The following is a 119,380-nucleotide window of genomic DNA, read 5'->3' as shown; positions in this document are numbered from 1 at the left end:
GCAACGTGGTAATGAGAATTTTTTTATTGAAAGGGCTCTATCAAGGAACAAAATCCACAGTATTATTTTTTTTACAAATAATAAATTTAAAAAATTGACACGATATTATAGGCAAGTACCAAAGATTTATAAAATGCAAATTAATTATTTAATTAACTATTAATTTAGTTATGTAGAGTAGAAGCATTTTTTTAGAAACTGAGAAGTTATATTATTTATGTTTATTTTGGGAGAACAGTGTTATATAAATTTGCCATTTTATGTGTGACGAACCAAATTCAAGTTTGTTTTACCTATATTTAAATTAATTCTATAATGTTCATTACAATATCTTGAGTTGTATAAAGAGCAAACTTTAATTTTATACTATTCTAGCTATGAATCGTAGATAACAGTTGTTAGTCTCATAAGTATACATAGATCACTTACAAACGGCATATCCCAGCGCCCATTTACAGCGCCCTTGAGGTGTTTTTGCACAAAAACGGCGCTATACAAGTCATCCAAGTATTATTATTATTATTATTATCCATTGTAATTATTTGATACCGTAAAAATATGACGGAGAAAGTTTAGGTTTTGAATATCTATATAAATTAAAATGTAAATGTTCGTTTGTTAAAATTTTTAAATCTTTGTAAGTTCTTCGCCGATTGCTTTGAAATTTCGACATAACGTTGCATTCGAATACGCGTGAGTTTTTATACACCTTTATTATATACATGTCACCTGTGACCGATAAAAACATGGAAAACAGCACAATCTGTTGGACAAACATGGTTTTTTAAAAACAGCGCCATCTGTTGGACTTAAAAGCAACACGAGCTATGGTTTCTCTATCTGCACAGACAGACTGAGCCACAGCAATGCATGGTGGGGTTCAGGTAGTATTATTATAAATTAAAACCATACATGAATTTGACGACGTGGGTGAACAAAAGTGAAATAATACGGAGAAATAAAATAGAAAAAAGAATTTCGTAATATGTACTGACGTTATGGGAAAGAATCAAAGAAGTTTTTATGCGATATTCCTTTAAATTTCTTAATTTCGTTTTCCATATCACGTTAATCCCTACTTCTTTCCTTACTGCATGGACGGCCAACCCACCTCTTTTTAAGTACAGTACTCTTTCAGTAATCCACCACTCGATTATGCGACATTACTTTAATCTGCCGTTATTTTTACTAGTTGAAAGCACAAAATCAAGCTCTGTATTCACCAGTATTCGCATATCAAATTCAATGCTCTGCCGCATGGACTCGAGCGCCACGATTTGTACACCGATGCGCAATGGGTTGGGTTATCTTACTCTCGCACACTCAGTTACCATACTGCCGTCTAGCTTGCCATTTTACATGTCACCAGGGTTCGTTACTGAAATTTTACAAAAGATCGATTGCGGCGTTTTTACAAAATGCCTGTTATTATTTTTAGCATGTTTTAATGTACACTATAATCCACAGCTTTCGCTATTTGAACACTAGATTAGGTATTGGCTTATTGAGAGGGTACTGGACTTGTCTAATATTCTTGTTCCATATTATAAAAATGATCAATTTTTACAACTGGCAAACCGTTTGTAAGTGTAGTTTATCTATGAGAACCGCCGTCTATGAATCGTAGATATCTGTTAACCTTATAAAGTTTTATGTTATACGGTAACATTGTGTCCCATTAAAAAACTCCTTTACTGTGAACATAGTCAATCCTTAACTAGTAATACTTAATATCGTGGTTATTTACAATGGCCTCTTTTGAAGAGTTTTTGGTATAAATTTGTATGAAAAAATCTAAAAACATGAATTCTAACTATTTTAGATCTACTACTGCTAGATCTTACATACAATACATGAAAAAATTAAAATAGAAATACAAAAACAAGTTGTCCATTACTTTTTTGTTTTTGAAAATTTTTTTTAGCAATAATGTTTGTAACTCTAAATTTTTGATAAAAGAAATTTGCACAAAAAAGTTAAAGATTTGATGGTGGGTGTGTTTTTTTTAAAATAATTCTAACATGGTAATTAACTTACATATTTTTTTCTGAAAAATGATAAAAGTTAACCACAAACAAATATTGTCAACCATTGTATCCAATCAACAGGTTTTTTCTGTTTTTCACAAAATTATAAAATAAAAAGTGTCAAGATTAGTCATCACTAAAATCTGAACACAAATAACATTATTACTTTTGGCTTTCATTTTATACATTTTGGTGCCAAAAGATTTTTCTGTGTTTCGATAACTGTAATATTAGTACATAAGTCATACATACTTTAAATCACGATCACCGGACTTACAATCATTCGGATATTCAGGCTGGATTTTTAAATAAGTGGTAATAATAAGTGGTCACTTTTATATAGCGCCGTTTACTGATCCCATCAACTCAAGTGTACTTTACATTGGTTATTGTAGAACTCATTAAAAAAAAGTATGTTTATAAATTAGTCTATTCTTATAGTTTTGAAAACTAGTTTCTGACGTCAAACTAAATGGCAGGTCATTCCTAGGATGTGGACCTAGCATGTCGAATGCTCTGTCCCAGAACTTCGCATCATTCATACGAGAAGGTTCAACGGTTTTAGGTACGTACTCTTGCGTTAGGGTTTACCAATGGTTGACATAAGTTTGACTTGTTCACGCTAAAGTTAATATTATGATCAGCCTTTTAGTCACGAAAAAACTTAGACGTACCAAGATTTGTAGTTATATATATTTTGAGATACAATTGTGCTAGCTTAATTGATAAAAAATTTAATGCACTTAGAATAATAAATTGTCTCGCCATGTCGATATTTTCCTACGTTTATATATGACACAACGATGACAATAGAATTACTAAATTAATCTCACTGATATCCACTTAACTCCTCCTTTCGAACGCTTATTTAAATATTCTGATAAAATTAAAACAGTATATTTTTTCCTAGTGACAAAAAGGAACTCCAGTGAAAAATATTATGACTTCATATAGATTCAGAAGTATATTATAAGATTCAGATAGTATTCAGAATCAATAAACTCTGATTCTGAATGTATGAATTTTAGAATATTGCGTAATTATACTTAGAATTAATAAATCATTACACAAAACGATTAAAACTTGGAGAGATTTAAACGCCCTCTGATTGATCGTCGAGTTCTGACAGAACTTAGAATGCGGACAATTTTGCGCTATGTCGTGCTGCGTGGACACGGGGACTCGCACACGGGTCACCACCGAACTTAACATGAACTTAACCGTTATCCAACAAAACTGAGGTACGTTTGACATCATGCCAAATTTCGATTGTTTTGGTGGGCTGAAAAATTCAAACTTTAAAAATTATTTTAACTATGAAAATGAGATTTATAACAAAAAATATCAGTATTATTTGTTAGAGGGTTAATATACTTAAACAAAATTTAAAAAAAAATTAATGGAGTTCCTTATTCTAATAAAATTGCAAGAAGGCTCTGGATATTTATTGTTAAATACTTTAAATAAGATTAAAATCAATTGTATTTTGAATACACTTAAACATAATTACAAACAATAATCACATTTTTTCACAAGGAAATGTTTGGTTATCTTTTTTTTTCCCTTTATAAGTAGTATTAACAACAGCTAATAGGAATGTTTTAACATTTTTTTTAAAATATGTAGAATAAATATTATTTTAGTAGCTGATACGTACATATGAGTATAAAGGGAACGAAATATATGTTATACATTCGTAACATACGGCATAAAAATAAATTTTAAACAGTATGTAAGTGGAAGTACCCTTCAGAAATAAACAAATTTAAAGCCGTGCAAATTGGACAAAATAATACAGATACAAAGCCGGAAAAATTCTGAAATTGAATCGATCTGACAGCAAATAAGGTTTTTGACAAATTCACCATTGGAATATGCGTATTTTGAATTTATAAAATCAGATTTTAGTCACATCCAAGTTTCTGTGACAGTTTAAAAATTTCCAATAAATTGGCATTTTTCAAGATGGGAATGTGTACAAAAATTTTTTTTAAATATGAGTTTACAACAAATATGACAGTGTTATTTTATATTCAAAACAATATGAGCGTTTTTAGTTTAGAGTTTGTAACATAAACTCATTTATAAAAATGTTGTTGAAATTTGCACAGATGTAACTGTGCACTCACTATTTTTACAATAAATGGTTGCATCAGGCCATCATAAATAGTTTTCAATTAAAATGTATTTAAACCGATACAACTGCCTTTATTTCTAAATGCCTCAATTATTATTGTGAATTTTAAAATAAAACAGACAAATAAATCAGAATGTAAATTAATGTTTTAACAATTTTTTTGTTGTATTTTAATAATCTGGTTATGTTTTTTATATTATTATCGATGTCATAAGTTTTAATTTTGAAACTTGAGCCTGCGGGAATTTTCAACTACTTAAAGCTCTTTTTCGAGGGAGATTGCTTCCCTTTAAGAATTATGCTGACGAAAAGATCTACGTTAAAAATACATATTATGCTTACTCGTACTTCCAACCGTTTCCAATTTATAAATTCGATATAGGAAATTTTATATTTTAAAAGTTTTATAAACACTTACAAATATCATTTCAAATAGGCTTAGGATATTCGGACAAACTTTTAAATCACATCAATTTTTTTAACATAACGAAGAGATTGATCATGGTGCAAACTGTTGATCTACACAAAATTTTAATTTTTGTGCCATAAATTCAGTAGACATTGTGCAATTCAATTCAAACCGGTGTAAAGTTGAACAATTCTCCCGTCATTTTCGTACCGTCACACTTAAATATTTCCATAATCAATCATAATGGAATATGTACACTGTAAAAGTAAATTTAACACCCGCAGAACTGATGATATTTTGTTCAGATTACTAATTAATTAAATTGTTTTAAATTGTCCAAACTTGCACCTTTTCTGCTACTACACACCAACTAGCATGATCGTAATACGAAGATATAATATGAAGGTTTTCCACGTATTTCTCAATCAGTTGGTCCAGTTCCCCCTCCTTGAAGACGTGATAGTATCTGTGGAATGTGATTGCTCCTCCTCCGTTATCTGAGGGCAAACTGTCTTGAGAAGTGTCGCTCAGAGAAGCTTGTAGACTCGGTCGATCTTGAACATTCAGAGTGTCTTCTGCTCGTTGTCTCAAAAGGGGACTTCTTACTGGTGCAGTTTCTTCGGATGATGATCTTCCATCTGCGAGTTTCCTTTCTTTAGACCACTCGCTGCAAGACGCTAGTGACGCAGTACTTGCCCGGCCTAATGAAGCTGTGCTACCTCCACAGTCAGTTTTTCCGGCGCTGTTTGTATCTCTCCTGCTCCAGTCACTCCCCGATCCCGAAATATCGCCAGCATCGCTAGATTCAATGGAATATCCTGGTTTTAGAACTGCCATACCCACTGAGGAGCGAGGAGTTATGGATTCTGGACTTATCTCCATCTTATCTACTTCACTCGAATCTGTGGATTGTCCCACCTTTAAAGATGACCGTTTATCTGTTCGGTACGAATCTATGCTCATCTCAGACTCTATGGAGTAGCCTGACTCGATTGACTGACTGCCCGCTTTGGTTTCCGCATAAGTGTTAGTGTCTATGGTAATTTCAGGGTTGCCATTGGATTCTACCACTACCGCCGATACGGTGATTTCTACGTCACTAGTGTTCACTATAAGGGTCGAAGATTCACTGCAATTATTTGGCACATCACTATTAGTTTTTGCATTGTTATTTAATATATTGTCTATGCTTCCTTTGTCAACAATCTGAATCTTATTTATATTCGATAATTTATTTATCTTACTTAAATTAGCATTATTTACATTATTGTCAACTATTTCACTCGATGTGATTTTAGAGTTTTTAGGTTTGCATGTGCACTTGGGGAAAGCGACATGATTGGATTTCTTTCCTTCTAATCCTGTGGGACACTTCTTTTCCTCCTTCGATGGTGACATACATTTAGTGGTGACTTCTATAGGATCTTTAATTTGAGGGTTTTCTAATTTCAACAATTCGTCAGAGAGGTCATCGAGCACATTTTGACACAATTTGTTTTTGCTTTTCCTTTCTTTCTTGCTTGGACCACTTTCGCAAACATCGAAATCTTCATTCATTCGTTTAGAATATTGATCTATCTCTTGAAGAAGTTTCTCGCTCAATTTCTCAGCAAACTCTGTTAGGTTTTGCTTGCACTCTTGCTTCGGATCTTCTTCATTGGCCATAACAATATCTGACTTGCAGGTGACGAGCTTTTCATTGGCGTTGATGCGTGTGAAACTGTCAGACTTAATTATCTTGTCGCCTTCGAGACTAGTCAAAGACATGGAGTCATATGGAAACTTTGTTGGACTCCGACCGCATTTAGAAAAGCAATCCTCGAAAGACATTCCCTCGTGTTTGATTGGAGATAGTTTGTTGAGGCTCCAAGTGGAGTTGCTGGTGCTTCCTTGCTTCGGGGACCGTTCTTTAGATCTTCGTCCGGGCGATAGGCGTTCTAAGCTCGAAGTGCTTCCGCTCGAACTTGTATGAGAATGAGATCTGGATCTTTCTTCTAGCAGTCTGAGGTCTCCCGGAGAAAGTTTGTTGAGGCTCCAATTGCTGCTGGTGGAGCTCTCTGAACTGGCTTGGACGATGTTCATGGCTTCGGCCGAATCCAAGGAGTCAAGTAGTTTCCTGCGAGCGCGGGGACTGGACTGTATGACAGCCTCGCAGGTCTCATCCAGAGATTGCGCCACTTCTGCTGCTGCTTCCAGTAGACTCTGATTGGAAGTGGAGGATTTAGGTGTTGAGGGTTCTGTATCTGGCTCACAGATCACCTGTGGGATGATTGCTGGAGGATCTGTAAAAGACAAAAAAAGGATGTCGAAATACACAATTTTTTAGACAACAGGAGTATGTAATATACGCAAAAACAAACTTTCTGAATACAACCTAAGGATTCATAATGATTGCAAATAAGTAATCATTATGATGTTTCGAATCAATGCTTAAGTGACAGCCTAACCATCACCAAAAAAATAAAATCTGATATATGTTATTTATAATATTATGTTCAAATTACCTTTGCCATCTTTAGCTGGTTTTGGGTCTTCAGGTATCACATTGATGACACTGTCCATGGAATCAGGAGAAGAAACACCACTAGAATCACTGTCCATATCATCCGTCTCAGGGTTGAACAACTCCAGGGATAGAAGGCGCGGCAGGGGCTTGGCAGTCAGCTCTGTCTTGCCTTCTTGAGTAGAACATCTCCTGACTATTGGGAATATAGTTCTGCTATTGGTTGAGGCAAATCCGGGTCTCTGTCTCAAAAGATCTCTGATTTGCTTCAATCTCTCTCTCCTCTTTCTATCCAGCATTCGCGAGTTCAAGCTCTCACTAGATGGTGACCTGTCTTCGGATTCTCTTCTACCTTTGAACGATGGTATTTCGGGCAATTCTGCAACTGTTTGTAAGGTTATTTTCGGATAAGGTTTTGTGTCTTGTAAAACTCTAGGTCTGGGGTTATTTGTTTCAGCAGTAAGTTTATTGATTTCTTCCAGATCTTTGCTGATTTCTGCCAAAAGTTCCTTGGATTTTGAGGCTATTTCAGCTTCTGAATCTGTGCAGAAGACCGTGTCTTCAGGTGAAATGTCGTAAGGAATATTCTCTTGTAACTTATCCGTTACATTTTTATTAAAGCTAGAATCGAAGTCTCGTTCATCGTCATTACTAGTTGAATTGCACTTAGGTGGTGAATTGGGTTGGCTTCTAGATTGTGGGATATTGGGCTGATCGTTGATTGTCTTTTGACATTTGAGACTAATTTGTGTTGCTAATACTTTAGTAACTGGGACTGGTGCTTGTGTGGATTTCGGTGAACTTGGAGGGCGTATGATGGGGAACATTGTGAGAGGTAATTGTTTTAAACGTGGGGAAGGAAGATTTCCTGGCGCATTCTTGACTCTGGGAGAAGTAGGCACAGAGGATACCTTCATTCTGGGAGAACTGGGTCCTGGGGACAGTGGTGTAGGTGATAGAGGATCTTGCAAACCATTGGGATCAGATTTTGGCACATAAATAACGGATGCAAAGCTGTCTTCAGAATCTACGCTTGTATCACTTTGTAGACTGCTATCTTTTGAAGAATCTGAACCGTCTTCCTTCGAGTGACGTCTTTCTCCATTAGAATTATTGTCACCAAAATTTGAACCGATGGATTTCGAATCAGCCGGTGGTGTATTTGGTAAAACCAAATCACCGTTTGGCGAACCACTCATCCCTGAATTAGTAGAAGGCATTTCGTGGCTTTTCCATCCCTGAAGGATTCTAACAAAACTATTAACTGTAGCTTTTTCTATGTGGGTGGTGGAAGCCTTGAATTTATGTGATAAGCCATTTCTCAATGATTGAAACCTTTTGGCGGTGGTAGCCGATGTTGAGAAAAAGGAGTCCCGAAGAGAGTCGAGGGTCTTATGTCTTCTGTAGAGCACCTCCTCATTTAAAGATGCCTGCTTCGTGATATTCTTTCTGACCTTTTCTTTTTCTCTCAGTCTTTCAGTAGACATGAGTTCTTCATTGAGAGAACTTTGCTTAAGGACTCCCCCTCTTCTAGAAAGGCCGTGTGCCGATATTTTGAAATCCGGTAGTTGTTTGACAAGGTCTTTCATGTCTGTTGGTTTATCTAGATCTTCATCAGCGTCGTCTTCGTTTACTGATTTTTTTTGTTTGACCAACTTAGGCTTAATTCTCGGTTGTACTTCTTTCTTTTCTTCCTTCAATACTTCGACTGCTTGAGCTTCTGCTTCCTCTGCCTCATCAGCAGCCCCTCCGAGACTGGGAACACTGGACCTAGATCTGACCATAGACCTTTGTTGCGCAGCTAAAATATCGGTTAGGCTTTTTGATTTGTTGTTAGCACTTAATTCGTTGTATGTGCTAGTTTCGGAGCAAGCGAATGTTTGCCTTCTAACGGGGAATTCTTCATCCTCTAGTCGTCTAAGTTCTATGGGGAGGTCTTGTATTTCTGTATCATAGTCTTCACAGCCATCAGGATCACACCTTGCATCAGGGATGTCTTTAGAATAATTACTCCAGGAGTCGAGGAACCAGGGTTTGACAGATCTCTTGCTCCCTGCTAACTTCTGTATGGCTCTTCGGACGAAGCTGTAACAGGTCTCGTTGGGAGAAGAGAGACTGGATGTGCTGGGAGAGGAACTGGCGGGACAGTTTGGATCTATCGGTCTTCCTTTATTTCTGTTCCGGTTTTTCTTTTTGGTTTGATTTCCCCTGAAAATACAGAAATAATTAGAAATGATCTAAATACTTGTATAATCACCAAACATACTAATTTCGGTTGTGGGTCTGCCTGTGAGTCAACGTAACTCTGCTTCAACCCACTCAGATTTGTATTGAATTTAAGTGTCATTTTCAAAATTGGAACTGATGTGGCAAGAATTCAGACAAGTGATAGTACTTCTACAGTATAATAATTTTTCCAGAAAACTATTTGAAATGTGTATTTCTTTTGTTTAAATTTCTTACGGTTAATCTTGACAAATAAAGTCAGATTTTGTGAATTTTCAACGGTCTGCACTTTTTCCATTTTTAAGAAAGCATTATTTAACTAGATTTACTAATATAATATCTTGATATTTTTCACAGGTCTGCGTTATTATATACATAATATCTGTGGCTCAAATCTAAAAGCACAAAAGGCCAAAAGGAAAAAAGATGTTAAATTCTTTTTTTAATGTAATTATTTAAGGCATTATACGTATGAAAGTGACATTTTGTTTGTCTTTTAGTTGTGTTATGTTATTGCATTTTTAAGAACTTTAGTAGTGTTAAGTAGCATTGAAAACAGTACTGTTTGATTGCTGTAGTCCGCGTCATGGCTTCTCTTGCAGTTGGATTAGTGTAGGTCAGGTTAGGTTACATTACCTGCCAGAGTCAGTGTCGGAAGCGTGTGTGTAGGCGTTGTAAGGGGGGTGTGTGAGGTCATCCTCCGAGGTAGCCGTGGTGGAGGTCAGCTCCAGGGAGGGAGTGCTGAGGGCTTCGGGCCGGTGCCAGGGTACCAACACATCCTGCAAATTCAAAATAATAATTAATACATACACTATATTATCTTTGCTGTTACTTCACCACGAAGGTCACCAGGATGATCACAGTACTGGGGCCTACTCTGTTTCTTTCGAAACTTTCCTGCTGCCGGTTTAGCCACGACGCAAACCCGTATTAACCCTATATATTGTAATTACTTTATGCAATCCATTTAAGGAATACCAAAAAATTTTAACCCTGTATTTAGTGTATTTACAGAGATATTTTAATAATTAGAGACGATGTTCACTCAGTTGACAGCACTGGCAAGGAAAGGTTAAAACACGAACTTTCTGGTTTGTTAACCCGAAAGATACAGAGTATGCCCCTAGATGGACTTATAATCTCAAGACACGGAGTGTTAAAGTCCTAGGTCCTGGATCCACATTAAAATACTCGAGGCCCACATCCAGCAAAGTAGACTAGTGTTGCTGCTGAGAAGTGGTTAACCAAGTACCGACAGTAAGGTTCTTATCGTAGATTAGTGTTGCTGCTGAGAAGTGGTTAACCAAGTACCAGCAGTAAGGTTCTTAAAGTAGACTAGTGTTGCTGCTGAGAAGTGGTTAACCAAGTACCAGCAGTAAGGTTCTTAAAGTAGACTAGTGTTGCTGCTGAGAAGTGGTTAACCAAGTACCAGCAGAAAGGTTCTTATCGTAGACTAGTGTTGCTGCTGAGAAGTGGTTAACCAAGTACCAGCAGTAAGGTTCTTAAAGTAGACTAGTGTTGCTGCTGAGAAGTGGTTAACCAAGTACCAGCAGTAAGGTTCTTAAAGTAGACTAGTGTTGCTGCTGAGAAGTGGTTAACCAAGTACCAGCAGTAAGGTTCTTATCGTAGACTAGTGTTGCTGCTGAGAAGTGGTTAACCAAGTACCAGCAGTAAGGTTCTTAAAGTAGACTAGTGTTGCTGCTGAGAAGTGGTTAACCAAGTATCAGCAGTAAGGTTCTTATCGTAGACTAGTGTTGCTGCTGAGAAGTGGTTAACCAAGTACCAGCAGTAAGGTTCTTATCGTAGACTAGTGTTGCTGCTGAGAAGTGGTTAACCAAGTACTAGCAGTAAGGTTCTTATCGTAGACTAGTGTTGCTGCTGAAAAGTGGTTAACCAAGTACCAGCAGTAAGGTTCTTAAATGTTTTATTTTTATATTAATATTATTATTTTATTTATAAAAAAACTTTTATTTGTAAACAAGTTCTGCTGTGTAATTATTATTACTATTAAACTTATTTATTTATTTATTAATCTTAAGTTAGCTCACTTCGAAACATATATATATATATATCATATTTTCAATATTATTTTTATGCACACATAAAAATTTACATTATTTGGCACACATAAAAATTTACATTATTTGGCAAACATAATGTATATTTAAATTTAAGTGTATTCAATCACAAACATCAATATTTGAGGTAAACATACTCTCTTAATTCCTTTTTAAAATTAATCATATTTTCAATTTGAAAGGCATGTATGGGTACCGCCGCTCCGGTAACAATTTATTGGATAACACACCTAACAGGTCATCCCGAGTGGTTCGCTACGTTTGGTGACTTAGCAGGGGTGCCCGGGTTCATGGAGTGAGGTTTTTCCGGGTCTGATTAAATGGCGTCTGCCCAATAACTGTGGCTGGCCGGATTACACACACTGACATACTGACCCGTACTTTTTTCCTTCCCAGAACTTCCTCCCCATCTTTTTTCTAAAAATACCCTTCGCACAGCATCCCCAAAGAAGACATCTGGAGAAGATGTAAACAAAAAAAAATGTCTGTAATTTCATTTGGGATTTCGTTTTAAAGTTGGACGGCCTGATATATTTATAAGAGATTTCCGGGAGCTTGATTTCTTCCTTGTTCGCAATCTAATTTCTTTGCATTTCTCGTCCCGTGTATCTCGTGATTGTAATTTATTTTTCTTTTCTGTTCCTCATATTGTAGACATCAACCCTATGTTAATTATATGCATAAAAATAAATACATTCCAGTATATACTTTCTTCACCGTCATAAAATTTAGCTTCTTTAATGTGTCTCTTATCCGTGTGTAAACGTTGCGTTCGAGTATTATTCGCAGCAGTATTTGCATTTTTATCATTTTCTCTTCATTTTAGAGAAAAATAATACTTGAACAGTAATTAAAGTGTGGTGATATAAGTGATGTAATTATATATGTATATAACAGATGAGATGGGTCAAATCCCAGCATTGGGAGGAATCGGAGAGGGCACCCGGAAGACAACCCAAAGTACTCATAAACGAACCAGACGCTAGACCAGGGGTGGGGAACCTTTTCGCCGTTACGGGCCATTTGAGTGTTTGGTGGCGAGGGAAGGGGGTGTCGGATTCCTAGATATTTTATTTATACCTTATTTTACCAAGTACTGATCTTATTTTATTTTTATATCACACCTGACAAGAGTTCTTCGAATAGAAAAATGGAAAATGCATGACCAAATTTCAGGTTCACAAATGAGTCTACCACTAGAATTTTCTAACTGCGCTCAGAACGCGAGAATGGTTTCCCTCCAGTTGCCTCTACAGGTAAGTCCGCAAATGGATTTTTAAGTTTCGTTCAAAACACAAGACTGGTTTGAACATCGGAGTAATTCTGCATAAGAGTCCACGATCTTAAATAATCGTTAACATGTGGAAAAAGCAAATGATTTTCCACGGAATTTTCCAGCATATGATGTGAAACCATAATTTAAGCTCCACTCGGAACATGCCAACGGTTTTCATCGAAATGAGTCAGCAGATGAATCCCCAACTGGAATTTTAACACATCATTCGGAAGATAAAACTGCTTTTCACTTAATATTGAATCTTTATGCGAGTCCCCTGCTTTGATTTAATCTACACTTCGAACACAATAATGTTTTCTCTCAAAATGCGTCAACAGATGAATCCACAAGTGGAGTTTTGTCGTTATATTCTGAACACTAAACTGGTTTCAACTTACCAATTAATCCTTGTGCGAGTTCCCAACTTTAATTAAAACTACACCCAGAACACGAAAATAGTTTTCTCCGATTTTTTCAATTAGAGTTTTATAACTACACTTGGAACACGATAATGGTTTCATTCGAAATTGTCGATGGATCCACAACTGTAATTTTATCTTTACATTTTCTCCGATTTCCAACGGTCTCTAAACGGTTCCCTCCAATTTTTGCAGCACATAGTCTGCAACTAGAATTTTATGACTGAACTTCAAACATGAGAATAATTTCCTTCGAAATGTGTCTGCAGATGAATTCACAACTGTATTTTTTATCTGTGAGTGAGTCCCCACTTTAATTAGCATTATACTAATAATTTATTACTACGCCTTTAATAGGGAATTCTCTTCACACCAAAAAATCACTTATTATTAATTATTCACACGTAGAAACACTTCAGACACAAGAATACATAGTTTTTATAATTTTCAAAAATCATTTATTAAAGTTATAATGACTTTAAAAACAGGCGCGAACGAAATATTTCAATGCAGCTAAAAACGCCCGGTGATTGATCAAGCGTTCAAGGGCGAACGATGACGTCACTGTTGACCGGCCCGAGTAGATCCTGCAAACCGATGGCGGCAGCGGCGGCAAAGGTGTGACGTAGCGGTCAAAATGGCGCATGACCGTTTTCAGAGCCGAAATAGCACGCAATTTTTAAAACAACTACAAAAAATTGAAAATGCATTTAAAAAAAAAGAAAAAAAAGAGGCACATAATAAAATAATTATCTTTATTGAAATAAATTATTTACAAAATGCACGAGAATTCCCTACTGCTTATTATTAAAATAATAAGAAATTTAAAAAAATGTTGGATCGCTTATATATAAACTGCTTTCTAGTAACGAAGGTGCATACATAAGTACCTGTCAGCTATGTTATACTTTTCTCTGGGTTTTGTAATAATGTCTTAAAAATGTATCTAAAACACCGTGAAAAAAAACCGTTCTCGCTTTCTGTTAATAAGTAATATTTTTTATACTCTTTTTGAAAGTGCTCGCGGGCTGCACCAAAAAAGTGGGCCTCAGGTTCCCCATCAATATATTTTATTTATAACTCCATTATTGCTCCACATTTTAATTACTGCTCAACTATCCTTTTCCTGTGTAACGACCGAGAGCAAAATAAATTTCAAATTCTCCAAAATAGGGCAATGAGAACAATACTCAGACGAAATAGGTATTCAAAAGTAAATAAAATGTTAAACGAACTAAATTGGCTAACGGTGAAACAGATGTTGACCTTGAACACGATGATATTTTTACACAAAATTGTAAACAACCTGCTACCCAAATATTTTTCGAATAAAATTGTATACAACAAGGACATACACAAACATAAAACTAGGACGTACAATCAAATTAGGCTACCAAAGAAGGACAAAGCGAATACCCAGAATACTATATTATATAAAGGGATGAAATATTATAACGCGCTGCCGGAAAACCTTAAGTCTGCCCCAATTGAAAAGTTCAAGATGTTGTGTAGGAGCCACATCAAGCAAGAAAAAAAAACATAGTATATTTGAATGTAATAATTAATTAGTCATTTGTAAACTTAAATGTACAAATTACTAAAATAAAAACAATAAATAAAATAAAAAATAACACTGCCCTAGATGAACCGGGCAGCTACTCTATATGGACAGTGTGCTCACTGAGGGAACTGGTAGGACTACTAACGGGACACTGCCATCTCAGGAGATACATGTAGCTGTTGAGCAGTGACATGTGATTTTTAGGTATATATTAAGGTAATAATAATAGTAATTTGCGGTTCTCATACCTGAGATTCAAACTTCCTGTTCCTCTGCTCCATGGCCCAGACGGAAATAACGAGCTTGCCGCCGATGCGCAACACGCGCGCCAGCTCGCGGATGGCGCGCACGCGGCGCTCTGCCGTGGCAAAGTGGTGCACCACGGCGATGGACAAGCATGCATCGAAGGTCTCATCGCGGAACGGAAGCGCCAAGTTGTCGCATAGCACCACCTTGAATTTGTACAGAATATTTTTATTTTTATATCGTTACCTACTTGAAACTATTTGCGGGTGATTCTGCTATGTTCAATGTCAACAAGGAGTTGTGTAAGTTTCTTAAATAACGTCCAAAGTTCTAGGAAGGGTAGAAGGTGCATAAAAGGTTTCTTATCAATACCAGATATTCAAAACAGACTTCTGATTTTTTCCAGGTGCAAATAAAACTTACCAATTTGTATTCCCCTGGGAGGTCTTACTAGGTTAATTAAATGCATCGGAATAAATGTGAGTATATATTTCGCATTTTTTATATGGCGTAAAATCACCATGAATATCAATATATTTTAATTTCAAACATTTCAAAATGTTTCACAAAATTGAATAATTTATCAAATTTCAGAATTAAATTTAAAGTTCCATTTCAGTTCTGTTATTATTTCATCATGGACTGGTTGTTTTACAGCACTTGGATAGTAACAAAACATGAATAGGACTTTCACAGAACTTGAGTATTAACTTTGAAATTTGATGAATTAATTTAAGTCTGTAAAAAAACCCATCCTTTGTGATCAAAGCAGGCTCAACTAAAGTTAGTGAATTTACCTATAACCAGTAAATGATTAATCAAAAACTGAAAATAGGTCAGAGGTGCAACAGCTATATATTACCTAATTTTTTGTTGCTTTTGCAATGCTTTGGTTAAATACATGTTTTTGTAAAAAGGAAGTGTGCTTTCAACTAAATTATTATTTTGTGGTATGGTCTCACCTGGTTATCCTTCTCTCGGGCCAGCTCCAGCAGTCGGTTGCAGCGGTCCGCTCCCACCGTCACCACTGATGGGTTTACATTCAGGTACTTGCCATTGCCGCAGCCTAAAACATAAAACAACACAACATTACGTCAATTATTACATAAGCAATATGTAAAAAAAATAATGTACAAAAACTTATATTATGAATAAAGAAAAAAAAATCATAAACCTTACTTAGGATTCAGATGATTTTGTTTGGCTTATATTTTTTTTGATAGTTATGTTGATTTTTTAAAGCTCCATGGCTCATGATGGAAATAAAATTACTATCTTAGGGGCCGTTCAAGTATTATGTAAACACTATGGGGGGGCAGGGGGGTCTTTGCTTTGCTTATTTTTGATGACATGGGAGGGTGGGGGGGTAGAGATAGTGATTACGTCAGCACTGCTCAGCTGTAGTTATTTTTTTTTTACACATTGGCAATTCACACATTGTCTATGTTTGAAAACCGAATACATATTCGGGGATTCCCACAAATAATTAATACGTTTAGGTACTCGCTTAAAAAACAGAATACATTAACAGAAAAATGCATATAGGTACCAATTTTTACGTAAGCATGGGAGGGGGGGGGGGGGGTAAGAGCTTTGCTTACTTTTGATGACAAGGGGGAAGAGGGGGTAAATAATTGTAATAAATCTGCTTACGTAATACTTGAACGGCCCCTTATATACTTACGTATTGCATAATGTTATTCTATTTTCCTTATAATTAGTGTAACTCGCTCACCAAGCACAAGAACCAGTTTCTTTTATGGTGTGATTGCGATTATACATATATTTTGTACCGATATGTAATTTATATAACACCAATGTACTCTTTTATATCTATATTAAATAAATAAAAAAAATCTGAAAATGCTTGCGATTAGGAATACCCAGATTAGGAAGACCCGTTAGGAATGAGGCAGAAAAATCCATGGAAATTTCATGACAGGATAGATCTTACAGCAGAGCGATATCTTTTTTTTTTTCGAAATACATTTTTTTTTGGGTAACCGTTTAGCAATAAATATTATGTTATTATCCTCATTTCTCTCAAGCAAGTTCTCGACCATTCTTGACCGCAGCCTGCCGTAGCGGTCCGTGGTTTTGTGTTGTGACCCTTCAGTACTTTCATCACTTTTGTTCAGTTTGCAATGTTTTCTGTGTATTTCAAATGCGCTATGTAATCTAATTTTTTAATTTTCCGTAAACAAAAAATACTGTTTCAGAAACTAGATAAAATTATCTTTCCGGTGTATGCATTTAAAATAAACATAACTATTTTTAAATAATACATTTTTAATATCAAACGTGAAAAATGTTGTCACAAACAGTAACCACATTTTTACTCCAACCATAGATAAATTGAGAGAACTCAATATTTCGAAAACGCGTTCGTTTTATTTGGGGAATTTGTAAGATAAATGTAACTTCATTTTTATGTCATTCATATATTAAAAAAATAATAAATGATTTTTGCAGTTAAACCGATTATTACGAGAGCGGCGCGAAATATGAATTATTCATTTTGGCTATTTTTAGGATTTTATTAGTGGCATCCAGTATAAATATTTAAGGCAAACTGGAAAGAATTATTATTTCTCTTTCTAACTTCCAAATAATTACCTATTTTCGCATCATAGAAAAAAAAAACTCTTATAAAATATGAACGCCCGGTCATATATGACTCAAACGCTGGAGGGGTTACATATCTAATGGAGACAACTTTTGTATTTAAGTCGGGGGTTTAAGTCACACATGTACAAAATAGGTGTTAGTTTGAGTCATTTTTAATAATTTCTGCATATTTCCTAACCTTCAAACTTAACTTTGAGGTGAGAAAAAATCGAACTTTAACGCATCTTGTACTACCTCCCACTACATAAATAGTTATGTCTCCTAGTAATTAAGTTGAAACCAAGTGCCATTTGTAATTTTTTGTGCAGCGGAATTTGACGAGTTTATCTATTTATATTAGTCTATCCGCCCCTGAGGTGATATCTCACAAAAGCAGCGCTATACAAATTGTCCAATAAATAAATAATAATATTAACGCCTTTTTAGGGGCTTTTACATATGAATAGTAAACAATATATATATTAATACAGAACATATTCATTATATGTTACTAAACTGCCCCAGTAACAATCTTTTGTATTTGATAAATTAAAGATAAATAAATTATAGTGATAAATTAAAGATAACTCATTAGAATTATCTCCCTCCGTAAGTATTACGGACTTACACTTACATTTTTTATAAGTTTACCTATGAACTTATGCCAATTAAATGCACAATATGGAAAAAGGCTGCACGAAGCCCATTTTTTATGTTCAGATGTTTTTCAAATTTTGCTCAAATTCTCAACCGACGTGATCGATTGTCCAGTCGAACAAAAAGTACTTTCAATTCATACTTTATCTTCTACATTAGAAATAATTATAAAATCCGTTTTTACTACGTGCCTTCAAATTCTCAGCGTCAATACAACAATTCCCACGCGTATTGAACATTATCCGCAATGGAGTGACGTAATTTACAATCACCCTTTCAACGGACCTCTCGCTTTATTTCCCGAACGGACGACGGAAACACCCGAATCAAATCAGCGAATCCGAGCCAAAAAGCAACCAGTATATTAAGGACGAACTTCAAATTCTTTAGGAATGCTTGCTACCTTTTTTAGGTTAGGATCATTGTTTAGTAGAGGATAAGTTCCCGAATCAAATCGGCGAACCCGAGCAAAACAGCGACGAGCATTAGTATGGATTTATTCTAGATTCTTTGAGGAAGGTTTGTAACTTTTTTGTAGGTTATCTTCGTTTTTTGTTAGGGGTTAGTTGGTTCTACGATTTTCCCGCTTAGTAGGCATGACGTCACGGGGCACGGCCGCCATTCACGTTTTGGAAGAGGAACATGAATCGACCGGTGAACTGACTTCCGCCTGGGAACGGCGAACGAATGCCCGGGAAATGCTCCGGCATGCTCTCTATTTCGGGACGGTACCTACCTAATAACTCACCCTACCCAATACGGCGGAATTAGTAAACAAAATACGCAAAAAATGAATATACTTACGCTATATTGTTATTTATTAAAACAAATGCAGCGTCAGAGATTTTTTTTAGGAACTCTTAATTCCAAATGTATTCTTTGGTGAACTAATTAAGTATGTAAGATGCCATAGAATAAAGAAGAACTACTCTATTTATAATTTACATAGGTGGGTAGGTACTTTATCATTCAACTTTAAAATATTTAGATACCAATAAATAAGCACCTGAATGACAGACGACCTCCGTGACCAGCTAAGATCTTTGGATATGAACCTAACCTAACCCAACCTTACTCTTTCTAATATCTCGCTAGTTCCGAGACGTTGAGATTTGTACACATTAAAAAGATGAAGCTATTAATTTCACACACATAGAGAAAACTTATTGAAAAAAAAGATTGCAAATTTATTAAAAATCTCTTCAAATTATTCATAATCCGGTTTAAAACGGGATTGCAGGTCATTAACGAATTAATGGTTTCCCGATAAACTTTTAGTAAAATATCAATGTTTTGTCACGATGTTGGAACACAAAGAGCCTAACATTTTCGCATTTCAAGACGAACGCAGGTGCATGAACACGTGTTCCGATATTATGACGAATTTATTAAAAGTTTATCAGGAAGCGGCCTGCAGTCCCTTTTTTAACTGAATTACCAATAATTTGAAGGGATTATTAATAAATCACCTATACTCTTTTTACTACGTGCAGATCCACGAAAACCAAAAATAGCAAGAACTGGACTGGTTTTATTATTTATTTTAATAAAATATATCAAATCAGTTTTTTAGTAAAGAAAACGAATTCCATGTTGTTTTGTTGCCAGCTCGTCGATAAATAGCCGTGAATGAACCATACTTTTCGATATTACGTAAGTTTATTGGTAGAGCGTTGTCGGGATGAGCTGCCGATAAATCAATACCCTGCAGACGAGCTTTACTTTCCAACGTGGATATCATACCTTACCTTACAAGAGATGAGAAATTCGTGGGCAAAGAAGCTATATAAGGTATATAGTACAATGAATTACCTATAACAATGGTCAGTTCTGAGTAGGTAACTACAAACCGACTATGCACGAAACGCCGCTTGAGGTTGCTTTGTTCCTTTCGCATAATCCGCGGCTCGGCTCGCGTAATTTTGTCCTGTAGATAATAATAGTGAAAACCTGATTTAAAACCATAGCGTAGATGTAAGTAAACCGTGCTTAGATACATGAAAAAAAAACCAGGGAACCATGCTAAAGAAATTGGGACACCTTTTACACAGTTACACGGAGAAAACTTACTGATATGAAATATTGTTAAGTTTATTTATTTATTTATTTATTTATTAACGGACATCGTCCAAATTACAAAATAATAACACGAATAAAGTAAAATGAAAAATACAGGAGTAGACAAAGGTACATGAAAGCAAAGACATATGGTAGATATAATATTAGAAAATAAAGTGACAAGTCGAATCAAGTCAAGAATACGCCGTGGGTCAGGACCACAGGACACTTAATATTCCGTCACTTGTTTAGCCACTGGCAAAAATCATTTAGACTTATCCCAAAAAAGTTAAGGTTTTGACTTGAGTTGACCAGTCTACACATTCTGGACAATGGTGAATAATATCCATAATTTGTCGAATGATGGTTGAGGAAGAGCAGTTCATTATTTCTGAGTCTTTGCGAGGGGATATTGAAGGGAATGAGTTGCAGTAGCGTAGGTGAATCAATAATACCATTTATAATTTTGAAGGAGCAAATGAGGTCATTTCTTTCCCGACGGACTTCCAAAGGAGAGAGGTTTAGAGTTCGTTCAATTTCATCATATGAGTATTTGCCTTTTTCTAAACCTAGCCTCCTAGCAATCCCTCTTAAGAACCGATGTTGAACAGATTCAATGCGTCGAATGTGGACAGCATAAAAAGGAGACCAAATAACACAAGCATATTCAAGATGGGGGCGAACCAAGGAGCAGTAAAGAGTTCTAAGGGTATTTACGTTTTTGAAGTCCGAAGTGATTCTAGTGATGAAACCAAGTAGTTTGAGCGATTTATTAACGATTGCAGTTATGTGATCCCGAAAAGAAAGCTTGCTATCAAGAGAGACACCAAGGTCTTTAATAGATGTAACAGTTGTTAAGCAAATATTATTAAGTTTGTATTCGAAGAAAATCGGTTTTTTTGATCTATAGAAGGACATAATTTTGCATTTATTGACATTTAGTTTCAAGCAATTAATTTTACACAAATCATTGAAAGAGTCGATATTCGATTGGAAAAGAAGGCAGTCATCGTGATTTTTTATTATCTTTAGAATCTTATTGTCGTCTGCAAAAAGCCAAAAGCGTGTATGAGAAAAAATACTAATAATGTCGTTTATAAACAAGTTAAAAAGAAGCGGTGCTAGATGTGCTCCTTGAGGTACGCCGGACGTTACTTCAATAATAGTAGATACAAAGTTGTTTAATTTAAATGATTAATTAATTAACAGCAGATTTTTAATAAGTTATTAAAAATCTGGTCAAATTATCCGTTATAAACGGGACTGGAGGCAAATCACGAAAGATTTGACAAACTTATTAACTATCAATAAAGCACAAATATGTTATGAGGAAGTCGGGATACGCGTTCTTCAAAATAATAATCTAGTTATATTCACGATATATTATGAATGAGTAATAATTTATTAAGAAATGGTCATGCAGTCACATTTTTAACAGTACCTCTATAAAAAAGCCGTACTCATTTTTCTCCGGGCAAGTTCAGTCTAACTATAAGAAGCTGAATCTAATAAATAACAAATTTAAACTAACAATTATTTTATATTTACAGAAAAAGAGTGGCTAGAAGAAGGGCAGGCTGCGTGGATTTATTTTTTTTACAAATTTTAGTTTTATTTCGAAATTGGTGAAATTTTGCACACTTGACCTTTAAAACAAGAGAAAGGTCACTCTTTAAATCTGATTCCGAAAATCTCTGCGTAAATCCTGGACTACTCCGGAGACTGCTAGTCAATAAAATAATAAATTTAATACAGCCGAACTAATTTTTAAAAATTATATCTCCCATATGGCAATACATATTTTAGACTGAATTATAGTTCGCATTTCTAACAATTAAATGACTTCATCTATACGTTTTTTTTAAATATCAGATGTAATGTACTGCGCGAGTGAGCGAGGAGTGGAATGAGATAGGAAGAGGAAGTTAGGTAAGTATTTGGCTACTAAGATCTGGTCACTAAACACAGTCAAAGCCATTTCAAGCAACATTTTGATTCTGAATTTCTATCTTTCACCAGGGAGATATTAAGAGTTTCTGCCATCTCTCTGAATATAATTGCATAATTTTTCATATATGGTAATAAAAGCATTAAAAAAACGTTAAAAACACGCCATTTCACATTTTAAATATTTTTTTATAGAGTACCGTACAATAGTCCCAACTGCTCCTAACCGTCTGGAGCCAGTAAGACTTGCCATCCACAATTGGGGTATGTTGTAAGTAGGTAGAAAATATATATAAATATATAAAAATATATAATAACAAAGATGTTTTTTTTAAAAACACTTCACAAATCCTAGAATTATAATATCCCGTGATTTTTTACGGGTCTGCGCTATTTTATAAGAAATAAATATGATATGGGTATCAGGTACATACGGTAAAATAATAATAGTAAATAAATTTATTTTACTGATGAAATTAAATGATCACGTCACATATAAAAAAAATCACTACATCTAGTTAAAATATATCCACAGTAGGTAGTGGTTAAACATAGAACGACGCAAAAAACGTACATTTCAGCTCCCCTCCCTTCCCCTAACCTAACCCCCAGAATCTCAAGGGCGTCGATGACGTCACAGTCGCCCACACTACCGGTCCATGGCGGGGAGGCTGTGGGGAGACGGGGGAAATAAGGAAAAGGGAAGGGACAGCAAAATGGGATGAGTAAGGGAACAACTCGCCCTGGAAAACAAACTTTTTCAATGGAAATTGTTACGAGCGTCTCACTTCACCGATTTGTATTAAAATGTATTAAAAAATAACATTTAATTGTGAAAAAATATATTTGGAAGACTATACGATTGTATATATACATATTGTATAAAATACGTCTTGAAAGTGAGTGACTCAAAGTTTATTAGATACAATTTAAACTTTAAATGTGAGATTAAATACTTCGATAACCGGTCAACTAACTAAACAGGATAATCCATTTTTTATTTTATTTATCATTATGGCGATGCACTACGTCTTGTATTATTTTGAATCGAGCCGCTATCAATAACACACCTTATGTAGATGACTATAAGGCTTAAATTCACGCTTAACACCATCCATCTGTTTTGATTTATGGTAGAAAAAAACATGGCCAAAAAGTGCTTTTATTTTATTTTGTGGATGTTCAGGCACAAATATATAAATGTTTGTCCGTCATTTTATAAATAACTTAATTTGCCACATTATACAATAAAATCATAACCGAAAATGGGTTCGTAAGAAGAGATTTTGAACTTTAAAGCAGTTTTCATAGGCCTTATACATTATTTTTTTCTGGTCTTATAAAAAGATTTATCTAAAAAATACTCGATTATTTCAAAGGCCAGGATGTATTCTACTCGCAGTATTTAATTAAAGCATCTGAAACATTTCTAGGCAACCAAATTTTCAAACCATAAACACATGATTTTGCATTACTACGTATTGCATCGCCTTAATCGAATGACGTAAGCATTTTGGGTTGCGAATTCGGGGCAACAAAGTACCTACCTACACTCTACCCACTCATAATCATAGACTGACGGAGAACACAAACACAAACAAAACATGCGTCTGTCAAAATAGTCTATGGTCATGTACAGGATGAGTGCAATGAGCGCGAAGCCATGCGCAATCTATTTTTTAATTTTAATTTTGAAGTGAAACTTCTTTACGCGCGTCATGCAATTTCTAGGACCGGAGTAAAACCGACTCATGACCGAAACGAAAATGCGGGTACCCCCACCACCGATTAAAGTTCATTTGATCTAGTCAAAGTTTTGAAGTAACATATAAATGCTTCTTAGCTCATCTCGACAACTGGCGTTGGTGGTGTAATGGTCAGCATAGTTGACTTCCAAGCAGTTGATCCGAGTTCGATTCTCGGCCATCGCACATTATTTTTTTGTTTTTAACGCCTTTTTCATTCAATATCTTATTTTTTAGTAGGTCAGAACATTTTTTAAAAGAAAATAATATTGCAAAATAATAAAAACACTTATCTCACTGTGATAAAACATTACTCCGCTAGAGCGCGCTTTGCGTTATTGTGTTGGATTAAAATTATTATCTAATCCGTATATTATGATAATTGTATTACATTTATTTAATTAATTTATTTATTTTGATAATATGTAATAATTTACAGAAAAAAAAATTAAAACTATCTCCCTCTGATAAAATATCCGTTCGCTAGAGCGCACTACGCGATCTTGTGTGGGATTCTATTTCTGTACATTGTACATTATTTTTAAAAATATATTATATTTTGGGTGTGATGTAGGTAACATTATAAAACATAACAAGCTCTCATATTTTCAGAACCTACATAATATAATCAATTTATGCGGCTTTGCTTACAGTTGGTGCTCAGCGTGGTTGGCTTTCAATCAGTTAAGCGAGGTTCGATTCTCGGCTGTGGCATTTTTGAAGTGAAACCTTGTTGAGGTGGGGGAGCCGCTCACGAACGTTCTCTCTCTTCTCTTCTTTCCTCTCTCTCAGACACCAGCGAACTGCGCCACGCCAAGCATCAGCTGAAACTAGAAGTTTCACTTCTGTCTTGCGTAGGCTTGACACACCCACTTTTTTTTATATCACCGTTTCATGGTTGAATTAATTTTAAAATAGATTTTTAATATCCCAAAATGACCTAATTTGAAGCAGCTAGGATGCGTAGTGTCACGTGTATCTAAAAAAACGTGGTAATTCTAATTGTTGCAGGTTTTTTTACGTTAATTTAGTTTTTTTACTCACGCACACTTTTTATGCTTACAAATAAATAAATAATACTTGATTGTTAAAAAAAAGTCCCAACTGATTGGAGCCAACGGAACTATATATAGCATTCCCAATTATGGTATGTTTTGAAACTGAAGGGGTTGAAACTGAAGCTTTTCGATTCTGAATGGTAATCTTTCAACAAGGCGATGCTGAGAGTATGTACCAGTCTACCATTCTGGGTAACTACTTTGTTTCTTACACGTCCGTTCAACGTTGGTGTGATAAAGCCAGCCTTGAACCTGGTTTAACCAAACAAACGCCATGGTAATAAGTCAAGTTTTTCACTGACCTAACCGTACGCGCCGTGTAATATTTACACTACGTTTTTGCACAGAAAAATGAGTATTGCTAATTTATTAAGAATCTCTTTTAATTAATTTATTTATTAGTTTAAACGCCCTGATGGGTTTTTACATGACACATATTTTACAAGATTTACTTCAAAATACAGTGAAAACAGAAGGTTTTTATTTTAAAAACAACAACAAGAAAGAAATAAATAATCGAAAACTTAAAACAAGGTAAATATCATTTTCCATTTAAATGTACATAATTTAAGAAAATTCAAAACAATAAAAAAAACCAGTTTTAAAAGTGCATTAAATGATTCGTAATCTGATTAATTGCAGGCCTTTAAAGAAGGAATGTGACGAGGCGGAAAATATGTGACATGTTTTCAAAACTGTAAGTCCGAGACAAATCAGGTTTTATTTTACGATAATGATTGCAAGGCAATTGAAACGACTATTTTACAGTAGTTGCAAAGATGTTAGAGCCATAAAACTAATCTAGAATTGGTGTTTGTTGATCCATATTGTAGGTTTAAAAAACTATAAATTAATTTAGCCGCTTTCTATATCAGACCATCATCCAAGCTCGACATTAGTCCGCCATAATAGTGTTTTTTATGAATCGGTGTCAAATCAGTCAGAGATAAGAATATAGTGTTATAATTAAGGAATTGTTATAGGACCAAGTTATATAGCTTACACACAAATCACTGAATTGGCGCAGCAGGTAGGATTTTTATTTAGTCAAAATATTTTTCAGCGTTATTCGTTATTTTAAGGCTCGATGGGGGGAGAATGTTCGGGTTTGAAGTGCTGCCTGAACATGGACACACAAATGAAATTCTATTGAGATAAAACCATTTGAAAGTACGCTAATGTTTGCAATTTTGTTTGGAAACGTGTTTGCAGCCCCCCAGTGAGATGATACCCATTATACGCTTTATTAAACACAATGGAAATATATACAAATGTTGGCAGTGATGACACACGATTTCTGAAAAAAAGTCGATAAACTCAAAGTTTTTTTTTTTAAATTATAAGCGAAAAACTCGGAAAATACCTTTTTCGTGTTACTTGGCTATAACTCAAATTCCAATCATTTTTTTAGGATTTCGGATTCGTAATCAGCACCCCAAAACACATAAATAATGAAAAAATCATAATTATCCTGGAAGTTTTTACACCATTTTAAGCCACCCCTTTCAGTACCTCATGACTGGAATAGTTTAGTTTAGTACGTTTTGTATTCATTTTATATATATTAGAAGATAGAAGAGTGTCTGTGCCTTGATTTAGAAAAAACACCATCAATCCCCCTTTCCTACACATTAAAGAAGAATGTGGATGAAATTCTGCACACCTGACCTGATAAATAAAATAAAATAATATTAAAACTTTTCAAGAACCGGAAAGCGCTAACAGCAAAATGTTATACATTGTAACACCCCTTATCCATGTTGGCACAGATACTTAAACTAGTAGACTGGCACTCAAACAGACGGAAAGTCGGGCCCCGACTGTATCCCTGATCCCGTGATCCTCCCCCGCAGCGTCTCGCCCAAGCGGCGCCACCCGCCCCTATTTCGTCACAAACTAAATATAAATGACCACAATAACTTATAAAGGGGGATGGCCCTACTCTAAATGGCTATTCTATTGCTGTGTTTGGGAAACTGCCAGGAATCTGCACAAATACCGCAGAAGCCATTCTTGTTAAGTCGTTTTCAATTTAAAAAAATAACATTTATGTACTTGTTTATGCGAGAGGCTATTCAAACGATAAAATATAATGTTCTATTTTAAGTTGTAGTCTCCAAGTGGAAATATTGGCTTCTAAATTATGTTCATCCATAAGAAAATTACACTTTTTTCATCCTTATTAATTTATTATTTTTAAATAAGACAAAAATTCCCACGCTACGATTAGCCTGACAATAGTCTTCCTATTATTGATAATTAAAATATGAGGAAAATTTTGCTTGTGCAATGTTGGAGTTCTTTGACAGCAAATAATTGGTGGACCAAAACACCGACCGTTTATTAGGTATCATTTAGTTTTCCTTACTCCTCAAAGGAAGCACTACGTCTCCTTTAAACCCTTCCTCATGGGGGTAATATTCTTTTCCCAATCATATGAATCTCTCTGCATTAAAAAATAGCTCGTTACTAGTTTTTAAGATATTAAATTAAACAAAAAAAATTGCCGCAAACACGCAGCCATGAGTGTAGTCGTAAAAAGTGCATTTTAAGGTTAAAAATAATATATGAATTTGAGTTACGTTCGATTTTCTCTTTTATAGTTTTGATAATGTAATGATTTATAATAATAATTTTAATTCCAGGATGTAGGGAAGTAGGTGCGCTCCTACACGTCCCATATATATAGATATTCATATTTTTGTACTAAAATTTTTAAAATGGAAAAATAGATAAATAAACATAAATTACCAATTAATAAATTGTGAAATAATAACACAAATTAATTAAATTACTTGCTAAGGTATTGAACCTAATAATATGAATTCATAAATAAATAAATAAGTTAGCGTTCCGAAGGCTAAGTTTGTTAGTGAACAGATTGGAATAGCTAGATTCTTACAAACTCTCCTCTTCACCCTTTTCAATATTGATCAGTACAAGAAAAGTAAAAAAAAATCTTTCCTTTTCAACTCTGCTTCATTAACGATATAGAAGTCAGTATTTATTTCAATGAAGAAATTCTGTGACTAACTACCATATAATGTATTCCTCATTGCTTAGAATATTAATGGAGGGAACGAATTATGTCGAGTCAATGGACATTTTAAATTTATCACTAAATAAATACTAAAAATTGTTACCGATGCAGTTCAGTTATGTATAGTACTGTATAATTGATATGTTTTCCCTTGTAAAAATATCCCTAAAAGGGCGTAAATAATTAAATAAATAAATACAGAAATTTCAATATCCGAAGTGATTCCATTTAAGGCGAAGTTGGTAGGAAAATATGATCTCTTAGAAATATTTTAAATGCTTTTATCAAAGCCCCATATATATAGAATTTCTTATAAAATGGAAACGATCTGTCAAACTTTATGTTTACGTTGCTTAACACTATTTTTACTCCTTTCTTGACCGTGCTCGATCTTTGTTTTGTTCTTAGAATTATTGTGTTTCGTATATATATACATATAACATCTTATGGGGCTTTATATATATAAAATATCTTATTCTAACCATTGTTTGCATTCCCCAATAAGTAATATAATATAATTTTAAAGACGTGGCTGTATTTGACAATAATTTGAACTTGGCAAACTTCAAATGCCGCGGCCTTAGGTCCAAATAATTTCAACCTAATTTATGAATTATTATTAACCAAATTTGACAAATTATCGTTGATTTGGATTTAACATTTTAACAAAATCAAATACAGATATTATTATAAAATATTAATATTTGGTTAGAATGTTAATGTTAATACTTGTGGATTTATCAAAAGCAGGAGTTCACAACAATCGAATTTAGAGTTAAACAATTTTAATAAAAAGGTTTGGTGGTTTATTTTTCGTCTGTTTTCTAAAGTTGGAATATTTAAAATATCCATTAACGACAGGTGATTTATGTATGTGCTCTAGCTATAAAGGGAAGTTAAAAAAGTGTAAAAAAAGAGAAAAAAATAGTGTACTATGCGATTGTTCAATCTATATTACAATATGGTATTATTGGTTGGGGAGGAACATATAATAAAATTTTGAACCCACTTAAAGAAGTTCAAAGATTGGTAATCAAAGTAATTTTGAAAAAACCGTCAACATTTTCTACCGAAATTCTTTTTTCAATTTTCAAAGTACCTACAGTAGACAAAATGTATCAAAAATATTCAATACTTCAAATTTACAAAGTAATACAGTCAAATACTCATAACTTGCAATTCAATACATCAGCAAGATACCAGAAAACTATTAAAATCCCAAAATTTAAAACTAAGCTCATTCAAAATACCTATCTTTATCTAGGCATAATTTAATTTAATAACCTTCCATCAAATTTAAAAAATATCGAAAATATTCAGGAATTTCACCTAAAATTAAAAAAATTACCTTAAACTATTATAAGTCCAAAATACGTTCACTACTTCATCTAGAAGTAATATTGTTTAAATCTTGTGTTGTTTCTTAATAATTTATTTACCTTAATACTAACATATATATTATAATTGAACTAGAATTCCCTCACCAAACACAAGAGCATTGTCTCTTTATGGTGAGGAAAGGCTACTTTAATTTCTATTGTTTTATATCTTGTTTATATCCTGTATACTTATCTTTGTAAAAATATTGTTTTCAAATATTAAAAAATAAATAAATAAAAAAAGTTTATCCTATTTATACATGGAGATATGTATACAGGGTGTCCTGGGGTAAAGTGCGCTAACTTCGAGACTAACTATCTACAGGATGGTAGAAGTAAGAGAGAGATTTTTTTTTTCGAAATTCAAAAATATTTCTTCATAGAAGGAAATTTATTTTCCCATACAATAATTTTACCAAAAAAACTTTTCTTTTTTCTTGCAATATCGTGTAGAATCACTCCCTGAAGTTGGCACACTTAATACTAATGCCAGCCATGAAGATCACTATGAGTATGTTTGGACACTCACCCACGTCACAGACCAGGCTGCCGGGCTCCAGGTCGGCCAGCAAGCCCGCCACGCGCGGCCAGGGCTCGGCGCGCGCCCCGCCCTGGCGCTGTTGCTCGTACACCTCGTGCACGTAGGCGCGCTCCAGCGCCACCGAGCGCGCCGCGCGCTCGCCCATGGCCGCCCGTAGCACGCCTCACCACCCCACTGACATCATGACATTGTGACACCTGCAACAATATGTATGACCACTATTATAACCACAATAATAATTACTAAATACATGCACCTATTTATTCTCTTCAAACACTTGGAAACAAATTCACATATTTAATATAATTGTAATGAAATAAATAACTTTGTAAATAAATATTATATACAAGGTGTATCGGCACGTACCCGACAAACTTTAACCAGCTTTTCCTTAGCACATTTGGAGTAAAAAATGTTATGGGCACTTTGCTGTCCGGTAACATTTTTTTTCAATTAAAAACAAAAAATTATAAAAAAATCCACACTCCGTCACTGTCATTGGCATTGTTTCTCGTGTTCAACAGCTGTTATTAGCAAGTGTGTTAAAAAGCGTCTTCGCTCTTTCATACACACTAAATAATAATAGTTAAAATTGAGACGAATGGTGCCATGCCATTTCGTTGTGATTGTAAAAGCGCGCCAGTGTAGGTACGTACGTATATTATTCAACGAAACTCGAATAAAATATTGCCAGATGGGTTTTCAAACTGTGACAAAGGATAAAACAGTGGTGAAATGTGGTGAAAATATGAATGATAATTTTTTTATAAAAAAAAAGTGGGTGTGTCAAGCCTACGCAAGACAGAAGTGAAACTTCTAGTTTCAGCTGATGCTTGGCGTGGCGCAGTTCGCTGGTGTCTGAGAGAGAGGAAAGAAGAGAAGAGAGAGAACGTTCGTGAGCGGCTCCCCCACCTCAACAAGGTTTCACTTCAAAAATGCCACAGCCGAGAATCGAACCTCGCTTAACTGATTGAAAGCCAACCACGCTGAGCACCAACTGTAAGCAAAGCCGCATAAATTGATTATATTATGTAGGTTCTGAAAATATGAGAGCTTGTTATGTTTTATAATGTTACCTACATCACACCCAAAATATAATATATTTTTAAAAATAATGTACAATGTACAGAAATAGAATCCCACACAAGATCGCGTAGTGCGCTCTAGCGAACGGATATTTTATCAGAGGGAGATAGTTTTAATTTTTTTTTCTGTAAATTATTACATATTATCAAAATAAATAAATTAATTAAATAAATGTAATACAATTATCATAATATACGGATTAGATAATAATTTTAATCCAACACAATAACGCAAAGCGCGCTCTAGCGGAGTAATGTTTTATCACAGTGAGATAAGTGTTTTTATTATTTTGCAATATTATTTTCTTTTAAAAAATGTTCTGACCTACTAAAAAATAAGATATTGAATGAAAAAGGCGTTAAAAACAAAAAAATAATGTGCGATGGCCGAGAATCGAACTCGGATCAACTGCTTGGAAGTCAACTATGCTGACCATTACACCACCAACGCCAGTTGTCGAGATGAGCTAAGAAGCATTTATATGTTACTTCAAAACTTTGACTAGATCAAATGAACTTTAATCGGTGGTGGGGGTACCCGCATTTTCGTTTCGGTCATGAGTCGGTTTTACTCCGGTCCTAGAAATTGCATGACGCGCGTAAAGAAGTTTCACTTCAAAAAAAATGTTACCGGACAGCAAAGTGCCCATAACATTTTTTACTCCAAATGTGCTAAGGAATAGCTGGTTAAAGTTTGTCGGGTACGTGCCGATACACCCTGTATATACTGTGACGGCCTTCGTGGTCGAGGGGTAATGCTCTTGACTAACAATCCAAAGGTCGGAATCCTGGCGTGCGCAAGTAATTTTTAAAAATTATTGTGTTATTTCACAATTTATTCATTAAAAAAAATATGTGTATAGTATTCTTTCGGCATGTTCCAGAGTGGAAAATACTTTCAGTATCGCCCTGGTGTAAGAATATCACACAGAACTGAAACGTTGCTTGAAATAGCTTTAACCGTGTTTGGTGACCAGATCTGAATAGTCAGTTATCCCCCATCTTCCTCTTTCCCATTTCTTTCCCCTCCCGCTACCTTCAGCCTCACAACATACTACGATGGGGGATGCCATAGTCTCACTAGCTCCAGACGGTTGCTAGTACTTAGGACTCTTGTGGGGTATTCACATAAAAAAATACGCCACTATTTAGTTTAAACATCGACAGGTTTAAAAACCAATGGTTTCTTCGTCAGGATAAAAATTAAAAAAATAATAAAATAATGGAAAAACAAGTGAAACGGGTCGAATATTATTGTATTTCAAATAGTGGTGTAGGTATACAAAGATATTTATTTTATTTAAATTAAATTGAACGGAGAAAATTAAAATTATTATTATTTAAGATACATAGGAACTATTGGATATATTTTTTCTATTTATTTCAATGTAAGAACTACGCTTGTTCTTTTGTTAGTAAGAACAAGAGTAGTTCTTACATTGAAATAAATAGAGAAAATGAACATTATTATTATTTAAGATACATAGGAAGTATTGGATATATTTTTTCTATTTATTTCAATGTAAGAACTATTCTTGTTCTTGCTAACAAAAGCTACTTTGTTATGTGTCATACAAAGTAACTTTTATTTTTTACGTATGCAAGAATCAAAAGATAAGTATTTAAGCATACTATATTCACTAACTGTATTTTATGATAGTGATGATTCAGGCCAGGCAAATCATGCATTGATCAAATTTTCTCCTTGAGACAGATCTTAGAAAAAACATTAGAATACAATGTCGAGACTCATCACCTCTTTGTAGACTTCAAGGCCGCGTATGACAGTATTAATAGGAACGCATTGTATAATGCAATGAGTGAGTTTAGAATACCGCGTAAGCTGATCAATCTGGTGAAACTGACAATGTCTCCAGTAACGTGTAGAGTCAGGGTTGGCAGTGATCTGTCCGAACCATTTGAAGCGCTCTACGGGGTGAGACAAGGAGATGGATTGGCCTGCCTCTTATTTAACATAGCCTTAGAAAAAGTTATTCGTGACTCAGGCATTGAGAAAAGAGGAACGATATTTGACAACTCTGTGCAACTATTGGCTTACGCTGATGATATCGACATAGTTGCGAAAAATCCCCATGATTTACAAGACGCCTTCATAAATCTTGAAAGTTCTGCCAAAAATATGGGTCTTGTAGTAAACCAGCAGAAGACCAAATACATGGCCGTAGGATGTACCCAACAAACCCCATCTCTCGTATGTGGAAGCGAAAATTTTTAAACGGTACCAATATTCACATACCTGGGCTCCCTGATAACAAACAATAACAACACTACAGAGGAGATCGCATCGTGAATGCAAACCGCTGCTATTTCCGCCTACAAAAACAAATAAAATCCAGACTGCTTTCCAGAACCACCAAGGTATTAGTGTACAAAACACTAATTAGACCAGTGCTTACGTACGCAGCCGAGACGTGGGTTCTAACTAAGAAGAATGAGCGAGCACTGGATGTTTTTGAAAGGAAAATTTTGAGGCGCATCTTCGGACCGGTTCTAGAAAATGGATTTTGGCGCAGACGTTATAACAATGAGCTCTATACTCTGTTTAAGGAGCTAAACGTCCCAAAATTCATAAAACTGGGAAGACTTCGGTGGCTAGGTCATGTGGAGAAAATGACCGAGCATCAAGAACCAAAGTTCCTGCTGAGCTCAAGACCGATAGGCAGAAGGAGCCTGGGAAGGCCAAGGTTAAGATGGAGCGACAACGTCCTCAAAGATTTGTCTGCCTTAGAACTTCGAAACTGGAGAGAGCTGGTGCGGGACCGAGATGAGTGGAGGAAGACTCTTGAGGAGGCCAAGACCCACCAGGGGTTGTAGAGCCAAAAGTGATGATGATGATGATGAAAAAATCACCGTAAACTTTTTAATTTGGAAAGCAAGAGCTTATAATATTGTTGGTTTATAGGCGTAATATATACATGTGTAATTTACCTGAGAAATTAATTATAGATATCGTTACTATACTAACACATTATGTATTTGATAATTAGACAATAAAGCTACTAGATTTTATTTAAATTACAACAAGAGTTACCCCATGATGCATGTAATTTGGTTTATTTGGGATAAGAATACATTTTTAACAAATATTTTACATTTATTTTCGTTGCAATTGAAGATATTTACTTCAGAGAGAATGTTATTATACAGGATTTTCCAATAAGAGGTGATATTTTGATATTCAATCGTAAAAGATCAATGGTTTCGTTGCTTGTATGGCACGTAGCGCCGTCTTGTTGAAAGTAAACGTTGTCCAGATCAATACCATCCAATTCCGGCTATAAAAAATCATTAATCATTTCTCGATAGCGCAATCCATTCACAGTAACTGTTGCTCCAGCCTCATTTTCGAAAAAGTAAGGTTCAATGACTCCGCCGGACCATAAACCGCACCAAACAGTCACACGTTGAGGATAGAGAGGCTTTTCAACAATAACTCTTGGGTTTTCCGAGTCCCAGATGCGACGATTTTGCTTGTTGACGAAGCCACCGAGGTGGAAATGGGCCTCATCACTCAAGATGATTTGCATTTGATTCACTCAAGTGAATTTTAATAATTTTAATGCGTTGTTGAAGCGTGTATCGTTCCATTTTAATTAATAACGTAGTTTTTACTTGTCAAATGTCAAAAAATGACTGCTTCAAAAGTAACATCTACCGAAATAGCGGGCTATTCAAAATAACACCTCTTATTGGAAAACCCTGTATTATATTGAACACAATCTAAGCATTTTTATTCGTATTCGTCTAAAATGTTTTTCATTAAAAATAACCCGCGTGGGTATTTTCAATTCCATTTATTTAATAATTCAGAACATTCAGTAAGGTAAAGTTTTTTATGATTTTATTATAATAATATCTGGAAACTGTTTACGTATGAATCAAATTTTGAAAAGCACAGTTGCAAAAAGATAAATAATTATAAGATCGATTGTGCGATTTGTAAGAAATGAATTTCATGATTTATTGTTTGATTTTTATTTATATAATATAACAAATATTTTTATATAATATATTATATTATGTTGTAGTATGTAATGCATAAATGAAACCCATATAGTCGATGCAAACTGTTAATTCATATAAATGCAAAGTATACTTGTTTATACCTATGTTAATGGCACATGTTGTGCCGTATGCTTTAAATAAATAAATTAGTAAATTATGTGTTGCGAAATAAAAAATAAAAAAAATAATTAATTTTTTTAATGCTATCTGCTATTTAAAGACCATTTTTTTCTTTATCTTTGTTGCATATTATAATATTACCTTAAATGGATAACTACCAAATCAAGAAAAATTAGTACTGCTAATTTATTAAGATTCTCTCTATAAATTATTGGTAATCCGGTTAAAAAAGGGATTGCAAGCCTCTAACGAATGAATTAACAGGTTTCCTGATAAAATTTGAGTAAATTAAAAATAAATTATCTTGAAATTGGAACACTTGTTCATGAATATCCGAATACAACACGTGTTCCGAAATCGTATATGCATTTAAAATATACTAAAAGATTGTCAGGAAACCTGTAAATTCATTCGTCAGAGGCTTGCAATCCCTTTTTTAACCCGATTACCAATAATTTGTTCATCTCATTATTCTTCGTGCACGTGTTACGTCCATTTTTTATTATTTAAACAATTTTTGTTCTCTGAAACATGTAAATCTTATAAACCGTAAAAAATATGTAAAAGCTATCAGGGCGTTGATCATTAATAAATAAGTACTCAAGGAATGTTTGATGACATCATTTGCTACGAATGTACAGGTTTGGACGCGCGAACGCCAAATTATGATTAATTTTTATTTATTTATTTATATATATAAATTACAAACAATACAAAATAAAATGAACCTTTGTCTGTCCAATTGGGAAGGATTCCCGTTTCATGACAGCCTTAGTACATAATATTCTTACAATGGAATGGCGATGCTGTCAAAACAAATTTTGAGAACATTGTTGATTTGTGCTGAGAGACTGATTTTCTGAATTTAAAACAAGGGTTAATCTCCCTGACTCATGGTTTACGAAACACGCCCAAATGACATTTTATTAGGAGATGTGAAATGGCGCCAAATGTCAGTAATCGATACTTTCGGAAACAGATAAAATTTTATTTGTTGATGTGTTCGATATATTGAATAGGACATGACAGATGGCCAGTGAGAAACAATGCGAGGCATTACTCATATGTTCCGTCAGTAAAATTACACAAGTTTAGTACCAATGCTGAGATATTTATTCTTTGTTTGTTATTCCCTTCCATCTGTCACAAAAGTGAGGGGAATTTATATACAGGGTGTATCGGCATCAGGGTGTATTTAATATAATTTTAATGAAATAAATAACTTTGTAAATATATATATATACAGGGTGTATCTGCACGTACCCGACAAACTTTAACCAGCTATTCCTCAGCGCATTTGTAGTAAAAAATGTTATGGGCGCTTTGCTGTCCGGTAACATTTTTTTTCCATTAAAAACAAAAAAAATAAATAAAAAATCCACACTCCGTCACTGTCATTTGCATTGTTTCTCGTGTTCAGCAGCTGTTATTAGCAAGTGTGTCAAAAGTGTCCTCGCTCTTTCATACACACTAAATAATAATAGTTAACAATGAGACGAATGGTGCCATGCCATTTCGTTGTGATTGTAAAAGCGCGCCAATGTAGGTACGTACGTATATTATTCAACGAAACTCGAATAAAATATTGCCAGATGGGTTTTCAAACTGTGACAAAGGATAAAACAGTGGTGACATGTGGTGAAAATATGAATGATAAATTTTTTATTAAAAAAAAATGTTACCGGACAGCAAAGTGCCCATAACATTTTTTACTCCAAATGTGCTAAGGAATAGCTGGTTAAAGTTTGTCGGGTACGTGCCGATACACCCTGTATATGTAGGAAAGTCTGCTTAAACGGATTTTAGAACAAGTTGCTATCCAAACTGAGGACTTCAACTTGGAGAAACTCATAGGCATCGGCAAACTGTTTGGCAACTCGTAAATTTGAATTTGGGAGGCGGGTATGGGTACCGTCGCCCTGGGAACAATTTATTGAATAACCAACACACTTGCCATAGGTCACCCCAAGTGGTTTGCTACGTTTGGTGACTTAGCAGGTGCTCGAGTTCACGGAGTAAGGTTTGTCTAGGTCTCGGCGGCGGATGAATTTCCCGCCTGCTGCGTGGCGGGCCGGATCGAGGGAGGCTTTTGACTTCTCCAACCGGACTCTCCCGACCGAAAGGATGGATGCATGCGTCTGTCACTACTGGACACATTGATCCCAAGATTCCAAACCATCCCTCACACCCCTTTCCTTCCCAGAACCTCTCCTTTCTTTCACTAAAAAGATCCCCCATGCAGCATCCCCAAAGATGACATCGGCCCTGAGGGGTTTTTTTGCTCAGGGCCTCCTGTATGGAACTAATGAAAAAAGGTCACCCATGCGCTGGAGCGACCAAGTACCACTGGCGTCCGTTACGTCGATATCCTTGGCTCTTCACGCAGAACTGTACCACGAGGAGTGGAGAAGCCTTGTCCACCATGGAAATTGAAGTGGGAGTCACGATCCTTAGCACTGAGGAACCAACATAAGAAGAATACCTATATATGTTTTCCAGAGGAAATATTTTATTGTTATGTTTCGTTTTGTTATTGTTTTATAAGAAAAATATAAAAATTGTTATCTACCGGTTTGACGGGCAAAATGACTGTCAAATGACTGTAAAAATAATATAATAATACGCCGGCAGAATATGAATGCAGAGCACCACATCAAAAAAAAAATAGATTTATTATATTACATTTATTTTTAACAAATAATTAACTAATATTAATAATTTATTATAAGCAATAATTAGTCGCCTGAAATATCAATACAAATTGAAAATATCTCCCGAGTAAAAATAAATGCCGCCAACGGGAATTGAATCCGTACCTTCTGATGTCCGGTCAGGTGCTCTGAACCACTGAGCTACTGAGCTACCAACCCGCCAAATAATTCAATATGTACTAGTACCTCAATCAACAATTAATGCTAATTATATTTTTTACACCTGTAAACAACCAAGTTTATTTTTGTAGGAAAGGCTTTGTTAGTGCTAAATTTCCCACTAGATGGCGTCGAGACATTTTATATCTTCATTTGTTGGTGAAATATTTTGACTTTTAACAATTATTAGTTATCCTTTATGCTATGCTTAAAACCTTGTCTTTTAAACATTAGTTTATCATTAAAAAAACATTTTTTTTATGTTTACAATGTAGCTAACATGATTAAATATGATTTAAGATTTTCACGGCCAAAAGTATTTTTGCTATTTGTTTTTGGGGTATTATGCCGTGTTGCGCTAACTCCTTCTTTAGCCAACGTTTCGGACAGCATTGCAGTGTCCATCATCAGGGCAGATGTGCAATGCTGTCCGAAACGTTGGCTAAAGAAGGAGTTAGCGCAACACGGCATAATACCCCAAAAACAAATAACAATAACATGATTAAGTTTTTATTTTTATTTTACTTGATGTATTGTAGTAGTACGATATCAAAATTATGTTATTTTCTAAAAATAATTTGCGTAATGTACATAAGATACATACATATTATAGATAAGTAGGTATTCGTTTATGATCTAACTTTTGTTTTTATTTTTGAAATAGATGTATCTTTTTTATGACTTCAGGTAATGTGTTAAATATTTCAGTAATTTTATGCGTCTTTGCACTATCTTCGTACATATTTTGTGATTTATTCATAACTAGCTGAACCGGCGTTGCCGGGGACTTTTTTGACGGATTTTTTTGTTGGCCTTTTTAGATATACAATTCCGTATTAAATTATTTTGATGTATCTCATATGTAGTGCCCGAAAATATAATTTTTCGACTGGATTATAAAACATCGAATTTTCTCTATTTTCTATAAATATAATATGCATGTATCATATATGGAAATCTAGGGTGTTTTACAGGGTTTTCCAATAAGAGGTGTTATTTTGAATAGCCCGCTATTTCGGTAGATGTTACTTTTGAAGCTGTCATTTTTTGACATTTGACAAGTAAAAACTACGCCATTTATAAAAATGGAACGATACACGCTTCAACAACGCATTAAAATTATTAAAATTAACTCGAGTGAATCAAATGCAAATCATCTTGAGTGATGAGGCCCATTTCCACCTCGTGGCTTCGTCAACAAGCAAAATTGTCGCATCTGGGGCTCGGAAAACCCAAGAGTTATTGTTGAAAAGCTTCTCTTTCCTCAACGTGTGACTTTTTGGTGCGGTTTATGGTCCGGCGGAGTCATTGGATCTTACTTCTTCGAAAATGAGGCTGGAGCAACAGTTACGGTGAATGGATTGCGTTATCGAGAGATGATTAATGATTTTGTATGGCCGGAATTGGATGATATTGATCTGGACAACGTTTACTTTCAACAAGACGGCGCTACGTGCCACACAAGCAACGAAACCATTGATCTTTTACGATTGAATATCAAAATAAAACCTCTTATTGAAAACCGTGTACTTTTATTAATCTACGCCGGGATGTTCAGTTAGTTTATAAATGATTAGCTGACCGGCGTTGCTGGGGGTTATCTTTAGGAGAAAGACATATAGCGTCAAGGACTTTTCTTTAGACCTGTTCAAGATATACAATTCCGTATTACATTATTTTGATGTATCTTATAAGGTGTAGCCAGCGTTAGCAATGTAAGAGCCCGAAAATATTTTTTTTATGACTTGATTTCAAAACATAGACTTTTTTTAAATTACATATAAATCTTCAGGAAAAAATCTCTAAATCATAGTGAGAACCCTATCAAAATCCTTTGGTTAGTTTAGAAGAACTTAGCACACAGATAGACAGACGCGGATAGCGACATTATTGTATCTTCCAGAATGCGACTATTACATATTGCTCAGTAAAATTTAACCTTCAAGCCAGTTCCCACAGTTCGTATTTTCAAGTTTAGTGTAGTTTCCCACATTTGCAGATTCGACCCTACAATAAAACAATTCTTTGGCCTGGTATTTTTATAAACATATTGCCTTGTTTGTATCATTTATGATTTAAGAATTAGTGACATTTTACTGCAAGCAGCGGCAGTTTTCAAATAGAGCTGTTCGCTTTCTATTTTATGATGACCCTAGTTAAACCATTATGCCTAAAAATATTTGCCAATACCTTTCCCACCCCTGTCCTATAGTAATAAAAACCCCAAATAAAGTTTCATGTCCCTTAAAATAATCCCTTTAAAATATTTGTATTGTTTAAGTCACGTTTGTATCATTAAGAATAGTTTAGCGCATTTTATTTTATGTTAAGAATGTTGTTTGCCAACGAGCGGGTGGAACAACTTTATTTTTGTAATATGTCCTTCAAGAATTTAGCTTAAATACAGATACCTCCCAGAAAAAAGTCAGTATTAGAGTATTCATATAACTGGTAGGTACAGACGTACCTACGCAGGAGACAGTATTAGAGTGTTGCTATAACTGGTAGGTACATGCGTACCTAGGCAGTCAGTCGTGAGATAATTACTAGGTTTATGTAAACCTAGGGAAAACTGAAGAATAGAGGAAACTAGACCTTTATTTCTTTCAGTTTAAGTTTTAGCAGAGGAAAATAAGATCCTCTGCAAATATATTGTGAATTAATAAATTTATATGTCAAGAAGAAGAAGTGTTTTCCTGCATTCCATCTGACGGCGTGTTCTCGTACCACGATAGCAGAAACATATGGTCCTTCGAGCCGCATCGGGAACAGCAGCATCATGGAAGCGGGACAACACTCAAAGACGTCATCTGTCTGCGGCAGCAAGGCGGGAACCAGCAGGAGCTGGATGGAGGCTCAAATAAAAGCTTCAGCAACCAAGGTGCACATCACGAGACAAAAGGCCCGCCTACTTACGGAGATGGCTGAAGCAAAGATGGCCGCGGAAGCAAAGGCTTCCGAAGCAAAGATGACTGCAGCAATGTCAGTCTTGGAAGCAGAGGAGCAACATGCGGCGCTCGTTTTAGAAGCTGCATCAAGGACTTCGCAACGGACTCTCGAGGATAGAGTCAATGACTGGGTGGACCAGTCACATCACAGTTCATCATCAGAACTTGGAGATCACGATGAACAGCCTCTTCGAGTTCAAATGGAGCAGCAACAGGAACTGCTCCATGATGGGCGGTTATCACTACAACCGCCCACAAGAACTGCACAGCAACAGCCCTTGGCAGGGCAGACTCTCCCGTCGCAAATGGAACCTCGGGTAGAGCAGGCTCATCCGCTGCAATTGGAACAGCGGTTGGAGCAGCACAAGGGTGGGCGGTACGCATTACTCCCACCAAAAGGATCCTCAGAGCAGCAGCCCTTGGCAGGGCAGACTCTCCCATCGCAATTGGAGCCTCGGGCAGAGCAGACTCTTCCGCTGCACTTGGGACAGCGGTTGGAGCAGCAGCAGCAGGGCGGGCGGTACGAGCTACTCCCACCCAGAGGAACATCGGATCAGCAGCCCTCGGTAGGGCAATCTCTTCAGCTGCAGTCGACGCAGCCTCAGCAGCCAAGCAGTAGCTACTGGGAGCTGCCTACATCAGAGCAGCCATTCAACTTAGCAGAGCAACGCGACGGGCAACAGTGGCCAGAGTCGCAGGGCCGATTCCAGGGACCAACACCTGCTATAACTGAAGACCGTCTCGCGGAATCAATTGGTAAGGCAATGTCTTTATATAATACCAGGCCCAAAGTTAATGATCTTCCCACATTTAACGGCAATCCAATTGAATGGATTGCGTTCAAATCAATATACTATCATACCACAGACTCCTTAAAAGTATCTGACAGTGAAAATTTATATAGATTACAAAAAGCGTTAAAAGGAGAGGCGCGTGACGCAGTTTCTTCCCTTCTATTATCTCCTTGCAATGTCAAGGAAATAATAAATACGTTAGAAAATATTTTTGGCAACACGGATCACATCATACAAAAAACTATTGGTGAGATCCGAAATTTAAGTAAATTAGATGAGAATATCAGTTCAGACGCCATAATTCGATTTTCTTGTAAAGTAAAAAATTTAATTTCTATGTTAAAATCATTTAAAAATATCGGACATTTGCACAATCCAGATTTGTTATCGACATTAATCGGTAAACTGCCTAGTACACTACGAACGTTGTGGCTTACAGACAAAGATAGGCGGAACACAACACAGCCAATACTCTGCTATTTATCACTTTGGCTGGAAGAAATCGTAATTAATTCACGTGACTCAGGAATAAGTTTTCATTCTAAAATCAGTAGCGAAACTAAATTCGCTTCCAATAACCATTTCAAGCAGTATAGTAATAATTATCATCCACGGCAAGCTAATCAACTTCAAAATAAACAAAATTTTAATAGGCCTTATGCATCCAAAAATAATCATTTCGAACGTCCGTACGATACGTCAAAAAAATTCCTTTATCACACCACTAATAATGGAAAACCACCGTGCTGTGTTTGCAAAGGAGAACACCAGATTTGGCAATGTGAGAAATTTAAAAATGTCCCAATAACGCAAAGATGGGAAATTGCTAAATATAATAATGTTTGTTACAAGTGCTTAGGGTACGGACATTCCCGTTTTAATTGTAAAGTAAATTTAAAATCACCAAACAAAAAGTTTCATGATTTATTGGTTAATCACAATCGGGTGGAAACCGATGAAGTTGTCACAAACACGTGGGAAAGTAATCAAGTACTTTTAAAAATTATTCCGATTACGGTATACGGGCCACTCGGAAGCCGAGATATTCATGCGCTGTTAGACGATGGGTCAACCGTCACATTGTTAGACCAAGAAGTAGCCAAACAAATCGGTTTGTCTGGACCAGTTAGTGAACTCTCATTACATGGAGTCAATGAAATGAGCTCCAACAACGCGGATTCTATGTCAATAAATGTAACAATAAAAGGTAAAAACGAAGTAGAATCGTACATAGCTAGTGCTCGAACCGTTCGGGATTTAAAGATACCAGCTCAAATGGCGCTATCTAATTCTTACATTTCGAGTAATAAACACTTAAAGAACGCTCCTCACTTTGAAAGGAATGTAAAACCTCAAATGTTAATTGGGCAAAACAACTGGGAATTAATTATTTCCAGAAAAATAGTTCAGGGAGATAAAAATAAGGTATCATTATCTTATACAAAGCTTGGTTGGGTCGCGCTCGGCCATATTTCAAAGAAAACGGGAAATAGTGTAGAATTCAATTTTCATGTTCAGGAAAACGAAAATAGCGAATTGCATGAAATTATCAAAGAGAGTTTTAAGATAGACGAGATGGGAGTAGTGAGCCCGAAAATATGCAATGTTGATAAACGTGCATATTCCCTGTTAGAAAGTACCGCAAAACGCGCTAGTCAGGGGTGTCATTGGGAGACGGGTTTGCTGTGGAAGGAAGAAGAAAGATATTTTCCTGATAGTCTTCAGGTTGCGGAAAATAGATTAAAAACTTTAGAAAAGAGAATGGATAAAGACCCTGAATTTGCGGAAGCCTACTGCAACAAAATACAACATTATTTAGATAAAGGATATGCAAAAAAATTCAATGTCAGTGGTAGGTATCCGGATAGCTCGGATAAATTTTATTTACCACATTTTGCTGTTTACAACCCAAATAAGCCAGGAAAGCTTCGGGTTGTATTTGATGCGGCGGCAAAATCAAAGGGAATATCTTTGAATGATAGGCTTTTAACCGGGCCCGATCTATATAATTCTCTGCTAGGAATGCTTTTTAAATTAAGGCAAAATAAAATTGCATTCACCGCCGATATTCAAGAAATGTTTTTAAAAATTAAAATTATTGATGAAGATACACCGTTTCAGCTGTTTTTATGGAGTGGAAAAGATCGTAAGGTAGCCCCGTCTGTATACGTTATGAATTCAATGATTTTTGGCGCAAAATCATCACCTTGTTCGGCGCAATTCGTAAAAAATAAAAACGCGGATCAATTTTTATGTCAGTATCCCCAGGCCGTCGATGCAATAAAAACAAAACTTTACATGGACGACTATTTAGATAGTGTAAATTCAGTAGAAAGTGCGAAGAAATTAATACAAGACATTACATACATACATGCTCAAGGCGGGTTTAAGGGTGGAGGTGAATGCGAAATTACCTACTACAACTATTTAGTTATAAGATATACATTTTTACGGGATTTCTAGTTTTAATACATTACCTACTACACAATTTTTAGTCATAAGATTTACATTTTTTACGGAATTTCTAGTTTTAAGACATTACCTACTACACAATTATTAGTCATAAGATTTACATTTTTTACGGAATTTCTAGTTTTAAGACATTACCTACTACACAATTTTCAGTCATAAGATTTACATATTCCACGGAATTTCTAGTTTTAAGAGTAGCATAAATATTTGTATTTCAGATATTTTAATAAATTTAACTGGTAATTTTCGTAGACGTGCAGTAGGTACCTAATAAAGATAACAGTCGCATTCTTTGCCTATTTTGTGAAGTATCTTCACGGGAGGAGGTATGTATCTTCCAGAATGCGACTATTACATATTGCTCAGTAAAATTTAACCTTCAAGCCAGTTCCCACAGTTCGTATTTTCAAGTTTAGTGTAGTTTCCCACATTTGCAGATTCGACCCTACAATAAAACAATTCTTTGGCCTGGTATTTTTATAAACATATTGCCTTGTTTGTATCATTTATGATTTAAGAATTAGTGACATTTTACTGCAAGCAGCGGCAGTTTTCAAATAGAGCTGTTCGCTTTCTATTTTATGATGACCCTAGTTAAACCATTATGCCTAAAAATATTTGCCAATACCTTTCCCACCCCTGTCCTATAGTAATAAAAACCCCAAATAAAGTTTCATGTCCCTTAAAATAATCCCTTTAAAATATTTGTATTGTTTAAGTCACGTTTGTATCATTAAGAATAGTTTAGCGCATTTTATTTTATGTTAAGAATGTTGTTTGCCAACGAGCGGGTGGAACAACTTTATTTTTGTAATATGTCCTTCAAGAATTTAGCTTAAATACAGATACCTCCCAGAAAAAAGTCAGTATTAGAGTATTCATATAACTGGTAGGTACAGACGTACCTACGCAGGAGACAGTATTAGAGTGTTGCTATAACTGGTAGGTACATGCGTACCTAGGCAGTCAGTCGTGAGATAATTACTAGGTTTATGTAAACCTAGGGAAAACTGAAGAATAGAGGAAACTAGACCTTTATTTCTTTCAGTTTAAGTTTTAGCAGAGGAAAATAAGATCCTCTGCAAATATATTGTGAATTAATAAATTTATATGTCAAGAAGAAGAAGTGTTTTCCTGCATTCCATCTGACGGCGTGTTCTCGTACCACGATAGCAGAAACAATTATTTTATAGTATTTTCATAATAAACTCTTTTTGCTTTCTATGCCCAGGTTTTTTTAAAATTCTGTTATCCATAATTCATTTATCGTCAATTGGTTACCTACGTATGGGAACAGTTCTCCAACTCGTCGTGGAAGGAGTTTTATAAATAATTGGTTCTTTGTATTAATCAGGGATTTATTAATACTCCGCGTATTATATTGGCGACTCGATAGTCGACCTAGCTAGAAGCTGGCTAATTGGAATCTGCCCCAGTGAGATTCTCTGAGAGCCTTTGCACTGGCCCTGGCGACTACTGGCCACTGGCTCCATCTTGCGGACTTCCACGCACTGCTTCTTCTATGCACTGCCATCTGTGCGTGCATCTATAAAGCTTCCTAACAATAATGAAAACAAGATACAAAACATGAGATAAAAAGAAGAAAAAAAAATTACCATGAGAATCAATAAACTATTAAATCTACACTGGCATTTTAACATAGAAATAGTTTTATTTATTTATTTATTTTATTTATTACACGCCCTAGTGAGCTTTTCTTTAAAAAAACACAAGCATTTTGTATCAGAGTAAACACTTAAAAATTAATACAATAAAGAAGAATGTAAACAAAATGGAAAAAATGGATCCTCACGCATATAATTGAATTTAAAAGATTCAACAAAACAAAATAGTAGAAGCGGAGAAGTTATATGGGTACATAGGTCTATTTGTGTCTAGAAGAATAAAAGTGATAGAATATACAACATTTATACTGATTAGTTTTCAAATGAAATATATCACCCAGATCAGAATATTTGTTTCCGAGATTGTGAAGTCTCGGAATCGGAGAATTCGGGTAAGCTAGTGTCCTGGTATTATTGAAGTAAAAAGGTAAGAAATGTCGGCATGATTTTTTGGGAACATGGATATTGATACATTGAAGTAATTCGCGACAGTCAATTTTAAAATGTAATTTTATCAATTTTAATATTTTTCCTCAGATATGTGAATATATTTTTTTACAGTTAATTCAATATTTAAAAGATCCTTACCCGATGATAGAAATGGCGTTGCGAGCTGAATGTAGTTCCTACATATTCCACACAGAGATGCCGTGCAACTAGATATATATTTTTATTTATTGTAATGGTAAAACAAATTCAAGAAAGTTTTGAATATCTGAGTAGTAAGATTGTGTCGGGTGGTAAAATTTTGGACTTATCGAAAAGATTTTAATAACCAAACATTTTTTCTGCCTTTTATTGTGTGGGTCACTCATTGGCTACATACTCACAGCGGTGCTGCCAAGGTTTGTTATCTATGTGAGGATGTTGTGTCAGCGCTCTTTATTGGCAGCAGACACATGTCAGCGCTATATTGGCCGCAGACACATACTTGAACGGATGACGAACCTCGTGTTGGCACAGTTGGTCTAAATAACAAATGTAGATCCTAGGAAACAAATTGTACAGCGCCCTTGAGGTGATTTTTCACAAAAACGGCGCTCTACAAATTATCCAATTATTATTATTATTATTATTATTATTATTGGAAAGTAAGTCGTCAATTGGTGTTTATGCACGAATACAAAACAGGTCATATTTGTTTAGAATTTGGAAAAAAATCTAAAAGCAGCCGGGTGTTTAGCGCATAATGTTTGAGTTTTGTCGAGTGGGTGTCGCTGAAGTTTTCTTGAGAGGGGTGTGTGGGCTTATGGGAGAATGCACGCCCGTCGAGCCAAAGAAGTCGGAAACTTCGTTAATAAACGCCACAGTGACAGATGGGGGAAATCCCTGAGTAACTTTTCTCGGGAACTCTAACGAGAAAATCGCTCTACATATTCAACAGCCGGGGAGCCGATGTGCGATGGCCGACTAAACGAACAGATTTATTTCAGGCTTTTATAAAAATACAAAAAAAAATATGTCTCCGTGGCATAGTGGTGCAGATATCGACATTGAATTATAAATTTTGAAGTTCGATTTCCGCGCCGAAGCGTTCATTTTCAGTATATGGTTTCTGAGATTGGTTTATTTATTTCCTGTTTAATTTTACCCTTATAGTGATTGGATAAATTTACAACCTCTTCGATTTATTCGTATTCCGGTTAAAAACGGGATTTCATGCCCTTAACGAATGAATTGTTAAGTTTCAGTAAAGGAGGGATGCATTATCACGGTTTCGGAACACTTATTCGTAAAAAATCATAATTTTTTCACATTTCGTCATTATGTATTATTAAGAAAAATGCAGGTGCATGAAAACGTGTTGATATATTAGGAATTGACTAAAAGTTTACCAGGAAATGGCCCGCCAGCCAGTTTTTAACCGGGTTACGAATAATTTGGAGAGATTTTTAATGAATCAGCAATATTCATTTTCCTTCGTGCACTGTAACGTCTACCCTTATGACGGACACTGTGAACGCTGTATGAAACGTCGCGCGTCGGTTAAATAAAACAAAAAATAATGATGGTGGGATATATCGCTCAGTACTGCCAATGGGCGCAGATTTTTGAATTGTTAGACTTATTGACTAACCGTAAGAGGTTATGAAACGGAGGAAGTCTGTCGGGAGTATCGAATTTGGTTGTTCCCCCCAAACACATCAAATACGTTCTACAAAGGTCCACATAATCACGTCCTGGTGACTGGAAAATCACTGTGAAAAATGTCACCTCCGTTACCTTTTTGCTAAACTAACAGAAAAAATGGTTGTTCTTCCCTGTAAGAGAGAAAATGCCACGAGCCCGGCATACCTAATGGCTGCCACATTCTGGTCGACTTTTCTATAAAACACAGAACTTTAGAATCTCGTACTAGTACTTTGAATCGACGTCCCTTCTCCGCTGGCGCTGTTCTCTGCATTGGTCACGAAGGACGATGGATGTTTTGGGCATGTAGAGGGAAGTGTACGAAGAAAGGAGTGTATTGACGCGAACTTGAATGGTAGAAGAATTCCGGGACGCCTGAGGAAGACATGCCAGGATAAATTTAACTATAAATACTTGAGTAAAAAAATGTGCAAAACCTTTTTTTTAAGAAGAATTCTTGCCTTTCTTCGAGACAATTAAAACACTGTAGAATTCCCATAATCAGTCAACCGCAAACAACCCGAGCAATGGTTTTGACAGATGGGAATTAGAGTAAAAGCAGATACGACCTAAATCATTTGTCTTTGACATTTTACGATTTGCTACAGGTTTCGACAGTTTGTCGATAACTGATGCCCTCATACAACCAACCAACCAACTGCATTTGACGATGTTACACTGATCGTCTATTCTTCTTGAACAAGTATCGAAAACACAGTCATTTAAGCGATTTATTCAATTTAATATTGTGTTAAAGGTAAAAGGTTGTTTAGATTAAATTTTATTATTCAACTTAATCTTTTCCTCTTCTATTAATAATGCAATTTTTACGTCCAAATTCAGACTGAAACTGAAGCCGCTCTCATTATTATTAAGTACCTACCTAAGCTTTAAAAATTGAACCCCATTAAATTTGACGGAAAAATCTTAAACGACAGCCGTGTGAGAATAGAACCTTAAAACACCATCGGTAAAATTATTTTTGTCTTATTGTAATTTACCTTCTAATAATAACAAGCTTTAAATCAAATCTTCGATCAGCGCCATTTTGAATTTTAGATTTTTCATTTTGCATTTATTGACCCGTTTCAGTTAGTGATCAGCCGATAAGCATAAAAACATTACCGTTCTGCATGACAAATGATAGAAATTTGAATGAAAGCTGAAACGGACCGAGAATCGGCGTTTAACGGGAACCATTCTAATGTCGATAATTCTGAATGGTGCTGATTGGCGATTTGGTGGTCGTCAAGTTTGAGGAAAGATTTCGATTTTAGGTTAGGTTATGACACATTCCCTGACAATCCTATACATTCCCATACATTCTCATATATTCCCCTACATTCCAAACATTCACAAACATTCCATACACTCCTATGTATTCCCAAATATTGCCATACATTCCTGAATATTCCCATACATTCCCATATATTCACATACATTTCTAATGCATTACAAAATATTCCCATACATTCCAATGCATTACCTTACATTCCATAACTGCTGTATTCGTTAAGAGGAAGCTACAAGCCAAAAATGTGTATATTCTTGGTATACCTTATATTGTAGGTAATAAGCATTAAAATCGCTTGGCAAACGGAGTCTAGAAACGTTCGATTTCAAGCACAAAACTGGTTTTAATTTATTTTGTAAATAATTTTATAAGAAAGCAAAAAAGTTAATCAAATGAAACTGTCGCAGATAATCTTAGCTATAATACTGTATTTTTTAAAAGTTGTTTCCTTTACGCGTTCATACATTTCTAATGAAAAAAAAAAAAATTTAGTAGTTTATTAGGTATTTTATTTGTATTCACGACAGAGCAAATGTTCAAGATGGCCGCTAGAAAAATGAGTATTGATAATTTATTAAGAATATCTTAACACTGTGTTCCGACATCATAATGATACATCTGCAACTTACCAAAAGTTTATCAGGAAAGCTGTTAATTCATTCGTCTAAGACCTGCAATCCCGTTTTTAACCCGAGTACAAAAAATTTGAAGCGAGTAATTTGAAGGAAAACGAACTGTGCAAACTAGAAAAAAATTGTTGACTACATAAATAATTTTCCATTTCCCGTAATTTTTACATTTTTCATTAGTAATTTAGATGAAAAGAAGATACGTATTTGAGTATGTCTAAATAATAAATATCAACCCTTTGGAGAACAAAGATTCTAAGTCACAATGTGGACATAGTGCTGTTGTTTTCTCCGATTACTGTAGAATTAGTATAAAAAATAAAAATTGTGATGTTTGTGACTTAAAGATGAAATCCACCAAAAAGTAATTTTTGTATTTTGGTGGACTTAGAACCTTTGTGTTTCAAAGGGTATATTTACATCATAGACTTTGAGATAGGTTCGCCCCTCGTCTCGATATGAACTGTGTAAACATTGACTAAACGTTGGATTAGATTAGCGGTAGAATTATTGGATTTGGATTAATAATATCACGTGTTGTGACAAGTGACATGAGACGGGTAGTTCATTAGACGAAAGGCGTGTAATACACGTCTGGGACATGTGCCATCTAAACCACTTACACGATTCCTCATATTCGTAATGCAACAGGTGTGGTCGATGGGTTATATTCATTATTTGAAATAATATATTATCTGTGTTTGGGTAGGTAGGTACAGTTGATGATGAATTAGTACATATTAAAGATACAAGATGAAGAATAATAATGGTTTTCATAAAATTATGTAAATAACGTACAAAAGTCACAATTGTAAGCCAGTTAGACTATGGCATCCTCAATTGTTGGGGTAGGTATGATGTGAAGCTGATCAGAGTGGGAGGAGTATGTTATAAAAGTACAGGGTTTTCCAATAAGAGGTGATTAATGATTTTTTATGGCCGGAATTAGATGGTATTGATCTGCACAACGTTTACTTTCAACAAGACGGCGCTACGTGCCACACAAGCAACGAAACCATTGATCTTTTACGATTGAATATTAAAATAACACCTCTTATTGGAAAACCCTGTCTTGCTATTCAAATTTGGTCACCAAACACGGCTAAAGCCGTTTCAAACAACGTTTCGATTTTCAATTATGGTCTTTCGCCTGTGCGATTGAAATGTTAGATTAAAGATGAAGGACGAATAAAACTTTTATAGTTCTATTTTTCTTCATCGTTGTTTTAGTAATTAATTGTAGATTATGGAGATGACGCCTTCAAATCAAACTGCTAACAATACAAAATTGGTAATCCAGAAGCTAGATTGCGAGATTAGTGCACATTAGTTCCATTTTCCTGAACTTGATCCATGTTGTTTTTCAAATTTTCCAATCGATATACAACAATGAAGAATCTCCTTTAAAGTAGTCCTAGGAAAAGGACGTACATATGTCATAGAAAATCGTCATCTTCCTTCTCAAACGTCTCGTATGAAAAGGAAAAAGACAATTGTTACCAGCACGATGACGACACGTACAACCTATCTATGGGACTACTTTGTTAACAGTCATTGTCAAAGCAGTCGTAAACAATGCCGGAGAATAAATTTTATAAATAAAGGATACAGAAATGAAAAATGGCTTGAAACGGTTTTGGCCGTGTTTGGTAGCCAGATTTGAATATCCAGGGACTCCACCTTCCTCTTCCCCATCTTCTACCTCTCCCCACTACCTTCAGCCTCACAACCCTGCCATAGTCTAAGTGGCTCCAGATGGTTGGTATCAGTTGGGCTTCTTTTTTTGTAAACCATCAGATAGGTAAATCGTATTTTTACGTTTGATTTTTAACCAAATCTTATTATTTAAAATTCTTAACAATGGCCTCGACTCACCAGAGCTAACCAATTTAATAAATATTCATATTCCAACAAGATCAACACGGCAATCCCATTTGTTTCATTTACCTACATATAGAACTAACTTTAGAAAAAAATCACCAATTCTACGTATATGTGCCCAATATAATACTAAATTTCAAAACATAGACATTTTTAGCAATACACTTCACAAATATCGATTAGAAGTAACACGTACGATCGAAAATTAATACAATAGTATGGAATGTAGCCAGAGCATCTCCTATCCTCATCCTTAATTCCTATTCCTCCCCTCCTCACCTAAAATATATTTTTTTTTATGCAATAAAACTCCATCTCCAATCAATTTTAATTTAGGAGACTTTTTTGGCTTGACTGTATTTAACATGTATATATTTATATTTATATTTTATGTATAAGCTGTTTGTCTCTTACCTTTACCAATAAATAAATAAAAAATAAATAAATAAGGTATTATTTACATTTAAAAACGTAACTCTCTACCTACATGATGTTATCTTATTTATTACATAACCATCATCCCTTATAAAGCTACCCCTCTTAAAGGTAGATAGTTTATTAAGATTTTTGATTAAACATACTAAAGGCTTTATCTTGCCAACCTTAGAATAGCCCTAACCTATTTAGGGGAGGTGATGACACGGAACTAGGTCAGCCGTTTCCTGTACAGTTTTTCATTAGCCTTAAATTACACCACAAAATATTTTCACATTGTTCTTACTTCGAATAACCATTTTGGTAAAGAAAACAGAGCTAAAAATACGGCAAGGACATTTTAGAGTGTTTTGGGGTTTTTCCGTTTATCATCACTTCGGTTGAAATAATTTCTTGTAAATTAATGTTTATTTTTTTTTGAAGAAGAGGTTGTTATGGTATTATCGGTTTAAAGTGTCGTATTTCAAATACTCATTATGTTTTTTATGAATGGTATGAGAAAATAAAACATTATTAACTGTGTTATGTGCATTGTCACTTTTAAAAAATAATACAAAGGTCTCGTTGAAATTGTTTTCTTTCATAATAATATCGCCCCTTAATTCAATTAAAAAAACAATAAAGGGAATAATTTTAAGTAAAGGATATTGAGTGAATGATGCAAAGTAAAGGACACATATTGACTGAAACAGAGAGAATAAAAGATATCAATGAAAATAAATAAAATAAATGATAGGAATTTAAGTGTCGTGAATAGAGAGAATTAAAAATTGTAATAAATAAAAGGATATTGAAGGAAAAAAAATATACAGAGTGACGAAAATCGAGTAAATAATGTAGAAAAAAAATACTATGGGTGAGTGACCACAAGGCCGTTTCGAAAATGAAATAGCAAATTTGCAAAATTCGATGAATATCCAGATTTTTTCAATGTTGCATGTTACATTTAAACTGATTTAAATTTCACTTTGATGAAAGTTGATATTTTTTCTAATTTTCTACAGGCAGGTAGGTACCACAGTACTAATAAAAATGCAAATAAAAAAGTCCAAATAAACACGATGATTTCACATTTGAAAACAGAATCATTACTGAACCATAGTCAAAGTTAACCATCTAGTCAAAGTAAGTCTTGCTTGTATAATAAAGTAGAACGTATTTTCGAAAACGGAAACGGAATGCACAAACAAAGTTACCGGCAGACGAAGCACAAACCGGTCGAGTTAAAACAGTACATTTATGATAAAGATCTCTTCTGATTTCTACGTTTTTTATTTTTCATTTTGAATTCGACCAATCGTATTAATTCATTCTCTGCTACAGTTAACATTAAATTTAATATATATAAATATTTATATTATTCCCAATGATACAGTATTAAATTTCAAACGAAAAACTAGGGCAAACTCCTTGTTGTATTTGCGGGATGCAGCGATGCATCTCCACGGCAACCGTTGTCATGGCGGCGGTAGGCCGGGACAGGATGGGGGGAAAGGCAGGGGTCGGGGGATTCCCTCCCGGTAACCTGGTGACCCCGGGGAGGTCATGCACCCCACTCAGGGACCGGAAGTGATTCAGTAAAACGATTATTGTGTCTCTTCTCATCGAAGTCGCAAGTTTGTGCCAAACTTCCGGCAAGTGAATATTTGGAGTATATAGATTTTTTTAAATATAAGATTTAAGATTTGCACGACCAAAAGTTTAATCGTTATTTATTTTTCGGGTATTGTGCCGTGTTGCTATTAATATTAACAGAGATAACACGACGGGGGTAAGCTTGATAGTTCTTGGTACTCGATGGATACACCAAAACAAAACACCGAAAACCACATTCATTTGACCAATCTTTATACTTAAATAAGGCTCAAGAGGATTGATTGATGATTGATTGTGCGCAACACGGTTTCATTTTTACATACATAAACATACACTTCACCTCAATCTACACATTTGCCCTGCTGATGGACACGGCAACCCTGTTCGAAACGTTGACAAAAGATGAAGGAAGATACGGCATAATAACCCAAAAGTAAATCACCATAAACGTTTGTTATTGTCTCAAGGGAGATTAGTCAACACAAATGTTTTAAGCTAGCAATGAAATTTTCATTACGAGTTATGGAGCTTTTAAACATATTTTTAGATACATATATTTCGCAATGTATTTTCTTCTACATTTTTCAATTGTTCATATAAGATTTAAAACAAAAAAAAATATTATAATAAGCAATAATTATTAGTCTAAAATACAAATACTTAAATAATTGAAAAAATCTTCCAAGAAAAAATAAAGACCGCTGACGGGAATTGAACCCACATCCTTCCGATTGCCGGTCAGCTGCACTAAGCCACTGTGCTACGTCGGCTTAATTTAAACCACTAAATAATTGAATAAAGAAACATATGGATGAAAAAATAAGAAGGATATGATTATTTATTCTAGTAAAAATGATATTTTAAAGCTCCGTACTTCAGGATGCAGATGAAGTAACAGAATGAAAATATTCGTGTTGATTTAGTACTTATAAACAGAAAATGAAGTATGTTTTGTTGGCAGAATAGTTGTTATTTAAAAAAATATTTTCTCTTCACATTTAATTTATAGTTGGATAAACTGAAAAATGGACAAACGTAGTACAGTAGTATTCCTGCATCATTATTTATAACAATTATCTGATTTACAAATTCAGTGAGGTAGGTTTCTGTAATTAAATGTTTACCTGATTTTACTATAATAAATACTACGTTAACTAATGCCACAGAATAGTAATAAATTTACAGTTTTACTACACGAGAAGAGTAATATGGCCATTAGAATGGAGCTGTTACCACCTGCTTTGTGACTCCGTTTAGTGATAAACAGGGACCTGAAAAACAAGCGTTATTTTTGGCGAAATTCGCGTTATTTTATGCGGAATTTTTGGGAAAAGCGGTGGTATTTCGCAATAAAAGTGATGTATGCACGGAGAATATTTACTGATGTGAAATGTCGCTTATTTATTAAGAATCTCTTACAATTATTCGTACTCCGATTAAAAAACGGGACTGCAGGCCTTTAACAAATTAATTGACAGGTCTCTCCTTATAGACTACCAGTAAAACCTAAATTTTTCATGGTAATGTCGGAACATGTATTCATAAAAATTCTAATATTTTCGAATTTCATCATTGTGTAATATCAGAACAAACGCAGGTTCATGAAAGTGTTTTCCGATATATTATGAATGTACTAAAAGTTTATTTGGAAACGGCATGCTATCCCGTTTTTAACAGGATTTCAATAAATCAGCAATACTTATTTTCTCTGTGTGTTAAATTTTAGGCATTTGCAGCAAAAAAGTGGCTGAATTTTTTTTGCGTAAATATAGCTGCTTTCCATTTATTCAATAATTGTTCAAGTCAAAATCATAGGCAGGACATGTTTAGAATATATAATATAAATGATTGCAGATAATACTGATATATCTAAATGAAACATAACTAGACAAAGAACATAAAAAAGGTAATGGTTGCAATTGGGAAACGAACCCGATGTTTGTCTTACCGGGACAAACTCTCTAGCCACTTGGGCCATTCTGACCAGATTTTTAAATACATCTATTTGAATTGAAATTTTGTTTTCATGAATGAATGAAAAAAACTGAAAGTGGATATAAAATCACATCCCGAAATCCGATCGAGCTGAAACTCTGCCGATACACTCTCTATCGATGACAATGCATTCTATCACGTCATGGCGGCAATCACGCATATACGAATTTCTCTGAAATTGGATGAAATAACATCAGAAAACATATATATGTCGGTCCTACCCAATCGTGATTTGGCTCAATTGTTTGCGCGGTTGACTATAGCCCCTGGAAAGGATAGTTCGATCCTCATATATTTTTTAAACTATTTTTTTAATAAGTTTTAAACCTCATTTTAAAAGATCACAGCAGTCAAGAGCCAGTCCCTGGATAGGAAGGTTCAATTTTCATTCAAACAAAAAAAAAAACAAATACTTAAATATTTTAATACTTTGTTTATTTATGGTTTTTTTACGTCATTGCGTTGATTTTATATTTCAATTTAAGCGTTAACAATATTAATATTATTATTTTAAAATAAAAATCGCGATAATAATACCACGATTCGCGTTATTGGCCCGAAAATTGCGAACGCGTTTTGCGAATGAGTTTTGACAAACGCGAAGTTTTCCGATCTCCAGTGATATAATGTTATACGGAAATAATAATATTATTATTTCAACATAATATTGCACTGCGTTACTATACATTGTATTATACAGATATTGTGCAATTAAATAACTGGCCGGTTAGATGTTTCAGAGCTTGTTTATGAATTCAGTACCTATTTTAAATTTTGGAAAACTACACCATCTGTAGGTAGATCGGCATCTACGTATAGTGTCCCCACCTTTATAAAGTACAAGGAAAAGCGATCGTATAATAAATTTAATGAAAGAAAAAAAACTAAAATAAAGCATGCAATTCATATGAACGTATCTAATAGTGGTTGAGGATTATAATCATTTCACCGTTACTCACTGTGGTCAAACATTCTGGTTCGTATGTTAATAACTGTCCCCGGACCCAGATTTGAACTAATTAAGTCGACGAGTTTTCAGAATAGTTTTTCTTTTTCAGTTAGCCTCTCAATTTTCCCCAATAGTTGAGGATGTCATTGTCTAAAGCTGGGTCCAGACATGTTCTTTTGTCCGTACCGTACCTCCGTTTCGTACCAGCGTCGCGATCCAAAAACTCTGGACGCATCATCTTTTGTCCGTACCGTACCTCCGTTTCGTATCCGCGTCGCGATCAAGAGCCCGTATCTCCGTAACGTCGCTGCGATCATCGCGTGTTCATTTCCTCCCACCATGTCGTCGACTGCGGAAGTATTTGAGAATTTGACGATTGCTTGCGCATCCTTCATTGTTATTCACAATAATATAACGAAAAAAAACAAAAATTTCGGGTAGTGACAGAGAACATGACCAATGCACGCCGCGAACACGTCCAGACTGGCGCAGACCCGTACCGTATCGCCTTTGAACGGGTCGAAAAACGACTCGCGATGGATCGGAGCGTACCTCTATCCGTATCGAGACGCCGTATCACCGTACCGTACCGAACGGGCGTCCAAACTAGCGTTCTTGATCGCGACGCTGATACGAAACGGAGGTACGGTACGGAGAAAAGAACATGTCTGGACCCAGCTTTACTGACTCCTAGTACTTGGGACACAGACACAGTACGGTAAACAATTTTTAGTTTTTGTTTAATCCAACATATTATTAATTTAAAAAGAAAGACAAACATTTCAAATAAACTTGCAATACCTGAATATTTTTGTAGAGAGAATAAGTTGGCAACAGTTAATGAAGCAATACACATCTGAAGAACGCGGAATTATTGTTACCGCTTGTTTGACCAATTTCCGGTGTGTTATTTTTTAACTCGCTGAGGAATTGAACCTGAACAACAAACACATTTTTCTACTCAACTACAGATAAATAATTTTAAAGAGATCTTTGCTTGTCTAGTGGTATAATGTATAGATTGTTTAGTATTTTAACGCTTGAAAAAAAATTTTTTTTTTTGTTATCTGATAGTATTATCACGCTATCGTCTGGACGGTTTCGGCCCTCTGATTGGTCTAATTCAAATCGTATGTTTCGGATAAATAAATGTATATTATTAATGTGAACGGTAGTAGTGTAAATATAACTATATCGCGAGCGTAAATTTAAACGGTTTACTAAAATAAGTTTTTAAGTAGGTAGGGTTGAAACAATTATTGTATATATTTATAATGAATATAATTATTGATAAAGGTCGCCATACACCCAGCATCTTTGGGCATTTGCTATGTATGCGGCCTCCGTGGTCAAGGGGTAAGGCTCTCCACCAGCAAGCTGGTTGTCGTGAGTGCGTGCGCAAGTAAATTTTATTTGATTAATTTGTGTTATTTCACAAATGACTTATTAAAAATAATATATAGTATATTTGCGGCACGTTCCAGAGTGGAAGATGCTCTTAGTATCGCCCTCGTAATTTGTGATATTTCACAAATGACTTATTAAAAATAATATATAGTATATTTGCGGCACGTTCCAGAGTGGAAGATGCTCTTAGTATCGCCCTCGTAATTTGTGATATTTCACAAATGACTTATTAAAAATAATATATAGTATATTTGCGGCACGTTCCAGAGTGGAAGATGCTCTTAGTATCGCCCTCGTGTAAGACCACCATTCAGAATTGAAACGTTGCTTGGAATGGCTTTGAACATGTTTGGTGACAAGATCTGAATAGCCAGGTACTTTCAGATCTTCATCTTTCCAACTCCTCCCCCTCCCAACTACCGCCAGCCTCACAACATACCTCGATTGGGGGTGCTATCGTCTCACTGGCTTCTGATGGTTGTTAGCAGTTGAAATTCCTCAACGCGGTTTCAGATAAAAAAAAGAGGGGACTGCTGGCACGTGTTCCAAACAAGTCCGATTTTTTTTTGTAATTTTTGATATTATCGGTGGGTAAATACATTAAAACGTGTCCTCTTAACACATTCTTTGCAGGAAACGAGAAAACTCGTCATACGCCTTTTAACAGTAAGACGCGGGAGATGAGTTTACTCGTTTTGTTGCGCAAAGCGGTAAGGATTGGGAAACTTGTAAACAAGGGGTTCTAAATGGGTGCGGGGTCATGTGTTTTCTATTGTCGGCGGTACCCGATCTATCTACCTGTCAATACAATGAGTTTGAAACACAATAAAAAAACAAAAATCAATAAAATTGCTGTCGCGTATGTTCCGCTCACAAATTACGCAGTGAAACGCGGTACATGTGCAAGTCTTGCAATGTTCCCCTGCATAAAGGAAAGTGTTTCGAACGCTATTACACATTGAAGCACTATTAGGTTATTGTTTTTTTTATATCTATTGAAAATTTCTGAATAATCTTGTAATTTTGAACGAATGAATTTCGATATGTTATTTCGATTGTGAAATACTGTTTTTTCTATGATTCCCAAGAAAGTAGAAAGTTTTTGTTCGAAAAAAAGGAATTACACATACATTGCTACAAGTAAATAAATAGAGAAATCTTTGAAAACACTGAAAGTTTCATCGAAAAATATCAAATAGATCATAAGATATGAATATTTTGCGGAAAGTCTAATTTTGGCGCTAAAATTTAAAAAAACACCCGCGCTTCGCCCCCAATTTGGCGGTAAAATGCCTGACCATATAGTGTTTAAATAATTTACATGTAGTATATGCGCTGTATTAAGTAAACCAATAATCTTGCCATCAGCATCCGGCACTGGTGGAAAGCGACAACCCCTGCATTGAGAAGAGGGATGGAATAAGTTCGTATAAATGGAAGCCGGTGCGGGTGCTCGTAGAAGTAGGCCGCGCCCGGGGGGTCATTGAACGCAGCATAATGATTTTTTTTACTAAAATCCAAAACGTTATCAATATACAGGTTGTTAAAGGAGGTACTTTACTCACTTTAACCAGTGATTCCTGACATTACTTGGAGCAAAAAATGTAAATGAAATTTTATCACCAGGGATTTTTTGAATTTTTTAAAAATTAAAAACATAGAAAATCAGTAGGTTTTTGACAGCAAAAACATTTAGAACAAATTTTTTTGAAAATTGATTTTGAAAAAAAAAAAAAATCTTAAAAAAAGTCACTGGAGAACAAAATAACATTCACATTTTTTACTCCAAATAATGTCAGAAATCGCTGATTATAGTCAAATACGTCCCTTAACACTTACTGATATTGTTAATTTATTGAAAATCTTGTGAAATTATTCGTATTCCTGTTGAAAATGGGACTGCAGGCCTTTAAAGAATGATTTGACAAATTTCTTGAAAAAGCTGTAAGTGAAACACGAATGTCTTATGAGGACGTCGGAACAAGCGTTCATAAAAATTACAATATTTTAACATTTCGTTCCTATATTTATTACGATAAACGCAAGAACACGTGTTCCGGTATATTTTGAATTTATCGATATTTTGTTGTGAAATAATCACGTAAATAAAATAATGTTTGAAACAACATTTTAATAAATATCTAATTTTTCTTCGTGTAGATAATGTTGGTTCCCAGCTTTGACCATGCATTTTCTTTTAGTCATATTTAATTTCAGTCATTTGTCACTATTATGTACGGTATGGTATGATTTGGCTTGTCTTGTCAAAGTTCATATCATAGAGCAACTTAACGAACCTAAATATCTCTGATAGCTATCTTAAAAAATAACTGAATTTCTGCCGCATCTCTTATTCGACAAAGTTTGGTTTATATCATTTTCAGATACTAAGAACTCATATTTTAAGGCGGCGCGATAATTATTTAGTTTAGCTTAAGTCATAAAATAACATGGACACACAATGTACCGTACTCTGCAAGGCTGATTAGGGTTGCACTTAGATTAGCAATTAGTCTAAATGCAGGAAGTAGCGCACAATGCCGACGTTAAGTTGGGTGAGACATTTTACTAAGTAATCAACCACCTGCAAGTTTGCCTTTATACTGTCCTAATTAAAGAAAAGCAAACTTTGCAGGTTTACCAACTTATCAACGTTGTACTTCAAATAATACAAGTAAATACTCGTATTTATAAAGGTACGTAATTCTGAAAACAGTTTGAAAAAATAATTCTTCTAATTTTAGAAAAATCTGTTCTTTTAAATAACAAAAAACGCCCACTTCTATTGTGCACAGGTTCCTATTTTTATAATTTTGTAATTACCTATTATTACCAGCTCTGTATACTTATGTTATGTTTATGGTAGGTTTAGGTTTATGTTTATGATATGTTATGTGTATGTTATGTTATGATATGTTTATGTTATGTTCATGGTATGTTTGTGTTATGTTCATCTTTATGTTTTATAATCACATTTGTTTACTCTCATATGCTGTGTTTGTTTATAAGATTGCCAATTTCATAGTTCTGTTTAAAAAAAAAAGCTACTAATTTTAGAAAAATCTTTGGTTAAATAACGAAAAGCGCCCAATTGTACACAGGTTCCTATTTTTATAATTTTGTGATAACCTACTGTTACCAACTCTGTACCGTTTATGTTAAGTATGTTATGTTATGTTTATGTTATGTTTGGATTATATATGTTACGTTATGTTAATTGTAAATGGCCAAGATCACCCCTAATGGGTGAAAGCCAAAATAAAAATTAAAAAAAAAAAAATACGCCTTCCAATACGAATTTGTATTTGTTTGACCGTGATATCTGAAAATGGTGTATAACGTAAGACTGATGGAGTGGGTAGAGTTGGGAGGGGAAATGTAAGATTGGGAATTATCTGGCCATTCAGACCTGGTCATCAAATCACCACACAAGTTTGTCTCATTTCCCTGCCCACATCTGTTTATATATAAATGTTTGTTTGTTTGTCTCATATACTCAAAAACCACCAGACCTATTTCGATGAAAATTTCAAAGTTTGTTCTTATTAGTGCAAGCATGTTTAGAGAGTGGTTTTAATGATAGAAGAAGTCGGGGACGTTCGAGGAAGACTTAACGCATCATCTCTGCTCTGGAATGAGGTACGGAGTCGAATATGAAATTCGATAAGATATAGTTTTTTTCAGTAGTACCAAAGTGGTATACAATTGTGAATGGTGGAATTCGGAAACACCCGAAGAAGACATGACACAATCAAGTTTAAAAAAAACCATATTTATAATATAATAAGTTATTCATTAAAACGTCCCAAGTATACACACACTTTACACGGCAACACGATAACATACATTTAAACACCATACATAGTCACTATGACAAGCAATCCATTGGTTACGAGGGGGGTAACATATATAATTTCCTTCCAGATAACATTAAAAATGAAAAAAGTACATTTAAAAAAAAATCGTTCTCTTTTATGCTCAATCCGCACTGAAAGTGAATAATATTGTAACGTTATGTATTAACGTGTAACGTATGTATGAAACACGAATTTTTTTATCTGGAATAAAACATAAAAAGGTTAAACAAAAGCTTAAAAAAGTAAACTTTTAAATTCTTTAGGATATTATTATTCCCACCTTACCAGTGGACCCAGTTTTCAGGTATAATAGAATACATAACCTCAAAAATTTACTCCACATCGTTCATAACCCCGAGGAACGCCGGGCTCACATCAGATAGTTGACAGTAAAAAAATAGAAAGTAAGACAAAAACTTTTGAATGCATTTTTCACATACGCTGGAATTAAGTAGATAAATAATTCGCACATCAATGCAGCGTTTCCCACATTCTACAGAATTTTGAGTAAGTTTCTCTCTAAGACAATAGAACTGTAAAGAAGTTGACAGGGAATGCCTAACATTTTGTCCCAAGAAAAGAAGAGGAAAAATTCATGAAAAAATGTGTTCATTTTCAATTAGATAATAATAGTATTATAATACACTTTTGTAGAGCTGTTTTCGTGAAAAGTCTCCCACCGCCACTACCTATACAATGAATATATAGACTAATAGTAGGTCACTAGCGTAGACCTGTGACGAATCACGGATAATCTGAATTCTCAACAAGTCAGCTCCAATTTTGTGGCAGTTAAAAATAATCTTCTGTTAAAAATATCATATCAGAGGTAGGTACTTTATTGCTTGTCTAAATTCTCCAAATAAACACTTCCATTTTTGAAAATCATTCTACGTAGTAATGTACACCTATTAATCGTACACCTTTAATATTTTTTTAAGTCAATTCAACCGCTGCGGCTTTTCAGTACTAATATTGTAATTTTATTTTGTAACTTAATTTTCTCACGTTGAGCGAGGTGCATTTTAATATGTAGGACCTTTTTACTTCTTGCCCTTGTCGTATACTTAACCCACATTCTCTGGATTCAGAGCCAAGGAGCTTACTCCTCAAGTCGCTGACATTAGGAAACAATAATAACTTGAGTGAAGGATCACCGATATATCTGGAAAATTCAACTTTATTGACTGTGTATAGTGAATGGATTATTTGTATAACGACGTTTTCGTGATAAAATCACTTCAAGGGCGTTTAATTTGAAACACTTAATTTATGCATTTAATCTATTACTATAACTCAGACTTATAACTTATTACTTGTGGCTTATATCTAAATTTCATATCTAGTGTCTAAGACTTTTAACTAGTGACTTTAAACTTTACATATTTTATGACCGAGTGGGTATTTACAAAATACCACTATAATATGACAAGGCGATGCCATACGTAGTAATGCAAAACTATGTGTTTTTGGTTTGAAAATTTGGTCGCCTAGAAATGTTTCAGATGCTTTAATTAAATATTGCGAGTAGAATACATCTTGGCCTTTGAAATAATCGAGTAATTTTTAGATAAGTCTTTTTATAAGCCCAGAAAAAAAATGTATAAGGCCTATGAAAACTGCTTTTAAGTTCAAAATCTCCTACTTACGAACCCATTTTCGGTTATAATTTTATTGTGTAATGTGGCAAATTAAGTTATCTATAAAATGATCGAAAAAAAATTAAATATTTATGCCTGAACATCCACAAAATAAAATAAAAGGCATTTTTGGCCATGTTTTTTCTTGCATAAATCAAAACAGGCGGATGGTGTCAATCGGGAATTTAAACCTTATCGCCATCTACGTAAGGGGTGTTATTGATAGCGGCTCGATTTAAAATATTACACGACGTAGTGCATTGCCTTAAACATTCAAAACAAAAGTTCTATACTTCATTCACGGAGTTAGAAAGAGACAGATGGAGTCACAACCGAAATTATTATTTTTGATAATAGTGATAAAAAAAATTACATTGTTAATTGTGCGTAGCGAAGTCCTGTTTTTGTTTGTTTTAGCGTGGCAATTTGTCACTTATCTGTCTGTGAATTTGTTTATTGCGTTCCGGTTCCTGTTCAAGGTGGCGGCCGTTTTAATAGTTTAGTAAATATTATATTTTAAAATGTGAAATTTTTATTAATTAAGTAGGCAGGAGTTTGTACATACAAAATCTTACTATTTCAAAGGAAGTTTTGATTTATTAAGAGAAAATTAGAAACGTATTTTTTTGGACGCGAGATCTACCGTTCACTATTAACAATATCGGTAGGCATCTGATTTTGGTGAATAAAATTATGTAATCCGAAAGAAAGAAACGTCTAAAATGATAACGGCGTGTAAAAAAGCTTTAAAATAATAATGATTTAGAGAACATGAATGATGAGATTTAACAAAAAAATTGTTATGAATTGTTTATTGATAGTAGACTTAGCTAGCAGAAAATAGAAACCGCAACACGCCTGGGTGGAACCAGTTCTCTTTAATTCTTTCCCCTTTGATTTCTCTTCGGATATTGGCCCTCTTCCAAGGGCATCATTGTTTGGTGGCTGGCACGGAATTTCGCCCAGCGAGGCGAAATAGCCATTTTCGAGATTATTACAGATTTGAGCAGTTGCAGATATACACATATTGAATTTAGAAATAGATATTCCGCTGCTGGGCGCATTATAATAGACTTTTGAGATATGTACATGTTTTAGATAGTCATAAATGAAATTTTAAGCAGTTCCCCGGTGATATTTTTCACAGGATACAAATTTTCTTCGAAAGGATTTAGATTGCGAAATCAAATAGTAATTTTACTCTTCAGAACTGGTCACCACTTACTAATGGGAAAGTCACTTCAAACAACGTAAATTTTATTTTTTATTTTTTATTAAAACACAAATAACTTTGTTTACATCACTTTATTTCGATACAAAATCTCAACATGTTTCATGAACCAAGTTCACTTCATCAGGAGCACAAGTATACTCCTCAGTATGCAAGTATGCTCCTCCAAGTATGCTCCTGATGAAGTGAACTTGGTTCATGAAACATGTTGAGATTTTGTATCGAAATAAAGTGATGTAAACAAAGTTATTTGTGTTTCAATAAAAAATAAATAATGCCATCACAAAGTGAAAAGCAGTTAGAAGAAGTTTTCTTCGAAAAATTTCTTTTTTACCACACAACTCATGAAAGTTATTGTACAGTAATTAGTTTGCAACATGGTGTACAAATGAGCGATTAAAATTAAACGTTATTGGTTTATACAGATATTATATGGCAAATTTTCACAATAAGTTAAAGAGTATTAAAGTTATATAATATGTTTACTTAGTATTTGATGGGAAGTAAGAGCTTCATACATGCACGCACAGATGGCAGTGCATAGAGCTTGCGTGGAAGTCCGCAAGATGGAGCCAGTGGCCAGTAGTCGCCAGGGCCAGTGGGAAGGCTCCCAGAGAAACTTACTGGTTCAGATTCCAATTAGCCAGCTACTAGCTAGGTCGACTATCGAGTCACCATTATAATACGCGGAGTATTAATAAATCACTGATTAATCTAAAAGAACCATTTATTTATAAACTCCTTCCACGACGAGTTGGAGACCTATTTGTACGAACACAACAGTATTAAAATGATTTGTATTAAATTTCACTGTTAATTTTATTTATTCAAAACCGTGTCACACATCAACATAAAATTAATTGTTCAAGAAATTATAAAAGGCAAATTATTATAATTCTATATAACTTTTTCTGTTTAAAATTTATTTTTCAACGATTTTCAGATTTGCAACATGAATTATGGAATTTTGAAATATCAATCATGACGTGTTTGTCAAAAATAAGACAAGACGTTACATTGTGATTAATTTTTTTAATTATGATGTCTACATAATTCTACTACCGGATAAGTAGAACTATTAAACTTAGCCCCGTTGTTACATTTTTTTGATTGTTCAATAAGATATTGAAAAAAATATATTTGTCCGCCATAACACAGGGACATTTCTAGCACGGATGGCATATTTAAGTCACAATGGAGAAGCTGCACCTGAGCCTCTCGGCTTCGATATAATATATATGTAATATAAATATAATGGTGTTGGGATCCGAAACTGGGTCGAGCCCCCTTCCCCCACCTAGAAACCGCCTCCAGGCAGTCCCGGCTGGCGTATTGCACCCTATTGCTGAGGATCTATAATGCTAGCAACAACCTGAGGGTGTATTTAATACAATAAGGGATGTTTTGCTGCCAACGCAACGGGGTAGATGGAATAAGATGGAGTGGGATATATTGAAGATTATGAACAACCTTTTAAAGAGAAGCGCCGATTAATCCATTTTCATTTTATTCGCAGGCAGTAGTGGTTAGGGAACATTCTGCTTGAAGTAGTTAACTTTGTGGTCGGTGGTGTCGCAAACTTATTTATATTTTGTAAACCGTTTTTTGTAACAAATCCGTCATAGAACAGAAAAACAAAGTGCTGCAAGCGATTTTTTTTATTCGTGAGGTCAAACCAATATATTCTGTAGATATTATAAATCTGAAATATAATATCTACAGAATCAAAATCTGAGTTCATTGAACTAGTGTTACAGTAGGACTCACAACCAAATAACGTATTTTTGATGGTGACGGGGTCGTCGTATTCACAAAATAAAAAACCATTTATTTTTATTTTATATATATGTAAATTACAAACAATATAAACAAAATGAACCTTTGTCTGTCCAACTTGGAAGGATTCCCGTTTCAGGACAGCCAAATTGTGTATTAAGTACCTACATAATATCCTTACAATGGAATGGCGATGCTGTCAAAAAATTTTTTGAGAACATTGTTGATTGCATTCAAAGTGACAGGATGGTTTCTTTATCCTTGAAAGAATCGCAAAGATGTAATTTATTACCAGGGTCAATTTGATTAACAAAATAATTGCATTCAGAACAGATGAATGGTTTCTTTCGGGACATCACAAGTCTGAGATTCTTTCCAGGGCATTTTAGAGAACATTTACAATTGTATAGTTAGAATGTACACATTTATAAATCAGTATAAGACATATGAACCCTATAGTACTTTTTTAGAATTTCTTAGGTGATAGAAATTACACATTACTAGACCAGAATATATATTCTTATATATATTCTAGCCTTATGACAAATGAATTTCTAATTTTAAAATTTAGAACCTTTATTTATTAATCTTTATTTGCTAACAGATTATAAAATTCTAATTGATCTGTAAACTAGTTGAATTATCGTGATTAAGTTTTGGGTTATTATGCCGTGTTGCGCTTCCTCTTTTATTTTCCAACGTTCCGGACAGTGTTAAACAGTTCATCATCAAGGAAGATGTGTAGATTATGCTGTAGTGTATAGAATTGATACCGTAATCCCAGTGTTATTTCTCTGAATGTGGTTTTCTGCATTTAGTTTTGGTGTAGCCATCCACTAACGAATACCCGTTGCCTCCGGCCCCTAATAATATTTATTATTTTTTTGTGGATTACAAATTTCAATTGCCGCCGTAATTAGGCGTGCTGCCTTTTCATTATTAGTTTTAAGTAGGTACCTACCTGCAAAATCATAATAATTGTCAACCAATATTCAAGAATGGTAACATGGAATACCAAAATTCAAATATTTAGAACACGATTTTAACATTGTTGTCCGCAGCGCAGCGCATTCAGCACCCGAGTACAGTACCTACTCGATAATATAAAATGTATGAAAGTTTCTGCCGCTGAGAGGTTTGTTGAAAACTCTCTTTCGGTTACAAACGTTGTTTATGAGATAGAGGGAGAGGTTAAAAAGAAGCTACAGACGGTATGTCTTTACTGGGTACCTTTCTTAAACAATCTATATATCTTCTAACATTCTTGGCCTTGAGGCCTCGTATATGCGATTTCGACGATTTTCGGAGACATAACTACAGAAAAGGCGAAGAAAAAGTGACGTGTACGTTGACGTTTTTATCATACAATATTAAAAACAGAATAATTATAAACTAACTGTTCCCCGCCACGCGTTGCTGTGGCTCAGTCAGTCTGTGCAGAAGAATAATAGTTAATAATAGTTGCTTTTACGTACGCTTTAAAAAAAAACGCATTATGGTCCAACAAATGACGATGTTTTTACCTGTCACAGGTGATATCTATATAATATAAGTATATAAAAACACACGCATATTCAAATGCAACGCTTTAACAAAATTTCAAAGCAATCGGTGAAGAATTTACGGAGATTTAAGATATTGAACAAACGAACATTAACATTTTTATTTATTTAGATTTTGTTAATATTAATTCTTATAAATTATCAATTTAAATAGTCTGAATTATAAAGATGTCATAATTTTTATCTGCATTTTATAGTAAATTTATTTTTTGGGTACTATGCTGTATTTGCGCTACCTCCTTCTTTTGCCAACGTTTCGGACAGCATTACAGAGTCCATCATGCAGATATGTGAACCATCTGCCATCACATCCTTCCATTACATCTGCCCTGATGATGGACACTGTATTGCTGTCAGAAAAGTTGGCTAAAGAAGGAGGTAGCGCAACACGGCATAATACCCTAAAAATAAATCACCATATGAGTTTTGGCCGTGAAAATCCCACAACATGTCCTTTTTCTGTATTGTTTCTTTATACGTGACGAAAAATTATTATGTTCTCCGAGCAGATTGTATTGGTAAACTGTACTCGTATTTTTTAGGGTTCAAAATATCTATAAAGATTATATAAAACTTACTTTGTGAACGGTGTTCCCAAACCATTTTATTTGGACTCTTCAAAAAAAAATCATAACTTAAGTACCTCGACTTTTATTTTTATTTTTTTTATTTATTTTTTTTATTTATTTAACGCCCAGAGGGCTTTTACATGGTTGGTAGTATAATTTTAATTTGACAAATACTTTCAAACATAAAAAATAAGAATAAAATTACATTTGATAAAAGCTATGCAACAAGTCATACAAACACAAGAAACAAAAACAGAAAATTACAGCTATTTGTTGGTTTACATGATGTGTTTAGGAGTATTGTTGAAATAAATGTTTTAAATGATCCACAAAACTTGCCAAGTTGGTATTGAATATGTCAAGATCACCCAAGTAATGATTTTTTGACTTAAACAAATACAAAAATATTCGATTATGAAAAAGCCTCTTCATATTTGAGCATCTATAATTTTGAGTATCTATAATTCACTTGCGTGTTAAGAGGGGACTAAGGAGAGGAGAGGAAAAAAAACTTTTTCATTAATAAATTCAAACGAGCGCTCTTAAAAATAATTGGCCCATTACCTATTCATATTCCTTAATATTGCATTATTTTGAAAATATTTAGTACCTTTGTGGTGGATTCGAAGTATCTATAATTCACTTCCATGTCAAAAAGTTTACCAATTATCTTCTTGATCACCGATGCTGAATTTTCGCCGATTTTATTTGGGTAATAACTTACTTGTTTTTTGCTAATTGATGCTTTTGTTAACTGTGTCGTCTTAACGGATATTGTGTATAAAGATAATATATTTATTGAAAATAGTATGAAATCTACCATAAGTTGTGTTGTGTTCGCACAAACAGGACTCCAACTCGTCTTGGAAGGAGTTTAATAATGAAATGGTTCTTTTATATTAATCGGGGATTTATTAATACTCCACGTATTATGATGGTGACTCGATAGTCGACCTGACTAGTAGCTGGCTAATTGGAATCTGAAACAGTCAGTTTCTCTAAGAGCCTTACCACTGGTCCTGGCGACTACTGGCCACTGGTTCCATCTTGCGGACTTCCACGCAAGCTCTATGCACTGCCATCTGTGCGTGCATCTATGAAGCTCTTATCCAGTTAGAGTTATTCATAGAAATGATTTTCTAATAGTATATTTAATGATACCTTACCGTCTTACGGGCTCCATGCAGTAAAACTCTAGAATATTGGCAAACAAATAAATAAAACAGAATAATTCTAAACGCTTGAAAAATAAATATAATTATCTATGAAATTAATTAGTTCATCTGTGAAGTGGTAATACCGTTTTCAGGGCACCAGTTTCATAACGTTGGGCACAAAAGCTTTATGCAGAAGGAGGCCATTAGCGCCAAGAGGCCACTCGGCTTCCTAATAACGCGTTCGACCTTAAGGAGGCCGTAATGGACCAATTCTACACCAAACATATTTTGTCGCCTGTGAAGCAGAAAAATACTTTTCGCTAGTGCTCTGTGACTCTTAACTGAAACTTTAATTGAACTTTAAGAAAAATTTTAAGTAAAACTTTAAGTGAAACTTTTAGTAACTCTTTAAGTGAAACTTTAAGTGAAATTTTAAGTGAAATTTTTAGTAAAACTTTAAGTTAAAAATTTAGTGAAACTAAGTGAAACGTTAACTGAAACTTTAAGTGAAACTAAGTGAAACTTTGAGTGAAACCTAAAGTGAAATTTTAACTAATACTTTAAGTGAAACTTTAAATTAATTTTCAAGTGATAATTCTAGTGAACGCATGTATTTTCAGCTTTCAAAGATCTTTCAATGATGAGCTTTGTAATTTTCGCCAGATATGAGAGTTCATGTAGAGTTCTAGTTTATATAAAACTTTATTTATATATAGTTTGACTGAGGATTGAAATATCCTTCCCAGGGGCTATAGTCAACCGCGCTAACAATTGAGCCAAATCACGATTGGGTAGGACCGACATATATTTGTATATTTGAAACTCCATCGAAGCTGATTAATAAAACACGCTCGAAATGTTTAGCTTTGCAGTCGGTAGCGTCACTGATGTAGATATTATGGACATATAAAATTTTTTACGTCCGTAAAAAAGATTAATTTAAAAGTTAAATTTGACAATATATGCTAATCTTGAACTACTTAGTTTTTATATATTGCACAACTCTATTGATAGCGAATTTCTATGGTTTTTACGAGCCTGAAAACTTCGGTCGTAGTCGTCACCACGACTGAGATACCATACGGTAGAACAGATGTTCTAGCACAGCAAACCATGACAAGGGAAATAGCGCTATTGAGTGAAATAGCAACCTTCAAACCTTTTGTATACCTATCTTCCCAAATGTTAATATTGTTAAATGTTAATAATATATTTTGTACTGTCAATGGATGATTAATCTGTAACAATCTACAATAATTTAAATAAAATAAAATAGTTTTGAAAAATCTACAATTCTAGTTTAATTTCTCCAAAACGTAGAAACAGCAGTTTTTTTTCTTTTCTTTCTGTTATTTTCAGGAAAGAAAGGTGTTATTTTATCTTTTATTTTTTATATATGAAAGATTTCATTTCATGAGTGAAGACTACCTGGTTATATATATTTTAAATATGAAGGTGTTCCAAGCGAAAAGAAAGTTTATTCAAAACCGAAATCGATGCCGTCTCTAAACCAAAGCAAATGAGAATGGTTTCTTCTCGCCTTCTCTTCTGTTCATTGAACGATATTTAAAATGAGAAAAACACCCCGACTTCCTCCCCCCTATCTTCTTCGGTCCCCACCCTAACGGATGGAATAATTTTAGCTTGGAAAACTAAATCCAGCCGGGGGAGGATTCAGCACTTCCAGCACTGCGATGAATAGTAAAGTTTTTATTTTTATTTTTATGCACAAGACTTCCAACTGCACTCACAGCTATGCTGAAAAATCTACGTGGTGACTGATCGAATCACTGGAGAACAAGCAATCAGCAAACTATACAAACTAGAATCTTCGAGATGAACACTCCGACTTTCTGCTCTCCACGATGCCGCACCACGGGAACGCCTATATAACGTCTGTCATCTGTCGTCTGCTAAACAATACTATCATTAAGCTGCTGCCACACGCAAAGCTCACATCAAAAGTTAATGTACAGCGCATCATCTTTTCTACCGACACACGACGCTATCAAATATTTCTTCCTATGGTAGGAGAGGGGGTCAGTTGAATTCGAGAGCGGCCGAGGAACATAATTTCATCTGTCAAAGTGACAACTTTACTTACTGACAGCTTGAGCACTTTTCGAAATGGATGATACTTGTCGCCTATTGCTGGATCTGTTGGACAGCTCATCCTCAGATGATGATGCTGCCAACTATATAATTATAAATGCTATTTATAAACTTTTTAGATTTTAAACAATCTGCGCATAAATAGCGCATTTTCACATAACCTGACATAACCTCTCCGTCGAATCAGGAAATTCGCAGTTCGCACGCCGATCGACGAAAGCGACATATAATAAATTATTGTAAAATAAACTTTCGTCCAAGCCGTCCAACTTTTATCAAAAAACCGAATGATATTACCATATAAACATACTGAGATTAAAAATATGATTAACTTTGAAAGGGCGAAAATTTGTTTACTTCAAATTCAAATATTGATTATATTTATATTTTAAATATATGTTAAGTATGTTTGCCAAATAAAGTTTTTTTTTATGTTTCTAAATGTACTAGCACACATGAGACGATATGAGCTAACATAATAAATAAGAAATGCATTATTAGGCTGCTTATGTCATGGCTGTCAAAGGGAACACGGAACTTAGTTGGTAGCTCCGTAATTAAAATGACCCCCTCTCCTTTTTACGGCGGAGAGGGGGACGCATAACTTTTCAAATATCGCGTCGGGAGCGGTTACGTAAAATAAATTCGGTTAGCGAAGTTCAGAACCACACTTATAGCGCGTTATCTTTTTACGTGTGTCGGGTCTGTATGGGATTGTATGGCGAGCGCTATTGTGCTCTATATTATCTGTTGATGTGAGCTTTGCGTGTGGCAGCACCATCAAACACTCGCTATCATGCCTCACTCACGTCCCCGGCCAGTGTTGCCAACGAAGGCGATATATCGCCATTTAGGCTACTCAGAACGAGAATCGGCGACGAAAAAATCTAAAAGGCGACTGGTCGCCTTTTAGGCTACTTCAGAGACAAGTTATTTAAATCAGCCAAATCACAAATAAAAATTAAAAAAAAATAACAAAAACCTGTTGAACTTACCTTTTAAACAAAAATACACCGGTATTTGATATAATATTTTTCAAGCCGGAAAAATGTGAGGAATTTTTCGAAATGGAATTCCGTAGCTACCGCCCCCCATGGATTTCGAAAAATTGATGTGGGGAATCACAAATGTTTTTGACTGTGCGGATTAACTGAAATTCGGCTATATTAGGCTACTTAATGTTTGAAAAACGGCGACATTAGGCCAAGACCCGTTGGCAACACTGTCCTCGGCCTACGCCGCTTCGGACGTCTGACACTGACCTGCGTCTCCAGCTTCGATCCGCTACGAGTATGAACTCACTCTGTGACTCAATGTCAATCACTGACTTCTGGGTCTTTTGTACCTAATTAAATAAGTATGTAGTTAATTTTTTACATTAAATTTTATTAATTTCTCTCTCTACCACCTAATATTAACCTCAAAAACATGGAACTACCTAATATTACTTCCAAGGCTGAAGGCATGGGGGGATCTGGTCACCAAACACGACTAGAGCCATTGTTCGATTATTAATAGTGGTTCAACGGTATAAATATACAAAAAACAAAAATAAATGTATGTCACGAATAAATACAAGCATAAGAAAATACGAACAAATGTTTAAGGCAATGCACTACGTCGTGTAATATTTTAAATTGAGCCGCTATAAATAACAACCCTTACGTAGGTGGCGATAAGGTTTAAATTCACGCTTAACACCATCCGCCTGTTTTGATTTATGCAAAAAAAAACATGGCCAAAAAGTGCCTTTTATTTTATTTTGTGGATGTTCAGGCATAAATATTTAATTTTTTTTGATCATTTTATAAATAACTTAATTTGCCACATTAAACAATAATATTAAAACCGAAAATGGGTTCGTAAGTAAGAGATTTTGAACTTTAAAGCAGTTTTCATAGGCCTTTACATTATTTTTTTCTGGGCTTATAAAAAGACTTATCTAAAAAATACTCGATTATTTCAAAGGCCAAGATGTATTCTACTCGCAGTTTTTAATTAAATCATCTGAAACATTTTCTAGGCGACCAAATTTTCAAAACAAAAACACATGAATTTGCATTACTACGTATGGCATCGCCTTAAAAGATAACTCTTAAATGTGGCATTGCATCGTACAATGAAATTATATAATGATTATAAGCACTAGAAGGAAATGAAAGTAAAAGATACAAGTACATGCAAAACAAATAAGTGCACACAGGTTAAATTAATATTGATTGAAAAGAAAGATATGATAGCATATCCTTCTTGTACCTACCAGTGCAGTTAGATCCGTCACCTTAACTTATGGATAACTTTATGCGATCCAGGTAAAATCGAGTGTTTGAAATGCTCATCTCCAAATAGTTTAAAATAAAGTCGCTAAGTCCTTTTTACGGCGGAGAGGGGGACGCATAACTTTTCAAATATCGCGTCGGGAGCGGTTACGTAAAATAAATTCGGTTAGCGAAGTTCAGAACCACACTTATAGCGCGTTATCTTTTTACGTGTGTCGGGTCTGTATGGGATTGTATGGCGAGCGCTATTGTGCTCTATATTATCTGTTGATGTGAGCTTTGCGTGTGGCAGCACCATCAAACACTCGCTATCATGCCTCACTCACGTCCCCGGCCAGTGTTGCCAACGAAGGCGATATATCGCCATTTAGGCTACTCAGAACGAGAATCGGCGACGAAAAAATCTAAAAGGCGACTGGTCGCCTTTTAGGCTACTTCAGAGACAAGTTATTTAAATCAGCCAAATCACAAATAAAAATTTAAAAAAAATAACAAAAACCTGTTGAACTTACCTTTTAAACAAAAATACACCGGTATTTGATATAATATTTTTCAAGCCGGAAAAATGTGAGGAATTTTTCGAAATGGAATTCCGTAGCTACCGCCCCCCATGGATTTCGAAAAATTGATGTGGGGAATCACAAATGTTTTTGACTGTGCGGATTAACTGAAATTCGGCTATATTAGGCTACTTAATGTTTGAAAAACGGCGACATTAGGCCAAGACCCGTTGGCAACACTGTCCTCGGCCTACGCCGCTTCGGACGTCTGACACTGACCTGCGTCTCCAGCTTCGATCCGCTACGAGTATGAACTCACTCTGTGACTCAATGTCAATCACTGACTTCTGGGTCTTTTGTACCTAATTAAATAAGTATGTAGTTAATTTTTTACATTAAATTTTATTAATTTCTCTCTCTACCACCTAATATTAACCTCAAAAACATGGAACTACCTAATATTACTTCCAAGGCTGAAGGCATGGGGGGATCTGGTCACCAAACACGACTAGAGCCATTGTTCGATTATTAATAGTGGTTCAACGGTATAAATATACAAAAAACAAAAATAAATGTATGTCACGAATAAATACAAGCATAAGAAAATACGAACAAATGTTTAAGGCAATGCACTACGTCGTGTAATATTTTAAATTGAGCCGCTATAAATAACAACCCTTACGTAGGTGGCGATAAGGTTTAAATTCACGCTTAACACCATCCGCCTGTTTTGATTTATGCAAAAAAAAACATGGCCAAAAAGTGCCTTTTATTTTATTTTGTGGATGTTCAGGCATAAATATTTAATTTTTTTTGATCATTTTATAAATAACTTAATTTGCCACATTAAACAATAATATTAAAACCGAAAATGGGTTCGTAAGTAAGAGATTTTGAACTTTAAAGCAGTTTTCATAGGCCTTTACATTATTTTTTTCTGGGCTTATAAAAAGACTTATCTAAAAAATACTCGATTATTTCAAAGGCCAAGATGTATTCTACTCGCAGTTTTTAATTAAATCATCTGAAACATTTTCTAGGCGACCAAATTTTCAAAACAAAAACACATGAATTTGCATTACTACGTATGGCATCGCCTTAAAAGATAACTCTTAAATGTGGCATTGCATCGTACAATGAAATTATATAATGATTATAAGCACTAGAAGGAAATGAAAGTAAAAGATACAAGTACATGCAAAACAAATAAGTGCACACAGGTTAAATTAATATTGATTGAAAAGAAAGATATGATAGCATATCCTTCTTGTACCTACCAGTGCAGTTAGATCCGTCACCTTAACTTATGGATAACTTTATGCGATCCAGGTAAAATCGAGTGTTTGAAATGCTCATCTCCAAATAGTTTAAAATAAAGTCGCTATCCGCGTCTGTATCTTTGTGTGCTTAGTTCTTTTAAACTAGGCAACGAACTTTGATCAAATTTTCACTATCATTTCGAGTATTTCTTCCGAAAGGTTTACATATATGATACATGTCAAAATATATTTAAGGGCACTACATTGCTAACGCTGGCTAAACCTCATGAGATACATCACAACAATGTACTAAGGAATTATATATCTTAAAAGGGCCTACAACAAAGACCGCAATTGTATAATATGTCTATCTATTAAGGATAACCCCCAGAAACGCCGGGTACACGTTAGCTAGTTCTTGATATTATAATGTTTAAATAGGATTTTGGAACGAATAGCTCTGGCAGGCAAATAAAAAAAATAATTATGAAACTTAACTTAAGCGATGCACTGCGTAGTTATGCAAAATCATGTGTTTTTGGTTTGAAAATTTTGTCGCCAGAAATATTTCAGATGCTTTAATCAAATACTGTGAGTAGAATACATTCTGGCCTTTGAAATGATCAAGCATTTTTTAGAAGTCTTTTTATAAGCCCAGAAAAAAATAATCTATAAGGTCCATGAAAACTGCTTTAAAGTTCAAAATCTCCTACTTATGAACCCATTTTCGGTTATAGTTTGATTGTATAATGTGGCGAATTAAGTTATTTATAAAATGATCAAAAAACATTTAAATATTTGTGCCTGAATATCCACAAAATAAAATATAATGCACTTTTTGGCCATGTTTTTTTTCTTGCATAAATCAAAACAGATGGATGGTGGTAAGCGGGAATTTAAGCCTTTTCGCCATCTATGTAAGGTGTGTTATTGATAGCGGTTCGATTCAAAATATTACATGACCTAGTGCTTTGCCTTAATCAACTTACGTAATGCCGAAATTGTGGTAAAGAAGACTGTTAAATTTACTGAAATCTGAAATAATTCAGCTAAAGATGGATTGAATCATCCCCTGTTTGGGGTGGCGGGTTGTAAGCCAGGATGGTGGTAAGGGGTATTTCTGGCCCGGTAGGGTGGTATGGGCGGTGAAACCGTCATCAAAACAATGACAACAGTCAGACTATTAATAACAGGCAGCGGATATAGGGCTGGCTTTAGGGATGATTTTATGTAGAAATGTGACGTAGGCGTGTTTCGTGATCCAAAGGTTTGGCCAATAATTTACAATATCATCATTATAAAGCAGTCCGATAGAATATTGGTAACTATATCATTTTTCTTTAAAAAATCTTTATTTCGTTTTCTGACAGCCATGCGCTACTGCACCTGATTTCATGTTATGTTCATAATAGAGTCACGCGAACTAAAAATATCTTTAACTGCAACGATTTTGTGAATATAAATTCCTTTAAAAACTCCCTTATACCACGCTTACACCGAAGCGATCGCTTATGCAGAAGTGGAAGATATTTTTAATAGCACCTTAAAACTTACACAAAATCTTTTCACATTTTATGTTTTAAAAGAGTGTACAGTTTGTTTTACGCAAGAATTTAGTCAATTACATTATCATACTATTAGTATGTTTAAAATGGTTTTGTAATTTTGTTTTTAAAAAAATGATGTATCCCGTGTATTTAAAGGCACTTGTACAGTAAATAAATAAGTCAATATGAGATTCAAATGGGATGGCAATACACGATGTCACGCAAGTGTAAGAGAGATAAAGCTCGTGCTAATTGGACTAGATGCTAGAACAAAAAAGTATTAAGTCAGTGATGATATTCTTTAATGCACATGGAACTGAATGGAAAAGAATATAACTGATTAATTTTTTGTTATTTCACAAATTACTCATTTAAAATAATTTTTAAGGCGATACCATACGTAGTAATGCAAAATCATGTGCTTTTGGTTTGAAAATTTGGTCGCCTAGAAATGTTTCAGATGCTTTAATTGAATACTGCGAGTAGAGTACATCTTGGCCTTTGAAATAATCGAGTATTTTTTAGATAAGTCTTTTTATAAGCCCAGAAAAAAATAATGTATAAAGCCTATGAAAACTGCTTTAAAGATCAAAAGCTCCTACTTACGAACCCATTTTCGGTTTTGATTTTATTTTATAATGTGGCAAATTGTTATTTATAAAACGATCGAAAAAAAATTAAATATTTATTCCTGAACATCCACAAAATAAAATAAAAGGCACTTTTTGGCCATGTTTTTTCTTTCATAAATCAAAACAGTGGATGGTGTTAAGCGGGAATTTAAACCTTATCGCCTTCTACGTAAGGGTTGTTATTGATAGTGGCTCAATTTAAAATATTACACGACGTAAGTGCATCGCCTTAAGACAAAAATTCCCAGGTTAAAAATAACCTGACAATATTTTAAATTTTCTTATTATCATCACAGTAATTGAAAAATGTTGCTTATGTCGTGATAAAGGACTTAGCCAGCCGAGGGACCCAGATGCGATGCCAACTCAGCCACCGACCGGTCTGTTTGTTATACTTTCCTTTTTTTGGCTCTTTTTGTTCTATGTTCTCGTTTAGATTTATTAGTATTATCTTATTCTTCAATGGTATACAATATTAATGGTGTAGTCTTCGAAAAAAGTTAAAAAGAAAAAGTTATTATACCTCAATTTTTTTAATATTTTCGTTTTATATTCTTAATGTAGTAGGTACAATAGATATTTATTGTGAAAGCGAATGGTTTCACCATGATGGATTCCACCCACAGAACCTCCCCTTTGTTGTGGAATGACTGGTGCCTCTTGACAATAGAACCTCCGAGTAATGCATGGAAATGGCGTGTTTCTTCAAGCTGCATAAACATAGCCCGGTGTAGGGGGTGGCAAAATATGACGGATAAAATCACAACGTACTCTACCTGCATTTCTTTTAAGAATTACACTAGTGTAATAATATGTAATTCATTTTCATCAAACTAACTTTTTTCGTTTATGGGTTGTCCGTGATAGTAACGATAAATCAACTATCTATAGATTGGTAACTCGACCCACTATCCATATGATTGATTTTGGTCAATTTTTTAACCTTAGATCTAAAACATTTTAAGAAACCGTGCATCGGTGACGTCACACCACACCATCGACAAAGGATAGAAGAAATTTAAAAAAAGGCGCGACTATGGACAATATAATTTTGCTTCGGAACCTACTGTAAACCCAATTCACTAGCCTAAAACATAATGTAAAATGTAATGTAGAATGTCACCCAAGACCACAAGGTCCCATCTGACAAAGCGCCCTCCCTAGGAAAGAAAATGAGCTTTAAAGTATCTTTCTTTACATCTCATATTCTCAGGATAGCGTTTTATCAGAAGGAAGCTGAAAAAAAACTCATAATTACATGTACAATAATTTTAGTTCTAAATAAAAACATGAAATGCAATAATATAAGCACAAAACACATTAAGAAGGTGAACCAAGAAGTAATGTATCAATATATAACTAGCCGTTGGTAATAATAGTTATTTTTTTAAATGATAAACTAATATTTATAAGACAAGGTTTTTTTATGCATAGCACAAAGGATTATTATAAGCAATAATTAGTCTTTAATTAATTTGTATTGATATTACAGGCAACTAATTAATAGTAATTCTGGTTCAGAACTAGTATTTGTTTTGAATTTAAATTTCATTTTCAAAATTGGAAATGATTGTGTTTCGAATTCGGACAAGCGGTGAAGTACCTACCTACATAATATAATGTTTTAACAGAAAATTATTACATTGTCATTTTCAAAATTGGAAATGATTATGTCACGAATTCGGTCAAGCGATGAAGTACCTACCTACGTAATGTAATGTTTTGACAGAAAATATTATCATTTTGAAAATTGGAAATAATGTGTCAAGAATTCAGACAGTGCTAGTAACATATTACGAATAGAGCGTGATTCTTAAATTAAAAAAATATATAAATTCTTATTCTATTTATTACCTAATAAATAAATACAACTGGAACAAGAACAGTATTCCACACCTGACGCCGTTTTCTTTCACGGTTTTATAGATAAATTTTTAAAACATTATCATAAAACCCAGAGAGGGAAATCCAACAACTCCTTTAAATATTAAAGAATTTTGTCTAAATATTGTTAAGCTATGCGAGAAATAAAAATCGAAATCATTTATTAGTTTGCGCTTCGACCTAGAAAAAAATTCGTCTGTAGCGCATTTACTGAATATAATAATTCATATACGACTCCTTTTACCAACACCACAAATCTACCCCAAGGGGATACCATGGAAAAAAATTCGTTTGCGACGCTTTTTCGTGTGTTTATGAGAGTAGATTCAATATTAAGTTAAAAGCAGTGTCGTCTTCCGAACGATATATTTTTTATGTGACACATGACAAGAGCACCCTGTATAGTGTAAAGGGTAGAGAGCTATGTCGCCATCCGGTTGGGCAGCGTTGTGAGGCGGGTAAATATGTGATAAAATTCCAGTTGAGGATGACATATATCAAGAATTCTGATATACCCCCCGCCAGCGAAATCTTGGTGCAGCCCGAGGGTGATATTACAAACATCCAAATGATCCCCGACGGCGAAAAGGTTCCCCATCTAAAGATTGGAATCCGGGAATCTATCAAACGGACTGATGAAGTCAAACTAGCTTTAATTTCTTTTACAACTTACATATTTAATTTCCCGCATGCAAATTATTACATAGACAATCGGCCATCTATGAAATATTTGTTGACGACAAAACCGTCGAGTAATTTCAATATTTGCCACTTTATCAATCCCATTCCGCTGGTTTGTGAAGCGCCCATTAGGGTCAGCTCACAAAACATATTACAACTGGTATATCAATTTCCCATATTCATTTAGTCCGTATTCTCCCATTCCCATGTGCTCGATCAACCGGGATGGTATGGGGCGTGCATTCGGAATGTGAAAAACCAATATCGGGAGTGTTTTCCATCGTTAAAGTGACGTATGGGCACAATTATTTACCCACTTTCGTTCGGTGCGACTGAAATATTTTAGTCATTAACTGGCTAAATTGCGTCAGTTTTTGATAGATGTGTCAGATGGATGCAACCATTTTGCGTTGTTACAATGTGTCAACGCTGATTAATAGCTATGAGTAATGTTTTTAATGACTTCAAGGTACTAGAAGCTTAGTAGCTGAGTAGACAAATGCATCGGCTTCCCATCAGGGCGTCGTGGGTTTAATTTTATAATGGATAAGACCTTCGTCATTGCTCAAGCAGCATTTCGCTAATGATGATGGAGATACGGCAACAGGAACTCAAATATTGTTAGTTTTTTGTAACTCGGAAATACTTGTTTCCTTTGAAAGAAATCCTTCTTTGATAACACATAATAAGAGAATATAAGAATATCTCAATGAAAATATAAAAGAGATCATTGTAGAAAAAGATAATACTAATAAATCTAATCGAAAAATGAAACAGAACAAGACACAGAAAATAAAAAGATAACGGTTACAACTAGAAATCAAACAATGGATCCGGGATAGTCGTCTTTTAACCTCTCGACTTTCGGGACCTATTCATTAAACGTCATATTTATGTATCTCATTTTCAAATGTGTATTTAACAATACCATTTTGTAACAAATTTTTCCTAACCGTTTGAATAATTTTAAAAGTATGTTTTTCGCATAGTTAAAAAGGTAGCGGTCGCAACTGGCAATCGAACCCAGATACTCTAGTCTTACCAAGGCTGCTGTATCTACTGATGGTACTGCCGCATCATTACATTCCTTCTTCCTTCATTTTCTTCAATGTCACATAATAGTTTTTTCTCTGATTCTGAACGAAATAGTTATACAATTGATAAATCGTCTTTTTTTTTATTTTTTTTTTATTTGGTACAATATTTTTTTACATTTCAAAGTTTTCCAGTAATGTTGGCCTCACTGGGTGGCTTACCCGTGCTGAGGCCTTCATTTTATAATATGAAAATATAATCTAAATACAATCTACAATATAAGATAAAATAATACATTTAATATATAATCTTGTGTGTTTGTGAGTGATGTGTGTTTACATTGGTTTTGTGTGTTACGTGTAGGTTTTATTTTAATTTTATGCTATGACATTTTGTTAATATTGTCTTTTTTGTTCTTTAATCCATTTTGTAATTTTGTGTGTAAATTTATTTTTATTTTCCTCAATTTTAATTTCAATTTTTACACTGTTGAAAGCTTTTATAGCATGGTATTGGTAGTGTCTTTATCCAAAGCTTGAATTTACTGCCGGAGTTTTTTATGTTTTCTTTGTACGCTTGTCTAACTGGTCTGTTAGTGTTATTTTGTGTAAGATGAAATTTATTTTTTTTGTCAACAATGTAGTTTAGTAGTGTTTTAACGTATAATTGGCGTATATCTAGTACGTCACAGCTGTTGAATATTTGGTCTGTATCAGTCAGTCTATGTTTTTTTAGTATTACCTTTAAGATCGTTTTCTGTGCGGTTTCTGTGTAATTGATAGCCGAGTTTGTTGCTCCTCCCCAAGCAATAATTCAATATTTTATTATTGATTGGCAGAGTTCAAAATATATTGTTTTCTATTGTTTTATTTTATATATGTTTCTTATGTTTAGGAAAATGTGTATTGTTTTGAGAAGTTTATTTGTGATTTGTTTGATGTGAGGTATCCATCTAAGGTTATGGTCAATTACGATTCCTAGATACTTTATTTGTTCTGTTTTTTCTAGAGGAGGGCAATCGCAGATGTTGGTGTTTAAACATTCGTGTATTTTTATGGTGTTTGTGTTGCTTTTTGGCTGTCCCGTGCTATTTATACTGTATGTTGTGAATTTTGTCTTTGATATGTTAAGTGTAAGTATGTAAGACCGGTCAGTGGTTGAGTGGGCATAGCGCTTGGGTCTCACCCGAGCGTCGCGTGTTCGATTCCTCGGCTGGCTAAGTCCTCCATCACAACACAAGCAACATTTTCGGCTTTCTGTGATGGTAGTAGGAGATTTTCAAACATTGTTGGGTTATTCGTAACCCGGGAATGTTTGTCTTTCTTTTTAAAAAAAAAAAAATGTTTTAGTCTAGCCATGTTTTCACTTGCGAGATTCCCAAATTCGCTATGTTATATACATTATTCCAATCCTTAGATTTGAAGAGTAAAACTGTGTCGTCAGCATAGCTAACTATTTCACCGTCTATTTTCATGCTGCAAAGTTCATTTATGTAAATAGTAAAAAGAACGGGCCCTAGTATGCTTCCTTGTGGAACTCCATATGTAATCGGCAGTGGTTTACTAGTATGGTTGTTAATTTTGACTTGTTGTGTTCTGTTACTCATATAACTTTTTAATAGTTGAAGTTCCTTGCTTTTGATACCCATGTTCGATCTACCTACTTAGTGCAGTTAACACCTGTCAAAATATCTCCCGACCTTTAGTTGAAATTGAAGTTATTTAAAGTGTAAAAAAAAACTTTAATAGTGAATAGTCAAAGTTTAATACACAAAAGAGTGAATTTCGAATAAACAATAATATAAATTCAAAAACTTTACTCAACAAACCTAACGGTCTTCCGATATCTAATTTGTCAACACCATTATTTCAGTTTAAAATAGTGCAAAAACAAAAAAACAACAGTAGAAGTGAACAAAACAGTGTTTCCCTGATAAATTCAACATAAATAAAATAAAATATCAATTAAAAACTTTATCTAACTACGTAAAACTGATCAAGAACATTATCTAGTGTCAAATAGTGTTTCATATATTAAATAGACGCAAAAAGTGATTCTCAAGGCAAAATCATGTGATTTTAAATTATATTCTGATACATTCAACAACAATATAAAAAAGCGAAACTTAAAAAATTCATAAATCATTCGTAATAAATTTAAATAATTATTTAAATATTGTCGTACTACACCATCTATCGACAAATGGACCAAGCGTAATCAGTCATCTACCGAGCAATATCTTTCAAAAACTAGAAGTAAGCCAATAGATGTCACTACAGTGTTAATTTAATAAAAATATAAATATGGAGGAATTAATAGAAAACATAAGAATCGATATTAATAAAATAACAACTGTAAAAGACTCGAAAATAAAACAAAGTTTGGAAAACAATATTAAAAAGCTGGAAGAAGCAATAAAATGTGAACAATTAAAACTAAAAAATAAAATAATTCAATTGCAAGACCAAATAATTATTAATAATGAAAATTACAGTCAAAAATTAGAAAAAATAATCACAACAAATCAAAATGTAAAAACATACGCTGAAGTTAGCGCGCAACACAAATCTCCGGTTTTATATCCCATTATTATAAGCTCAATAAACGAAAAAGAAGACATCAAGGAAATAATAACTAAGAACGTAAAGATATCAAACACTGGCGTTGGTATTGCTAGCATCAGAAAAACATCGAAAAACCAACTTATAATTAACCTTAATAAAGAAGAAGATAGGATCAAGACAAAAAACGAAATAGAAAAAATGAACCTAGAAGGAATAAACGTGGGCGATTTAAAAAAGAAAAGTCCTTGTATGATTTTCAAAGGAATCGACGAGAATTATAATAATGGAGAATTTATGAATGACTTAATCCTACAAAACGAAGACATAAAAACAATATATATGGAAGAAAAAATTAAAATAAAAGGAACAATCAACATAAAAAAATATAAACAAAAAAACATTATTATCGAATGCACTGGAGACATTAGAAATTTACTAATAAAAAAACAAAAAGTAAACCTGGGTTTCTCCCAAATAAAGGTGGAAGACTGCAACCCACTAATGCAGTGTTTCCACTGCCAAAAATACGGCCACACAGCCACGCGCTGTCTAAGAATAAATGAAAAACCTATTTGCCCTCATTGCGCTGGAGATCACGGCATTAGAGACTGTAAAAACAAAAATGAAGTCCCAAAGTGCATAAACTGCACAAATAACAATCTTTTGAAAAAAAGTTCTTTTCCAACAAATCATAAAGCAAACAATGAAGAATGCAAACAACGCATAAAAATGTTACAATTTGCAAAGGAACGAATCAACTACAACTAACATGGATGATTACATTGCAAAAAAAATTGACCAAAACTACAACATTACAGAAGAAATATGCGAAAACGTTACCGAAATTAACAAATGGTGTCAAAATAGGGATTCTACTTTTTTAGTGCTGAATATGAATATAAGAAGTATCTCAAGAAATCTAGATGAATTATTAATAAATATTAATAATTTAAATACATCACCGGTGTGCATAGGGTTAACTGAAACACACTCCAACAGCGATCAATACATAAGTGCGCTACCCAACTACCGAGGAATAGCAACTAAAAAATCTATAAACAAAAATAGTGGAATAATTATGTTTGTACGTGACGATTGTGAAGTGATAAACACAGAAGAAGTAAATATTGAATTTGTCAACTGTTTAAAAATAGATATTAAATTTAAAAATTCTATTTATAGAATCATTACAATATACCGCACACACAAATCAAACATAACGAATTTTACAAACGAACTTTATCTATACCTGAATAATTTAACAAAGATTTTTACGATTATATGTGGTGACTTTAACATAAATATTTCTAATAACCATAATTCTATAGAAAAAAATAACTTCTTGAACATGATGACTCATCTTAACTTCAAATCGTGCATCAACAACTATACCCGTGAAGTATCAAATCAAACGCCATCTTGTCTAGACCATATTTGGTGTAATGTAAACCTGAATTATATAAAAAATATCAAATCCTCAACCTGGAAGATAAATATAACTGATCATCACGCAACCCTTTTTAACTATGAAACAAAAAATAAAACAAAAAACCTACCTAAATCAAGTACCACAAAAACCACATTAAACTACCAACTATTAGAAAAATCACTCATAACCGAAAAATGGACTGAAATAATAAACAGTAAGTGCGCCAATCAATGTGCATCATTATTTGAAAAAAAATTATCAGAACACATTTTAAATGCCTCTGAAATTAAAAATCTGCATCAAAACTCTAAAACAAAGAAAATAAAACCCTGGATCACTATCGGATTAGTGAAAGCAGTTAGAAAAAAAAACAAACTTTACAAATTAGCTAATCAACCGACTGCCAAAAAATCAATTATTTCTTATTATAAAAAATATAAAAACATATTAACAACTTTAATTCGAAAAACGAAAAACAGGTACTACTCCCAATTAATTCTAGATGCTAAAAACAATAATAAAAAAATATGGACTACAATAAACGAAATAATAAATAAGAATAGAAAGAACAGTTGTGTATCCGAAATTTCAGATGGGAAAAAAACGTATAATGTCCAACTTGACACCAAAAAATGCTGTAATATTCTAAACAACTATTTTGCAAATGTCGGAAAAAATCTGGCTAACGCCATCAAAACATGTCCCAACAGTAATAAAAAGAATCCCCACGCTTCCCAACACCAATATAATAATTTCAACAAAATAACAGAAACTGATGTCGGAAAAATTATCGATGATTTAAGGGGGGGTTCCACACCCGGTTATGACAACATAGATGTAAACGTATTAAAAACAATGAAACAATATCTAATTTACCCCCTAACGCATATAATAAATACAAGCCTTATAAAAGGTGTATTTCCTGATAACTACAAAAGAACAATAATAACACCGATTTATAAAGCTAACTGCCCAAACGACCCACAAAATTACCGCCCTATATCCCTTTTATCAAATATATCAAAAATATTCGAAAAAATTGTAAAAAATCAAATCTGGTCCTTCCTAGAACAACATAAAATTATTAATTCTAAACAGTATGGGTTCAAAAAAAATACCAGCACCCACGATGCTATTGCAAAAATAACTAATTTTATATATACCGCCCTAGACTCAAATGAAAAATGCATTGGAATATTTATTGACCTTAAAAAAGCATTTGATAGTATTTCACACACTAACTTAATAAAAAAAATAAAATTAATTGGAATAAATGGAACGGTACTATCCTGGATTATAAGCTTTTTGGAAAATAGACCACAGCAAGTAAAATTGTTAAATGAATTAAGTGATTCCGAAAGTAATAACTTCTCGATACCACAAGGCACAGTTTTAGGACCACTTTTGTTCATATTATATGTAAATGATATATTTGAAGTTGCTAAATACGGGGAAATTGTCTCATATGCAGATGACACAGTGCTTCTTCTAAAAGCAAACACATGGTTAGAACTGAACAAAAAGGCTAATTCAGACATCAATGAATTGAAAACATGGTTCGACAATAACCTACTAACGTTAAACTCTAAAAAAACACACTATGTACCATTTTTCATAAACAAACCAAATACGCCGCATGAAATAAACATTCGAATTCACTCTGCACCAAGCACTCAACAACACCACTGTAACTTACTATGTACTAATATTGAAATTAAAACTTCAACCAAATATCTAGGGATCACTATTGACCAATGCCTAAAATGGATACCACATATAACCATTCTCAAAAACAGAGTACGAAAATTAACCTTAATTTTTAGCTGCTTGAGACATATTCTAAATAAAGAACTACTGAGAATGACGTACTTCGCATTCTGTCAATCCATAATCCAATATGGTATAATAGGATGGGGGGGCGCCTATAAAACTCACACACAACCTCTTTACATTGCGCAAAAACTAATAATTAAAATAATATTAAAGAAATCATTTTTATATTCATCTGAACTCATTTTCAAAGAATTTAAAGTCAGAAAATTAAATACTCTTTTCCTGTATCACGCAACCTTACAAGTTTACAAAGATGATATCCTAAACAAAACCGTACCATTCAAAAACATAGCAAATCTCAGGCAAAAATACATGTTACCAATTCCGATTTGTAAAAAAACTTTGGGTCAGCAAAACTACAAATACTTAGGAACAAATTTCTTCAATAAATTGCCAGAAAATATAAGATCACTAAATGATAGTTTCAAAGAATTCAAAACACAATTAAAAAAATATACTGAAAACCTAAACTAAATTTAAAAAAAAAATAAAAGAAAAACAAAAAAAAAAAATTAAAAAATTAAATAAAAATCTAAGAAACTAAACAAATAATACCTCATCCCATACACACAAGCAATTGCTTTTTATGGGAGAACATTGAAAAATAATAAATATTAATCATATCATAATATCTTATCTTATTACTAGTGAAATATATATATATGTATATCACACATTGTAAATTTATTTATTGAATAAATTGAATTTGTTTAAAAAAAAAAAAAAATGTTTTCTAATTTTTTAAAAAGTGAATTGTGGCAGATTGAGTCAAAGGCTTTAGCTAAATCTAGATTTGAAACGGTTAAATTGTAATAGACTTAAACGCCCTGCGATTGGTCGGCGGGTTCTGATAGAACTGCTATCTACATTCTAACGCGTGCGTTAGAATTACAAATTACGAATTACAATAACAAAATATTTCAAAAAAATGCATATTTTTTGGAAATCTTATCAAATATTTAAATTAACATTGATTTCATACCGACCCGCGTGGAACCTTACTGTTAACCGATAAAAACCAAGGTACGTGTGTCGTCACGCGTACCCATCAGATTTAAACAAGCAAAAAATGGAAATTATTTTAAGTATGAAATTGATATTTCTTAAAAAAAACTGGTATAGTAAGAAGGTGAATTTTCATAAAATGAAAGAAAAAAATACTAGAATTCATCACAATTATTTCAAAATTTAGTTGATACTTGTCCACTTTTCCAGTTCTTTGTTACTCATGCCTCTTTCAGTCTTTCCAAATAGCCCATTATTGGTAACAAAGGCACACCCTCAAGAACCTCATGCGTAGGCAAGTTATACAAATCACTGACGCACCAAGTGATTTAAAGTTCTAATAATAATGATGACTGCGTCTTCCACGAAGTGAGCAGTCTTTGAGAATTTACTGAAGTGAGCAGCGTCGATATAAAAGGTTATTGTTACCATAGGGCTCCACTAGGGCAGCAATTACGATAAGCAGAACCTGAAGACGCAAAAAAAACTTCGTACACAAAAACAATTAAAGCAATTATTATTGATGATTTAAAAAACTGTTTTGCACAGAAATCCATCATTTAAAGTGTGTCGAGAAATTCATCGTGGATTTGCTAGTAGCTTACTGTAGGTGCCTGGATTTTATAGCGTTTTGTAGATTAGAAAATGCTCCTGTGAAAACTGAGGAAATAATGTATCGTCATATTTTGTAACTTATCTGTGAAAAAGCGCGTCGCAAAATTTCAAGTCATACGTCGTATTTTAGATTTTCACAACTAGAAGTATTTACTAACAGAAAAGCCTATTTTAACTTATTTTTATTATGAAGAACTTATTTAGCTAGAAAATATTTCAAAAAAACCTCAAGAACATTGTCGTACGTCTTCATTACACATTATGTACACATTTTTGATGACGTGAAAAAAAAACATTTCCGTAAATATAAGTTATATCCTGGGGAAACTATTCACGATAGACATATAGTCATCATTGATCAACATCTTCGCTGGGATCAGCACTTGGCCAGTCTAACCCCACACATTTGCAAGCTTTCTTATGCTTTTCGAAATCTAAGAAATATCCTTACCACCTTAATTCTTAAAACTGTATACTACGCTCTCTGCCAATCCCTACTAGCTTACGGCATTATAATCTGGGGTGGCTGTGCACTATCTACCATCGAACCTCTTCTAAAAGCCCAAAAAATGGTAATACGTGTCATTAAAAAGCGACCGACAAGATACCCCTCCACTCGACTCCTCATAGAGTAGGTCTTAAACATACGACAACTCCTCATAAAATTTTCGCTTATACATTTCCTGTTCAAATATAAAAACAAAACTCTCTTACAACACAACTACACCACCAGAACAATATAACCAACGTTCACTCCAAAGTACCTTCACTGCATACCACGTCAGCTCAAAGACAATTTTTCTTCCTAGCTCCTAAAATCTTTAACCTTATCTCTGAAAACCTAAAAACCGTGAGTCAACCCCATTCCTTTAAAAAACAAATTACGAAATGGATCCTTACACACGGAATACATTACAACTACAATACCCATTCATTCTACACTCTATCAATTTAATCACCTTTCAGACAAAACATAATAAATCCCTATTCCCTAACTTAGCGGTATAGTATGTAAATAATTAATTAGTGTGATCTATTTACTAATAATTTCACAAATTTTTCATCTTGTTATAATTCTCTAACTTCTCCATTCTCTTCTTGCAACCCAAACTAGCTATACATCATTTTTCTTTTTAATATTATAGTAATGTATAGATTCTATGTCCGCAAACTGTAAAATTCACCCGCCATAACACAGGGTCATCCCTAGCATGGAGGGTGAAATATCACAAAAAACCACACGTACTCTATAAATCATGTATCAATAAAATAAATAAATATTTTTAAATAAATATATAAACACCTTTTCTGGTAAGACGGTACAATTTGCAAAAACATCACTTAGCAAAAAATAAGTAAGTTTTTGTGAAAGTGGTGTCAGCCGGCGTACGGACGGCATTTTGTAGTTTACCCCTTTTGATTCCAAGGGTTAAAAAAAAACTTAATCGTGCCTTAATCAATCCGCACTCACAACTGTCCACTACATAACAAAATTCAGACACATTGGTACACATATACATACACACCCATATACAATTGTACACCAAATTCCATTAAAAATATTATATCGCTTTTCTTTATCTTCTTATATCTTAGCTAACTAACTTAAGGCGAAGCTAAATGCAAAATCACTATTTTGATTAATCTTTATTACGATTTGGTTTACATTATGAATACCAAAAATATGCTTTAGATAAATTGAAGGTTTTCCTATCGTTTCGCTTGAGTAGAATACAAATAAAATAATAAATTACTCAATAAAAGATATAAATGTAGCCTACTAATTTTTTTTTTCAATAGAAATGTATGAACGCATAAAGGAAATAACTTTTTAAAAATACAGTATTATAGTTAAGATTATCTGTGACAGTTTCAATTAATTAACTTTTTTGCTTTCTTACAAAATTATTTACAAAATAAATAAAAAACAGTTTTGTGCTTGAAATCGAACGTTTCTAGACTCCGTTTGTCAAGCGATTTTAATGCCTATTACCTACAATATAAAGTATGCCAAGAATATACACATTTTTGGCTTGTAGCTTCCTCTTAACTAACTCCACCCGATAAAATATATATATACTCACTAGCACGGACGTATATAAGGGGGGGGTCTTGGGGGTCCGGACCCCCCCCATTGCACCGCGCCGATTGTAGAATACGATAGTTTCTTAAGTCCGCCACAGTGCGGGGAGCGGGGGAATGGGCAGTGCCCCCGCCGCGGCGCGCCGCCGCCGCCAGCGTTTCGGCCGCGCGCACCATACCAAGCTAGAATCTAGTTTAGTCTATTTTGTCTCTTCGCGTTGCGCAGTTGTCAGTTGTTTTAATACAGAAAGAAGTGTCGCATTTAAAAAGTATGAAACGATCAAATCAGGTATCTCTTTTGAGTTTTTTTTCTAAGAAAGAGAGACCAAATCCCAATGAACTTTTATCAAAAGACAATGTGGAATCCTGTCATATTGAAGAAGTAGGAATAAATAGAGCGGGGCCATCCACAGATACTGATGACGATGAAGTGAAGAAAGGTAAGTCTCTTGTTTATTTTATTAGGAAGGAACCCAGTTACTAGAATTTTAAAAACTTTTATCCTGCTCTTATTTTTATTCCCAGAGAATTTCTGTAAACAAATGTTTTGCCGTGAGCATAAAATATTTGACAAATGGTAATTTCAGTGTATATGCGACGTGTACCTAAGTGTTATAAAATCATTTCGCCTTTTAACAGAAAGAAATACAATTATATTTAACTAACAACTAACTGGTGCCCGCGACATTGTTCGCGTAGACTTAATTTTTAGTTGAAAATTCTTATTCTTAACATAACTTTTTAGTTTATGAACCGATTGGAATGACACATAGACTAAAATGTTAAACAAAACCGCATACAAATCGATTAAGCCGTTTCTGAGATTAGCGTGGTCAAACGCACAGACAAACAGACAAAAATTTTAATAACTATTTTATTGACCTCAGTTATAGTGCGTATGAATTGTTTTTTTTTTGTAAATATTTATGTACTTACAGAAACGGAACGCTTACGATTTAATTATAGTATGGATTAGAGTATTAGAGTCACAAATTATTATTATTATTCTTACAATTAAATATGACCAAAAAGCTGTTTGAAGATGGGTATGTGCTGTTGTTTTGTTTTAGTCAAATATGTCTTTGTTACAGCCAGGATGGATTTGTGTTCGGCTACGTCCGCAGCCGCAGCCAGGACGGGTTATGATATTGCGCTCTACGTATGTCATCCTCCAAGCAATGACGAGGAAAAGCTGAGAGAATTAAAAGAGCTTTGGACCCCTCCGGATACATTTAAATTTCCAGTCACTATCACTGGTAAAAAGAAACTTTCTTTTCAACGCCATTGGACTACCAGGTACTCATGGCTTGTATATTCAAACGTCATGCAGGGAGCACTTTGCAAAGTATGTGTTTTATTTGGAAAAAAGCATGGCGGTCGTGGTCAATGCAGAAAGTCAATGTCGATTTGACCAACATTTGCGAATATACAAAAAATGTAAAAACGACTTTACTAAATGTTCGGAACGAAAGTCAGTTCGCAATTCTTTTTGAGCAAGCACAGCAGATGAGTTCAAGCGATATAGTAATGCCAAGAATAACTGGAAGGCAAACCCTGCGCAATAATATTGCAGCAGAAACTGCCGAAATATACTACCGACGAAATGTGTTTTACCCTTTCATTGATCATGTTATTACAGAACTCGACGCTCGTTTTAAACCACATGAATCGACGATCGAAGGAATTCAAATGCTGCTACCTGAAAAAACCAGTAATGACTCCAGGATAAAAGAAAATCTTAACAAGATTACACAAACATTTCTGGGTGGGGAAAATAAAGGCACAATATTTCTGAGTGAATATGAGATATGGCACAATCACTGGAAATCTGTAGCACAAAAACCTGCAACTGTGATCGACACCATCGATAACTGCGATGATCAGTTTTTCCCTTTAATAAAAAAGCTTCTAATTATTTTAGCCACACTCCCAGTGTCCACTGCAACCCCTGAAAGATCTTTCTCTACATTAAAGAGGTTAAAAACTTACCTAAGAAATAAAATGGGCGACGAAAGACTTACTGGTCTGGCTTTAATGAGCGTACACCGAGATCTGGCGGTGCAACTTGATTCCGAAGAAATTATTAATCAGTTAGCAATTAAACGTAAAAGACTAAATGTATTACTTTAAAGTAGTGTCCGACCGAACTTTCGGTTTCGGTTTCGGCCTAGTTTCGGCCAAAAAACGAGTTTCGGCTTAGTTTCGGTTTCGGCCGCCATCCAGCCGAAACTACGGCCGAAACCGAAACTGAATTCGGGAGATTTCGTCCTGCGGTCGGACATGTTCGGTGCACTGAACTGCGAGCCACGAAAACACTTTTTATTTTCATTATATTCAAATAAGTATTATTGCATTAAAAATATTTTGTCATTGTAGGTAGGATGGTACATTTTAATTTTAATTATATTGTAGTTCATTAAAAAGAGTGCCATACAAAATGACCCGAGTTTAGAGGAAATTATTTTGTTCTTAAAATGAAAGAGTATTTTTTGTTTAGTGTAGGTAGGTACCTAAAGAAATTAGTGCACCTAAAAAAGTAATTTTGTTTTCTACCTTTTATTTTATGTTATTCGTTAATAATGTTCACACAGGTAATACCTAGATACTGTTTATTTTTTTATATTATTTACGAAGAAGTTATAACTTATTTAAAAAAGCACAACCATTTATTTGAAATAAGGAATGATAATTTTTAATTAATAGTAGTTGTAAAACAATGAATCTCGTGTCAGTTTTTTTTGTTTGAGAGAAAACTACATTTATTTTCATGTATAACTTGAATTTACAATATTTTGTTAGTGTTACTGTAGGTAGGTAGGTAATTTTTAATTTTAATTATATTGTAGTTCATTAAAAAGAGTGTCATAATAATACGACCAAAGTTTAAAAGAAATTATTTTGTTCTTAAGATGAAAGCTCTTCATTTAGCTTGAGAGAAAACGCTTATTTTTTTCATACATTAAGTATTATTTGCATTAAAAATATTTTGTTATTGTAGGTAGGATGATACTTTTTGATTTTAATTTTATAATTGTAGTTCATTAAAAAGAGTGCCTTACAATATGACCAAAGTTTAGAATAAATTATTTGGTTATGTGATTAAATAAAAGGTGTTTCAATTTTAAAACAAATTATTTGTTCTTAAGATGAAAGAGTATTTTTGTTTAGTGTACCTTAACAAATTAGGTATAAAAAAAAGTTATTTTGTTTTCCACCTTTTATTTTACGTTATTTTTTTTTTTATGTTATAAACGAAGCGATTTTATTTAAATAAGGAGCGATAATTATGTTATGTTTATTTTTAGTTCAAATATCAGAGACTGAATGATTTATATATATAATATTTAAAAATAAAGGCTGATTGATTAAGACTGACTATTTTTTTCACGAAAACATGACCTTATATATTTTTTTTTTTAATTTGCGGACCCCCCCCTTATCAAAGCTATATATACGTCCGTGCTCACTAGCCAGATATTTCATAGAGAGATGTCATTTGTACTGATCCTTGTAATAACATCTAAAACACTGTAAACTGTTAAACACTCATTTTAATTACTCCACCTTTTTTCTTTTAATTATTCACAAAAATTGTTTGTAAATTTTATTTTATTTTTCTTTGTTTAAAATAATAATATTGTTAAAATAGTAATTAATTACGTTTATCCACCTTTTTAACACGAGCGTTTGCTATAAAAAGGTGTGTTACGATACTGTTTCCTATATTAAAAAAAAAACTGTAATATGTTTGAATTATAATAAAAAAATAAAATAAATTATGCACTGTTTATTTCTAAAGTAGCAAAAAATGTAATAAATTAAAAAATGTCTAAAAACATAAAAAAAATATTACAAATTTCTTTGGATAGGAAGAAGAAAAAAATGCAAAGAATACCATAGAAGTAGTACAAAGGTAAACAATACTTAGAGGTCACAATTTCGTATCTTGTTTCTATTTTTCCATCTTCGCTTTTTCCACCCAAACTCCTTTCATCCCTACGCAGAATGGCATCCCGAATTAGGGTACATTGTGAGGCTGAAGGTAGTGGAGAGGAGAAACTACTGGCTATTTAAATCTGTTCACCAAAGATGGATAAAGCCAATATGGATTCTGAATCGTGGTCTTTCACCAGGGCGATACTGACATTATCGACCGCTCTGGAACGTGCCACAAATATACTATGTGTATATTATATTTAATTAATAAATTATGAAATTTCACAAATTAATCATTATTTACTTGCGCACTCCAGGATTTGAACCCACGACCTCCAGATTCGTAGCCAAGGCTCATAACCATTCATTCACGAAAGCCATCGAGTTGCCGAATTACCGGCATTTGTGTTTCACCTGAAATCATTATTTTATGCTTCGGTCGGAGTTGTGATTTTTTTACCTAAAATATATGAAACACGCTAAGAGACACGTTTCCATTGCATTTCATACATTATACAAAATAAATATTACAAATTACGTATCCGAGCCAACTACCCTTGCCTTGTGGAGATATTTCAACCACAGATGCTGCATCCCTCTATGAATGATATTGCCACCCCCTGCCCATACACCTAACCCCAGTACCATGTACTTCTTCTCCCTAAATCCACCCTGTCCCTGCTGCAGATGTGTCTCAAAATAGAACCACAGTGGGCGTGTAATTTACATTCTCCGTTGACCAATCTAATACTCTTATCTGAGCCCAATTAGAAACACTGTGTTTTATGAATTTACAATAAGCTGAATTATTAATTAAGTTTAATGCAAATTTATGACCACATCGATAATATGATTGGAATTGAAATTTCTTTTTCTTCTTGGGGCAGACTTTTTGAAGAGCAGTGGACTGTACTTATCATGAGAAAGATGCATTCATTCAGTTATTCAGTTTATTTGTGGTATTGCTGTTAACATCATCAGATACTGCGCGGTTAGAGATAGTGTCAGGAAAACGGTATCCGGTCGTACGTTGAATCTGCTTGTTCGAAGTTTATACAAAGAAAGAGAATTAAGTTTTATCTATGGGTGTATTATAAAGAAGCCGGCTGTTGTAGGGAGTCAATTTCTACTTTTTAGAAATATCATTTAATATCACCATTCCTCTTACCATGCTACGCAGTGCCAGAACATCGGTTCTGACGTGTGGTATCTTAAACTACTCGTGGTGACGACTACGGCTGAAGTTTTCAGGTACGTATAAGCCTTTAATAATAAGGAATGGGGTATCAATATTGTTATGTACTACAGTAAAACTACTAGGAATACACAAGTTCCACTGGCTCTGGGCATTTGGTACGGGGTGTTACATAAAAACAACTAAGAACTCTACCAAGGTATTCTGTAGACTTAAAATATATACATATGTGATGAATGCTTTATACTAATAGAAAAACAACATTTTCAAAAGACAGCCGTGAAAACCTTGATAATATTGGTGTTCGTCAACCTCTGAGGACTGGAAGTATAATCAACGAATCGATAATCTATTCTCGTTTCAGAACTTGTCTTTGTCAGTTGAATACAACGAATAAACGTTCATAGCTTCATTGGGTACGTTTAAAAATGCTTGAATTCAACCGAACACCTAAATTAATGGTGATAATATGATAACGAAATATTTGCTTTTTGGTAGCAAAAATATTATTCGAATACCACAATTCATAGCTCATTGATTTCGATTTTGGATATCGGATTAACAGAAATCTTGTTCTAGCAGCAAAATATGACCAGTAAAATGTTGATTGTGAGAACCCGATGCATTTGCCAACTCGGCTACTGATCGGTCTTATTCTGAAGATTGCATCATTTTGGTGTTATATTTATATTTTTTATGGTGCCTATTCAAGAGTCTGAAGATGTCTAATAAATATTATATATTTGGGAGGCGGGTACGGGTACCGCCGCCATTTGTTGGATAACCAATTTCTCTGCCATAAGCCACCCCAGGTGGTTGGCTACGTTTGGTGATTCAGCAGGGGTTCCCGGGTTCATGGGGTGAGGTTTGACTGGTTGAGGGAGAGACTGGTCGATGGGGAGACTGGTCACTCCTGGACACTGACAAACAGATTCCTACCCAACCCTCATAACTTCTTCCTTCCCAGAACTTCCTCCCCTTCCTTTCCTAAAAATATTCTCCACACAGCATCCCCAAAGATGATGGGAATTATTTTTCTCAGCTCTTCCTGTGTGGAGCTTATTTAAAAAAAAAATATATAAATAGGAAAAATATTTGTACGTAGGTATTTTCCTGACAATAATAGCACGTCCGCGCTATTTAATATATTTTTGGTATATTTAGATGACAGAAATAAAAAAAATTGTAATCATTTCATTTAGTTATACTCTTACAAGTTCTCTGCTCCATTTAATAATAGCTGTAACAAATTCTCAGGTTTTAAGGTTGGTTTTAGGTTTAAAATTAACATTGTATTTATAGGAAAACAAATATTCTTCCATGATAATTATTTTTGTATGGGAAAATAAACATTTTTTTTTTACTTTTACCATCATGTAGAAACACCTCCCGAAGTTAGTGCACATTACCCCCGGACACCATGTATGACTCATTTTAATTAACACAAAATTAAACAATTATATTCAAGTTGCTCAATTTAGTGATACTTCACCTCAAATGCGCAAGTCAAACAACAAACAACCAATTAATCACTACTGATGAAAACCCAGTTATTCGGTCCATACTATAAACATATACTACGAACAATTGTTATTAAATCATCACTCTTTTCAATTCCGTTTGATTCGTTCATAAAAGAGAAGCATTTCATTTGATTCATTAATTGCAATAATTGTTTCTGTAATTCATTTCGTCTCGGACATTAATGAATGAAATTAAATGTTAATTATAATGAGAGAATCAAATAGAAACACGGACTATAACAAAACATTGAAATTCATTAATAAATCAGAAAATTTACAAAACGAAAATGAATGAATCAAAACAAGTCATTCGCTTTTGTGAATGAATTAAACAAAATGGAAAAAAATTATGCAGTCATTACAATATAATATAACCATAATATAACCAATTAACTGGCGCACTTGTGGGTTGTGTACGATTTATATGCTTTAATGGAGTAGTTGAAAATAAAAAGCTTTTAAAGCGCTGCAGAAATAAGACCCTTGAGTAGATTTGTGGTAAAACCATGGTAGGTACACGGAGAAAACTTTCAAATATAAAACATTAATAATACACGTGTTCTGATATAATATGAATGTACTAAGTGTTTATTAGGAAACGGTATGTTATCCCATTTTAACAGGATTTTAATGAATCTGTAATACTCATTTTACTACGAAGATCATGCATGAATAAGTTAAAAATTGAATTCAAAATCCTGTGGAAACGTAAAGATCGAGAATAAGAATTAAGGCGATACACTACGTCGTGTAATATTTTAAATTGAGCCGCTACCAATAATAACCCTTACGTAGATGGCGATAAGGTTTAAATTCCCGCTTAACACCATCCGCCTGTTTTGATGTATGCAAGAAAAAAACATGGCCAAAAGTGCTTTTTATTTTATTTTATCGATGTTCAGGCATAAATATTTATTTTTTTTCAATCATTTTATAAATAATTTAATTTTCCACATTATACAATAAAATCATAATCGAAAATGGGTTCGTAAGTAGGAGATTTTGAACTTTAAAGCAGTTTTTATAGGCCTTATACATTATTTTTTTCTGGGCTTATAAAAAGACTTATCTAAAAAAATACTCGATTATTTTAAAGGCCAAGATGTATTCTACTCGCAGTATTTAATTAAAGCATCTGAAACATTTCTAGGCCACCAAAATTTCAAGGCTAGAATATCGCGAAATTACGAAGACAGTGCTGTCGCTAAGTAACATTCACTGTTTAAAATAGTCTATACTCTGTTTATTTAATATGCTTGCCATAAAACAACATACAAATCAGCAGTAAAAACGAGTATCAACGACAATAGCCGCCATTTGCAATTTCGCATTTTCGATGGCACTGACTTGATCACGTGACACTTCAAAATGCATCGCCCTGAAGCCTGTACTGTCTGCCTTACACATTCTCATATGAATATAAATATGAATAATAACACATGTACGTACATTGTAGACACAATCTGTTATACATAATTTGATAATAGTTTGACTTATCTATAGTTAGTAATAACATAGATCATTTTAGAACTGTATTAAATATTTGTACAGCGCCCTTGAGGTGATTTTGCACAAAAACGGCGCTATACAAACCATCCAAATGTCAGGGATGACGACTGATCACATAATTCAAACAGTTGAGCCGAATCACATCATGAGTCGGAATAATATAATATTATCTGTCAAGACAAGTTGTGGTGTAATGGCGTTGTGAATGGTTATTAATTAAAATTATCTAAAATTTGTTGAATGCAAAGAATAAACAAATTAATTATTCCGCAATGTGAATACACATCTAACTATGAAAACGTGCTCAAGCAGATTTCAATTTATTGAAAGGGTCGTTCGCTAAAACTTGCTTGTAACTGGACCGGTAGTAGGAATAATAATTGGTGGTATGGGGTGGGGTAAGTCTGGCGATGGGAGGAGGGGAAGGGGTGACGATTGACGTCTGCTGGTGACGTCACACGTCACAGCCGTGCGGCACGATCCGACCAGTCAATAGTGCAGGGCAGCTCAATGGGAATTCTCACTAACTATTGTAATTATATAGGGTTTTCCAATAAGAGGTGTTATTTTGAATAGCCCGCTATTTCGGTAGATGTTACTTTTAAAGCTGTTATTTTTTGACATTTGAGAAGTAAAAACTACGCTATTAATAAAAATGGAACGATACACGCTTCAACAACGCATTGAAATCATTAAAATTCACTATTATTAATTATTAGAATTCCATCGAAAAATCATCTTGAGTGATGAGGCCCATTTCCACCCCGGTGGCTTCGTAAACAAGCACAATTGTCGCATCTGGGGATCGGAAAACCCAAGAGTTATTGTTGAAAAGCCTCTCTATACTCAACGTGTTACTGTTTGGTGTGGTTTATGGTCCGGCGGAGTCATTGGACCTTACTTTTTAGAAAATGATGCTGGAGCAACAGTTACGGTGAATGGATTGCCCTATCGAGAGATGATTAATGATTTTTCATGGCCAGAATTGGATGATATTGATCTGGACAACGTTTACTTTCAACAAGTTGGCGCTACGTGCCACACAAGTAACGAAACCATTTATGTTTTACGATTGAATATCAAAATAACACCTCTTATTGGAAAACCCTGTATATAGTCCTGCTGCCGAGAGCTCAGTTATAACCTCTTTATCAATCATTGCACGTGTTGCTTATGGGAGAGAAAGAAAGTTTACAATGGTTACCGCGGTAACACCGTTTACTTTGATTTCCGTTGCTTGCATCGTTAATTAGAATGTGGAAGAGGCTACAACGGAGCCATCAGAGTGAAGAAATCAAACTCAATTCAGAATTTGTAGCTAAACAGAAAACGAGGGAATACGTTTTACAGTAAAATATTTAAAGAATGAACGATAGACTCAAAGAAACAAAACAAGTACACATCATACAACAATTAGTAAACATCGTACAGCATTACACAGTAAGGTTTTGTTGTTTCCGAAGATTGTAATTGGCTGAAAGCGTCTGGAGCCTCTGTGCGACCGCGGCATCCCCAATTGAGGTATGTTCTAAGGCTGGTGGTAGAGGGGAGGGAAAGGAGATGGGGAAGAGAAAAGTGGGATAGTGTCTGGCTATTAAGAGGTGGCCACCAAACACGGCTAAAGCCTTTTCAAGTAACATTTCAATTCTGAATGGTGGTATCACACCATGGTGATACTGAGAGTAACTTCCACTAATTAACTAAATAATGTTAGATGAAAGGATTCCGAGAATTCAAGCATAAGAGAGACAGAGCACGTGATAAATGGACTAGAACACATACTAAGTGAAGACATTGGTTTTCATTGAAATCAAGAAGGTATTTCTGGTATATATTATCTATCCAATAAGAAAGTAAATAAGATTTTGAAGGAAAATATAGAAAAACAGAAGGTAATATGAAAAAAAGGATCGGTTAAAATGAGGAAAGGAAATTAACTACCCCTGGAATATCGACATTGACTATGCGGCAATGACATACGTAAAGAAAGGTAGAGCTAGGCCACGTAAGCCTGTCCCTCAATGACACGGTCAAGCATATTCTATGGGACTCCAATGACAATGGGGTTATAATTGCTGCGATGACATCAAACTGGTCAAAACCATTAACCAACGTGATGCAATAGTCTAAATACGTTGTGTAAAGATGTAATGATTATTGGAAGGTAATTGTCGCATGTCGATTCTAATTTGATGTGACCTCGATTGTTTGTTATAAATAAACTAACTAAACCCGGCCATGCTTCGCTGTGGATAATGTCTTTTTTGTGCGTCTCTGACTTGTTCCACTATTCACTACCGCATACCAGAATGTTACTCTTAAAAAACTACATTACATCGATTTTAATTCGACTCCTTATCTCATACCAGTGCAGAGTTATTGCGTTAATAAGAACAAACTCTAAAAGTTTCAAAGCAATCGTTGGATATCTTTCGAATATTTAAGATTTTGAACAAAAGAACATTAACCTTTTTATTTCTATAGATTGTTTAAAATGGATGGAATTCAAAGCTGAAACGGAAAAACATATATTTTATACTAGTAGAATTTAATGGATTATTAGAATTTTATTGTAGACCGCCTTCTTAAATGTGATGAAGAAATTTCTATGGGGAGCTAAGTGTAGAAATATGCAGATAACCTGTAGTTTTACATTAAAGTCACTGTGCGTAGAAATATAAAGAAACATCAGCACATTGACCGATGTTAAGTTTTCCTTTTTCGTTATTGAATATTTAAAAGGAAAATAAAAAAAAAGTATTTTTTGCAAAAACTTGACATGTTTTTCCATTAAAAACATTAAAAAGTCTTTCGGTTACGTCCTGTTACACCTCGTATGCGAGTTGCAACCTCGTTTTGTTATTACGAATATAATATCTAGAATCAATTAAATGCACACGATTTAACTATAGTTCTGGTAACCGATCAGTGGCTGAGTAAGCGTGATGTTTGATTCCCACCCAGGCATCGTTAGTTTAATTCTTCGGCTGTCTAAGTCCACTATCACGAAACAAGCAAAATTTTCCGTTTTATTTGGTAGTAGAAGGATATTTTAAAATTATTGTCAGGTTATTCGTTGCCCTGGAATGTTTGTTTTTGTTTTTAAAAGTTATAGTTTAGTAGTATAATTATAAGAAAAATAACAAATAAAAGTGAACCCAATGCTGAACCTTGAGGAACATCATAGTATTTTTCTATTTGTTCTCGATACTGAGTTATCTGTTTTAGTAACTTCTTTTTTTCACTACCAATTGGAAAATTGGCGTCTAATTTTGCTATTCTTTCAAATAATGCTATTTTAAAGCTCAAAAATATGATTCCCACCGGGGTGATTCATTATCTTCCATATTTTATATAAAATCCAAAAACATGAGGAAAAGGGTTTACGAGTCCAAAGTATTTATAAGAGAGGGTCTTGCCACTATGCCACGAAGGTAAAAATGCATATCTGAAATGTGCAGTTTGGCCTCATTTTAGCAAATCTCTACCAATTATGGATGATCGTATCAATTATCAAATTGCATTCGGTGTCGGAATATTTCCAACGCCACTTTTTTAAAGGTCGGCAAATTAACGTGAACCTTAACGTGAAAACGAACGTGAAAATTAGCGTGAAATCTAACGTAGATCCTTTATCTGGATCTGCCTTACTACATAATACCATGCACGACGACGTATTAACGTAAGTACTTCTGAAAATGGCTGGCAGGGGTGGATTTGGTATCGAAAATTTGGCCATTCGTTGTGTTTCGCCATTATTTGTTAATTTTTTGGAACTATGGCAGGGGTGATCCAATAAATGTTTCCTGGGGCTACGCAAACACGCCTTCCAAATTGAAATTGAATTATTTGTAATCCGTTTAAAAACGGGATTGGAGGTTGTTTAAAATTAGGTTTAAGCACAAAGGGGTAGATTCCTCTTTAAATAAAACACTTCGTGGAAGTTGAAATTACACCGAATTTATTGTTGTTTTTTCCAAAGTTTATATTGCTACCGAAACTCTGTGGAGATCACTCCGCCGACGGAGAGCGAAATATAATTGTCACTTTGGGTTCCTTTAGCTAGAAACTATCGAAGAGAAGTGAGTTCCCTAATAAAAATTGGAACTTTAATACCCTAGTTTCGCTGCCTTTAAAGAAGGTGCAAACTAGCGAAATCTATATTCGAAATCAGTAACTCTTTTAAATTATAATTGGTTTGAAACTCGGAGCAATTTTCAACAGAGGTCGTTTCCTGATCAATTTTTAGTATATTCCTAATACATCGGTACACGTGTTCAACGTGCTCGTTGATAATATTTATTGAAGAAATGTTCGCTTTTTATTAGCATGTGTTCCGACATCGTTCCGGCATCGACACCTCATTCGGGAATTTGCCGGCGCCTGTTCCGCGTCTGTTTTCCCTCGTGCAGCGGGGTTCAGTGGCGCGGCGTCACGATCGCCGGCTTGACAGTGACACATTTCCACCCGGAATCACGAACGCGACACTACACGACTGCACCCGGCTAATGGCTGCCGGCTGCGCAAATTAGGAAAGACACCCATTCTTACTTTAGAGAAACATTAACAGGCATAAAACCCATAAGTCATTTAATTGTATCGTGTTCCATTAGTATTAAGAGGAACGGCTGTGAAGGCTCTTCATACAAAATTAAAGTTTGGTTTTGAGCCCAAAATACTAAAACTACCTGATTAAGTATTTTTTTAAATCAAAAAGTACAGCAAATATCTAGTACGAGCTTCTTAATTTATTTATGTTTTAAATTATAAAACACAGGCCATACCCAACCTAATACAGTAAAATATTAATTTTGTAATAAATTTATTAAAAAATTAAAAAATTAGCCTTTTTTTAAATGTGCATGTTTTGATATTTAATATTACTGTACTTATATCATGAATTTTATTTGTAAAAAACGAATGATGAGCCATTTAAAATATTTGAAGGTTTGCATTCAACATTTTAATATTTAATAAAATTATGTTTATTTCTAATAATAATATGATATGTTTATTTCTAATAATAAAAGTATATGTTTATTTCTAATAATAAAATTTTATTTTTCACCTTTCAAAAACAGTTTTTAGTTTTCAGATACGTTTAGAAACAGTAAATTTATAAAATTTTATTTCAAAGCGGAAATAGTCCGATCTTCTGAAAAAATTAAGCAAGAAACCCGAGGGGTTAAGTTAATCGGCTGAGAGTAGGTACCCACCGAATCATTTCATCTGTCTGTAAATTCAAGATGGTAGCTGTTTTAATGGTTCAGTAAAGATTCTTTTTTCAAATCAAATTTTCAAATCGTTTTCTTTACTTCAACTTAGACGTCGCCTAGCACCGCAGTGGGTGGGCTGGAACCAAACGCTCATCACTCCTGGACAGCCTGAACCCCAGATTCCTACCCACCCCTCACACCTTTCCTTTCCAGACCTTCCTTTCACCTCATACCCTTACAAAAAAAAAACCTAAAATGTGAACCATGAATATACAAAATAAATTTAACATCAATACAGCGGCGAGTAGCAGGTGTCCCCAGTGCGGGCCAAAACTGTTTGTAAATTTTGCCAACATTCGCGGCCTGCACACAAATTTAAACTCTGTTCATCACCATCTTTTGTCCCAACGTCTCAACCTTCTTTTCCTATCCGAAACTCAGATAGCCGAGCCGCCAGACTCCTCCTATCTGGACTGCCCGGGCTTTACCCTCGCAAGCAAGTTCCGACTCAAAGGAGGAGTCTGCCTCTATAGTCGAGCTGACGTCAACTGTGTACGACTATTGAGTCTGGATAACTCCAGATTCGACGTAATGTGGGTGCGCGTCAATCTTGCCAGTACGGAAAGATTCTACGCATGTTTATACCGCTCACCGAACCATAGCGAATCAGACACTTCCGAACTCTTCAAACATTTGAGCGATACTATTGATGATCTCTTGCCCCGCTACCATTCGGCCGAGTTTATTGTTCTGGGGGACTTGTTCATAACGAACCATGGTTGAAGTTTTCAGGCCCAACGGACTCGGCTGGCCGACAGGCGGAATCCTTTGCCATTTGCTACGGATTAGAGCAATTGGTTCAGGAGCCTACAAGGGTTCCTGATGTCCAAACTCACCGCTCCAATCTGTTAGAACTATTCTTAACTACTGTGCCACACGGTTATAAGATTGACGTCACAGCGCCTCTGGGATTATCCGACCACTGCCTAGTGACGACATCAATCCCCGTTAACCTCAGACCAACCAATGAGAGGCTAAGGAGAAAAGTGTGGCACTATAGGTCAGCAGATTGGTTCGGTATGCGGGCCCATTTCAACGCTTTTCCGTGGTCAGCTGTTTGTTTTCGGACTTCGCACCCTTCAAGATGTGCCCAGGAGATTGGTGAAGTCATCAAATCGGCCATGGATGGCTTCATACAATCGACTACTAAAGAAACTGGTGTGGGTTCAAAGCCGTGGTTCAGTCGACAATGCTCCGAAGCAGTTCGACGAAAAAACGCGGCTTACCGAGCCTACAACACATCTCGAACGCCCGAAAGCAGATCAGCATTCAACAAATCGGCAAAGGAATGCAAGAGAATCATTAAAAGGTCAAAATTCGAACATGACCTGCAGATCAGCAAAAAGCTGGCTGCCTACCCGCATGGCAGCAGAGCATTCTGGTCGCTTGCGGGCTCAACAGGTCGACATTTTTGCAAACCCAGTTTGCCACCTCTTACCAGACCTGACGGCTCACTAGCAAACACTGCCACCGAAAAGGCAAACCTATTAGGGAAAATGTTTGTGGAAAACTCGACCCTCGACGACGGAGGTGCTGTTCCGCCGTCGGTTCCTCACTGCGGCTTCTATATGAAGAAGCTGAGGATCCGACATCGGGATGTACTCCACGTCATACGGGGGCTCGATGTTAACAAAGCTAGTGGACCTGATGGAATACCTGCCCTGGTATTGCAGAGGTATGCTGTGGAAATAGTTCCAGTTTTGACAAAGCTCTTCAAAATGTCCCTGAAGTGTGGCACTGTGCCCTCTGGTTGGAAAAAAGCGGTCATTCACCCTATTTCCAAGAAAGGTGACCGCTAACAACTACCGCCCCATAGCGATCAAATCAGTTCTGTCCAAAGTGATGGAACGTGTGATCAACGACAAACTGCTCACATACCTCGAGAAGAACAAAATTATCAACGACCGTCAATACGGATTCCAGCGGAACCGCTCGTGCGGTGATCTTCTCGCGTATGTGACGCATGTTTGGGGGCGGTGCCTGGAACGTCACGGTGAGACCCAAACGGTCGCACTAGACATATCCAAGGTCTTTGACCGGGTCTGGCACCGAGGACTTGTCAACAAATTGCCTTCTTACGGACTTCCCGCATCCCTGTGTACGTGGATTGCTGACTTTTTAAGGGATAGGTCGATTCAGGCGGTTGCTGATGGTTTCACCTCTTCCTCGCACTCCATAAATGCTGGCGTCCCACAGGGATCGGTTCTGTCTCCGACTTTGTTTTTGTTGCACATCAATGACCTTTTGACATGTGCACCGATTCATTGTTACGCGGATGACAGTACAGTTCATGATAGCTTTTTGTTTGACAAGCCCCCAAAGGGCACACAAACTCCAACGGCTCGGAGGGCTTTGAAGCAGAGAATGGACGGTTATCTCGAGAGTATTTCCTCCTGGGGTAAAAATAATCTCGTCGAATTTAATGTTTCAAAGACCCAATCCTGTCTGATTACGTCTAAAAGGGATCCAAATGATAATCTAGTCTCCTTCAACGGAAGCAATCTTCCGAACAGGCCTTCCATTGATATGCTTGGTATAACTATAAGTGACCAGCTCAGGTACGGGGGCTCCATCGAAGCCACAGTAAAGTTGGCCTCTCAGAAGCTGGGCGTACTGTACAGGGCCCGCAGATACTTTAATAATACACAACTGCTGACCCTGTACAAATCGCAAGTGCGCCCTACTGTCGAATTTGGCAGCCATCTCTGGTCCGGAGCCCCTAAATACCTGAAAAAAACCCTTGACTCTGTGCAAAAACGGGCGGTCCGTTTGATAGTTTCCCTAATCTTAACAAACGGACTGCAATCTTTAGAGCACAGGCGTCAGGTAGGTATGCTGTCCTTGTTCTATCGGTATTACAATGGAAGATGCTCTGAGGAACTAGCGTCATTGATCCCTTCGGCACCGGTGAGTAGTCGGGATACACGCCAAACGCGCGCCCAACATTTGTACACAGTTGACATTTGTCACATGAGAACGGGTCGCTTCTACGATTCGTTCTTAAGTTCAACAGCTCGGCTGTGGAACGAACTGCCGGCCTCTGTGTTTCCTCCCTCCTACAACATGGGACTCTTCAAGACCCATGTTCACTCCTTCCTCTCCAATAAAAGACCCTCCACTCAGCATCCCCAAAGATGACATAGGCCCTGAGGGAAATTATTTTCTTCAGGGCCTCCTGTGTGGAGTTAATATAAAAAAAGACGTATTTTTTCTTCAATATTATGGTACCTACCTGGAAAAAGGTTTATAATTATAGTGACGTTTCTTTGGATAAGTTGTATAATTCTTTTTATGAAACTAAAAAATTACATAGAATATAAGCAGGTAGGTAATTAAGTAGCCATTTACAAATCTCATTAAGTTGTTAATTTTCGTTTTGATTTATTAAAAAAGTAAAACTAGAAAATATTTTTTTGGACGCAAGATTTACGGTTCACGGAACTGCTAGTAACTTCCATCCAACCTAAAGGTTAAATTTATATGAATTTTTAAGTCCAAACGGATTACCACCCCAGATATATTCAATACTGAAAATACTGTGCTCAAATTTTCCGAGAATCGCGTTGACCTTTTCGTTTTTCCGTTTCGAGGGAAAACGTGGGAGCCTCTTACAGCCTTTATTGTAATAAAAACATTATGTAGGTAAAATGAAATGAAAGTACCTACTCACTTCTCCTGCGTAGGCTTGCACCAAGCCTAACAATTCTTGAACCTTTTTATATTGTTTACGTAAAGTAAATATTTATGTAACCTTATGAGATGATTGAAAAAACACTTGTTCAAAAAATAATATATTATTTTTCTGCCCAAAGCTAGGAACTACGGCATCATCAAATTAATTTCTGATGTTTGTTTGTCTGTAACGCTGGTTCAATGAACTCGGATTTGCTTTGAATTTAAGTGTCATTTTCAAAATTGGATCTGATTGCAATAAATCGACATTGTATCCGGAGAAAAAATATCGTGTTAATAATGTGATGGCATGCCGATTTCCTGATAAAATATTAGTCATTCAGAATATATCGAGTACACATTCTTGTCCTAACAACTTGTATGACGGAATGCAACAATATCAGTATGTCAATATCGATATTTGTATGAACAAAAGGAAAACGAATGATTTGACTAGATTTTTAATAAATTAACAGTATGTTGTTTCCTATAACATAAGCCTTTTTTCACAAGATTGATTTAGTAAAAATTTATTTTGATATTTTTTAGCATACAATTAAGTAAGTACCTTCCCATAATAATATTAGTTATTTTAAAAGAAAATTCTTTATCATTTTTTTTTTAATCTTTAATAAAATATGTATTTTTTACTGAGATAAACAAAATATAGTAAAAACTTTTCCTACTCACAAAGAGACAAGGTTCTTGTGTTTGAAATTTGTATTGTTTTTGTTTTAATATCTTAGGGTTAATATTGACAAGTAAAGCGATTTCGTAATTTTTCAAGGGTCTTTGCTTTTTCCACTTTCAAGAAAGCGTTATTTACTAACTATCTGGATTTAGTAATATAATATTCCGTGATTTTTCATGTTTTTGCGATAGTCAAGAATACTCATTTCGGTTATGTCTCTGTCATTGTAACTGAATGAATTCGGATTAGCTTTGAATTCAAGTGTCATTTCCAAAATTGATTGTGTGAAGAATTCAGTCAGGCGATAAGTACTGCCTACCTATAATATAATATTTTAACGGACAATTACTTTTATTGTCATTTTTAAAATTGATTGTGTGAAGAATTCAGTCAGGCGATAAGGTACTGCCTACCTTTAATATAATATTTGAACAGACAATTAAATAAATTGTCATTTTAAAAATTGATTATGTGAAGAATTCAGACAGGCGATAAGGTACTGCGTACCTACAATATAATATTTTAACAGACAATTACTTTAATTGTCATTTAAAAAATTGATTGTGTGAAGAATTCAGACAGGCGATAGGGTACTGCGTACCTACAATATAATATTTTAACAGACAATTACTTTAATTGTCATTTTTAAAATTGATTGTGTGAAGAATTCAGACAGGCGATAAGGTACTGCGTACCTACAATATAATATTTTAACAGACAATTACTTTAATTGTCATTTAAAAAATTGATTGTGTGAAGAATTCAGACAGGCGGTAGGGTACTGCGTACCTACAATATAATATTTTAACAGACAATTACTTTAATTGTCATTTTTAAAATTGATTGTGTGAAGAATTCAGACAGGCGATAAGGTACTGCGTACCTACAATATAATATTTTAACAGACAATTACTTTAATTGTCATTTCCAAAATTGATCGTGCGAAGAATTCAGACAGGCGATAAGGTACTGCCTACCTATAATATAATATTTAATATTTAACAGACAATTACTTCAATTGTCATTTTTAAAATTGGAACTGATGTTTCAAGAATTCACAGTATCAGCTATCAGATATATTCAGCTAGTATAGTAATAAAATAACTTTAAATCTTCCCAACATTTTAACGGTATTACTTAAGTAGACGGCAATAACTTAATTAGTAGAGACGTTATTGTAAGAATAGAGGGTCTGAGTTTGAGTACCAGTTGCGACAGTTACCTTTTTATGTTCTGTGTTTTTATTCCGTTTCATATTTTCGCTGAGAGTTATTGATGATCGATTTTTTATTTGATGGCCATTGTTGATGATGTTAAAGTTTTAATGTTACTTTTTTTCTCTTATTTAATCCTTAATATGAAGCAATGAAACAAAGTATATTTTTTTCTTAAATAAAAGTGGGTATAAACCGTGTTCCTATTTTCTGCATCTAGATATTCTTCAATGACAAATAAATTGATTCAAATTTCTTTGCGCACTCCGCGATTCGAGCACTCTACTCCTCAATTCATAGTCGAAGATCTAACCTTTCGACCGCGGAGGTCATCAAAATATGTTATTTACAAAATTAAAAAGTTAAGTATGCAAATTGCATTTGAGCGCGTGTAAGAAAAGAAAATTAAAGCACGATTTAAAATAGCTACTGCAGGAAAACGTTCCGAAGAAAACAACCTACACCCGCGTGTTGATTTGTAGATAGAATACAATAATTTGTTTTCTGCGCCACGGGTTTGCTTACCTTATAGCTTGGAACTTATAGCTTAAGTTATAGCATGTAGCTTAATGCTCACTGGGAGGGGAGAGTGTGGAGTGTAATCACGCCACTTGAGCACGTGGATCTAGGTAACAAATTATAGTATTTTAATGTGTAAGGTTTGTTTATATATTTTATGTTTACGAAGATGGGAAGGCTGATAGAGATATTGAAAGATGGGTAAATGTAGGTAACTCCATTAATGGAGGACTGAACACGGTTGGAGCTGACAAAAACTGTCCAAACTAGCGAAGCTAGCAGTCCACAAATGCATGCTGGTACCTACCCTGATGTATGGCAGTGAGGCATGAAACTTGCGGAGGAAGGATGAAAGTAGACTGAATGCTGTAGAAATGACACGTATATCTGTGGTAAAACCATGTATGATCGTGTGAGAAATAAAGAGATCCGCAAAGAATGAAAGACTGCTGCAAGCGTAATGAGTAAGATATAGTATAGGAAGAGAATAGGATAATGAGAATAGGAAGCTCAGATAGTTTGGGCATGTGGATCAAATGAACGAAGAAAGGAGTGAAGGGAGGAGTATAGGAATCAGATACGGTAGTCGGGGCATCTCAAGAGTCAGAATAATAGAATAGAATGATTGAAACGATGCGGTGAAACGGCGTGATGGTTATTTACTTAGTTAGTTATGTTTACGGAATTCCAAAAGTGTAACAGTCATAGAATAAAGAAAAAAACACAGCAAAAGTCACGTGGGCGGGTTTTGTGATCCAAAGTCTGACAATTCTTTACTTAAATTTTATATTACTCAAACTGTGTTTCACCGCCATTATAAAATTCAAGTGGGATGGCGATATACGATGTCAGACAAGTGAAAAAGAGAACAACACAGGCGTTTGAACTAGTCCCAGCGAGAGAACGTACGCGACGTCATCGTTCTGGTATCTTCTGACTCTTTCGTTTTAATAGCAAGGCGCGTAAGAGGGAAGAGGACGATTATTATCAAATCATATTTTATAAGAAAAATATAACACTGTAGCAATAAAAAAAATATTGTCATGTGCTGAAATTTATGTTTCCATACAAATGCAATTTAGTAAGATAGTAGAAAAAATAGTTTGTACTTAATCGAAATGAACAAGTGACTAAATTAAAAAAAAAAAACTCATCAAATATACTTATTTCAATTGTGTGTCTGTCTGTAACTCCGGACCAATAACTCTAAAACACAGATTTGCTTTGAATTTATGTAAGAGTCATTTTCGAAATTGGAACTGCGTGTGTGAACGATTCAGACAAGACTTTAATATAATATTTTAACAGAAAATAATTGTAATGTTTTTTTTTCAAAATTTTATTTTTAATATCCCGTGATATTTCACAGGTTTGGGCTAGTGCTGAGACGCAAGATAATTTTGATATACAGGTACAGGTAAATCATTTTAAAGAGACCCTTGCTTATGTAGTGGTGCACTGGGTGAATCAAATATATATTTTTTTAAACTAAAAATTTAGTCTTTGTTACGAAGCTTAAGAACGAAACATCAGCAAAAACATTTAAAATACATTACCAAATTGAATCGCGAGTCTAAATTTAAATGGAGTTGATAAATGTTGCCAGTATGTTTCGGCATTTGCGGGGTAAACGGGGAAAAACTGTCAATACTATCGGTAGGCACACATTCAAACTTATCCTCAAAATGATTTACCTGTACTAGTAGGTACTTTTCAAAAGTAGTTGCTCTATCCATGCTGAAACTATAATTTCTTAAAATAGCCAACATCAACTAATTACGTTTAGAGGACTGATAGGGTTAACTTATTGTGACCATAATAAAGATAATACAAAATTAACAAAAAAAAATTTGCTCGTGAAAAGGATATGCGGGAGATATACATTTTAAAACATGTTAAAATTCCATATTAGTTTTATGAATCAATGTTTATTTTAGGATTAGAAAATAAATCAGTAAATTTCTTCACATTTTTGGGTTACTGTTTCGGACTGCTTTGCAGTTTTTTTTTCTTGAATTTAATTAAATTCAAATTTAATAATATAATTATGAAGTTCTGCAAGTATTTTAAGTATTTTTTGCTTTGCAGTGTTCATTATCAGAACATAGATATTGCACATCTTAAATTGTTACTGACATAATTTTAAATTGTCTCAGTGAAACGAAATATTGATGTATTTAATTTGCACTCATCAGTAAAACGTCACTTGTTACCAAAATCAGGTTTTGATCAAAAAGAAAACTTCAGAAAAGAGCTGACTTATTTAAAAACATAAAAATTATGAATAAACAGAAAGAATTACAAATAAACTCACAAATACAATGTTGAAATTATCTATAAAGTATTCTGTAACATATTTTAAACCTGAAAGAATCCTTGAAATTTCAGGAACTGTTCGAGACTCGAAAGGTCATTGATTCGTTCACATTGGAGTTTAATAATAGATATTAAAATATATTTTTTTTAAATTTTGAAACTTTCCACGTAAGTCAACATTGTAAAAAATGCTTACTGAATATATTCCCAATAACAAAATGCATAAAATACAGAAAACCATTGATGTGAGAACGTATATTAAACTAAAAAGCTTAATATAAAAGCACGTGCTTACATTATTTACAATGTATTAAGTTTTGTAGGTAGTCCATTGAATGAAATGAGGTATTTTATTACACATTGTTGAAATTAATACAAAATAATAATAAATAAACAGATGAACAGATGTACATATGCTTGTAGCTATGATAACGTCTATTTTTAGACGCGGCACTACCCCATTTTGTTTTCCTATTTCGAGCAATTTTCCAAAGAAAAACGAAAAATCCTCCAGCCGCAATCAATAAAAACATTTGTATTCAGAAGAAAACTGTAATTTTGGATAAATATTTGAAAATTTTGTACTTACATTAATGTTTTGGGTCAGAATCGATGACTCTATGCTAGTTGCTAGACTATCAGGAGCTATCCGAGTAATTTGTGGATTGGAAAATCCCCATCACAAACCTTCATAAATATAATTGAACACTCGCGAAAGCATCCATGGCTCGTTAAATACCAATTTCACTTTTCAATAGAGTCATTTCTACAACAACAGTCCACCATCTTTGAAGAATTTTCATTCACAAAACTGTATGATGTCAGAGCGTGTTTTTAAAGGGAGTTTAATCCGTGTTAGTTTATGTATTTTTCGATGTAAAAGGCTGCGAGCTATCGTTTAATGTGTTGAGTTTTTATCTTTTGGTCTGTTATCGAGTTCAGATAAGTCCCCGCCGTAATTTTCGAGTTTTCCGCGTTGGGAAGGAGCGATGTGACCACCCCCTTTGCGGTTGGATTAGCGACTAGCCAGCCTGATGTTGGCAACAGTGCTAGTGCTTTTGACTGAGTGCGACGGTTGCGGAAAGCTCTGTTGCGCCTGCGCCAGGACTAAAAGCGAGGAGGCTTTCACACGTCACCCGTTCGCCGTAATGGCCGAAAAAACCGGAAAACTGAAAAACGCTGAAATTGAAAACTATTTGAGTGGGTGTCAAAGTATTTCCCAATTAATTTTACTAATCTCTGTCTAACAAATCTGTCTTTGCACACATTCCTTACTTCATTTACACTCTTACGTTAATATATGTTCTTCTCTTATACCGACTTTTGACAAGATACTTTTTAGGTATATGCAATGCGAAGTAATGCAAAATCAAATTTTTTGTTTTGGAAATTTTATAGCTTATAAATATTTTAGGTGTTATAATAAAATACTGCAAGTAGAACACATCATCTGGGCCTTTGTATAATAAAATATTTTTTTCTTTTTATAAGCCTAGGAAAAATGTACCAGTCCTATAAAGAATGCTTTGAATTATAAATTCTTCTACTCACGGACCCCTTTAAGAATGTGGTTTTATTGTATAATTTGGCAAACTAACTTATGTAGATTATGATTTGAAAATATTTGAATAATTGTGCTAATGTGATTTTTTCTAAGAGAGAATTTCAAACTTATCGCAATGTAACAAATCAGGGACAAACTTTCCTAGTTTACTATATATAAATATATTTGAATTATTCCTCCTACCTCTATCTGATTTGTCTTCACCGGGGCTAAACAACAGCAGAGGATTGAATACGCGACACCTTGGTAGAAACCCGACGCATTTATCCACTCAGGTACTAACCGATTAAAATTGACTTATAGGGCATCTCAGACCCTTTCTTTCATTCACTAGAGAGTCGTATATTCTCCTCAGTCCCAACCACCTAAGTTTATCTTGTGAATTATGCTTAAATCAGGCTTGCATTATTTTTGGATTTTGAGGATACGACAAATACGGGTAGAAGATTATCCAGATCGTCTACAGTCGAGATGATAGCCGAATTCCAATAACAGAGGATACTAGAAGATGAGGGAGAAGTTTCACATAGAGGTGTTGACTTCCTACGGATAAGTGTGATCAAAACGCCACAAGAAAAAAACAACTTTCAACGATTTGATCCACCAGGAGGTCATAAATTGATTGGGTAAAGGCACTTGGCGCGGTTGTAAATGGTTAGTACCAGTGGCGGTTTTTCCCAAAGCACAGTGCCGTGAAATCCTATAAAAAAGATAGGAAATCAAAACAAATTTGTATCATAATTTTCCGCACTGCCCAAGAGCGAGTCCGAAATGAATCCTATATGTACGGGCGTTATGAATTCTCTTTCTATTCTAAAAAAATAATAGTTCATACAAAACATACTTGTGGCGCTCCAGAGATAAACCGTGTGAGCATTTAAACGTTGGTCTATAATTTTTTTAGGAACACAGAATAATGGTTTATTACGTTATTTGGATTTTTCGTCACCGTAACGTTGAATATAATGTCTTAAGATATTAAAAATTAATTGAGCACAGATAAGCACTGCTCCAAAAGTCTTTTAATCTACGGAAAATTTACATAGTGATAGAAAATACAAACAGAGGATTTATAGACGAGGGAATTTTTTATCTTCTTTTTTTAAACTCCCAATGAAACACGAAACGCCACTGGTTAGAACTCAAGCAGTACACAAGGAAAAGCTCTGAGTTCTGATCACAGTAAGTAAAAGGTGGTGAAAAGTATGCTGACCTAAACATAAAAACGTATACCTACATGACGTAGATGATAAGATGATAGAGATAAATATAAAGTTGATGTTCGATCTCTTGGTATTGGTGTATCAGGGGTGCGTAAAATGATCAGCGAAAAACTAAATTTGTTTTTATTTTTCATTTATATTTTTAATTTTTCCGAAAGATGCAAATACTTTGGGGTGTGCATTATTTATTAAATGAAAAAAAAAACAAAATTTGCAATTCACCAATTTTTATTGAATTAATAAATGATAGCCAACTAGGTTCCGCTTATCTCAAGTTTCGTTAGGACCAGTATGTTAACTAATTATGAATGAGAAAACCCAACGAGGGAATTTTATTTGTATTTTCTTATGAATAAATATGAACACATATATTTATATATGTACCCGGCATTGCTGTTGGTTATCCTTAGGAGATAGAAAATATACACATAAACCCATTTTCGTAGGCCTTTTTAAAATATAAAATTCCGTAGTACATTATTTTGATGTATCTCTTAAATATTAGCTATCGTTAGCAATGTAAGCGTTCGAAAACAAATTTTTTACGACTTGATTACAAAACATCGACTTTTCTCCACTTTGTGTAAATATAATGCGCATGCATTGTTTGTATATAATCCTTCCGGAAGAAATTCTCTAAATGATAATGAAACCTTTATCACATTCCGTTGTAAAGAAGAACTCAGAGTACAAACAGGCAGACGCGGATAGTGACTAATAATATAGTATAAAAAATGTCTGTTCGTGCGCTTAGTTATTCTAAACTACGCAACAGATTTTGATAGGGTTTTCACTATCATTTAGAAAATTTCTTTCGGAAGGTTTATATACAGGGTTTTCCAATAAGAGGTGTTATTTTGAATAGCCCGCTATTTTGGTAGATGTTACTTTTGAAGCTGTCATTTTTTAACATTTGACAAGTAGAAACTACGCCATTAATAAAAATGGAACAATACACGCTTCAACAACGCATTGAAATTATTAAAAGAAATGCAAATTACCTTGAGTGATGAGGCCCATTTCCAACTCGGTGACTTCGTCAACAAGCTAAATAGTCGCATCTGGGGCTCGGAAAACCCAAGAGTTTTTTTTTTAATTTTTTTATTTTATTATTTATTAAGTTAAAAGAAATTTACATTTCACTTTCTTAACTTAAATATATAACATTAAATAAATAGTATTCTAATATTGTTCTAATAACTTAAGATTAAAAAGTTTTTTTTTAAATACATTTATACTCTCCGTTTTAAGTTTATCTGGAAGGAGATTGTATATTTGTACACCCTCGTGGCCAATGCCTCTTTTGCCACTTTCAGTCCTTACAGCATGTGTGCACAATTTGTTATGTTGCCTAGTATAATGTTCGTGTACTTGTGACGTTTGTTTAAATGTTGTGTTTGTGTGTATAAGTCCATTTTGGATTTTGTAGATTAGGAGGCATATGTTGTATTCGTACAATTTTCTTATTTTCAAAAGTTTCAATTCCTGATACAGTTTTTTTGTGGGAGTGTCCGGGTTATAATTGAAGAGTTTTTTAATAACTTTGTTCTGTATTGTTTGTAAATCATTTAGGTATGTAATGTATGTGTTTCCCCATATTTCTATTAAATAATTTAGATGGGACTGGATTAAACTAAAATATAAGCCCCTCTTTACCACCGTTGGTAGGAGATGGGCAATTCTACCAAATACACCAATTAATGGGATGATTTTTGCTTTTAATTTTTCTACGTGTTGTTTAAATGTCAGATGTTTATCAATATGTAAGCCAAGGTATTTTTCGCTGTCTAGAATAAGCAAGTCCCTTTCTTCTATTTGTAGAGATTCTTATTATTCTTTCTTTCTTTTATTGGACCTTACTTTTTCGAAAATGAGGCTGGAGCAACAGTTACAGTGAATGGATTGTGCTATCGAGAGATGATTAATGATTTTTTATGGCCGGAATTGGATGGTATTGATCTGAACAAAGTTTACTTTCAACAAGACGGCGTTACGTGCCACACATGCAACGAAACCATTGATCTTTTACGATTAAATATCAAAATAACACCTCTTATTGGAAAACCATATATATAATAAATGCGTATTATATTTACAAACAGTATAGACAAGTCAAGCAACGCTGAGTACACCCCAGCTAGTTATAAAATAAGAGTATATGAGAATCATTCTTTTTTGAAAACGAGGTGTACTATTCACAAAACTATTAGTTATAAGGTATTTCGTAGAGTGAATTAGAAATTAATGTATAGGTTGCATTGTAGTTTTACTGCTTAAAACGCTTTTGCAATTTATGGTGAAATTAGACCCAAGTACCGAAGGTCGTTAAGATATACGTAGTTTTTCGGAGCAATTAATTCTATTCATATAAATAATTTCTGTAGGTGAAGCTGTTCTTAAACAGTATAATTAATTTGTTAGGTTAGGTTTCTTCTTGTAGTCCAATGCCGTTGTAGTCCGATTCCAGTTATTTAAAAGGCAGAATGACCTACTTATTAATTCTCTATTCGCTCCAAGGTTTCCTTTATTTTGGCCATAAATATTTCTCCAATTTACATACAGGCATTGAAATAGCCTAAACTGGCGTCCTGCATGGCAAAGCGGTAAGTTACTTGATTCTAGCACTAGATCCAAGTATTTGGTTCAACACCCGACTTTGGTAAAGAAAAACACATTTTTGTACAAAGTTAACAAAAAGATTTTGTGATTAATAAAACATGTAATTTTTTTCAAGTAACAGATTAATTAATCATCCATTTGGAGAGTTATTATTTTCACATTCTTAACATTTGGGAAGATAGGTATAAAAAAGGTTTTAATGTTATTTAAAGAGTAATTGGATATAATATTTACTGCATTAGAAATCTCATTCAATCGCACAATTTTACTTGTAATTCAATGCTGTGCTAGAATATACGTTCTGTTTTGTGGCATCTTATGACGCTGACGTTATGACGCTAATGTTCAAAACCAGTGATCTGAAAATTTAAAAACCCTGGATTTTTCTTTTGAAATTATTTCATTCTTACCAATCTCCCTCCAATTCCACGTGCAGTTAGTTTACAAGAAATAAATAGAGCATGAAATAAATACTTTGTAGACAACACTATATGTTACTGACGCGAAAGCAAAAAACACATTTTGAAGTGAACACGTAATAGTCCCAACAGGCCAAAAGTCAGTGGAATTATGGCATCCCTAGTTGGGGCATGTCATGATGCATAAAGGAGAGGAGATCGGTAACAGGAAGATTCGAAAGTACTTGGCAGTGTAAGACTAGTCTCCAGATATGGCTAATGCCATCTATTTAGTTTTTCTGTGAT

General features: G+C 34.4%; 1 protein-coding gene across 1 annotated transcript; it reads right to left on the bottom strand.

Moving 5' to 3' along the window:
* Window positions 1-2,033: 2,033 nt before the first annotated feature.
* Window positions 2,034-114,277, bottom strand: fid (class I SAM-dependent methyltransferase fire dancer). Its single transcript, XM_089644542.1, has 7 exons — window positions 113,860-114,277; window positions 29,903-30,111; window positions 15,845-15,948; window positions 14,885-15,088; window positions 9,939-10,081; window positions 7,078-9,284; window positions 2,034-6,855 (listed from the first exon to the last, which is right to left on the bottom strand). Exons 2-7 carry the CDS (start codon window positions 30,057-30,059, stop codon window positions 4,901-4,903), a joined length of 4,770 nt encoding a protein of 1,589 aa, XP_089500668.1. The 5' UTR covers window positions 30,060-30,111; window positions 113,860-114,277; the 3' UTR covers window positions 2,034-4,900.
* Window positions 114,278-119,380: the final 5,103 nt, after the last annotated feature.

Source organism: Hesperophylax consimilis, chromosome 21 (assembly GCF_061612785.1).
Source record: "Hesperophylax consimilis isolate HC1 chromosome 21, BYU_Hcon_1.0, whole genome shotgun sequence".
Lineage (NCBI taxonomy): Eukaryota > Metazoa > Arthropoda > Insecta > Trichoptera > Limnephilidae > Hesperophylax > Hesperophylax consimilis.
Note: the sequence above shows the minus strand (reverse complement) of the source record. Positions and strands in the feature narration are given on the sequence as shown.

Excerpts from the sequence above, each read along its gene's own strand:
- fid (XM_089644542.1), bottom strand. The coding sequence starts at position 30,059 with ATGGGCGAGCGCGCGGCGCGCTCGGTGGCGCTGGAGCGCGCCTACGTG. Across the intron at positions 15,089-15,844 it reads CCCGAGAGAAGGATAACCAG|GTGGTGCTATGCGACAACTT; the intron begins GTGAGACCATAC and ends TACAAATTCAAG. Across the intron at positions 10,082-14,884 it reads ACAGGAAGTTTGAATCTCAG|GATGTGTTGGTACCCTGGCA; the intron begins GTATGAGAACCG and ends TTGAATTTGCAG.